This window comes from Thermobia domestica, chromosome 14 (genome assembly GCF_964235325.1).
Source record: "Thermobia domestica chromosome 14, izTheDome1.hap1.1, whole genome shotgun sequence".
Taxonomy (NCBI): domain Eukaryota; kingdom Metazoa; phylum Arthropoda; class Insecta; order Zygentoma; family Lepismatidae; genus Thermobia; species Thermobia domestica.
In genome coordinates this window covers 53228624-53372802 of record NC_137467.1, presented here as the reverse complement: position 1 = coordinate 53372802, position 144179 = coordinate 53228624, and the positions used below count along the sequence as shown (strand labels likewise).

The following is a 144179-nucleotide window of genomic DNA, read 5'->3' as shown; positions in this document are numbered from 1 at the left end:
TCTTCATTCCGCCATTTCATTCATTTTTCATCATCACCGTCTCCTTAGCCTAGCCGGCATAATCGTGGGACGTAAAACTCAAAGATTTAATTTCGGTTCATTTTTTCCAAAGATAATACATATTAATAGCTAACGAATAGGATCTATTAGTCAACAAAATGAAATGTTTGGATGTGACTTCTCATGCGTGGTTTTCGATAAAAATCGAAGAGAACTATAGTCGAGTCAATCTATGAACCGTCTTCCCAGAGTTGCCAACCTCAGAGAACAAAATGATCGATTTTCATCTTTTAAAATTACCGTAAATTAAAAAAAATATATATATCATATATTCGTTATGCACGTGATAATTTTAAAAACAAGAATAATACTACTAATAGTAGCAAAAAAGCGTACCCCAGAGTCTGGATACGATCTATTTCGTTACGCCGAATTCAAAGTACACCGTACGAAAAGCATTGCATTTCCTCGTCTGTCTGATTTGGATGATTTTTGGATATGTTATAGCTGATGACCCCTTGGTCAATTGTTTATATAGGACTAACTCCCTGTGACCAACTTTGTGACCTCAAGAGGTCACCAAAGGCCACACCATACAAACAGCCTTGCATTTCCTCGACTGTCCGATTTGTGAGATTTTTGGATATGTTGTAGCTGAGGACCTTCTGGGGAATTGTTTATATCCTGTCAACTTTCTATGACCACCCTGTGTCCTCCAGAGGTCACCAAATGTCTCACAACGCGTGTTGGTAGAACTGGTTCAAATTTGGCATACAAAAAATAAAGATGTGTTATACGAGGGTACAGGGAATGAGGATAGTCCACGTAACGGGGTGACTTTTGGTGACTTCTGGAGGTAACAGGGTTGGTCGAAGGGAGTTGGCCTTATATGAACAATTGACTGGGGGTCCTCAGCTACAACATATACAAAAATCACCCAAATCGGACAGACGCAGAAATGCATTGCTTTTTGTAAGGTATCCTTTCGAAACCCTAGGACGATTGATCGTGTACTTTTTTTTTTTTTTTTTTTTTTTTGTAGGTGAAAACCTTGAGCGATTTTGGGTAGGGTGGGCATACGTTTTTTTTTTTTCATAATAATTGACACGGTCAATCGTCCTGGGGTTTCGAAATTTGGATTTTGTGTAATAAAATACATCGAATCCATATCTGGAGACCGTTGCATAGAACTTTTTTTGTATGCTTATGCTACTTGTGTCTTCCCTATCCAAAATTACTCGTTTTGCACCCACACAAAATACACGGTCATTTTTTTGGGGGTTTGGAAATTCGGATTATGTGTAACAAAATACATCGAATCCATACCTGGGGACCGTTGCATAGAACTTTTTTTGTATGCTTATGCTACTTGTGTCTTCCCTATCCAAAATTGCTCGTTTTGCACCCATAAAAAATACACGGTCAATTTCCTTGGGGTTTGGAAATTTGGATTATGTGTATCAAAATACATTGAATCCATACCTGGGGATCGTTGCATAGAACTTTTTTGTATGCTTATGCTACTTGTGCCTTCCCTATCCAAAACTGCTCGTTTTGCACCTATACAAAATACACGTTCAATTTTTTTGGGGTTTGGAAATTCGGATTATGTGTAACAAAATACATCTAATCCATACTTGGAGTACGTTGCACAGAACATTTTTTGTATACTTATGCTATTTGTGTCTTCCCTATTCAAAATTGCTCGTTTTGCACCCATAAAAAATACACGGTCAATTTCCTTGGGGTTTGGAAATTTGGATTATGTGTATCAAAATACATTGAATCCATACCTGGGGATCGTTGCATAGAACTTTTTTGTATGCTTATGCTACTTGTGCCTTCCCTATCCAAAACTGCTCGTTTTGCACCTATACAAAATACACGTTCAATTTTTTTGGGGTTTGGAAATTCGGATTATGTGTAACAAAATACATCTAATCCATACTTGGGGTACGTTGCACAGAACATTTTTTGTATACTTATGCTATTTGTGTCTTCCCTATTCAAAATTGCTCGTTTTGCACCCATAAAAAATACACGGTCAATTTCCTTGGGGTTTGGAAATTAGGATTATGTGTATCAAAATACATTGAATCCATACCTGGGGACCGCTGCACGTAACTTTTATTGCGTGTGTGTGTGTGTGTGTGTGTGTGGGTGTGTGTGTGAGAGAGAGAGAGAGAAAGAGAGAGAGAGAGAAAGAGAGAGAGAGAGAGAGATAGACAGAGGGAGAGAGAGCTGCTTTGTAATCAGGCATCATTGATCAGGAAGAAATTTGAACAATTATTTCTACTTTGCGAATTGTAATACCAGAAATTTGAAACAATTTAGAAACTTCCGAGAAGACATTTCCGCAAGCTATCCTTCACTGATCTTTATAAAACAGTAGCTATTTTCCTAAATATATTTATTTTTTAAAACAATGGTACGATTATATTTTACGACATTAAAAAGTTTAAAAAATGGATTAAAAAGTACAACACCACATGAAATAGATAATTATTTAATTTTAATTAATATACCTGGGTTACGAATTAAAAGAGATCAAAATGTGCTTAATACATTTCACGGGAAATTCTCGTGTTGCAACTTACAGTATCTAACCAAGTAAATATTGCCAAGATACAGAAAGATATATCAAGGGAGAAATAAAAACAGAGAAATTGGAAGAACAATCTTGCAAGCTTCTTTGGAAGCCGAAAGAGGATTTCGGAAGAATTACGTAGAAATATACCCCAACACAAGAACAAGCATAAGAACATAGTGAAATCGGCTCTTAAAGACTGTTACCTAAGGTTCTTAACGTCTGCCTTCCACATTCAGTTAATAAGATTATGTTTGCTAAGAGAGCTAAAACCAAGAGAAATAGCTTCGATAGGCTATAACAAAGCGCATTTCAAATGTTTCCTTTTTGGTATTTTAAGATACTTCTATTTATTGTTTTGGTTTCTAGGATCATATCTGATCTTAGTTGGTGCGATTAGACTGAACACAAGCCCCGTAGACAGAATAGTAAAACACAAAGAAGGGATGAGATAATTTCGTGAATTACTAATTTGTCATCATATTACTTCATAGTATCTTAGTAACGTAATTGTTATTTATTAGGAAACACAATCGTCTGTAATGAGATGCGTAGAAACAAAAACAATACTGAAATGGATTAAGCAATTAGCACAAGAAATAAAATACTTCCTTGTGAAAAAAAAAAATTGAAATTCTGAAAATGAAAACATTAAATGGATATGTACTTCAGGGGGAGAATCGTCCTAAAATGAAATCTGCACATTTAGGGAGAGACGAAAGAGGTCACAGGAGATTGATCCTCTCTGGCCTTGTCTTGTTAGGGACCTGTCTGAATATTACAGAGGGGGAGGGGTTTAGAGGTTTAGATTTGTGGGCTTGCGGCATCTATGGCCATTTATCCCGTCACGTTTGAGAAATGACGCCCCTGGGCAAGCACACAATCTGGGGAAAGGGAAGGAAGGAAGCGGCCTGGGACCTGCACCTGCATTTGCCTGGTGTGAATGAGGAAAACCCAGGAAAACCTCATTCAGGGTGGCTGGCCTGAAAAAGCGTTTTTATACACTTTTTCGACCGAAAAATTGCACTATGTGGCAACGTCGCAAATAAAGAACCATAGGTTCTAGTAACCTTGCCATAGGTTAGATCTACCAATCTATCAAATAGTTATATCGATTGTTTCCTTATGGCAGCTAAAGTTGATATTGATTACACTAGCATCACTTATTAATGCAGCAATCGATTCAACTGCTTGTTGTATTCGTAGAGTAATGCTAATGGCTTCCAAGTTAATCTGCGACGTTGCCACATTATGAAATTTTGATTCCCTATAGCGGAATCACCTTCGGGTAAGAGACACGGGTTCGGCTCCGGCAGATCATTATGATTCGGATCCCACATTAAGCTATAAATCTACGTCTCATATAACCTCGCTGCTGAAATGTACGTCAAAGTTACACCAAATCAAATCAACCCGAAGCTTTTAAATGGAAACTTTCATATTAGTGTTCTGCACAGATTGAGATTCTTTTGTTTTATAAATACGTAGGATTGCCACCGTTGGAAAATTCTGTACTGAGATAGCTATTCTAAGGATAAATGATGGAGAATTCCGATCTATTGATACTTTCGATTTTGGTCTAGCATCTAGAGTGGAAATGGAATATATTCTTAGGACTCATAAATGATTGAAGAAAACAGCTTCTCCCTGTCTGTTACTCCTTTTATTCTATAGCGATCAACGTTAAAACTGGAAGTAGTTGACTTCTGTCATTTTCAGTTTGGATAGTAAGTTGAAATACAAGATGGTATCCATTCTTAGAACGCTAAATCTAGTCTATGTAGATAAATACAGAAAGCGGAAGTTGCAGTAGATTTATATCCCTTCCAGTTTAAGAAGTGTTAGGTATGGGACGCTTAATCGTTTGCAGGAACCAACTTCTCGCTGTCTGCTAACATTCCTGCTCTACAGTGATTAGCGAAAGAACCTAGCTCTGAAACATACACTTTTCATTACAGGCCCATATAAACTTTTATATTGACGTGAGAAATTACCTTTTATAGTTTGTCCGGTATAATTCATTAACACGCTGTGTATTTCCCAAACTGTTATCAAGTCCAAATCCCAGTTTTGATGGCTTATATATCGGGAACGATAGGATTGGTTAGAAGAGTATTTAATACATATACTAAGTAATTAAAGTTCTACCACTACGCTACGATTGATCATTATTGGATAAGTTCATCACAATATATATTCCATATCTCGGAACCAAAAGCCTTCACACCGTAATACACACACTTGGGTAGTAAGTCAAAGTTTACCTTAATGTCAAGTTTAATCCAAATCAGAGGAGTTCGTTTAATAGATTTCCTCCGAGGGGAGCCTTCATTATACGGGAAAGAGATGAAAATAGCACTGGAAAAAAACTAGTAACTCATGATGAAGACAAGATGAAATTTCCCCTGGGGGTCGCCCCTGAAATCATAACTGATTCGGCTGAACTAGTTTGTTTTCAGAAAAGGTGACGTTCCAAGTTTAAATTTCAAATTTCGTGTGTAACTCGGAACCAAGACCGTATCCAAGGGGAGTCTAGCGGGCGCACTCCTCCTAAAATTTTACGATAGGCTTGCAAATGAACAATAATATGGTTGGATCGGGCCCCCTCTAATTTCTACATTCTTGTTCTGGCTACCTGTCTGTCGGATACCACATTGTTTTACACGCTTATATTGCAGGTCAAAGTTTTTCCATCTTACCAATTGTAATCCAGAAATGATAATTTCGATTGAACTCATTTGTTTTAAGAAAATATGACACTAATTTTTAAACCCGAAACTGGATGACCCATAATTCGGAAACCAGGTGAATGTACACCAACAATACTTCCCAAGTTTGCATACTAGTTCAAGATCTAAAACCATGCCAAAATTTTACACTGATCGAAGTAGTTCGGTTTACCTCGTACCATATACAGGGTGTGTTCAAAAAGTATCGAATTTTTGGTTGACAAAAATACATTTATTCATTTGAAAATCCGAAACACTAATCTTCTTCAAAGTAATCTCCTTGGTAATGCTCGCACTTCCCCCAGCGCTCCCAGCATTGTTGGAAACATTTCTGGAACACAGTTTTTGGAATGATGAGCAACCGTTCCATCGCATTCTGCGTGATGTCTTCTCTTGAATCAAATTGGGTCTCTTTTAGTAGCATTTTCAGCTTGGAAAATAACCAAAAGTCACACGGAGCCATGTCCGGTGAGTAAGGAGCCTGATGCTGGAACAGCAATGTTGTGTTTGGCGATGAAGACCTGAATCAAATTTCGCGGATACTCTCCTTATGCCCGAATTCTCGTTCAAAATCGAATGTATCGATCCGATTGAGTGGTTTCCGCTTGGGTATCGAAAAGCTTTTGCCAAAATTTTATGTAATATCGCTGCTTAAGTTTTTTTTCGTTATTTTACAAAAAAAAAAAAGAAAAAAAACAACTGAAATCCGACGAGTGCTCACTACACGTCTTCACTCGTTGATCGACTGCCAGCGACTGATGCTTTTCTGCGGGCGGCAAAAAAAATCACGATTACGCATGAGTGTCCCCCTCTACATCTACAATGAAGAAAGTCACCCACGCTTCATTGGTTTACGCGAAAAAAAAAATAAATAAGGTTCGATACTTTTTGAACACACCTCGTATAATGTAATTGACTTTTCAGACACAAAATCAACGAGGAACGAAAAGAAACAGATGATTAATGAAAGTTAATTATTATTTATTACTTAATGGCATTAGAATGGAAGGGGAAAAGAGGAAAATCCGGAAAAGCCCTCGGACGCAATGGTAAGCACATGACTTGTGGTCGATCTAGTCACATCATAAATATACAGAACTTTACACTTTCTCAGTAAAATCTGTTTGCTTTCCAATTATTTCTGGTAGATAATTGGTAGAAGATAGAAAGTTTACTGTAGTTTCTATAATTAGATTTTGTGGTATTATGTCGTTACTTTCCCCCCTCATCTATGACAAACTTTCTTATGTTGTTAAGAGAAGGAAAATGTGTTATTCATGACAGAGGCTAATAACACTTCATCTTGAAGTGATTCCACTAATATTATTAGTATTAACGAGGAGAGAAGTTTGTAGTTTCTCACTAAATATTCAAATAACAACTTGAAAATAATTTTCTAACTAGAGTTGTCTTTCAAACATCACTAATTGAATTGTACTTTTTTTTAAAAAAATATATATATATATATTGAGACATTTATGTTTCTCTTATTTAATGTTGTTCTGGAACTTCTATAAATAAGTTTTATTAAATAAAACTTGAGAAACTTAGAAGTTTCTCTTCAGTTAACTAGAATAGTTACTTTCCATTTTCATGCTTCTAGAAGATCACTTTGCAGTAAATTAAAGGTTTCGGCAATTGTGTTAAACTCTTTTTAAAAAAATCTTTCATCAATGCAATGTCAGTGCAGTGTACAATCTGTTGAACTAGATAGGCCCTAGTATTATACAAAGAAAATTACTTTGAAGCTACCAAACAAGCTTTACGTTTCACGATTATGTCGTGTAGGTTAATGAAAACGATGTCGATGAGAAATGAATGAAATGGTAGAATGAAGAAAGTAAGAGGAAACGGGAGAACACCGAGAAAAAACCTACAAATACAGTGTTTGTCCATCACAAAGTTCACTTTGCGTCAGCGGGGATCGAACCACGGACCCCACTGACCAGAGGTAAACGCTCTACCACTGAGTCACCGCGGCTCCAGTGGAAGTTTTGTAGAAGGATTATATTTGTCCCTCAACAGGTATTAGAGCAAGAACGTAAAAAATAGGTTCTTTGGTATGAATTCAGAGTACCGAGAGTTTTATCTCCACTTTTAACCCTATAATGAAACCGGAAGTTACAGAGAGCAACAATTTCCGGTTTAAAATTGATTACCATAAAGCTAAAAGAGTAATTAATAAATTTCAAGAAACGGTGCATAGACTCTCTGTCGGAAGTATAAGTTCTATTTTCACGCATGTCTCCTAAAACCTCAAATGATAAAAAAAATTACTATCACTTCCAGTTTTAATATTTATTTGTATAGAGACAAAACGGTAAAAGAAGGGCACAAAACGTTGGTCTGGTCGGCATAATCATGGGACATAAAACTGAAAGATTTCACTTCATTTTAAAAAGTGCGTTGTATTTAACTAATTGTTTATTAATATACTAATAAAGAAAGTGAAACTCTTTATCGCGGTGAAGAATTTCTCTCTTTACTATAAGCAAAATGTGAAATATCCTGTTTTTTATAGTTTAACGTTCCACGTTATGCTCCGAGGTTAAAAAAAATGGAAAAGATGAATAATAATAGTACAACGAGAAAAGTGAGTGGAAATAGGACATCACAAAGCCCACTTGGTAGTTCAGGAATTGAACCTGGGACCCCCACATGCTAGACGTGATCGCTCTTCCATTCAGCAAATGACGCTGCTGTTCAAAAAGTGTGTAGTAATAATCCAATTTGATAGGATTGATAGAAGCTAAATCCAGACTCTTCTGTGATGATAAACCTCTGAGTTTCGAAGCCAGAATGAGACGCACACAGACACAAACACACACACACACATAGGGAAGAGAGAGAGAGAGAGAGAAAGGAAAAGGAAAAGACGAAGAAAGAAAGGAAGGAAATGTATGAATGAAATTTTTTATGCAGTAATTTTGCATAATAATTTCCCCTGATGACATGCATACAAGCAGTAACTTATTTTAATCATGAAACTCCGAAGCCTCTGTGACAAACACAACTCCATTTCAATTACTGACCTAGTTTATAATGCAATTAAAATAAGTTACCCCCAGTTGGGCAGTTTTAGTAGTGACCTTTTAATATATGCCTCTAGTTGTGTGGGTGTTATGTCACGGTGTTGATGTGACAACAAGGTGATGTTTAAATGAAAACTAACATATGCGCCTGTATGGAATTGAAATTGTATTGCAGTTCGAATTATATGGAATTTAAATTTCGGAGATAAATATACTCTGGGCATATAGATTTAAATTTACAATAACTACATTACTCAAGTTTGTCTCTCAAGCGCAAGAGACTGGTTAGGGTTTTCCCTTTGTAATAAATATCAGTTCCAACAGATGACGCTCCCGACATCCTCGAGTTTCAAAAGACGGATGTTTTACAAGGATTTTTTTTTTTACTTCAGACATTACTGTTTGTTATGCAACCCAAATTACTGTATTGTTGTGATGGGAAGTATAACATTAAAGGCTAATAAAGGTTTATATAAATCTGATTCCTTTTAAACCAAGATTCTTCCAATTTGTGCTAAGGTAGAGAGAGAGAGAATGTGTTGTATGTGTGAGTAGTGATTGGTAGACGAACGTAGTTTTGTATCATATAAATCCTTGTCATCATCATAATTACTCTACAAATCATTTAACACTAAATTGAGGTACTTCTGCTGACTGTGATTCCTGTCTTCCATTTCGTCTTGGTATAAGAAGTGTTATTTCTAAAGACTGGATGTTTAGGATTTAAAAACCTGGAAAATAGGCAGGCAAATTGACATTTAAAATTTAAAAAAAAAATAGGCACTAAAATGTAACTGGAAATAATGAAAATAAATATTCAATACAATTAAAAAATAAATTAGTCATATATAATGTTCAAATACTATAGAAATATGCCTGTTTGTTAAAATTTTCTTTTACAGTATATTTAAAGACGAAGTTTAACATGTATTCCATATATATATATATATATATATATATGGTAAATACATTCTCTACAGCACTTACTCACTACACATAATAGTCCAAATTTTATACAGTTTCTCAGTACACACAACAAACCAGCACTTTATCAGTACACATAGCAGTCTAAAGTTTTACGGCATCTTATGACTATAAACAGCACTTACATTTCTCGGAAGAGGCCTCTCTTGAAATACTAAATTATATATCCTCAATAAAGTCTTATTTTGAGGAAAATGCATTAAATCGACAATGATAGGCACTAAAGCGATGATTTAGGCAGGGAGGAGTGACATAGGCAAAATAAAATAACCTTAAATTTAAACTATGACCCCCCATATAAACCTTAAAACGTTATCTTTTGATCGTATATTTAATATTAAAGAATAGGCATATTGCCTAACATCCGGTCTCTAGTCATTTCTTTGTTATCATTTATAAATTACAATACTTGTCCTCGTTTCTCATGGTGTTTCTTTCATCAAACAGTCTTAAAACAAATTATTCTCAAAGAATGTTTTAATCACCTTCTTTTCCTCTTTCTAATTATTTCCAAGATTACTTCTTCCTCCCTCCCACGTTGGAGTAACGGTTACAACGATAACATTGTTATGTTGTATATATTATTGGCAATCTCTGCCAGCTTATAAAAAGGCGATCAGAGGCGAATTAGTGGAACAGTATTATGTGAAAAGAAAAGAAAGATACATAGAGATATCAAGAGATTATTCTTTTGTAATCAAAAATTAGAAAAAAGAGTTGTTGCTATGGTTACATAATAAATAGGTGTGGGTAGAGATAGACATCTTGTTATGTACGCTTCTCATGAGTGGATATTAAACTCAGTTAAGAAAGTGACAAAACGTGTATAAGTTATATTACTTATGAAGTATTTAAGTTTTATTCTTCTACGGTGGCTCAGTGGTAGAGCATTTACCTCTGGTGCGTAGGGTTCCTGGTTCGATTCCTGACCAAGAAAGTTTCTGGCGGACAACATCGTCTCCGTGGGTTTTCTCGGGGTACTAACGTTTTCTCCCACCTTCTCATTCCTCAAAATTCTTCCATCATAATTCACTTGCTTTAATCATAGCCTCCCTTAGCCTAAAGGATATAATCATAGGACGTTAAACTCAGATTTCATGTCACTTTCTTCCCTCCCATGCTTTCCGTCTTCTATATATATTCTGTCATGTCAACTTCTCAAACAATGTCTTAACTAGATCATTTTCCTCATTTTAATTATCAACAATATTGTTCTTTGCCTTCTTTCTCGATTTCCTTCTTTCACACGTTCTGCCATGTTCCTCAGAATACAATTTATTTTTAAACAATGCCAATAATTTCTGAGAATATATTGCACTCAACACTTTACTTTCAGAATTTTTATTGCAGGCATTAGGTGGTATAGTGCAACGATAATGTTTATGTACGAGGGCAACAAAGACACTATTCCGCTAACGCTCTCGACTTCCGTGCGGAGCACTCGGTCGAAAAAGTGTAAAACGCTTTTTCAGGCTAGCTACCCTGAATGATGTTTTTCTAGGTCTTTCTCATTCACACCAGGCAAATGCCGGAGTGGTACCCAAGTTATAGGTCCCAGGCCGCTTCCTTACCCAATCCTTTCTTCTTTATCCCTTTCCCCGGATAGTGTGCTCGCCGAGGGACAGCATCCCTCAAAACGTCACAGGCTAAATGACCTTAGACGCCAAAAGCCCAAAAATCTAAATCCTAAATCCCTAAGAACAATAGTCGGGTACCATATGATAACAAAGCTTCTGGCTAGACTTGTTTAAACTTGTTTTATTTATGCTGTTGAAGATTTAAAAAGTGAGGAAGCCATAGTTGATTGAAGTCAATGTTCGTAGTTCGAGGGACATTTCCGAAATTTAGAGAAGTTTCATAGATAAATTTACCAAAAAGGGAATTTTTCGATAAAACTTGAAAGCCCAAGGAAATTATCGCGCTGACTGATTGATCAATATAAAATCCCTTAATTTTTTCTTTGTTCTTCAAAAATGAAGCAACACAATAGTAATAGTTTATGTGTGTGTGTGTGTGTGTATGTGTTTGTTCAAAGTAGCATAATTGGCACCCATTGTTCCCTGGGTGCATTTCTGTGCATTTTTTGTTTTAAGAAAGTGAGGAAAAAAGAAAATAGAAGCAAAAAACAAATGAATAAAACAAATATGGTTGACACTTCATTTAATATAGCTAAATTAATCTTATCACATAATTTCTGTCATAGGAATTGAACACAAAACGAACTAGGGAAAATTTGATAAGAAAAGGGGCAATTGAGCGTGTCGGGGGAAATTTTCTTAAGGAAACCTACAAACTCTGATTGAAGTGTATTTTTAATTTCTGCGAAATGAATGATAAGAGTTAGAGAAATACAAAGTCTAAAAGGGATTAAAAAATAGTTTAATTTATTGAAATAGTTATCGCGGTAAATTCTGGTGGACGTTAAAGTAATTTTAAACAAACTGAGGTTGCAATATTTAATTATATATGTCTGTGTTACAATAGCTAAATCATCATAATTTGAGAATCTGAATGAAAGAAAATCCCGCAGTTCAGTTCTGTCATATTTTCAGTGTTTTTATTCATTTGTATTTATGTTCCAGGGGTCATTCACTTACATAATATTAATATTGTAGTTTACTTTCGAATTTAAATTCTCTTTTTTTATTATATATATATATATATATATATATATATATATATATATATATATATATATATATATATATATATATATAATTTCAGCTGTCAAAGGGATTTCGCTATGCAATTCATTTGGGGAATTTAGGACGGTTTAGCATTCAGGGGAATTGCATCGGTGCAATAGGAAACTTCAGTGCCTGAGGAAGAAGTAAAAATGTGATCAATTAATGTTACGGTACTTGAAAACAATATTAAAATATGTGTAAAATAGAGGATTTGAATTGAAAAGCATTCCAGATTCACAGACATGTGTTTTTCACGTTGATACATATTTTCCACTCAGTTTGAACTTTTAAAAACGGACAACGAGGAACATACTTATTAAGGTCACCTTCACACTAGGATCCTGTAACCCGTTCCCGTGAGCTGCTCATGTGGGCCTGTAGTGAGAAGGCATTGATTACTTCTGAGCCGCTCAAAAGATGGTGATACCGAAATGGCAGCCATACTAGAGCCGAAGAAGCTGCAGGTTTAATCTTGGCGATAAATTGCAAGAAAAGAAGAAGATATAGAACAATTTGTATTCATCCTATAAATCGATCAAGACGCGAAGAATGTTCATTTTACAGTTTCCTAAGTTGAGAGAAAATATATTTTCTCCAGTTACTTCATGATGTCTATATTTTTGTTTGAACGAACTGTATAATAGTATAAAGTGTGCATTTCTTAATCATCTTCATAACAGCATAGAGCCAAGACACTTGCACGGAAGCGCGTGTGTGAAGGCGCACATTTAATATAATGTAAAGCTAGCAGTTGCAGCTCACACGAGCGGCTCACAGGATCCTAGTGTGAAAGCTACCTAAGACAAACCACAAAAAAGGACTTCTAAACAAAAATATTCATTATTATAAATTTTTGTTCCTCCTAAAAAAATATATACGCAGGTGAACTTGGAACGTTTTTCAATTGAGGTCTTCAATGAGTTTGCCGAAGAGCGCTACAGTGAACTCTTCCCGCTCCTAATAAACAATCGAACGTTTGACAACAAAGATTAAGAACATTCGAACTGGAATTATATCTTGAAGCATTGTTCCTGGAATGTACTAACCCAATCCTTCTTCAGCTCTTTGCCTTGGACGTCGGAGCACAAAATATACTTTATTCATGGTTTCACAATCTACCCGAATAGATCTACACATACAGAACTAAGAGTAGGGGGCGCGCCCGCTGCCGAGACCCGTTTACAGATCCTCCAAAACTTCCTCAATCTACATACACTTGTACACTTAGTCAATCTATTTATTAAAATGCTACAATACCAATTAGAAACGTCTGAGCTCCAACCTATAACTTTAGCTTTCAAATCTTTCATTTACAGTTGTGTGTGATTTCACGTTTAACAGAGACAAACAGTTTAAGTGTGTGTACTTAAAGTTTAATATAATATTTAAATAGATCTTTTTCATAAACTTTATGTTTTAAAATTATTGTTCAAAGCCTTTGTATTTTAATAAGCCTTCTCCAAAATCAATGCAAATGAACTTTGCTGCCATCTTTGGAGTTCTTTTAGACTATATGTTTATGGACGTTTATATGTTTGTGACCAATCCTTTCGACAACGTTTGCCCAATGAACACCATATATAACTGACATTATAAATAATTTTGTATCTAATGTATTCGCTTATTACATACTGCATGCAAGAAGAAAGAATACACTTATCATACATGAATTAGAAACTTCATCCGGAAGTAGGCTCAAATATTGCAAACGGTCCGAGATATTGAAAAAAAATCGAAAAAATCTCTCTTTTATAGTATCCTTTGCCGATGTTTATCACGATGTCTAACTTTTGTCTATAAAGGGACATGTACAGATGTTGTGAAGAATTGCAAGGAGATTCATGCTCATATGCGAATGATGCGCTGTGTGGAGAGCGCAGTTTCAGCTAGTAAAACTATCTTTTTTTTTCAGGGAAATGATTAGCGTACACGAAAATTTGATCTTTCACTTCATCTCTATTCATTCTCTTTTAAAAACAATCTAGTTTATCATTTTTTTGAAAATGTAGGCGGAAATACTTCACAATTACATATCGTCCTTTACGAGATACAGAATAATACCCGTTCAATACTACATAGACGCAGTGGCTTGTAGTATTGGACTCTCCCCCCCCCCCAAAGCTTGGACCGCTTCTAATAAAAGATTCTGGGTGCGTTCCTGACTGAGAGACTTAATGTCCGTCGGATCATTGTGTTACCAACCACTCAGACTAGAGCCAATAAAATCCAGTTTCAGAATCCGCGATGGCGTAGTGCGTATATTCTACCTACTTACAAGAAACGGACATGAACTTGTCATCCGGACATCCGAATCAAACCTAGTCCATTCGATAAACAGAACAAACATATGTTCATGCGCAAAAAAAAAAAAAAAAAAAAAAAATAGGTGCGGTGGACTACGGAGTAAGTCCATGGGACCCACATCGTAGAATAGCTATTGCAGCAACACTGTTCATTGGAAAGTCATGGTTTATAGTTAATTCTCTTCAGCTTGAAATAAGCTTTCCAGAGGCGCTATGTATTGAGGCTCATAACGTACTTGAATAAGGATAATTAGGAGAATGTCGGGAAAATTCCCTTCAGAAATCCCTACCATCAATTTCGGACCAATCCGGAGTGGTTCCGGGTAAAATCACACACTCCAAATGAATCTCGAAAAACACTATAGGGGATAAGAAATGTGTGTACCAGGTTTTGTATTGATAAACAGAATAGATATGAGGGGAAAGCAGAAAGGGGTATCTACGATTTTCTTTATACTAACAAGGTTAATGGGCCCCAGAGACTTACTCCGTTGTCCATGGCACTTACTTTTTTGTGCATGAACATATCTTTGTTATGTTTATCGAATAGACTAGCTTTGATTCGGATGTCCGGATGACACGTTCATGTCTGTTCCTTGTTAGCATGGAGGAAAGATACTAGAAGATTCAAGGTAGCATATTGAAATTCTTCAGCTTAACGGAGGAGGAGCATAAACTCGCTCGTGCTGCCTGCCTCTTAATATGAATTGGTTCAAAAGATAAACTGTGCATTCCTTTATGTTGCAAAAAAAAAAAAAAAAAAAAAAAAAAGTAAAAGAAGTGAAAGGAGTGCGTATGTTGACGATAATGTTTTATATATATATAGTGATACGAGACTATACCAAAGACACGTTTATTTTTCTATACTACTAAAAATCGAATTATGCTGTACGGACGGTGGCTTTATCCAATCGAACTAACATTAGTGCTAATGTTAATTAAATGGTTGAATATTTCACGGTAGATAACTACATTTGGTTAATCACAGGAACTGTTAAAAGATAATTATAGGCGTTTCGTGCTAAAATGTATAGTAACTCCAACCGTCAATTACTACCATGTGTAATTTCATTCTCTAGACGACTGTTTTTGATCTTAAAAAAGAACCTCCCTCTGTGTAAACTAAAAGTGCTATACTTCAATACTATGCATGGCAAGGGCCAGCGAATCTTTCCCTTATAAATTACAATTTTCCCCTTTGAAATAAGTTGTAATTCTGCGAAGAGAATTAGATGTTTGCTGTGCTACTATCTACTGATGGAAGGAAAAAGTAACAATTTTTAGCGTGGTTTTTAGGAACAACTTAAAATGTCAGTAGCATACCACATTGACTTGCCAAGCTAGTCTTCCGTTCCAGGCGCTGCTATCGGCTGAAGGAATTCCACTCCCTTTCGCTAAGGCGCTCTCGCTTAGCGACAGCTGAAACCTTATTGGCTCAAAGCGTGAGTGTATCGAGTGTGTGATATTTAGTTCGTATTTTTGCCACGGCTCAAGACATTTTGGCAGCACTATAACATAGTGTGGGACCGCGATGACTTAGTTGATAGAGAGTTCACATCTGGTGTATGGTGGCTCTGGTTCCAAACCAACTCGTGCCAAGTGAATTTTGTGGCGGACAAACAACGTGTACTTGAGTTTTCTCGGAATATTTCCTATTACTTTCCCTTTTCTTCATTCCACCATTTCATTTATTCTTATCATCGTGTCTTTTACTCTACGCAAGATAGTCGTGGGACGTAAAACTGAAAGATTTCAATTTCATTAAAGACGTGGTGCGTAATGCTCTTATGTAGCTTAATGCCCCTTACCTCTTTCTTCCATGTTGGAGGAACGGTCACTCAGTGGTAGAGAACTTACATCTGGTGCATGAGGTTCCTGGTTCGATGTCGGCCAAGTCAGTTTTTGGTAGATAACATCAGGTCCGTGGGTTTTCTGGGGGCACTCCTGTTTCCATTCCACCAATCCTTCCGTCATCATTCACTTGTCTTAATTATCCGTTTCCTTTATGCTAATGGACGTAATAGTGAGACGTGAAACTCAAAAGAAAAATCAGTATGGGATAATTGGATAAAAAGTTTCCCTCAATTTTGAAGCTTTCTTATTTCAATGATATAATAAGAAAGTCATTTACCTCTATAACCTTTACCAAAATTATTCGATTTTAATGTGATACAACGTAAGGTTTTCCCCTCAGTCTTCCTAATCCATCTCATTGCTTTGGGGTTAAATTCTGTCAAGAATGGAAGAATGAAGACTCTTCTCATCCGCAAACAATCTTCCGCAAACAATGTACATCTTCTTTAAAAGTATATACACAGACAATTATTATTTATTTATTTATTTATTTATTTGTCACCTATAACAGGACGGCTGTCCCAATTACAATAGGCTTACAGGAATTAAGTTATATTCAAATACTTATATACATGTACAATAATAAGAGTAAACATAAAAATAAAATAAAACTAAAAGAGAGAGAAAGACGAGCAAATAAAAATAAAATAAAATAAAATAAAATAAAGAAGGATATACATTGATTGGCATTGGTGTAAAGAAAAATAAAAACAATGTTACATCTATAACGTAACAGAAAACAAGAACTATGTATACAATGTTCGAATAATCATCTGACTCATTACTTGTTTGATATCTGTTTCAACAATTGCAAATATAAAGGATATAATAGAGAAAAATTATACAATATATACAATATTTTAATAATCATCTGACACACCTCTTATCTAATGTTTGTTTTAATAATTTCAAATATAAAGTATATGGCAAAGAAAGATCAATCTCTGGACTTTCCTTAGATACATTATTATAATTTCGACAAATTCGAATTTGGGGGGAATTCATATGCATAGTAGTTCTAGATTTTAGAGTATAAAATAGCGTTCTAGTCCGTAAGTTCATTTTGGCAGTATTAAAACTTAACATACTTATGCATTCATGATTATCTATAATGCCATTCACCAATTTAAATAAAAAAAATCAATTGAGATATTTCTCTTCGTGTAGTTAATGGCGAATATTTAAAAATGTCTAATAATTTGCTGTAAGAAACTCTCATGTCATAGGAATTCACCCTGTATATTTTAAAATACAAATATCGTAAAAACTTCTTTTGTATTTTTTCAATATTTCTTTCCTGTTGTTTATAGTAAGGAGTCCATACTATTGATGCATACTCTAACTTGCTACGTACTAAGCTATTAAACAAAACCGTACAAGCTCTTATGTTAGTAAATTCATTTGTATTTCTAATTAAAAATCCTAAAGATTTGTATGCCTCATTAATCATTTTATGTATATGCTGATTAAAGCATAGTTTAGAATCTATAAGGACGCCTAAATCATTTACATGTCTAACTCTTTCTATTATAATATTTTAATGAAAAAACCAAAGAAGGAGCTATTAGATTAATATGGCATTGGACAACCTTTGGCCCTCAGAACAGCACCGATGAGACGTGGAATAGTGTCATAGAAGTCGTAAATGTTACCAAATGGAATATTACAAGATTCTGCGTGCAATGCATCTCTCAGTTCTGTGTGAGACAATAGAGGCAGAAACCAAGGCCAGATTTGTGTCTCTGGAATGGATCAAAAGAAGTATTCAATTTCATCGCAATGTTAATTTCAGAATGCTGTAACATTTCAGCTATGTGAATGACCGATTTATTATCCTGGAATATGGCATGATTGTTCGGAAACATCTAGATTATAGGAGGCACATGGTCTTTAGAAATGGTGGTATCAACACGGGTAGTGATGCGATCGGTAAGCATCAGCACAGGACCAACTGAAAACAAGTATATTTCGGGCCATAGTATTACAAAGCCACCGCTATGTTTCATGGTTGGGCAGAGACATTGTGGATCATATGACACGACTCTGTAAGTAGCAAGTCGATGTCATGGAACTCGCAGCGGACTGTGACTGAAGATGATGTGTAGGAGGTGCTGTTCTAGTTCCTCCGTCACTGACACCGCAGTCTCACGACAATTTGCAGTGACAATCCGCTTTAATTCTCGGCAAAACCTGTCACTAAGCGTTTTCTTGCAACCACCGTTTGTTTTGTAGGTCATTATCATCTGAAAACTTGTCACTAAGGGTTTTCTTAAGACTACTGTTAACTTTGTAGACCATTATCGCCTTGGAACATGTCACTGATGGTTTTCTTCCTTCTACAGTTAGCTGTGTAGGCCATTTTCACCTTGGAACTTGTCACTGAGGGTTTTCTTCCGATTGCTGATAGTTTTATCGGTCATTATAATCTTGAAACTTATTACTGAGGGTTTTCTTCCTTCCAGAGTTAGCTGTATAGGTCATTTTCACCATGGAACTTGTCACTGAGGGTTTTCTTAAGACTACTGTTAATTTTGTAGATCATTATCAACTTGGAACATGTCACTGAGGGTTTTCGTAAGACTACTGTTAACTTTGTACACCATTATCACCTTAGAACATGTCACTGAGGGTTTTCTTCCTTCTACAGTTAACTGTGTAGGCCATTTTCACCTTGGAACTAGTCACTGAGGGTTTTCTTCCGATTGCTGATAGCTTTATCGGTCATTATAACCTTGAAACTTATTACTGAGGGTTTTCTTCCTTCTAGAGTTAGCTGTATAGGTCATTTTCACCATGGAACTTGTCACTGAGGGTTTTCTTAAGACTACTGTTAATTTTGTAGATCATTATCAACTTGGAACATGTCACTGAGGGTTTTCGTAAGACTACTGTTAACTTTGTAGACCATTATCACCTTAGAACATGTCACTGAGGGTTTTCTTCCTTCTACAGTTAACTGTGTAGGCCATTTTCACCTTGGAACTAGTCACTGAGGGTTTTCTTCCGATTGCTGATAGCTTTATCGGTCATTATAACCTTGAAACTTATTACTGAGGGTTTTCTTCCTTCTAGAGTTAGCTGTATAGGTCATTTTCACCATGGAACTTGTCACTGAGGGTTTTCTTAAGACTACTGTTAATTTTGTAGATCATTATCAACTTGGAACATGTCACTGAGGGTTTTCGTAAGACTACTGTTAACTTTGTAGACCATTATCACCTTAGAACATGTCACTGAGGGTTTTCTTCCTTCTACAGTTAACTGTGTAGGCCATTTTCACCTTGGAACTAGTCACTGAGGGTTTTCTTCCGATTGCTGATAGCTTTATCGGTCATTATAACCTTGAAACTTATCACTGAGGGGTTTCTTCCTTCTAGAGTTAGCTGTGTAGGTCATTTTCACCATGGAACTTGTTACTGAGGGTTTTTTCGACTACTGTTAGTATTGTAAGTCCTTATCATCTTGGATAGTGTCCCTCGCGACACACCTAAAATATTTTCCACTATCGTGACGCTCGCATCACACAACCGAGCACCAAAACTTTGTCTTCCTTCAAGTCAGAGAAATCGTCCATATTACATTATCATAGTTTTCTTAATTCATTATACAGTCTCTAATGGTTTTCACGCAGTACAAAGTTTGCTCTAATACACCACACCAACGATCTGGCGTTACGGTCACCGCCTGGACAGTTGCCAACCGAGACATATGATGTGTTTCCATTAAGTTGATATGTGTTTGTATATCTTACAATTTTACAGTATTAGAGTTGAACACAAATTCAAGTTTGAGTGAATTATAGTTTTAACCTTTATTCTATTAACCATACGTTATACTATCATTCGAGTAATTAGATCCACAACTAGGGAGGGTCAAGCGGAACACGTCATCCGGGCGCCTGGCTGGAAGGAGTCTTAAAAAGAACAATATGTATACTGCCGGTGTTTAATATTTTTCATCTAAAATTCCTCTATTTCAAGCTGATAAGATTCAACATTCAATTAATTCACATGATTTCTCCCTTTCCCTTCTTCAATCTTGTTCCACACCCCACCGGATAGACTTCATCACTCTGCGAAACGTTCTTAAACAGTTGTGAAATAGATTTGAGCTAAGGAGACGTTTGTTTATTTGTGTGTGCAGGTGTATTATCCTGTATCATTCCATTGGAAATATGGCTGAAATTTACGACAAGGAGGGATGGGATGATAAGGTTGGTTGTTTATTGTTGGTGATATAGAAGTTCTGTCAGACCCGTAGCCAGGATACTACGACAAGGAAGAGGAATGAAATCATTTTGGGGGGACGTACTGAAGTTCACCTTACATTAATTTATACAAATATACCAACTGGTAACTGAAAGTTCCAATGAGGCTAAGTCCCCCTTGGGCACCTTAGTTATGGGCTTGTCTTGTTCAACAGCTCCCCCTCTCATATTGCGCAGTTAGTGTATTTTCCTTGGTGTGTTCTTAATTTAGAGGATACTCTTGTGGCGGTAACGTTGAGTTGCATGCGTTGGGGTGTTGTTGAAAGCAGGGGTAAAAATGACTCTCAAAAGTTAGGGGGACGCATGACGTCACACCGTCCCCCTAGCCTATCTTTGTCCATTGCAATTTTTTAGGAAGTGGGAGGACGCCGTGGGTATTTTTTTGAAGTGGAGTAACTGCATCCACCCGCATTCCCCCTCACTTTAAACCCTAGTTGAAAGGATATATGCCTATTTCGCATTGTCTTTTCAATCTACGAACGTAGCTTCTTGAAAGTTGTTTTTGCCTGAGGGCCTCCAGTCAACTTTCACATATCAGTCAGTCATATCTAAGAAACCATCTGTAGTGACATACAGGAAAAGAGCAAAGGAAAGAAATCAAGATACGTTATCGATCATCCTTTTTTCTGACATCTTGGTTAAGCGACAATACTAAAGGTAAGTTGAAAACTTTTCTTTCACACTTGCTAGTAAAACAAATCAAAACTGACTAATGAGCTTCGAACACGACATAACCATAATAAGTTCTTGCCGTTCATGATCGTTTGAAACAGTCATACATGGAGCACATGGTACTTAGCGGATTGTCACTTTGATCATACCCTCTATATGTGTCAGTTTCTTCTTCAAATTCTTTTGTTGTGTGATGGTGATAATGATTATGATGTATAAAGATTTAGGGATTTAGGACTTAGATTTCTGGGTTTTCGGCATTTATGGCCATTTAGCCGTCCCTCGGCGAGCACACTATTCGGGGAAAGGGAAGGAAGAAAGGATTGGGGGAGGAAGGAAGCGACCTGGGACCTATAAGTTAGGTACCACCCCGACATTTGCGTAGTGTGAATGAGGAATACCCAGGAAAACCTCATTCAGGGTAGCTGGTCTGAAAAAGATTTTTACGCTTTTTTCGACCGAGTGCCCCCCACCGGGAATCGAACCCGAGTGTCACACGCACCGAAGACGAGAGCGCTAGCGACTACGCTACGCGGGGCCACATGATGTAAAAAGATTCCGTGGAGAAAATCACTTGACATTTTGATTACTAGCATCGGAGAAAAGACACCGAATTTAGTTTTTGGATTGGGTTACTCAAGTCATCGTTGCTTAAATCTAGTATCATCAGAAAAAGAAAACGATACCTTGATGAGAGAATATTTCAGTATCAGTTTTTCATTTTCTCGGAAACTACGCATGACGATTTTGTCATTCATATTTAGCTCAATGAGACTTACCGAACGGTGTGTCCGATTTGAGTTGTTTAATGTTAATAATATTGCTTAATAGTAACCGTACTAAGAGAGAAAGATGTAACTATTTTCTAAGAATTGCAAACTAATTCAACAAATTTAAAATGTAAAAAAAGATGATCTAATGATGGTAATGGTTTAATAAAAATTATATTTTGTACTTATACCTTTAATGTATAAAACTATCCTCGAGTTTTAATATTAATGCGTACTTTAATCGTGTTAAACCATTTTTAACTTTCAAGAAAGCATACTTGTACAATAACATGGTATCCGAGTAGCATTTCAGCTTACCTTAATGTTTATTTGTAAAACCATTTATGAGAAAATGTCCAATGCATGTGAAAAGATAACTTACCGCCAACTGTTATCGTTTTTTCATGCAAGGAAGTAACAGTTTACTTGCATTCGTATACTCAAGAATTCCATCATCTACGGAAATTTGTAAATAAAATTTAACAAATAGGGTACAACCAGGTGTGTATCTAGGTATTTATTTTAGTGGATGGGATCCAAATATTTTCGAGGGGAGTCCAAATTCAATATGAGATTATATTAAAACTTGTAAAATTATCCCTAAAATTACGGAAACTTACAGGATTTCGGGGGTCAGGACTCCCCAGGATCCTTCTTGGGTATTACCTGGGTACAACGGAATTTTAGAGGAGTATTTATGTTTCTAAGGTGCAAATTTTTCGCCAACTAAAGTTAGTACCTTATTAGCGAGCGAAGCCTGTGCTCGTATCAGAACGCAAAGTTCCAGATTACGATATCATTTTCGAATAGCAAGGAGCAGTTGCCCCCTTGAATTTCACAAATACATATTTTTAATTACCGGTAACTGTATAATAATAATATACTAATAGAAACCTAAAACTCATGTTGGTGGAAAGTCTTGCTTCTTCTCCCCCCCCTCCCCCCCAACAAACTTTGAGATGACACAACTGCATCAACGTTGACGTAAATGAGTGCTTTTGTGTATGTGTGTGTGTGTGTGTGTGTGTGTGTTTGAGAGAGAGAGAGACAAGGAGAGAGTGAATTGTAGTGATTGAAACAAGGAGAAAAATGTATAAGAAAACGTCCTAGAAAAATTGAGGATGCCCTGGTGGCTCAGTGGTAGAGGGCTCACCATTGGTGCGCTGGATCCCTGGTTTGATCCCAGCTCGCACCGAGTGAGCTTTGTTGTGAACAAACACCGTGTGCATGGGATTTTGTCGGGAACCTCCCGTTTCCTCCCACTTTCTTCGTTTCACCATTTCATTCATTACTCATCATCACCGTCTCCTTTAGCCTAAGCGGCATAACTGTGGGACGTAAAACTCAAAGATTTCATTTCATTTTCACCGTCTTCTTTAACCCACGCGGAATAATCATGGGACGTAAAACTCAAAGATTTTTTTTTCTAATAGAAAAATTAAGATTATCGTACTTTCCTCTTTGCAGCCTGTTTTAAACAAAATTTTCTATATTCTCATCAATGTTCAAAGTTTCACATTTTGCGGGAGATTCCCCCCCCCCCCAACTGAGAACACTATTTTTGTGGCCAAAAGCTGAATTTTGTTTGAGTTGAGTTACAGACTGAATTTTATAACTGCTTTCTTTTGCCTTTTACTAAGAAGATTTAATCTCAGTTTTCTTACTTCCCTTCCAAGCCTTCCTATTCTGAGGTGACTTTTTCATTCGTAAACGACCTTCCTGCGTGTCACCGTTGTAGCGTCACAGGCCCATATCCAGGGGGTCTAGGGGTGCCGGGACCCCTATATTTTTCCTGGCTGTCCTTAAAATTTTCACCGTAGGCTTGCAAATGAACTATACCTAGGTAATACAGTTGGATCGGGCTCTGTTAACATCACCCCCCCCCCATTTTTGAGCTGGCTACCGGCCGGAGTGTTACCATGAGGAAGGATGGTAGAATTGAAGAAAAGGACAGATAGAGTACTTAAAGTGAAAAGTCAATGGTGCAAGAATGGAACTTCGTGGTTCTATGTGCATTGTGCTATCTGGCATTAAAACAGTATTAACCTAGATATGGCGAAGAATATCAGAAGCTAAACGGAATTCTAGTTTTCTTCATATGGATTTCCTTTCGCAGATCTTCCTGTAAGCTTCGTTTTAATTTTTACTGGGGGGGAGATTGAGGCAAAGTTCATCGCTGTCATAAAGAGTTACATGTTATTACTAGTATATGGGTACACGATTTAAAAAATGAAATGATATGAATTCTTTATTTTTCCATGGTTATGTCAGGTATACATAATTAAAATGCACTGCTGAAACTTAGGGAAAAAAATGCCCCGTGTTCTCCTCAAATGACGATCGTAGATTTCCCTGGAGAGTATTCTATTCTCCCAACCATGACAACTGAAATATAGAAACATATGCGTCATACTTGCTTTGTTTCCTAATTCGCTTCTCTCACCAGAGAGTGGGAAGTGAACCGACTTCATTAAGAATCGTTAGATTTGAGCAAAATGTTTCCTTATTGACGCCCTTAAGTGCCTTTTCTAGGAACCCGAGAGTTAGATAAGTGCTTTCTCACACGGGAAAAATGCTGATTCAGTTAAATTATTATGGTCGTTTTCAAGGTAAATCTGTTATTAATTTGTTAATTTAACCATTTGAACCGCCAATTAGCAAGAACTGCTTGCTTCATTACACTTCCTAACAACGCTCTCCAGAAATATGAATGGGAAGTCATATAGGGTAGCGCATAAACAGGTGACACGTTTGAAATTTATATTTAAATATTGTCTACATCTGCATATTATTAACAACAGAATATTTGTGACCATGGAAAACTTCTCACTGTGTCACATGTTCAATATGCGGATGTGCATGTTTCGTACCTCTCAGCGACAGGTGTCTTCGAGAATGTCACCCACACAATTGAACTATCAGACCTCACATTTCCGTAATTTTTGCTGGTTTGTACGGCAAGTTTTTACTTCAAATAATCGCATAAGAAAGAAAGAAAGAAGGAGAAACTCTCATGGGTTTTAATCTGGATTTAACAGTGCCCAAAAGAGAACTCCATTTTATCGTGCCGGTTATCAATTGAAATCTTGAGATTACTATGTAGCATTCTTTGAATTAAAAGGGACTTCGGTGGCTGTTTGGTAGAGCCTTCACCTCTGGTGCGTGGGGTCCAAAAGAGAATTCCATTTTATCGTGCCGGATAGTGTTCTTTGCTGGGACCCATCGAGTTTTGAAATGTGCTCGAAATTTCTGCTGTGTGTTGTGGTGCTTCTCATTCCTACGTAACACGACAGCTTTAGTGCGTTACACAACATCCGAATGACTGTTCTCAGTCATTGCTAATCACCAGGGCCCGGATGTTGTTGACCTAAAAATTTTTAAAAAGTGACCTATAAAATGACACTAAAATTCTTGTAAAATTACCCTAAAAATCAAAAATTGACCTTAAAACTTACGTTTTCTTAAACGTTTATTTCGTTAAACATTGACATTTTTTTAATATCCATTGGATTTAGAAAAATAAACACACTGCTGAACAAGACTGCACTTATTTAATATAAAAACACATTTACACGTGACGTTTCGATCTTCTAGCCAAGATCCTCATCAGACGTACACTGAGTGATACAAAAAATTACTCAAGTATATATACACAATTCATCTCTCTATCTGCTCTCTCATTGGCCCGTTCAAACAGCCAATAAGAAGCGTGGAAATCTATCTGAACTGACCAATGGGACAACATAACATTTTACCAGAAAGAAACAACAAGGAGCAAACAACCATTGAATACATTAATTCATATACATATTTCTGTATTTATCAATAATATTTCTCCATTCTTTATTAATGGTGATACCTTTGGTCCAATTCATTAAGTTTACATCCCTTTAACATCTAAACATGGCTTTAACATCTAAACTAAACAAAATACAATCATTATTAATTTCCCATGTTCCCTAGTCTAAAGAGAAGTGCTATACTTGATACGATTAAGAGAGTTATGGGGGGAGAATGTGTTAAAGGCTGGAAATGGGAGAAAGTTAGAAAAGCCCTCAACTTAATATGGGAGTTTGGTTTCTGTAAAGTTAAGAATGACATATATAAGATTAAGGATGGTTTAAGTATAGGATCTAAGATAAGTCCGGTATTGTCTGATATCATTATGAATGTGTGGGAGAAGGATGTGAAAGAAAAGGGGAAAGAAAAGATTCGATTTTTATGTAGATACGTTGATGATTGTTTTGGGATATGGGAAGGATCAAAAGAAGAGTTGATAGAGTTCGTTGGCAGTATTGAAGATAAGGAGAAGGGAATAGAATTAGAACTAGAGACAGAGCAGGGAGGTGTATTATGTTATCTTGACATTTTAATGAGTAAGGAAGGGAAGAGCATTAAGACTCAATGGTATCAAAAAGAATGTAGTGCTGGTATTTATTGTAATAAGAGAAGTAATGTAGATAGAAGTACAAAAGTTAATTTCATAAGAAATATGTTAGAAAGAATTTCCAAAATTTGTAACAAAAATGTAGAAGAGAATGTGGAAATCTTTAAAAGACAGCTCTATGAGAATGGTTATAGTAAACGGGATATCGTTAAAGCATCTGTGGTCTCGGGGAAAGGTAAAAGTGGGGAGGACAATGAGGGGGTATGGAAAGGCATTATAGGGTTAGGAGAAGATACCGAGATTTTAAAGAAGATGTTAAGAAAGCAAGGGGTCAAAGTGTATAGAAAAGGTAGCAGAACGTTGTTGGACATGGTCAAAAGCAAAGGGAAGAAAAAAGAAAAGAGAGATCAGAAAGGTGTCATTTATTGTATAAATTGTAAGGATTGCGATATGAAATATATTGGTGAGACTGGGAAATTATTGAAAGAAAGAATTAAACAACATAAAAGTGATGTGAAATATGGCAGAGAAACTAACGCAATCTTTAAACATGTAAAAAAAAAAAGGGACATGATGTTAACTGGGAAGAAGTTATTGTACTGGAACGGGAAAAAAAGATTGTGGCCGAGAAAGTGGAAAGAGGCCTGGTGGATAGAAAAGGAAGGGGATGTAAACTTAATGAATTGGACCAAAGGTATCACCATTAATAAAGAATGGAGAAATATTATTGATAAATACAGAAATATGTATATGAATTAATGTATTCAATGGTTGTTTGCTCCTTGTTGTTTCTTTCTGGTAAAATGTTATGTTGTCCCATTGGTCAGTTCAGATAGATTTCCACGCTTCTTATTGGCTGTTTGAACGGGCCAATGAGAGAGCAGATAGAGAGATGAATTGTGTATATATACTTGAGTAATTTTTTGTATCACTCAGTGTACGTCTGATGAGCATCTTGGCTAGAAGATCGAAACGTCACGTGTAAATGTGTTTTTATATTAAATAAGTGCAGTCTTGTTCAGCAGTGTGTTTATTATTCTGATTTCATTCGCAAGACGTTGACTATGTTTGTGTGCCATTGGATTTTTTATTAACATTTCTCATTCATATTCAAGTAATCTGGTTTCAGTTAGTTGCACCCCATTGATCATTTATTTCTATTGATCAGTCCATTGTACGGCATTGTAGGTACTGAAAATGTCAATTCACTCCCGAGTTGAAACTAGGAAGCACTCTTAAACAATAAAAAGTTCGCAAGTGTAGATGAAAATAATATATACTCACATGAAAATAATATATAGAAACCTGTTTAAAATCCTTGTACGCCTTCTAATCCATTTTTAGTTATTCACGTGATCACATTCTTTGTGGTCAACAACTCAAAACTGTCTGTTTGGCCACCTACTAACCCCCACCTTTCGTTAACTAGCTACAGCTTAGTTTTCATTAGCTTGTTTAGAATGCAGTTTTTCCACCCCAACAGTCAGGAAGAAGAAAGAGATTATTCAACTTCGTCTTTTCCACATTCGTAAACCGTGTTCATTTAAAGATTTCCTTATGTAGAAGAAAAAGAATAAAAAGACCATAAGTGACCTAAAAGTTACCTTAAAATATTAAAAAATGACCTGAAATTTCAAAACGGCAAAAAGTGACCAAAAGTTGACCCTAAAAAACTATATTTTTAGAACCTAGAGTTGATGGATAACGTTTTTAGTTGAACTTGCCTTGTCCTATGCGTAACAGAAAAAAGTTGACTTGTCAACAATATCCGGGCCCTGCTAATCACTGACTGACGGGTAAATGGCAGGAAATGGTTACGGATGAACAAACCTAGACATAGGTCGTCAACCGATTTTCCCCAAGAACTTATAACATGTTTATGATTATTAAGCACCGACTACACCTAACTGTTCGGGCGCCAACCTGAAGAACCGTTATGTTCGTCCGTCCGTCCGTCTGTAGACAGGTATCAGAGGGGACACACTAAGATATAATGACAAACTACTTTTCGATTAATAGATTTAATCTTGGTCCTTATTCCTCTATTCTCACTGAAATTGATACGAATAAATAAATATATATAATCTCCGGTTTCACTGTTAATTGCAGTATAGCATATATGGTAAAAAAAAATTAGCAAGAACGTAATCCTATGGATATCAACTAGACATCTCAACAGTACACCTTTTGCTTGCCCTTATTCCTTTACTAAAACCGAAAGTGGATATCCAATCCACTGTAACATCTGGTTTAAGTATTGATCCTCATAAAGCATTAGTAAATAGCATGAAAGGATTTTCGACATGAATTTCATATCACAAGAGTTATCAGTCTCTGCGTTTAGCCCTTCTATTAAAACCGGAAGTTATAGAGATCTCACACTTCCGGTTTAATATTATATTTTCATAAAACAGAAACTGTAAAAGATTGCAAGAAATTACTTGTTGATGTGGGTTCAACATACCGTCAGTAATATTTGTCTTTCCTGTTATCTAGGGGTGTCCACAGACTGGTTTTAGGGCAAAGGTTGCACGCCCATGAGATTATTTGAAGTTAAATATTTCTTTTTGGTGTTCGAACGAGGACATAAATGTGGAGGTTGTACTGGGATAAGCACCCATTCTCTTATCAGACTCGTGAAAGACAACTGATAAATACATGGTGTTCGAATTCAAACTAATCTTTTTTTAACTGATTGTGAAGCTGTATTTAACACAGAACAAAGAATACAGATAGGTATAAAGTTTTGTCTGTGCAATATGCAAATTTCTGTGCGCCCCATAAATGACAAAGAGGAAGTGTAGGTAATACTCAATTTAACACCACATAGTTTAAACATTTTTCAACGTTGGTTATCATTTTCCCATTTCATCACCTGGAACCATTAAAAAATAAACGAATCCTTACTATTTATTACCTATTTAAAACTTCCGCAGCCAAGCTACTATCTATCACCTACCAAACTGTTATTGCCTCTTTATTACGAGTACTTGAAATTAAGAGTGTTTCACCTCGGACACCCTGTATGTTACTTCTCATCCTATAGTTTGGAAGTCTACACCATGTAAAATGAAATTCATTTGTTTAAAATTTCACGTGTATGATATTCGTTTGTATTAATATTCTCTTTCGATTCATAATACGTTCTATTTACTTTTTCTTTTCAGGGTTGCCTAATGACCTCAATGTATTCTGGCAACAGTATCCGTGGGTTCTTGGGGAGGCACTGTGCAAATTTAGGGCCCTTATTTCTGAAATGTAAGTATAACATGTTTTCTTTCTTTTTCTTTTGAAAGCAATGTTTCAAATAGTATTTTAAATATAGTTTTTAGGATACAAGTTAACCAATGACCCACGTACAATATTTCCATATTTTGTGCACGTAAGAAGGGTGCACGTTATTGCGACGAGCTATCTTTAGGGTAACGGTGAAACTTGGATCGTTTTGGAGATGGTAAGAAGGAAAACCATGTACCTTAATTTAGCATTTCTGAGCCAGTTTTTTTTTTTTTTTCTTTCGGGCACACTAAAGCACGTTTCAAAGTTTCACGACACCCGTACATGTGATTCTTTTTCTTAGATGCAGAAAAGCAAACACATAAAAATACATATAATACATTTCTTTTAATTATGGAATGACTATAAGATACAAATCTCACAAGCAAATTACGTAAGATTCTTGAATAGAAACATATTAACGTAAATGGAACTCATGACTCTTAAGTAGTAATATAAGAAAAGAAACATTACCATCATAAATATAAGAAAACATCAAACTTAAAACTAGTGAGATATTTGTCACTGGCAACTTTTGCAAAGCATATCTATACGTGGACAAACTCTTCACAGACACACTCATTTCCAGTGTTTCTTTCCAAAGAAAAATGAACAGCATTAAAAGCAAACTTTCCAAAAAATGAACAGCATTAAAAGTAAACTTTCCAAAAAAATGAACAGCATTAAAAGCAAACTTTCCAAAAAATGAACAGCATTAAAAAGCAAACTTTCCAAAAATGAACAGCATTAAAGCAAACTTTCCAAAAAATGAATAGCATTAAAAAGCAAACTTTCCAAAAAATGAACAGCATTAAAAGCAAACTTTCCAGCATTAAACTTGGAAGACAAGTGCGAAATCAAATCGATTGGCGATATTATCTTTTATTTTCTTCTAAAGATAATTTCTTTGCGGAAGATCTTAGAAGATATAAAAAAAAAATCTCGTGACACACCTGACATGTATTCGCGACACAACGGTTGAAAAACGCTCGCCTAATTTACAGATGGATTTTGCTTCAGTCAGCACATTATAGACGAATCAAAAAACAAACACTGGCTAAATCAAAGGTGCGAGATAACAATTTCATGTAAAAGTATGTCCAACTATATCGTTATTAGTTTCAAGTTTTGGTTTCGAAGTACACAATTGGTTAAAATTGTACAAAATTAAAAGCTCTGTTTACATTTAACATTGAATTGGAAGATCAATCGGAATACGACTCTGAGGAACACCCAGGCGCAGATGAGAGGATAATATGAAGGTTCATCTCACGGAAATAGGAATACAAACTGGAAACTAGATCCTGTAGGCTGAGGACAGAAATCAATGGAGAGTTTTCTGAACGCGGAATTGAACCTCCGGGTTCCATGGGCCATAGAGTTAATTCGTTTACATTTAACTTCCTCTTCTCCTTTCTTTTAAATTTTGAATTTGCCTATGAACCGACATGCTGCTATACAATTATTAATGTTGAAGTGTAAATGGTTACGACTCTCATCCTAGTAATAAGTAGTACTGCACGTTACGGTTTAGCATCGTCATTATCCATTTTCGTGAATCAATACAGTTTAAGTTGCAATTTTAAAAAATCAAAATGTATTACTGTATCAATATGTACGTATATTAAAGTTCAAATCTAAGCCAAAGTCACCAAATGATTGTTTGCCAAAGGTTGACTATTGGTTGTAATTACTATTTTTGAACAACTATTTTTATACGTTGAAGATGTCTACTTTGCCGTAGTAGTTTCCAACTAACCATTTTTCATCGAAAGGAGAAAACAACAGAATTGATAATAGTTTTCAACTTAATCACAATAAAATTAACGTTGGTCATACAGTGAGTGTTAGTTGGCCAAATTTAACTAAATTATTAATCATAACTTCTAAATTAGTCGAATTAAAAGTGAAAACTTGGTAGTTAATTTTGATTTTGAGTTTAGCGTCCTTTTCACCAGCGAGGCTATATGAGACGTGGACCTGCAGCTTAACGTGGGATTTTCGAACCATATGATATGATTTTCAAACCACGGTAATCCGTGTTGGCAAAAGAAAGACCGTGAAGATGAGAATGTTATGAAATGGTGGAACGAAGAAAGTGGAAGGAAAAGGGAAAACCCCTAGAAAACGTACGCACACGGTACTCGTCCATTACAAACACATCTTTCATAATAAAGATCTAAGACAATGGTACTATGTCCTGCCCTAATACTAATGTATAAATACAATTAAATTTTTAAATGCTGTTACAGTCTAACAGAAAATTAGGGTAGATTAAATGAGAGATAGTAATATCTGTTAATTATATCAAGTTATCAGCTCCTCCTTTATCATTTGACTACAAAAACGGGTAATGTATTTCAGAATTTACTTCTGAATAAATTACGAAAACAAGTTTGTATTCATATGTTTCCATCTGGTGGATAAATTCTCGTATACCAACATAATTTACGAAAATGTTCATTATGTGTAATCACCAATAATAGTAGTGTTAGGTTAGGTATTTGAATATACGGGATTTTACAACATGATTTATTTAGTGCATGCAAATTATATTGTGCATTCAATGAATGAAGGATTATGATTCTTAAAAAAAACTATTTTGTTAATGTAATTGCTGTTGCTTCCATACCTTACCGCTCTTAGAAATTAATATTAATTATTATGATAATATTTTTAATTTATTTATATTACCATTCAGCCATTATGATCTTGTTTTCATTTTTTGAAAACAGATACTTCAGCTCCTCATTAATAGGAGGAAATAAATTTTTAATTTGTCAAATCCTTGTTTAAATTTATAATTTAAAAGCATGAAATGTGCACCATTTGCTTTTATGTGCTGTAATACTAATAGCAGAAATAACAATTTTGTTCTTGTTTGAAATACCGTGGTAGAAAATATATGACTCACGTTAACAGATGTCACTTAGATTCCTTTCGGTCTTTCGAATTATTTTCATACATGCATGTGCATGATTGCTACAGGTCTCAGGATTACATACGAGGGTATTTCGAAAAGTTACCTTCTGACACTCAAATATCACTTCACTGATGGTAAACCGATCATGAAATATAGTGCCCTCTATGGAGGAAATAGTCTAGCCGCTTCAGTCCGTTCAAGGCAGTTACTGTTCATTGAGCTCGCAATACTGCATAACGATGCTCCTGTTCACATGACTGTCGTTGCCAAGGATGCAGTGTTAAATCTGAGCTGTGTTGCAGATGCTTAAGCCACAGTCTTTCACTGCAGCCTTGGTAACAACGGGTGTTGAATCTTCCGAAGCCACAGTCTTTCACTGTAGCCTTGGTAACAACGGGTGTTGAATCTTTCGAAGCCACAGTCTTTCACTGCAGCCTTGGTAACAACGGGTGTTGAATCTTCCGAAGCCACAGTCTTTCACTGCAGCCTTGGTAACAACGGGTGTTGAATCTTCCGAAGCCACAGTCTTTCACTGCAGCCTTGGTAACAACGGGTGTTGAATCTTCCGAAGCCACAGTCTTTCACTGCAGCCTTGGTAACAACGGGTGTTGAATCTTCCGAAGCCACAGTCTTTCACTGCAGCCTTGGTAACAACGGGTGTTGAATCTTCCGAAGCCACAGTCTTTCACTGCAGCCTTGGTAACAACGGGTGTTGAATCTTCCGAAGCCACAGTCTTTCACTGCAGCCTTGGTAACAACGGGTGTTGAATCTTCCGAAGCTACAGTCTTTCACTGCAGCCTTGGTAACAACGGGTGTTGAATCTTCCGAAGCCACAGTCTTTCACTGCAGCCTTGGTAACAACGGGTGTTGAATCTTCCGAAGCCACAGTCTTTCACTGCAGCCTTGGTAACAACGGGTGTTGAATCTTCCGAAGCCACAGTCTTTCACTGCAGCCTTGGTAACAACGGGTGTTGAATCTTCCGAAGCCACAGTCTTTCACTGCAGCCTTGGTAACAACGGGTGTTGAATCTTCCGAAGCCACAGTCTTTCACTGCAGCCTTGGTAACAACGGGTGTTGAATCTTCCGAAGCCACAGTCTTTCACTGCAGCCTTGGTAACAACGGGTGTTGAATCTTCCGAAGCCACAGTCTTTCACTGCAGCCTTGGTAACAACGGGTGTTGAATCTTCCGAAGCCACAGTCTTTCACTGCCCTATCTCTATGGTGTTTCTGGTGTATTTATTAGAAATATTGTATAAATTCTAGCATACTGACACGGACATCTTCTGTAACATCATCTATCCCAGTTCGGTAATTGTTTTTGACGATGGATGACCAGGATTGCGTAAATCTTTCAAAGGAAACGAAACGAAACGAAACAATTTCTATGGAGATAGTTGGAGAGTACGGTATATCATAGGCCCGTAGTCAAACTCCTCCTATAAAAATTGTTGTGGAAGCACTTCAGGATTCTGAAACACGCATTTTTGGATAGGGCCCATACTAGTTCCTAAGTAAAGGCTTGACCCAACTACAGTAGGTCCCATAGTTTTGGAGCTATGAACCTTTAAAATTAATTCTTTCATGTTTTTGGCAGCATATAACACGTAAACGATGGGGTTTTCGCCGTATGTTTATTCGAACGTTTTTGTTTGTTTTACTCTCAGGAATCACTCCTCTACTTTTGTACAACGAATTTAGCACCATCCTGTATATACACGAAGAAATATTGTAAAGTTTAATTACCATAGTAAAGAATCAGGTTACAGGGATTGTTGTAATTTGTAGTTGTTAATTCTTGTCTGTGTAGTCACCACTCAGATTTACACATTTTCCCCAGCGTTCCTTCACTTTACGAATACCGTCATTATAGAAGTTTGCACATTATGCTTTAATCCACTCTTCCACCTCATAAATGACGTCATCTGAGCTGTCAAAATTTTGACAACGGATTCTTCATTTGGGAAACAAGAAAAAGCCACTGGGTGCGAGGTCGAGAGAATAAGGCTGATGCTGTAATACCTGAAGGCCACACGCAGTTGCTTTGTCGACAGCACGAGATGAATGAGCTAATGCATTGTCAGTTAGAAGAAGAACACGTTTCGAGAGCATATCGTGGAATTTCGTTTTCAGAGCAATGTACAATTTGTTCAGGAGATTGCTGTAGTACTTCCCAGTGACGGTTTGTCCTTTTGCAAATAATCTGTAAGGACTACCCCACGAGAATCCCAAAAAACTGACATCAAGACCTTCCCCCCTGATTTTTGCACCTTTGCCTTTTTGAAAGAGGGGAATCGGCATGTTTCCACTACATGCTCATGGTTTTGGTGTCTGGATCATACTGGTATATCCACGTTTCATCCATAGTTACAAAACGCCCGAAAAAATGCTCTTTGTCTGACATTATTACCCTTCAAATGCCGGGAATTTATCATATTGCGAGCCTCAATCTTATCCGTCTTGCACTTTGGACACTTTTGGCACACCCTGTAAAAATAACAATCATTAGAATTTAATTTCCTTAATATCATGCACATAAGAACTAAACATATTACTGACAAAATTTCATCATCATATTTTAATAACTTCCTGGTGATAATTAAAACTTTACGATACTCCATGATAAACTCTGAAACATAAGAAACACAAGAAACTCTGAAACGTTTGATGTCTCAAACCTTCAGACACGCCGAGATATTGACATTTTAGTTTAAGTACTGCCACCAATATTTCCCGTCCTTTCTCGTTGAGTTTCCAAAAGTCCTTCCTTCATGGTACCTTAAGTCACAAATCTTATTCGTCGAATTTGAGATTTTTAGCTGTCTGGGCGCCGATCAAGCAGTCAATCACAATATGTTAGTACAAGTCTCTCATACGAGTATGTTGAATTCCTTTAGAGTGCCACACGGCGCTGTCTCGCCACGAATCAAGGAGGTTTCCGTCCGCTTCTAGGGTATTGTCTCACTAAAAAGAAATCGAAAAGAATTGCTACAATCTGAACATTTTGGTAAGATTTAGATGTTCTTCTTAGCGGATACTAGATTGCTCAGGGAAACGGAACGAGGCAAACAAAGACAGGAAAAGAAGGCCATTTTGAAAGACAGAGTAAATGATCACTGTAAGGAACAGTAAGAGGAAACCCAGGAATACGGAGCAGACCATAAAAAGAAATATCATGACCATTCAACCAGTCTTAACGATCGGAACTGTTGGATTGCACACAGCTGTTCACTCAGGCTGTTATATATTTGTATTCTCCCAGAAAGAAAAAAAAAGACAAAGAAGGGTAAAGAAAAAAGCTTCACTTTATAGTTATTTATTTCTTCTCTACTATGAAACCTTGTAGTTTATTGTGGTGTTCAAATCTCATCAATAACATTCTTCCTTTTTTACTTGAACTGTGTTTGTTTTGAGCCGCGGTGGTTCAGTGATAAAGCATTCACTTGTGGTGTATGGAGTCCTTGGTTCTATCCCAGCTCGCGCCAAGTGAATTTTGTGGTGGACAAACACTGTGTGCATGGGTTTTCTCGGAGTTCTCTCGTTTCTTCCACTTTCTTCATTCCATTTCATTCATTTCTCATCATCGTCGTCTCCTTTAGCGTAGCCAGCATAACCGTGGGACGTAAAACTTAAAGATTTCATTTCATTTTTTGAATTGTGTTTTTTGGGCGAACATATTACCATCTATACATCAATACATTAACATAGAATTTTATTAATTTTATTTTAATTTAGATAATATTGTAAAGTTTACGGTAGGGTCCAATAAAACAGTTATCTATTTATTATAAAATAGATCTCTATAATAATTTACAAACTTTCCTTGTAATAGACAAAATGTCTTTCAAAGTCCAGTGAATCCTCGGCACACAGTAGTGGTTTAGAATACACAGGGTGGAAAGAAACTATTTAAAAAACTTCTGGAGCTGATTCCTGACAACGAAACAAGCAAAAAAAAGTCCTCTGAACTTTGGTCAGTGAGGGATAGTTTCGGCGATATAAGGTGACGAAAGCGTGGGAAAAATGAACTTCAGAGGGCTGTAATTCAAAAATAACGCAACGTAGAGTGTGCGGTTTAGAACATGACACTCGAAGTTATACCTGCTCGATTGAAAAATGTATGCTTCAACCTTCCGTAACAGGGCCCACAGACGATCCACGGTTTGTGCAAACATCATGTTTGTGCGAACACTCGGCCATACACGATTCAAGTGTTTGCACAAACTTCAGTTCAATTTTGAGTTTAATCGCGTAAGCATGTCCACTGAAGCAGCTTGTTTAACGTTAATGTATAGTAGGCTATATAAATAACACCTACCCTCAGTGGCGGAACTTCAAAATCAGCCTTCCCCCCCACACACACACAGATACAGAAAAATCTTGCCAGGACTTATTGGGACCTATAAAACAATTTAAGCATTTCATATTTCTTTCCAACACAGACATTCAAAGTCAGGCAATGAATGACACCATGTAAACACGAGTAACTACATGTAATAATCAGAATATTACCGCTACTTTGAATTAGGACTATTTACTAAGTGTTTAAAACTGAATATAATATATGTGAATGGAGTTTTCATGATTGTTACACTGTTATAATTCAACGAGGATATGTATGTATACACGGCTGATTGACAGTGACAGTTCTGGAAAAATATTATGTTTACTTATTTTCCTAATGATCTTTTGATTACGAGTTACATAGGCATATACTGTGTGTATTCAAATAAATTTTGTAATATATTAAATTTACCTCAGACTCATAGCCAAACGGACTGTAACTGTCCCGAAAGTAGTTCTAAACTTACTCAGAAAAATAAAGATATATCTTTTTCCCCAACTTTGATCACATCAGGAATGGCAAAATCAGGTGTTATACTCGCTCAAAATCAATATTCTTAGGATAAAATAGTGCGTATAGTTTTCAACGGGAGTAAAAAAAAATATTTTTCTTGGTTGCGATTTCATGTCTCACTAAAATAAAACACATATAATCAGGCCTCCTTACGTCTTGGGCCTCTCTGCCGTTGCAGAGGCAGTAGTTCCGCCACTGCCTACCCTACAAAGTTTTTTTTTCTGTTCGTAAGATTGCTCTAATTTAGACTTTAGTCTGGCAAATGTCAACTTATGACCTTTGTCTGATCAAGTTTTTCACCCTGGCAGATGTTATTGGGTACTAGAGTAGACGAAATTTGTCGCTTGGTGTTGATGAGCTCATTGCTTGATGAAATGACAAAGCGAGTGTTTGTAACAAGCTGCTTGCAAAATGGATCCGCAGTCATTGTCAAGGATTTATTTTTATCTTATCAACTAGAACAAAACCTTTTGTACGAATGCAACAAATACTCCGCGTGCTGCTATACTCAGTGGAGGGATGGCGTTGGGCGCTCGAAAATGCGTTGTTACGTGAAATATGTCATGCACATGACGTCACTAGCAGAAAACCCTGTATGTGGAATTATCAATCATGTCATTGCTCGAAATCCCGCGCTTCGGTGTTGATCCCACCCCCTTCGGCCGCACCGACGGCCGCGAAGGCGCGAACTCCAGAAACTATTGAAGTTAGCAGCACAACGACTGTTGTTACCAATAGATACGTTTGAAATGGTGCGGTGTGAAGAATGAAGCCTATGTCCATTTTTTTTTTTTTTTGGTTGAAAACAAGGTCACAAATGAAAATATCTATCATAACATATAGCACAAATTTACCACTACTTATATAAAATGAAAACATGTGTGGTCAAAAATATAAAACTATACTTATTAGTGTTTCTTCCACATCAATTATTTCATCCAAGGTCGAAATACCGGGTAATTACATTTCCTGGTCCCTCAGAAAGTCCATATGGGAAAAATACCACTTCCAGATTTTATACTTGCATTTATCTTCTTTAGTTCTCTTCGGTATGCAGAACGAAGTGAATTGATTTTACTCCTCACTGACTCTCTATCCGTCGTTTGATCTATTTCCTTTATTTTATTCACTAACTTCTCATATGCCGCATTTTTCATATTCCTGTTTTTATAATCTTCACTCTTTACCTTCCACAGTTCAGGTAAATTTCGATAAAGGTCAATAAATTCTCGCCAGAATTCTTGATTCCTATTCATTGACGCCATAGCGTAAGAAATAAGCGTCTGTTCACTAGGCTTCCTACTCGGAAATAAACCTCGTGTTTGCACAAACATGCCCATACACGGTCGACGTGCTTGCGCAAACATCATGTTCGTGTAAACAATTTTCGAACGAGTTCGATGTGGAAAATGTTTGCACAAACAGTTCATACAGCGCCACACAGTCAAACTGTTTGCACAAACAGCCTTGTTTGCACAAACCGTGGACTGTGTGTGGGCCCTATAAGATATGTGTGAGGGATTCTCCAAAGGAACGTAGGGATCTCCTATAACGTGGCAAGTAATCGCTACGTTCGTTTGGAGAATCCTTCACAAACACATCTTGCGGAGGTTTGAAGCATACATTTTTTTTATGACTTCGAGTGTCATGTTCTAAACCGCACACTCTATGTTGCGTTGTTTTTGAATTACAGTCCTCTGAAGTTCATTTTTCCCACGCTCTCGGTACCTTATATCCCTGAAACTATCCCTCATTGACCAAACTCCAGAGGACGTTTTTGCTTGTTTCGGTGCCAGGAATCAGCTCCCGAAGTTTGTTCTAATAGTTTTTTTTACCACCCTGTATATAAGTTCAGTTTGTCTTAGGCGAAATAGGAACACTTTCGCTCATTGCAGCCTCCTGGGTAGGTGATAAAAGGAGTCTCCGTTATTCATTGCGACCTCGAGAGACAGTTATAGGAAGGCTTATTGCAGTTTCGGCAGAAACGTTGTTATTAGAATATGTCTTTCATTCATTGCAGCCACCAGAGATAAGGTTTAGAGAGAATTTCCATTGCCCATTGCAGCCCCAGGAGAAAGATGTTGGTTAGTGATCAGCTGTAGACTGATACTTCTGTCCACTTGTGGTCCTCTTTTTGGGTGTTCTCTGAAGGGGCGGCTTATGAGGAGAGGGTCGTCCATCTTCGGTTTCCTTCCGAACAAACTTCGTGATTTCTCAGTGTATTCCTTGCATCCTATGTTAGTGATGTTTATACATAACAATGCATAGTTGTGAATGAAGTATGAATTTATGGAGATTGCCTAGCTGTGGGGGTATGAAATCTTACAGTATTTTAATACTTTTAGGAACTTGGATATATATATATATATATATATATATATATATATATATATATATATATATATATATATATATATATATATTAAATAATCGTATCTTAATTTTATTGAACAAACATTCATACGCAGACTAGTAAAATTAGATATTCGAAATGGAATAAGTTCAAGGAAATGTGAAAATTTGTTGACGTACCCTAACAAGTTGTTACAAACAAATCACAAGTCCTAATTACTCCAGACAATTCTTCAGTCACCCTGTTGAAAAAATTATTCAGTTTATTTTCAAAGTCATTTTTCTAGTAGTCTTTCAGACTCGTTATTTGCAATCTAAAGAGAACGATGAATGAGATAAAGTTCAAACTTTACATCATAAGTATCATAAGTGCATACTTCTTTACTTTATCGTCATTTGAAGTATTCGGATCTCGGTATAAAAGTGTCCGAATTCAATCTTTATCTTGCTTGCCTCTAACATTCATTCCTGGAAGCATGGTTGGCGTTTCAGACATTCATAAAATGACTAGCTGGAGTTTAACTTCTCTTTTCAGCACCGAGTTTATGTGAGAGATGGATGATTTGTCAGTAACACACACACGTGAGTGAGTGTAGTCAAGAGTGTCTTCACAATTAGCCAACGTAGAACTATTAGTATTTTAGAGATAGTGCTGTGACATGAGGCGCACAATATCAAGATTAGTCGTCAGTTCTTCTTAGACAAACCAGCCTGACTTCGAAGTAGTCTTCTCAGATAATTTCGGTTTTATTGTTCTACGCAAACAATTGCAATATTGTTTATCTTCGTCGAGTTATGCCACATACACTTCTCTTACAAAAGAAAAAAATACTCCTTTCGCTAGTGTGTCCCTTGAGGAATCCCTTTTTACCCTTTTTGGTGGACAGACTTTGCCTAAAAACTGGCACTTCGAAGTCATTTCCCCTCGCTACAGACTATCTCTTTACATCATAACAACGGCCCTTTAGGTTACCAAATTACAGTTTCGAAAACACAGTATAATTCTTATTCCCTTACACACATCACCATAGAGAGAAAGATGAGCAAGAAGGTCATTACCGACGTCACCCGGAGCACCAGAGCTTCAGTCCCCATAGAAAAAAGGAACAAAGGCTGCGGTCCTCTCGAAGATCATCACTCATCAAGTAACATCAAAACACAGTGACAGATATTAGTTTCTTCTATTAAACCACATATTATGCTCAAATACACAAACGTAAATCTTATACACACAAAGGAGTTATGAAATTTGTTAAAGCTTCATATGACCGACACCCCAAAATGAAAGGTCATGTTAAGCCGTCTCACCAAAGGCAATAATGTTGTTCATCTCTTCTCCCTCCCTATGGATACGTGCAATAAATTCCACTAAACCCTCAAGCCAGAACGTTTCGGACTCAATACATCTTTGTGACCGTTAGGCTTTTCTCCATTGATAGAGAGGCCTTCACATCTTCTGACATCCAGCTAGCAGAAAGAAACCACAGGGCCTATCTCCCTCAAGGCAGAAAGTTCTACATCATGAGCAGATTGCTAGGGTACAGTTCCTCCAGCTTCAAATGCCTAACAGCAGAATCCACTACAAATGTGAGAAATTTCACATAAATCAGTGCTAAACATCCCACAGACTAGCAGTTCTGTTCAACACGCAAACGTATCGCCCACAGAACTGGGAGCAGCCAATGGCCTTTCCGTTCCAGCTGAAACTGTACCCTAATCTCAGAAAATCCAGAATACTTCCAATGGAATAGCAATCGGAACCTTACCAGGTTCAGAAGCCACTCCAACGAGAAGATACCCACAGTAGTCTTTCTCACGAAAGAACAATCAAGCAGAAGCCATGGGAGAACGAATCGAGACTACACTTTGAAGATGCTACCCAATACATGACGAAATGGATGGTCTTGATACTCTCGTGGTTACTAACTCAGCAGTAAACACGTGCTTACATAGATCATTGATAAACGTCATACAGGGCAGACTTAACATTCCCTCAAGTACACAAGGTGGCATGTTCATTACCACACTCAGACACAAAATAAAAGAGCCAAAATAAACCAAAAAGTCTAATCCCTCTGGCAGGAGAAAAACAGAATAACACACTCAAGATACAAACAGTAGTGCACACGTAATATATATTAACTACATCCCTATAGAACTTTCTATATAAGAAGAATATATTGCGCACCCAAACGAATGACGACATCCATAGAAACATACGAACAACACACAAGACAGCAATTGTATGCATTTTCACACCATGGCGTCCATCCACACCCAGAGAAGAACAAACAAGAATAGTTGTTTGTTGCGAGATCAAAAGAACGGGAAGGACTATCCTAAGACTACGAGTCATCGCGGCGAGATAAGGCTTCTAGCAAAGAGTCAGTCCTCTTTAAATTGATTGCAAACTGAAGTAGTTGGTGAGTACTTCAAATTATATGCCTTTAGCCAAACTCCCTCCATAAAAATTGTTGCGTGAGTACCGCAGGATTCTGAAACATGTATTTTTGGATAGCACACCTAGTAGTTCCTAAGTGAAGCCTTAACTCTACTACGGTAAGTCATTTAGTCCTTTAGTATTTAGTCCTTCAAAGTTCATTTTTTCATGTTTTCGGCAGCTTATGATTCCGAAGTGACGGATTTCTGCATCCAGGTTGGTCTTGTTGTTTTGAAACACGCTGTATAGGTTCAGTGCTAGAATGAGATGTTAAACTCATCACTGAAAACGAGTTAGCACCGTGCATTTCCTGCTACTAATCTATGTCTAAGTAATTTGATTTACCAAAAAGCCCTTTTATATATTTACTGTCCTTGTCTCTGATCGTCCCGAAGATAAAACGAGACCTACTCGATACACCGCCATCAATTTAGACCAGGATATAGAAGGTCAGAAGTTAGAAATCCAGTTCCTTGATAAAGGCAGTATTCGAACTGGAAATAGTGAATATTAACCATTTCAGATTTTAACGTTAATCGCTGTAGAGCAAAGACGGTAATATATAAGTAGAAGCAATCTATTAAACGTCCCAAGAATATATTCCTTCTCCAACCATAACTTCCTACTAAGACTGAAAATGGTAGAAATCCACTGTACCTTCCGGTTTTAATATTGACCTACAAAACGGAGCCCGCGCTGTATCAGTGGTAGAGCGTTCACCTCTGCTGCTTGGGGTCCCGGGTTCAAACCCTGCTCTCGCCAAGTGAACTTTATGGTGGACAAACACCGTATGCGTGGGTTTCCTCGGGGTTCTCCAGTTTCCTCCCACTTTCTTCATTCCACCATTTCATTCATTTCTCGTCATCACCATCTCCTTTAGCCTAACCGGCATAACTATGGAACGTAAAACTCAAAAATTTCATTATTTTGACCTACAAAACAAAAACGATAAGAAGATACCCAGAAGGAACTTTTTAAAATCGATTTAACGTTCTAATAGATATCAACTTTTTTCTTAACCCTCTAATCGGGCCAAAGGTGGAAGAAATAAACCACTTTCGATTTTAACGTTAACCCCTTCCGCACCAGTGACATCCAGTGGATGTGATGAAAATATACGACCCGCTCGAAAGAGTAATGCTTCCGGAAGAACGTTTTTTCTCGCACTACCCTAGCCAGCTGGTATAAGTTAGTCACAAAATGTATATCATGGGTGACAAGGTGGAACAAAACGATCCCTGCGGGGCTTCTAACCCGTTCCTACTATTATTAGTATTTATGTGCACCTAAGTAAGTACATCACTTTTTAGTATTATTTTCATCTCATTTTAATGAAAAAAGTGCTATGAAAATTTAAAACAAATAAAAACTTTATCTTGAGCCGGGTTTGAACTCACCCCAAAATCGATTTCCGTTACTAGCCTGTAGCACTAGCACGCTCGGCTACGAGGGCCGACAGCAGCAAGCATTTGGTTTCTGCTATATGTATGCTACGTGGCAAGACGCGAATAACTCCGAACAATCAGAACTTTGTACTTAGTTCCTATTTCCGGAAGTATTACCCTTTCGAGCTAGTCATGAAACTATTAAGAGTCGTATAAATCCTGGAGATGCTGAAATTTGTTAGTGGCTGCAAGGCAAGACTTAGTTCTATTATTTCTCCTTAGATGACAGCACCTTACTCACAGAAAAGACAATAAAATATGTTTTCTCAGTAGATGGTAGGTATAAGGTGCATTCAATTGTAACACACAAGTTTTGACGATACACAATTAGCAACTTCAAGATTTACTTCGAAAGCGGAAAAGAAAAACCTTTGTGTTTTATTTTCGCTCAGTGTTACCAACCTGAAGCAGCATAAAATCGCTTCAGAACATCAGCATTTCCCTTTTTCAGTCCAAATGTTCTACAATGGAAATAATAGTTTTTATCACTAATATGAATACTCTCCTCACGCGCGCACGACAACTATACCCTATATAGCGGTCTAGACAGTTTTTTTTAACAGTAAATTGAACCTGCATTACAGCACGCACATAAGAAAATGACACCTTGAATTCAAGAGCTTAAGAGTCTTCATCCCGGCGAAATTAAAATACCGCTAATTTTACAGTAATTGTGTGATATCTTCAAATTGATAAAAGATAATTGAAATATGGAACAAAAGCGCCCTAGATAATATTATTTTGCCAGGTCACCTAGTGGCTTTCCGTTTTCAGCTGTTTAGAAACGCGAAAATAAATGCCGATTTTCAAAATGGCTCGAAATCGAAAGCAGATAAGTGAGTCGTGATAACGGTATCTCATGTAAAATGATATTGTCTAGTGCGCTCTCCTTCCATATTTCAGTTATCTTTTATCTATTTGAAAATATCACATAATTACTGTAAAATTAGCGGTATTTTAATTTCGCCGGGATGAAGACTCTTAATCGCTTTAGAGTTCCACAAGCACCTTTTACGATCAATTAAACATCCCAAGAATATATTCCATCTCCACTTTATTGTCCCTATTAAAACCGGAAATGATAGAAACCTACTAAGACTTCCGGTTTCAATATTGAGAAAATATCACACTATGCAAACCAAACTCCTTCACGTGGTACACATGTGACACTGCTGCTTACTTATTTTCTTTTGTTTTGTTATTACTTATTACAATTTTGTTATTAATGATAATGTCTCCGTAACTACGTTCTTGTCTTATCATGTGGAGGGTACGGTGGTTTAATGGTAGAATGCTTACCTCTGGTGTGTGGGGTTCCTGGTTTGATCCCTGTCTTAGTAAGTTTCTGGTGGACAACATCGTGTCCGTGAGTTTTCTCGGGGTACTCCCATTTCTTCCAATATTTTTATTCTGCCAATCTTCCATCGTCGTTCATTTGCCTTAATTATCTATCTTCTTTACCCGTGGAACGTTAAACTATTCCATTTCATTTCATTTTTTGTCTTAACTTCAAGAGAGCTTCGTAATGGCTAGAAAACTATTATTGCCTTTTTATACGCCTTTGCCGTGGAGTACCCGGATTGGATTTTCGATATAAGTTCATGTGGTTCCGATCCCACGTTAAGATATAGGTCTATATCTTATATAGCCTCACTGCTGAAAGCAACGCCTAAATTCTATTCCAAACAAGCAATTAAGTTTATCAATTGTGCCTCCATGGTAGTGCGTTCAGCTCTATTGCGTGGATTTCCTAGTTAAATTTCACCTCGTGACAAGTGGATAAATACCGTGTGCATGTGTTTCCTTTGGATTTTCCTATTTCCTCCCGCTTCCTTCATTGCTTTATTTCATTTATGATCATTGTCACTATCTCCTTTAGCTTCGGTGCCTAATTCTGAAACTAGAAATTTCATTTCAAGGCTAAGTTCCGCAATGCTGTTAGAAATGTGTTCTTGTTTCAATACTAAGTTCCGCAATGCTGTTAGAAATGTATTCTTTTTTCAAGACTAAGTTCCACAATGCTGTTGGAAATATGTTCTTCTTTCTTTCAAGAATAAGTTCCGCAATGCTGTTAGAAATGAGCTCTTGTTTCAATACTAAGTTCCGCAATGCTGTTAGAAATATATTCTTGCTTTCTTATACTCACAGACACACAGTCTTATCATGTAGGTTTCCATTGAAAGACAAAAATATTATAACAAAGAAAGAAAAAAATAAGCTCTTACTTGAAGCGTTTAGGTTCGTTTTGTGGCATTTTCATATATAATACTTCCCCTTTTACATGAAAAATGCTTCAGCAATAGGTTATTCATGACCTGTAACTACTTTTTTTTTCAAAACTTCCTTTGTACTTGACGAAAAATGCCTTCTTTGCTTGCAGGCGACCTTTTGCTCTCTTTACAGATAGTCTGAAAGAGGAAGTAACAAATAAGATTACGGGGAAAGAATGCAGTTCTTTTTACGAAACTATTATCATTAGAGAGGGATTCACTTTGCGACAGAGATGGAAATTTTAAGAATAAAATGTATAAAGAAAGAAACTTTATCCAAATCCATTTCATTTCTTTTTTGTGTACTTATATTTTTACGAGCCGATTCACTTTCTGAAACGAGGATTGGCTGCATTCTTGAAAATGTTATTTTGGATGAAAAATTCCTTGTGCTGGTAGGGCTTTAGCTTTCTTTTCTTCAAGTTATTCACTTTGTTCTTCTGTGCTCTCTTTATTTGACTGTAGTGGCGTACTCAAGGGAAGGATTTCCGTGTTTTATTCCCCGTCCCCTTCAACAAGGTATTATGAATATATATAAATATTTACTGTCTTGAGATATGTATATGTAAACTCGAGCATACCGTGACAACACGAGTTGCTACTGAGTGTAAGAAGCTTGCCACTTTTTAAAAACATTTTGTGTACAATTGTTGTCTAGTACAGTGGTTCTCAACCTTTTCTGACTAACGACACACTTTATGAACATCTAAGACATCGCGATACACTTGTTTGCTTGGGCGGATCCAGGGGGGCGATCGAGGCGATTGCCCCCCCCCCAGAAGAGAGAACTTCCTCATTTTGTATATAAATAACCCCATCCATAAAAAGTTTGGAGCTCCATCCATAAAAGTAGCTCTAAGTAGCAGTATTACTACCGACTGCCCCCCCAGAAGTCAGTCCTGGATCCGCCCCTGCTTGTTTGATATTTTTATTGTAAATAATAATAATAATAATAATAATAATATCTACTACGCTAGTGAAACAAATTAGTTTCTATAATGACTTTATACAATACTAAACATTATTGCTGCCGCTGGAGATGTTGACTGGTACAGTCTGTCTCGATTTTAACTAAATATTATGAAATTCTTCGTGGTTTTTAAATTCTAAAATTTCGCGACACACCTTAAGTGACTGCGTGACACATCAATGTGTCGCGACACATCGATTGAGAATCACTGGTATAGTACTGCATCTTGCTCAGCTAACAAGTTATTATTAAGTTCAAATTGAGATCTAAATTTAAACTAACTGTTTATGTACGATAGGAAAAAAATATTTTAAACACTGTTTGACGATTCCATGCAAAGAAAATTAATTTTATCATTGTGTTGGGATATTTAATGTAATATTTATTTAGGAAATATGAACGACTACTGTGAAAACTTTTTTTTTGAACACTCTACGAACTCTTTCCCTTAGTTAATTATTTTTCTGGATTTTTTTGGATAGAGAATTCACTATTGTCATAGAACATATGCAAAGAAAATTAATGGATTGCATCAAAAAAATTAAAAGATACGAAGTCCTTTGCATAGGAGTTCAAACTCGCGAGCTCGGCACTCGCGCTCAACCGGGCTTACTCTCAATAATTCCCTCTTCAATAAGATATTATTGAAATACCTTTCAGTTTAATGTCCCTCGATTATGCCCTTAGGCTGATCGCGACAATGATTAAAGCAAGTAAACGATAATGGGATAATTGGTGGAATGAGAATGTCGTAAGAATGGACATACTCTGATAAAATCCACGGACACGATGTTGTCCATTACGTACTTACTTGGCCGGGTATCGAACCACGGGTCCCAAGCAACAAAGGTAAACTCTCTACTACTGAGCCACCGTGGCCCCCAAAATATTATTGAAAAACAAATGTTTATTATATTCAGATATAATTAAGTGCGTACAACAATTCTGAAAAGACATTAACTAGAAAACTTGGACTTCCTCTTAAAGAAAGTTTGTGCACGCCACTGAAAATTACTTAAATATTTTCAGATCTTCTCTCATATGTCGAAACATATGAATGTGTATAACAAGGTAACTTTAGAAACTTGATCAATGAAATTGAAAGTTAGCTCTTGGCCCTCCAAATCTACGAAATCCCGAGTCACCTCGAGTTACACAGTTAAGTTCCTTCGCAGCCGATTGCGATAAAAGACCCCTCCCTATATTCATTGGTGTGGAAGCATATTGGCTTTCTTCATAGCGCACTCGATGTACTTTTCCTTATAAAGGGTGTCTCGTGGAGAAGATGACTTTTAAAATGCCTGCCATTTCTGTTCTAGTAAGTTGGCAGCACTGAACGTTACACAATTTTCATCTGTTACCTTTGTGGTTAGTTGTCACACAGCGCCGAATAGCGTAATGATTGTCACCTTGTTTTCTGTACAGGACTAGTGGAGAGAGTAATACTCCCGGAAGTAGGAACTAAATATACAGGTTCTGATTGGTTGGCGTTATCTGTTTCTTGCCACGTAGAATACATATAGCAGAAATCAAACGCTTGCTGTTGTCAATGCTCGTCGCCGTGCATGCTAGCGCTATAAGCTAGTAACGGAAATCGCTTTAGCGTAGGTTCAAACCCGGCCCAAGGAAAGTTTTTTTTTTTAATTTTCATAACACTTTTTTCATTAAAATAAGATTAAAATAATACTCAAAAAAGTGATTTATTTACTTTTGTGCAGATTAGTACTAGTAGTAGTAGCAGTAGGAGGAGGAGGAGGAGAGTAGTGGTAGGAAGAGAAGGAGTAGAGGAGTAGGAACGGATTAGAAGCCCCGCAGGGCTCGTTTTGTTTCACCTTTACCGTCATGATACACATTTTGTGACCAACTTAAAACAATTGGCTAGGGTAGTGCGTAAAACAACTGGCTAGGGTAGCGCGCAAAAATACATTTCCTGGAGTACACTTAACTACATGGTAACATTAACATTGCTTTCTACATACAATATAAGAGTTATTTATAATAGGCGGCCATGAATCTTTTAAGCTTCGAAATACACTTTAAATAGAGATCTTAGAGATATTCAAAATGATCAAAATTAAGCTTGGTTCCATTGTGCATTGAATACACCCGTTGTCGAGCACACTCAAATTCTTCCATTGAACAAAACTAGACAAAGTGACTATTATTTAATTTAACACCACAGTCTACTTACAGAAAAAGGTCTTTCATAGCCACAGGTGCCAATTTTGGACTAACCCCAACCAGCTCTCCCTCACAACATCAATTTAACCTTATGCTCACTCGTCCTCACGCTCACATCATCCTTTCGACATCACATTCACTCGACCTCACGCTCATATCCTTTCGACATCATGCTTACTCAAACTGGCGCACATAACATTATCTCGACATCATGATCTAGAACTCGCGCTTACTTCGTGAGGGTGAGGTCGAGTGAGCGTGAGTTCCGAACTCATGAGCGCCGATCTCGTACGCTCATTTATTAAAGAACATAAAACGTAAAAAATATATATTCAAATTTTTCTTTTCTTTTCCCTTAATACTAGTTTTCCATAACTTTGATCACTAGAAAGTGACTAATAGCTTTTGTACTTCTACATAGAAATTATTTATTTTAGCTCTGTAACGTACAATATTTATGGTCAATTTTAATTCTCTATATCTTTTTTTTCTCTTTTTCAGGACGTCGTATACATCAGTTTTAACCATTGTTGCCTTTTCAATGGAACGTTATCTGGCCATTTGCCATCCTCTCCATTCCTACACAATGTCAGGACTGCGACGAGCTCTCAGGATAATTGGAGTCCTTTGGGTGATCTCCTTTGTTAGCGCTATTCCCTTTGCCGTGTTCACGACAATCAATTACGTGGACTATCCTCCTGGATCAGGGAACACTGTGCTCGAGTCAGCGTTCTGTGCGATGCTCATGGAGAACCTGCCTCCGAATTCTCCGATCTATGAAGTTAGTAGCTTCGTGTTTTTCATTCTGCCAATGGGTGTGATTGTTATCCTATACGTGAGGATGGGTTTGAGGATACGAAAAACTAATTACCTGGGAAAGAGGATGGAGGGCGCTGTGCATGGAGAGACAAAACAAAGCCACTCGAGAAAAGCTATCATCAGGATGCTTAGTAAGTATATATACTTTTTTCTTGTATTTAGTGTTTGCCTTTTGATGGTATTTATGCTAATAAACAGAAGGAGAGTATCAACATCAATCATTAAGAGCCTGACATACTAAAAATAATACAAAATTTACCATTTTTCATTTGCTTGTTTTTCATAAGTGAAAGGAGATAATGAAATGCAACGTACCGCAATCATAGATAATGTTATCCTACAACACAAAATATGAACCTGAAAAATTTCAGTGTTGCCATCCATATAAATTACATTGTTGCCAGAATAACATTTCCCTCAAAATCTACGTTAAGGTAGACACTAGAGGAACGAACTCAGCTGCTCTTGATTACGTATTATGTTGTCTTGGAATCCTGTAAACTGATTTTTAAAATAATAGTTGTATTTAGTTTGTAATAAACAAAATAGTTTTAACATACAGTTGTTAAAATTAAATAGTAATGTTATTTAAAAAGTAGTTCACAGGGTACTAAAACAATATGTTACGTAATTAAATGCAATTGAGTTCTTTCCTCTAGTCGCTGCCTTAACTTAGAATTTGGGGCAATTATTACTCTGACAACATTATAACTTCTATGGATGGCAACACTAAAATTTTTTTCAGGTTCATAATATTTTCTGTTGTACAACATAGTTCTGTTTATCTATAATTGTGGTGAATTGCATTTCATTATCTCCTTTCACTTATGAAAAACAAGCAAATGAAAAATCGTAAATTTTGTATTAATTTTAGTATATCAAGCTCTTAACAAAAGACATGTCTATCAGCGAATATTTCTCCCACTAAAGGACTTTAAAAATATTGTTTAATTCTTTTTAGTGAAGCCATATTCATTAAATGAAATTAATTGTATCACCATAAGACAAGGAAAGCTTCGTGCAGCTACAAAAAGTTATATACTAGAATAAGTACACCTTGTCTCAAAAAGGTTGAGCGCATTCTTTACTGGTGTTTTGAGGCAATAATTTTCTAAGTCCAGCTTCGGGTATCTTCGGGAAAAAGTAAGCCAGGTTCGAACCTCCAAGCCAGCCTTTGCAATCGGGAAAAAGTTTGCAGATGTGTTTTTCTTCTTTTAAATATAATAAGACTTGTTACCAAGTGTTTAAAAAAGCAACATTGATTGAAATACTTAATGATACAATATTTCGAAACCTTTTTTTTTTTTTAACATCAGCACATGCTTGTTTGCCATTTAGCTCTCCATACGTAATGGAACATTTAAATACGTTAAAGAATCTTTCCATATGTAAAAGAATGCTCAAAGTTAAGAAATAGAACATAATTATCGCCTGAGTACTAAAATAAAAGTCAAAGTAGAACAGAAACAGCGTTTGTAATGGATATGAATGTCATAATTATCTTGAGATCCGTTATACATCGCTAGAAGCATAATTCTAGAAGTCCTTGTGCTAGCTCATTGGTAAGCTGTCGGATTTCAAATCTTAAGGTTTTGAGTTCGAATCCCGTTTAGGTTAATCCTTTTTTTTAAATTATATTTTCCGCAATGCATGAAAAATTATATAAAATAATTACATTAGAATACATAAGTTGTGTATATATAACATAATCATTGCAGAACATAGTAATTATTATGTTTAAAATATAACATCTGAGATAATTTTCACAGTAGGTCGGTATTATATATGAGGATGTAAATACAACTTAAGAAACTCGTTCAATAGCAATAAATAAATCATGTAGTGTATTTATTTGCAGCTATTTGTCATATAGAGGGTAATTCTCAACATTCATAATACAGAATGTCATTTATGTTCTTGAAAAGTTATTCGATGCATAAACAGAAGGTATAAACAGAGAGTCCAAAGTCGGAACGCTCACAAAAAAATTCATGAACCCCAAAGGTCACGTGAACAGACTGGAATTGTCCTTATGAAGCATGCCACAGCAGAAAGTCTTTACATAGATTTTCAATTCAATTCCTGATATATGCTTTTGCAATGTGGAAGTGGTGATGCCTTCAGTCGCCCTCTCTCGCTCGCTCACTCTCTATTTATACAGAATATAAAAGTGGATTTATGTGTGTATTTCAACATAATTCTGATATATCTAGAGCAATTTTAACTATATTTCTTACAGTCTGGAAAAAGAGTACTGTCGGGATACATATCAAAAATGCTAGAAACGGGTCGATATTAGTATCGAATCCATAGTTTCGTGGTCGCTTAGGCGAATGTTTCTACTTTCAATTCAAGTCCAACTAAGCTCCCATTAGCACCCAGGGTGGTTACGTAGCGACATAAAGATATCGAAATCATTCGATATTAGAATCGAATCGTAAGTTTTCAGCGCCGCTAACAGTGCAGCATTTCCCATTAGTCCACAATAGTCCACATTTCACATTAGTCCCATTGCCTAGAGGGCAACATATTTGCAGAGTGCAAAGTTTAAAACTTGAATAATATTTTATTTTTTTCCGTATGAAAAAGTTATAAATCAAGAGCAAATATACTATTTCACGAACAATCCTCGTTTACTATTCTAATATGTTTAATAATAGCGTAAGAAATCTAATAGTAATTCAGAACATGTTTCACAGTTGTTATTTTTTGTTACATAGTTGTAGCTGTAGCATGTAGTGAGTGGAATTTAACTGTAATAAATTCACTAATTAACCATATTCGAATTAAGTTTTATTTTTAAGTTCGGGATGAAGGGGCGGAGAAATATGTAGTTATTGGGGGCACCGAGCTTTTCTACATTTTACTTTCAAGATCTCCATTTTTCTTTTGTCATTTGTTCCTAATAAAAACAGTTCAGTCACTTTTGGATTGTCATAGGATAGTAGGAGTTGGATTTTGGGATGCAGCCTGTGAGATTCTAGAGGAGCTAACTGCTTGAAAAAGTATTTTTGAATCATTTGTAACATATGAAATAAGGATATGTATCATAAAAAATTGAAAGTAACTATGTCTGCGTAATCATCACGGTCAAATTGCAAAGTCAAATAAATTGACGTTTGGTATATAATCAGGCTCCAATCCCAACTGGGAAGTTATCATACGCGTGTCACTTTCATTATAATACATATCCTTAGGGGGAGTAGAAGTCCGAATTTTTGCGAAAAATTGAGTTGAGTTGAGTTTAGTTTAGCGTCCCTTTCAGCAGCGAGGCTATATGAGACGTGGACCTACTGATTAACGTGGAATCCGAACCACATGAGCGAAAAATTGAGTATCTCACAAGCCGTTCAACTGAGAGCTGAAATTCAGCATATAACTCTTTATTAAAAATAAAGAGAATATGTCCTGGCATTTTTTAAAATTATCTTTTATGAGCGGGGGGACGGGGGTGCATTTTCTATATATTGGAAATTGGTAGTGGGTTGATTTGTAAAAATAATCGAAAACGATTGATATTAGTTGAGAAACAAATTGAGTAATGCAAATTAAAGTTCTTTTTGAATTTTATACCCACTGCTTTCTATTTATAATTGCTGAAGCTGGTGTTTAATATATGGAGCGTTCCGAGCATAAGGCAATCAAGCCATAAAGTTAGAGAAAAATGGCCATAAAATTTGTATTCTAAACTTAATTACATGGGCATTTTCAATTAGTACGGCATGCTTAATTATATAGAAAATTAGTTTCTCTCTCTCTCTCTCTCTCTGATTTTTTCACGTTGGTCTACTTTTCCTTGATTTGAAACTTTCAAATTTCACCCTATTTTCTACTGAAATGTGTCTGTAAGGCAACAAAGAAATAATTATATATGATAAATTTAAATTCATTTTAATTTGGAAGATGAGAAACACTTTGCCATTATATATCGTAAAGGTCAGACCCACCAGTATTGTAACAGAGAGGTGCTTGAGCCATTAACGGTAGAAATTCAAACTCCGATAAGTGATAATTTCACAGTCTTGTTTTATTACAAGTGTAACCTCTTTAGCCAATGGAGAGGAGGACGTGGGCCATCGGTCAGAGTTGATGTCGATGGGTTTTGGTGGGCGGAGTTGGTCACAATGGTTCAGAGTGGTTCATAGTTGGTGGTGGGTCAGAGTGGATCACGATGGTTGATGGATCAGAGTGGGCCAATGGGGCATTTGGGTGGTGGGTGATAGTGGGTCATGGTGGGTCGTGGATCAAATTTTCATTGACCCACACCATCTCTGGTTAAAATTGTACTAAAGATAAGAGGCACCGAAGATGCATGTCGGCTATTATGCTGAAATTTTGCCCATGGATAGTACTCCACCAGGAAGCAATAAATCTGAAACGGTTCACGGTATCACCTTCTAGAACTCGAGATGTAGGGGTTTGTCTGATTGGCTAAATTAAGACGTCAATGATTTATCCTTCAACAACCAAGCTTTTTATGATCGTTTCCGTGGGGAAGTCAGAAGAACACGTGCCTAGTAATCGTAATATTGATAGTTTGCGTCCACCCCGGGTATTTGTTTTGTGTTTTTTGATTCACCTAAATATAAACAAATCACGCATATAGGCATTTTGACATATTTTGGGAGAGTAATTTTGTGGTTCGTTGGCGTTTCATCGCGTCTCTGCTGCTGGTAGTAAAGTTTTCAAAATGGAACTTGGGCCACCACGGATCGTCGCTGCGGGGCCACCAATTTCTGGCGAGAGGTCAATAGTTGACCATCTGTAGTCCACCGACGCTTACAGCTTAGAGTAATGAACGATGTCTTTGCCTTGTAGAGTTCATAACTACCGACGTCGGCAGTCAACTAGCTTTTAGTATTCCTTTACTAACCATCTATTGTTCATGTTTGTACACGGTGTTGTAATAATAATAATAATAATAATAATAATAATAATAATAATAATAATAATAATAATACGGTTATTATTATTATTATTGTTATTATTATTATTATTATTATTATTATTATTATTATTATTATTATTATTATTATTATTATTATTATTTGTAGTAATAGTAGTATAATTGATGATAGAATAATTATTGTCTATGTATTGTCCAGGTAGGACTACACACAGGATTTTGCTCGTTTTGGTTCGACTTGACTCTAATCCGAGTCGAGTTGGAAGATATTTTTCGCGCCGAGTCCAAGAGTAGACCTCAAAGATGTCTGTTTCGAGTCGAGTCGAGTTTCAAAGAAAAGTCGTTCGTGCCCATCCCCACTAATGAGAGCTTAATCGGAGTTAAGCGAAATTGAAAGTCTCACTATTTATCTAAGCGACCCCGAAAACTATGAATCTAATATCGATCATTTTCTACCAATCTTTTATATGTATCCCCCTCCATTTCACCATAGGTAACCCGACAGCACTCTTTTCGAAACTATAAGAAATGTGGTTAAAATTACTCTAGGCCAGTGGTTCTCAATCTGATTCCTATCACGATCCCCTTTTATCACACGCTCTTGCCAGCGACCCTTTTATAATTTGTTTTATAATAAGCTTGTGTGGGATTTTTAACATACCTATTTCTATAATAGTAGAATCCATTTTTTTGTTTATAGTGAACAGTGCCATGGAAAATCAGCGCCCGGGGCGAGAGTATAGTACGATGTCACCGTATATATGAGTGACGTCGACAGACTAGCTACGAAGCGCCACCATGGTTGGCACGAAGCTCAATAACATTTTCAAAATAAACCCTACCTTTCCTTAATTTTGAGCACATTTTTCCTTCTATTTTACCCATGTGCACATGCACTTTCCTAACATGAGTAACACACTTCCTCCGAAATGTGTGGCCCCTTTTTTCGGCGCCCGGCACTGACAGTGGATACAGTAACTGTAATATCTATATTCCCAACGACGAAGGTGCTGGTTCAAGATGGATGTTGAACTCCTTCATTGAAGAGGCCATTAACGTATCCGATCTAAGCCCACAACTTCTTGACCAAATAATAGAATGATCATGCGACAAGTCTTTGCAACTGGTTTTTTGTAACGAAGACTTGGACAAGTTCTGCCTGATGAGGAGAGAAGAATGTCCTGGTCTGGGGATTGCTGCTTTAAAAGTAATAATTCCATTTGCTATATCGTACTTGTGCGAAAGTGTGTTTTTTATGGTAAACATTAAAACAAAGATGAGAAATTGCTTATCAGTTGAAAATGGCTTGATAATGTTCGTCATGAAGATTGAACCGGACATTGCTGAACTAGTGAAATTACACCATGCTTAGGTGTCTCATTAGATTTTAATTTTAATTGTATTTCAATGTGCAGGTTTTGTTGCATGTGTATTTTTCTAGTATTTCTATATACAGTTCTCATTAGTTTTATATCATACCTCTTTGATTTAAATTCATTTTTAAACAACTCTACTAACTAACTAACTCTATGGCCTATGGAACCCGGAGGTTCAATGCCGCGTTCACAAAAGCTCTACACTGACTTCTATCTTTAGCCAATTGGATCCAGTTTCTACTTTGTATTCGTATCTCAGCGAAGTCCATCTTAATATTGTCCTCCCATCTGCGCCTAGGTCTTCCTAATGGTCGTTTTCCGATTGGTCTTCCAGTCAAGATTTTGAAAGCGTTTCTACTTTCTTCCATTCTAGCTACATGACCTGCCCACCTAAGCCTTCTAGACTTGACGACCCTAACAATGTTGGGTAAACCGTATAAATTATGTAGTTCCTCGTTATGAAGTTTCCGCCATTCCCCATTCCCGTTCCTCTTGGGTCCGAATATTCGTCTCAGGATCTTGTTCTCAAATACTTTCAGTCTATGTTCTTCCCTCAAAGTAAGCGACCATGTTTCGCAACCATACAGAACAACAGGCATGATTTTCGTTTTGTATATTTTAAGCTTAAAATTTCTCGACAGAATTCGCGACGACAAGACTTTGAACCGAATAGTAACACGAATTCTACACCCTTTGAAAATGTTCAGTAGACTTATTTTTTATTGTTCTTTACAGTGTGTATAAAAAACAAAAGTATGCCTATCAGAACAAAATTAAAAATAATATTTAAAAATAATTTCTGGTATTAGATTCTAACTATATTTATCTCTTCCGCCTATCTTCGCGATCCCCTAGGGGCCGCGGCTCCCAGGTTGAGAAACCCTGCCCTAGGCATACATGAGTTATGTTGGAACATACATACATATACTTTTATGTGTATAAATGCAGATAAGAGAGAGTTGAGAGAGAGCGATTAAGGAATTACCGCTCTCAATCTCTTCATTTTACTTTTGCGATTCGCGAATTTCTTACGTGACAGTTTGGGGCTAGCTAGTTTTTTGTCTTGGACCACGATCCGATTTTCGATATGCTCTACCTAAATGCTGTAATGCGAATATTGAGAAGTTATCTGCGATGAAAGTAGCTGCAAATAAATACATTACATAACTTATTTATTGCTATTACACGATTTTTTAAATTTGTATTCAATATTCACACATAACACACCGACGTTCTGTCAATACCTCAGATGTTATATTTTAAAGATAAGAATTACTTATGTCGTGAAATGATATGAATATATATATTCAACTGATATATACAACTGATGAATTGTAATGTAACTATTTTACATAATTTTCATGCATTGAGGAAAGTAGAATATCATAAAAGAATTTCACCTGAACGGGTATCGAACTCACGATTTAAACGCTCGGTGGTGTACCACTGAGCTAACATGACCGCTTTTCGGAAGCTGCTTCTGAAATATAACTGAGCTCATACGTAAATGCTTTTTTCCGTATGGAAATCACAATGACGAAACGAGAGTGTGAATACATAGTCTCGAAATATTGTATCATTAAGTATTTCAATGTTACTTTTTTCTACACTTAATACCATTTCAACATGTCTTATTATATTTAACAGAAGGAAAAACATATCTGTACATTGTTTCCCGATTACTAAGGTTGGCTTTGGAGGTTCGAACCAGCAGCTTTAGTTTACTGTTTTCCGAAGATACCCAAAGTTGGACTTCGAAAGAGTTTGTCTCAAAACAGCTTACATCATATCGCTCAATCTGTTTGGTATATGGTATATGTTTTTATACGTGTAAAGTCAGTATAACAATTCATTCTTTAAACAGCTTTTCGTATGTATTAATATTCCTTTATAAAAACTGTTTTTGATATTATTATTACGGCACACCATTTTCAGATTTCTTTCGCGAGTCGTTGACCAAGTCGTTCCCCACCAGCGTTGCCAGACTCACAGCTCGGAATTATTCCAAAACCTGATCGAACTTATGCTAGATTCGGTCAAATTATGCTAGATCCTCATAATTACTAATTCTGGAGTTTTAAAAAACGAAGTTGAGATACGATAACGTAACTTAAAATACACAGAGAGCAAGAATGCAATACTTCACGCACCAAAATTTTAACTCAGCTAAATTAATGCAGTCGTTGCCAGACTCAATGGCGTATATATCGTATAAATGAATGCAAAGTTTTTGTTTACATATTTTGAAAGAAAATTACTTCGCAGCATAAGGGGAGTTGGGAATCGTCTGCTAGGGGAGGGGGGGGGCAGATTTTTGGTCGGTCTCGGAGCTGTCATTTCAGGAATAAATATGATCATGAAGTCAGAAATAAAGATGGCGAAGTTGTCAAAAAGTTGGGGGGAGAATGGCCCCCATAGCTCCGCCCATGCCTCGGAGTTAAAGGATTAGAAAACCCTGGGTGGAGCCACAAAAAATCCCAAAGACGTTTCGAACTTACTTCGGAAAATAAGACTGCCTGTATGGTTTACCGACTGTATGAATCAATGGAAGAGGATACATTTCTGCCGTTCTTTTTCTTCCCACGACCAACTTCTTTCTCATCTCCAGGTTTTACGGCTTTCTGATAAATTTGCTGAAATTGTGCTAGATTTGGGCAGGATGCTAAAAGCAAGATGCTAGATGCTAGAGACATGCAAATTATGCTAGATCTAGCATCATTATGCTAGATCTGGCAACGCTGTTCCCCACAATAGGCGTGTCGTGCAAGTAACCAATCACACGTCAGGTACTAGCTTTTACCTATTGCTTCCTTCTCACAGCTCAGAACATTGGTAACTATGGATAGACGTACAGCAGTAATTACTTTATGGGAGTTGGAAGGTTATTCTGCAACTGCAGCTAGCAGGCGAGTAGGTGACCCGGCCTCTACAGGAAGGCGATGGATTCGGAAATATGGTGCTACAGGTCAGACTGATAATTTACGATCTCCTGGTCGTCCGCATGTGTCAACCGAAGCCTAAGATGCGAGATTAGTAAACGAAGCCCGGTTAGACCCACTAAGGACGTCTAGACAGCTAAGGGAAGTTTCTCTCTTTCCTGGTAGAAAGCATACAGCTCTGCGAAGGCTTGGTCATGCTAGGTTACGTGGCCGTGTTGCTGCCGTGAAGGAAAAACTCTCAGACGACCACAAAATTTACCGTCTCGCGTTTGCACAGGCGAATGTGGGTCTCAATTGGGAAAACGTAGTTTTCTCAGATGAATCCATATTCACAACATCAAAGGAGGGACGCCGTTTTGTGTATCGTCCGAGAGTCACCCGATATGACCATGGATATGTGGCTGCTTGCAATCGCAGTGGCCATGTATCTATTTTATGTTGGGGTTGGATTTCCAGTCGCGGAGCAGGACCGCTTCATAGAATTGAAGGACATCTGGACAATGCTCAGTACTTAGACATTATCAGTAATATCATGGTGCTATCTGTACGAGTATTTCAGCCTGATGGTGTAATTCAGTTCCAGCAATACCAGTCGCCAATACATACTTCCCGTGTGATTCAGGAATGGTTCGCAGGGCATCCTGAGATTGATTTAATCGACTGGCCGCTCGTGGAGCAGACCTCAATCTCATGGAAAATATGTGGGCAGAAGTGAAGCGTACTCTAAGGGAAAGTTGGCCTGAGGCAGATCCACCAAGAACTCAGGATGACCTGTGGCATCTTGTTTCCGAAGCATGGCTGGAGGTAGGGGAAGGAGATAGATTTGTCACCCATGTAATAGATTCCATGCCCAGAAGAATGGAGCGTGTAATAAATTCAGAAGGGTCTTGGACACAATATTAATGTCCCCGCCTTAACTCCCGAAAACAGCCCTTTTCAGGGCTACCTAAACGCTTCTGAAAATATTTCTAGAAATAAACCACTCCTTGTATCCGATTTCTGTGCAATCCTACTAACAAAAGAATAATTATTAGCTGTAGGCTTTGAACTCAAGACCTCTTTATTGGCAAGTCCGTACTCTACCAGTGAGCTAACATGAACACGCAAACCCAACCTGAAGAAACACGACTTTCAATTTCTGGTATTCGATGACAATGATGCTCATATACTTCGCAAATGTTGTATTCAACTTGGGATATTCCGCAACACACACACACACACACACATAAACAAAGCGAAAGAGAGAGAGAGAGAGAGAGAGATGAATATACAAAAGCATATTCAACGTATTCGAATGAGACTCTAAGTAACGACATTCCGTTCTAAAGAGAGTTTGTGTTTCTTCCCGTGACGTTAAGGGGATCGGGAAAAGTTATGTGTCTTGAAGCAGGATACGACTTTGGATACTCTGTTTATACACTTTCTATATCCGTAGGAATATATTGTATTTCACGAATGTAAATGACATGCTGTAATGAGAATATTGAGAAGTTACATCTGTATGACAAATAGATGCAAATAAATACACTACATAACTTATTTATTGCTATTGAACGAGTTTCTTAAGTTGTATTTACATCCTCATATATAATACCGACCTACTGTGAAAATTATCTCAGATGTTATATTTTAAACATAATAATTACTATGTTCTGCAATGATTATGTTATATATACACAACTTATGTATTCTAATGTAATTATTTTATATAATTTTTCATGCATTGCGGAAAATATAATTTAATAAAAAAGGACTAACCTAGACGGGATTCGAACTCTCAACCTTAAGATTTGAAATCCGACAGCTTACCAATGAGCTAACGCAAGGACTTCTAGAACTGCTTCTAGCGATGTATAACGGATCTCAAGATAATTATGACATTCATATCCATTACAAACGCTGTTTCTGTTTTACTTTGACTTTTATTTTAGTACTCAGGCGATAATTATGTTCTATTTCTTAACTTTGAGCATTCTTTTACATATGGAAAGATTCTTTAACGTATTTAAATGTTCCATTACGTATGGAGAGCTAAATGACAAACAAGCATGTGCTGATGTTAAAAAAAAAAAGGTTTCGAAATATTGTATCATTAAGTATTTCAATCAATGTTGCTTTTTTAAACACTTGGTAACAAGTCTTATTATATTTAAAAGAAGAAAAACACATCTGCAAACTTTTTCCCGATTGCAAAGGCTGGCTTGGAGGTTCGAACCTGGCTTACTTTTTCCCGAAGATACCCGAAGCTGGACTTAGAAAATTTTTGCCTCAAAACACCAATAAAGAATGCGCTCAACCTTTTTGAGACAAGGTGTACATAGATGATCTTTCATTCCTTAGCTAGAGTAGCGGATCTAGAAGCTAAAAACTGGGGTTAAATAGCCAGAAACCAGACTATGATAGGTATACAATGAGTTTACGAAAATCATTTTAATTTGGAATCCGTTTCGTTAACACTTCGTTAACAGGAACTAGGAACATCTAATGTTTCAAAAAATTTTGCAATGAAGAATGAACGGCAGCGCTTCCTACATAAACTTTCAATAATATGTAAATTGTACTTCAATAAATTTTTGTCAATCCAAAAAACTGGGTGGCCTAGATTCCCTGGCTCCGGATTAGGTCCGCCACTACTTAGCTAGTAGCAATACTTTTTTTTTGTTATTGTTGTGATTTCCCTCTAGAGCCTCCATCAGGTAAACATACTACCACTATATCCATTAGCATAAGGAATACGAATCGTTAATAAAAGTCAATTATTGCAAAATAATTGGGAAAATGAAAATGTGAGAGAAAAGAAAGATCCCTCGTACATTCATGAAAACTGAACTATTTACCGCAAACTAACATTACTTGTGATCGAATCAGGTATCCCTCGAATTTAAGGTAAGCGCTTTGCCATTGAGTCACCATGTTCTCCACGAAAGATCTCCCTTACCCCCACTATATTTTTGATTTTTAGAGAAATATTTGATACTAAAAAATATAGTATCTTGGGTAAAGATGCCCCACTGAGTGAAGATGCCCCTGCTCAAATTGCTCAAGGCCTGTTGCTTGTGGTCACAGGACTTGCCGTGCACGTGAAACGGTACTACACGGTCTTGAGTAAATATATGTGAAAGTTGCATCGGTGAAAGAAGCTGCTTTTGTTCAGGCCTGTTCACAAAGCTAAGTTACTCTTATTTCAGTGTCCATAATCTTAGTGTGTGAAACGTAGTAATGCTCTTCACGATAGTTAAATAGAAACATATGAATAAAACATAATTGCTTAAGAACTTCAGTCTTTTACAAACGCTAATGGGCTTTGTTGTGTTTCTGCGTCTATGAGTATGTCACGTGATCGACTGGGGCGTCTTTGCTTCAAAATTGGGAAAGTTGCCTCAGTAAAATCGATGCAAATATGCCCCACTTTATAACATTAAAGGTTTAAGATTTCTGTTCGCGACAACCACTTTATGATGTGTTGCAAGGATTGATACGTTCGTTATGTTTTAAACAATGTTTGGTTTGAGTATGAAACACTAATTGTTCTGTAATAACCTGTAATTAATTGTTCACTCAAAAGCAAACGGGAAATTCCCATTTGGAGTAATGGATTCGTTTCCTGGTTGGGTTGCTGCTTTCAATGATGTAATTTATAAACTTTTTTTTTCTTTTCGCTTCTTACGTGACCAACATTTGACTGAATGGACTTCAAATATGTGTATATGTACTGTAATGACACTAGTCGGCTAACAAACTGAATCAAGAGAACGTGCATGGATTGAATTTTAAGCCATTTCTGCGAGCTGCATATGTATGAGGGTTGTTCAAAATACTAAAAGAAATATCCTTGGGAGAGAGATCGTGCGACACACTTGATTTGTCACAACTTCCTCTATGTGGTTGAATTATTTTGAAAAGCTAAATTTCTGGGTGAACCAAATATCCCTTCATTGCAAAATGAAGAGCATTTCCAATAATGAATCAGATATCATAGGTATACCAGTGTTGTAGCTAGCAAGTTGTTATAAGGGGAGACATTACTTTTTCAGGCAGTGGGTTTTTACATATTAAAAGAAAGCCATCCTCCCCTCTGGTCTAGTTGCTAGTACGTGTCCCTTTGGTGCATGGGTTCGAATATCGGTATGAACGCCGTAGAAAATTTGAGCGGTTATAGTCGTTGGAATTTAAACTGTAGGTTCACTGCATTAATTGTGATCGCAAGAATCCAAGTTTGAAGAAATGAAAAAATGATAATAATAAGGTCCACAATTCTTTTTCCTCTTTTATTTTTATCCATTGTTTACAAACAAATTTTGAAAATATACATGGAGAATACTTGTCATTTTGTTGAAAATTTTCTTTATTATTAGATAGATAATTAGTAGAAATTAAAATTACTAATATTAGTGGTACAAAAGCATAGTTGCCTGTTTTTATGTTGTTCATAAGCACATTATTAAAAATTGTAAAACTGGGGCATCTTTCCTCCACATGCAAGCCGAAGATGCCCCACTTAAAGGTTTTTGTAAATGGTTTATTTTAAGTTCTTAAATTTACTGAAATAAAATTGTCTTTCGAGATATTACAAACAAGACATCAGTCTTCAAATTGATCATAAATTCAGCCACCTCACCTCAATTGCAGGAGTGGAAAATGAGCAATTATGAAAAAGTGGGGCATCTTTATCCAAGTTACTCTATTGAAAAATTAGATGAAGAAATCAGTATCTAGAAAATGGCACTAAACGAACTATGATTTCCTTCTAGGATTTTCTTATAGACTAAACATCAATGTGCGCAATTTAGATAAGATAGATCAATATCTAGAAAATGTCACTAAATTAACTACGATTTCTTTCTAGGTTTTTCTTATAGGCTTAAAATTAAGGTGCGCAATTTAGGTGAGATAAATCCGTATGTAGGAAATGTAACTAAATGAACTATGATTTCCTTCTAAGATTTTTCTTATAGGTTAAAAATCAAGGTGTGTAATCTATGGTGAAATTAACTATTGGCTACTGAAATGCTGCATTATAGAAACATTAGTTTATTTAACATTGTTTTATAATAGTTCAATCATGGAATTAATATCAGTCAATCCATGATTTAAAGAACCCGATGGTTCATCGCTGTTTGAACAAAATAATGCTTCTGTATTCTATCTTGTGTCAGACTACTCTATTTAGGATTGGTTCGCCCTACTTCTCGAGGATCTTGTTTTATATTATGCTCTAATCTCTTTTTAACTCTATCTGTAAGTCTGTTACTCTGAAGTCAGGGATTTTTAACTAGAGATCTATACACCAAGAGGAGTTTCTCATCTGAGTGATGATTATTGGTTATCGTAGGCTTCTTGAATTATTTATTTGGACAATATCCTGTTGCATGTATTGTGATATTCGGCATCTGACTTTGTCCATCTGCCGTCCTTCACCCCATTAGTTTTGTTTGTGTACACAATTCATTTTGTATGTATGTTCTGTAACTAAGAAATCTCTGTCCATAAAAGCGGTATTTTTTCTGACTAACCACTTGGTCTGTTTAAGCTCTACTATACACCACAGTGAACATCTCGGCATTAAAGGTAATGACGAATTCACATGTAACTACACTCGTGTTGCTCGGGAACCTTTAAGGTACTGGTTATATATCTATTACAACATGTCGTCTACATCCCTACATTCTCTGAGGTTCTGTTCGAATTGAAATATCTCTCTCATTTCCAGCAATATATAATTTATCCATCATATACAGATGTTATCAAAGACATGGAAACACATGGAGTTCATTAAATTCATCTTGTGAATATGACATGGGACTGCCGTTAGCCTGAAGAATAGCTTGAATCGTTATTGAATGAAGGCACACATGTTACTAGTTCTCTTTGTCAGTAAGATGTGGTATGTTACTAGTTTTTACGGATTGCAGCACTTCATGCGGTTCATGAGGATGGAGAAGGATATGTCCTCTATATTCTGGGGGTTTATACTCGGCCATGGATGTTCATGGCGATTGACTGCGTTGGTCGCAGTAGGCTTTTCCAGATCCAGAGCCAACATGTTCCAGTCATTTTCCCGACATTTGTTCTACAGAACTTGGTGACAGTTCTCTTGCTAGAGGTTCTGAGTTCAAATCTCAGTCCAGTCGGTCACTTTTCCACTTTTTGTTTTTAAATGTAAATAATTATTAAATATTTCATGATTTTCAACTTCTAAAACTTCGCGACACTTTTTCATTTTTAACTCATGTTAGTGTATTTACTTTTAAACATGACAGTTCACATTATATACAAAGAAATAGGAGTATGCCCTCTTTAAAAAATATTGAAAAAAAAATTGAAAGTGACTTATAACGGAGTAAACTCTAGACCAGTGGTTCTCAACCTAATTCTTATCACGACCCTCATTTTACCACATCCTCCTGTCAGTGTCCCCCTTATAATTTCTGGTTTGTAATAAGCCTGTGTTTGATTTTTAATATACCAATTGCGGAGATCTCAGAATATCCATCTATTTCTATAATAGTAGAATCCATTTCTTCTATATAGTGGACACAGTAACTTCCCTAAAAGCGAATGGATTAAACCCAAATTTGCTGACTACATTCATTTTACAAATATCAAATCCAATGTACCATACTGTTTCAAATGGGGGTCATTTGAAAATTTTAAAACTTCATGACTCCCTTAATTTTGGGTCATATTATATATATATTAGGGTGGTCCTTATTTATATGGGGAAAAATAAATTTAGGAATTTCCTTGGACTCACCCCTAAAATAGTTCCATATGGCACAAAATTAAGCTAGGAGAAAAATTAGATCCATTGAATAATTTTAAATGGTGCCCCAAACGACCTAAAATTTTGAATGCGTTTACAATACATAGTATATGGGGAAAAGCTGGAATAAACTCTTGTAATTTACAAACGGCTTAAGGGAATGGAAAGATATCTTGGATAATGGAACTAGAGAAAATGAGCAACCTAATTTTGTATAGCATTATTATGGCGGCCATCTTGAAGTCCGCCATCTTGAATTAAGGTCAAAATTTTCAAATAGGAAGAGGGTCATGTTACATATCATTTTGAGGTGGCGTTTTCCCAGAATCACAAATCTCGTATTATTTTCAAACTACCAATAATCTTGTAAGAGTTATTACGTGTGAAAAACGAAATGCTTTGATGTAATGTTATTTTATTGTAGTTATGGAACAGATTTGTAAGAATTTTGGAAGTATTTTACATAAACTGGAAACAAACTGCTAGAGAAAGTTAAATCTTTGTTTCCCCGTGAACTACCAATAAGTTTTTCCATCAAGATGATTCATAGACCATTATGAGGAAAAAGAAAAAAATATAACATGGAAGAAATTGAAATATCCCTTATTTATGTAGTACTGTAGCTTTGGGGTAAGTTTTCAATAGGTTTTCAATCTTCTCTGCGGTGTCCTGCTTCCACAAGTTTGATAGCAAAATTCAATACTTCATTTCTTACATCTGAAATGTTCCTTACGTCATTATCATAATCAATTCTGGAATAAAGTTAGTACAATCTATTTTAGACCAATCGTTCTGAAAATGCTTAAATAGGAGAACGTCTGGTCCAGATGCAAACGAAACACAACACTTGTCAAATACACATTTTAAAACCAATTCATAAATGTATTGTCTACAAGAAAGGTATAGAAGATCATTTTGGAGCATCTGCTCTAGCAGAATGAAAGCACCGTTCACATGACACATATTGCAGGGAATAGTGTGACAACAAACTGCCTGCACGAACTTTACCAAGTTCCATTCTTCAAGCTAATGAACTGTAGTAGAAATAACATGTTCGTTCTCCTCTTCATGATGACAAACTGAGAACATCAATTAGCCTCTCATGAGCATCTCCTGTAATAAATATTGATAACCCGTCGATAGTCTCTCTACCAGTCACATTCGGCAGTAGTTTTCAGTCTCATTGCACAACTAACGCACTTGATGCACTCCGAAATTGTTTTTGTGGTCTTATGCAACTTCGCTAGGGATTTTCTCTCAGCATCGATGCATATTTATTACTAGTTCCTTTACATTATGGCCTAATGTTTCTGCCGTCGCTGTCAGAATATGTATTCTCGTTCTATCAGTGGACTTGTATCGATCAAGAGCAGCAACCTGTCTTGGAGTTTTAAAATTAGTTTTTCCCCTTTTACATCTCTTGCAGTGTCCGGACCCGCACAGGCACATATTTACATTTTATCTTACATACTCAACTGGGTTTTCCTCTTCATGTCTTGAAATACTTACCTCCGTATATTTTGGTGTAAAATTCATACAAATCATTTTCAGAAGTGCATTTTTCTTTTGCGTTTCTCTTTCAAATGAAGCCGCGCATATCCCTCTTGTTCTTTTCGAGCCAAACTCATGTCTTTACATTTAGTTGTGTAAGAGTTATTACTTGTGAAAAAGATAAATATTTTCACAGTTAATAATTCTTAGACGACTAAGGCTATCTTTAAAATAGTGCCAGATTTGTGTTTCTGATGAAACGCCACCTCAACAAATTATGTCACATGACCCTCTTCTTATTTGAAAATTTTCATCTGAATCCAAGATGGCGGACTTCAAGATGGTCGCTGTGACAATACTATACATCATTAGATGTGTTTCTTCCTCTAGTTCCATTATCCTCTAGTTCCATTTGCGTTCCCTTAAGTCGTTTCTAAATTACAAAGTTTTATTCCAGATTTTTCCCATATATTATGTACTGTAATCGGATTCAAAATTTTAGGTCGCTTGGGGCACCATTTAATATTATTCAATGAAGTTAATTTTTCTCCTTCCTTAATTTAGTCCCATATGGAACCATTTTAGGGGGTGAGTCCAAAGAAATTAGGAAATCTAAAATTAAGGACCACCCTAATATATATATTAGGGCTTTCAGTTTTAATTGTATTTTAATATGCAGATTTTGCTGCATTTGTATTTTTCTGCTATTTCAATATACAGTTCTTATTAGTTTCATGTCGTACCTCTTTCATTTAAATTGTTTTTTTAAAGAACTCTGCACCTGTTGAAAATATTTAGTAGACATAATTTTTGTTGTTCTTAACAGTGTTTAAAAATAAAAATATGTCTACCAGAACAAAATTCAAAACAATGTTTAAAAATATTTTCCTGTATTAGATTCTAATTATATTTCTCTCTTCCGTTTATGTTCATGACCCGCATGAACCCCTCTCGCGTACCCGCTAGGGGTCGCTCCTTAGGTTGAGAAACCCTGCTCTAGACTTCAGGATTATGAAGCTTCTAACTCTGTCACTGATCTTACACACACACACACACACACACACACACACATATATATATATATATATATATATATATATATATATATATATATATATATATATATATATATATATATATAATATTATATTATATATTGAAATATACAAAGAAACGGTCCTCAAACTTTTGTCTCCTTCCCTCCTTTGCTTCACCAAAAATTCCTCTAGACATTCGTTTTCCCCCAATGTTCCTTTGCAAGAGCTACTGTGACCTTTCATTCCCTTTCTTCGACTTCCTCTTTTTACTGCAGGAATAGTGAACTGAAAAAACGAAGAAGCTAGATACAATTTCTTTTTGGTATATTGAAATTCCAACCCAAAACAGTCAGTGAGGAAGTAGACGCAATAAAGCATAGGCTGGAAGCAAGCTGCGTGCTCAGCTGTAACCAAACATTTATCAGTACATTCGTTGCGTGACAGTACATATATGTTAACATTTATTAGCGTTAATCGTTCTCAAACGTTACATTCTGTATAAATATTTGATAAACATTTTCTTGATGTATAGTGCGATATATAATTAATTCTTATTGTGAAATACTATATCAAATCCAACTTACCTTCGTTAATTTGTGGATCGACCGTAGACAACCTTATGGACATGGTCTAGTAAACCAGGTTTCCCGAATAAACAGATCAATTCACAACTCATCAATCACTCAGCAATATATTCAACAGTCTATTTCTAATGAAATTTGGGAACTTCGAATCTGTTACAGATCCTAATATGATATTCATGCCAGTTGACATTCGTTGCTGGATATAATAGTATTATTACACAGTAACACACTGAGCAAGGCTATGTGATAATATGTATTTAAAAAAAACAGTATCACGTAACAGTTTCAACACAATAACTGTGCCTTCATCAGACTTCCACTCCTTCTGACTCCTTGGGAGTTGGTCATCACTTATATACTCTCCGGAGATCAACTTTTAATTAGACTCCGCCCCTTCATTAAAGAGAAACACTTGTGTGGCTTTCACTTTCACTTATTACCTGTACACTTGTAAAATTAAAACTTTATTCTTTTCGCTGAATACATTCTGTCCTCTAATTATTCTTATTTTCCTTATTATTTTTTCTCTTTCTTTCTTCTTCCTTTTCATTTTCTTCTTTAACCAGAATATTCTCCCACTCCTTATTTATCGAGAGTCCTGCATTCCAATTCATCGCCTTGTCTCCTGCCTTCATAATCTCCCTGGCTTCTTTCCATTTTCTCACCAAAGTTCTCTTCTCTACTTCTGTTTTTTTTACATATTATAACATTGCCTTGCTCAGTGAGTTATTGTGTATTAGTACAAAATGGAAACAAGGTCTGATAGAATAGTTATTTAATAGTATATATGAGACAATATCTTACAAAGAGTTGAGTGAAAGTGTTTTCAGCTATTTAGGATTGACCATACCTATCTTGAAATATCCTAGATAAACTTTTTAAACTGATAGATAAAAAGAACGTTTAAATTTTGAATGATCCAAATATTGACAGGGTAACATTGATTGGCATATTAATACTTTACAATACTACCAGATTTAAAATGTTGCAACTCATCATACAGCTGTACGTTTTTAAATGACACTAAGTCAGTCAAATTATGACATATTTAAACCTATATATTAAATGGAACCTTATAATACCAAACATAATATTCAGTGTGACTAGACCAGGGGCTTCTAACCGTTCGAAGTCTCTGTTCGGGCGGACATTTATTTATAACCAACCGGGTGTCGGGTCGCTGTTTGGGCTGCCATTTATTTGTAACCAACTTGAGTTCGGTGTTCGTGGTTCTGTCCTCCGTGGTCCTGCCAATAAGTATTCTCCTAAGACCAGAACTTACCTAGATAGGGCGATTAAGGACCTCTCCAAGAAGGGGTTAAAATTGTTTCCAAATCGCTCGTCGGTCTCAATGATGAGATGAGCATTAGGCGCCGAGAGGTTTGGATGTCTCGTCCCGAAAACCCCATGGACGATCAGACGGTCATCCAGACCATAACGCACACAAATATCACAGAAACAACTAAAATACACTGGATTAAATAACACTATACTTATTTATTAGAATACTATTGTATAAAAAAATTAGCGAGGAGGAATGAATACAACACTTAACACAGAATATGTATAATAAAATTCATCACTAAAATAACACTTTGCCTTTTTAATGCACTGTAGCCCTTTATATGTATGAGATTCACTATAAATACTTTTCTCACACCATTGACGCAATTGAGGAATTAGCACTGGGGAAAGGATCGCCGGGGTAATCCCACGTAGTATCCTGGTTGCTACTCCAAAAGAGTAGCCTAAAGAGTCGACGTGAGTCTTCAGCGAAATAATTTCCGAAGTGAAGTGCTGATGTTGGAGGGCGCGTTTATTACTTTTTGGTGCACAAGGTTTATGAACCTGGGACTTCACTAGTTGGGGCTAGCCGTAAGAAAACGGCCTTCACCGGGTAATAGCTTATGCCCCTTAACACAAAATCATACTTGATTCCCGACGCAACGTGCGTGGTTACGGCTTCTAAACCTGGAATCAAACTCCCTGAGCACCAAAGGTGGTACGAGCTGCAGTGGTCGACTGAAGAGTGTTGGCAGTTCATTCTAAAAACCACTCAGTTAAAGCACCTGTATGCACATGCAAACAGAATACAGAAAATAATTTATGTTAATTTTAGTCCACTGGGCACGATGCACGAGACATTGTGATAACTCGGGAGTGAGAAAGTACAGATAAGAAACTGCAAAAGCAATGTAGTTGGTGCCACTCTAGTGCTCGAAAATCTGGTCAGTAGTATTTCCATAAATGATTAAAGAAAGCACTTAATTCAGTTCCAAATAACTGCAGAATATATACTGTGCATAATAATAAGTCAGGGAGAGACACTGTAAAGGTTCGTAGTTCACTGAAATGTTCTCACCAAAAAGCAATGTTTTAAATATATATATGAAAAAGCAATGAAAGACTTCTTTGTCCAGTTGTGTGGGAAAGAAGCAATTTCCACCGAAGAAAAAACTTATATGCGTCGCTAAATAAAGTATAAATCGAGAAAATGATCACTGTCTACGAAATATACAGAGCATCCATAAAAATACTTCTATAACCTGGTGGCGGTTATAGGCTTAGTGGTAGAGTGTTCACCTCTGGTGCGTGGTGTCTCTGGTTCGATCCCAGCTCGCGCCAAGTGGGCTTTGTGATAAACAAACACCGTGTGCGTGCACTGGTGGTTTCTCGATGTTCTTCCGTTTCTTCCCACTTTATTCGTTCCTCCATTACATACTTTTATCATCATCGCCGTCTCCTTTAGCCTAGCCGACGTAAAACAAAGCTTTCATTTCATTTTCAGTGTTAGTAGAAACTGGCGACACTACAGTATCACAAACATTCAAATTTTATAGGTTTCAACCTTCCTAACCATTCTACAGCCTATGAAACCCGGAGGTTCAATGCTGCGTTCAGAAAAGTTCTCCATTGACTTCTGTCCTTAGCCAACTGGATCAAATTTCTACTTTGTATTCCTATTTTTGACAGCTCCATCTTAATATTGTCCTCCCATCTGCGCCTAGGCCTTCCTAATGGTCTTTTTCCGATTGGTCTTCCAGTTAAGACTTTGAAAGCGTTCCTACTTTATTCCATTTTGGCTAGATGACTTGCCCATCTGAGCCTCCTTGACTTGATGACCCTAACAATGTTCGGTAAACGGTATAAATTATTTAAGTCCTCGTTATTCCCCATTCTCGTTCCTCTTGGGCCCGAATATTCGTCTCGGGATCTTGTTCTCAAATACTTTCACTCTGTTTTTCTTTCCGAGTAAGCGACCATGTTTCGGAACTATACAGAGCAAGAGGCATGATTATCGTTTTATATATTTTAAGCTTCAAATTCCTCGACAGAATTTGCGATGACAGATTTTGAACAGAATAATTACAGGAACTCTCTGCATTTAGTCGATTTTAGTTGTTGGTTTCTACTGCAAGTGAGACGGACGGGACAGTTCACACATAAGTACCTTAGTGTCAAATACCATGATCATGACGTATTTCGAATAAATAGGGAAAAAAAGTTACTAGTAACCGCGATGATCACATATGTTTACTCCTTCAAGTAGAAGGAGGATACAGTAGAGACTAGCTTTCGCTATTTTGCCCTTGAAATAGCTGAAAAACGCCTGTAAAGTACGCGTTAAAACGTGGGATTCTCTCTGCAGTGTGCGATTTATAAACCATAAGAACAAAGAAGAAGCAGAAACTGGCATAAATATTAGCTACCCAAAGTTGGCGTTCAGTAGATATAACTTGGTATAAGTACACCTGAATTTGGTCGCTAAAATGGTTTCAGCCAGCAGAAGCGATAAAGTAGCCCTAGACGCGGATAACAGCCTGGTTTCCTCTTTAAGTAGAACAGTAATTGTTAGGATAAAGATGATCTGGATATTGTTAGGATAATCTTCGGCAGAAATTAAGCTAAGTGCAAGATAGTAGTAGTTGTGAGGAAGTAGATATCTTCCTCAGCATTTTCTGAGCGGTCTCGTTGTGCAAGAACTTGAGTTCTGAAAAGTAGTCATATATATAAGAACAAATTATCACTGATGAAAACCATTCTAGAATACATTTTCCACAAGTGTCGACAGGAGAATTGATGAGCTGGTTAATAGTGCACTGTTAAAAATACTTTCTTAAATCTGAGAAACCGTTTCTTACATGTGTACCTAAAATATCGTTTCTTAGAAACAAGTTTGAAACTCTCATTAATGAGAAATAAAGCAAAATAAATGAGGTTGTATAAAGCGAAACGAGAAAATATACTTTTACTTTCCTTGTGAGTGAGAATTGCCAAATCTTATTTTCAAGAAAATATTATCTCGGTGCACAGATAAGAAACGATTTATCAAATTTAAGAAATTATTTTTAACAGTGTGTATGAGGAATATTGTGTTGATTTACGAGTCAGAGTTTGAATAGGTGTGATCTTGATTGGTCGGGAGATCAGATGCATCTGAGCGGTGTTCTAATTGACAATTTGCTTGTTAGGATCAATGGGCGGTAAATAAACAAAAGAGCGTTTGTAGCAGTTAAGGCTGTGTCCAACACTCGAAATGCGATGGGATTTCCCTATATAATAACATGGAATATTTCTTTCCAAAATATTAAGAAAACTATTTACTTTATACATTTCAAAATTCGTCCAAATGTTTGTTAGTATTAATATTGCATGTTCACTTTTACTTTTTCTTGCTAGGGTAATATTAAAGCGCGCTAATTAAAAATTAATTTTCTTCCATTTAAAAGCTGTTTAATTTATGGTCTATATGTTGCAACAACGCAGAACAGCAGATAGGAGGCTAAGCAGGTAGTTTCTTTCATTCTCTGCCCTTCTCTAGGTCACGTGCGTGAACTTTGGGTTGTCCCCGCAGACGAAGATACCAATGGAATGCAGATTGACAGCAGATAAGAGTAAAGTCGGTTTTCTCTCTCTTCATAGTTTTCGTAATACTTTGGAAAGAAGTTCACCATGTTATTATATAGGGATTGATGATCTCAGCTGAAAATGTTATACACGGCCTTAAACACTAATTATATGATAATTCAGAACTTTGCAAGTAGCACAGAACTTTTTAAAGATGTTTAGTGCAGGTTTTTTGGTGGCTTTCTGCATAACGAAAGTTTTGTACATTTCTGGAAACAATGGTCGTATTGGTAGCAGTTGATAAATGAAGTGCGGCGAGCTGCATTCCGTGACTTTTCAACTTTATGGCGTTTACCCTGGAGAGTAACCTCATTAGAGATGAGAGTATAAATTTGAGTAGCAGTGAGAAAAAATCTAATGAGCTGCAGAGGCCGTTTTTCTGTGATTGAAATCTCCTTGTACTCTGATGCTCGGTTGCACCAACCGAGGATTAAGATAGGATAAGATAATCCGTTGATTAGTTTTAGCTTTGGTTAAGAATCTTTTATCGTTGCACCAACAGTATGTGAGAAAGGATTAACTTATCCACGAATCACTATCTTCTGTTTGGTTAACTCTGCGTGGGTCGCAGGTAGAATAATGGAATAGAATCTTCTACTATCACACAGGCGAATGTGGGAAGTTTAGATGTATGATTTGAACACGACAGTAGAGAGTTGCTGTAGAAGAATGATGTGTACAATTAGTCTTGTTGAGAGGTAGTTGTTTCTGAGATCACTCCATAATCATCTTGGAGGACGGCCGTTTCGTCTTCTTATTGATCTATTGTTTGGTGTCCAACTTAGGATGAGAATTTGGTTTTGGCTCTTTTTTAAAAAAGAAAATCTAAGCTTGACAAGGAGGTTGGATGATTTCATCGGAATTCTTTGCTATAACGTGAACGTGGTTCTTGTTACTTATACAGTTTTTATTCTTTCTCGTTGTGAAAGCGAGAGTACAAAAGCACGAGCTTTAAGTTGTACGTATCAGTCATGTTAAAATGCTGGTTTAATTTTTTGCCCATTAGTGAGAACTTACTTATTTACATACAAGCGTGAAGGTTATAAGGTACAGTCATTAGTGTACAAACTGCAAACTCTGTGTTCTCTAACGAAAATACAATTCCTTGTTAGTAATCTTTACCTCACCTGATGCAGAGAGTTAATTCACTCACCAGTCAGTTTCATCTGTCTAACCATCCAGATTTTGAAGTGGAAAAGACAGCCGTGTTTTTGCTTCTTTACACATGACCTGAGTCTAGAGCTTAATAGCAGTTTAAATTAATATTCCCATCATCAGGTCGAACAGAAACGAGCAAATGGTTGGGTACAGAGTATAAAAACTCTGTCAGGATTGGGCGGGCCGGACTCGGGCTACAAAATATATATATATTACTTTGGGCTCGGGCCGTAAATTTTCAAATATACAGCCATATTTCTCGGGCCTCTTCGGGCCTGACTTCGTAAATGTACTTACTGTCCGATGATGTTTATTGGACCGTTCTTTCTGGAGAACTTTTAAAGTACAACTACAAAATTAAGCCTCTAATTGCTGTAAATAAAAATACAATTTTGCATTAGTTATTAAATTTCTGTAATTCATTCTTATTTCGGGCTGATTTGATTATGACACGAGCTCGGAGCTAAATGCTAAAACATATTTCGGAGTCGGGTTGGGCCTCACTTTATAAATTCACGGTCCGGGCCGGGCTCGGGCTAAACATTACGGCCCGTGCAGATCTCTAGTACAGAGTGGATAGCTTGCCATGTCTGCGAGATGAACACTTGTTTTCTACTACAATTATTTTAGATTTTCCAAGTTTATGTTTACTCTTGTCTTGCCGCGTGAACATGTTATTTTGTTAATTTATAGGTATAACAAAAATAATGCAAGAATGAGTTCAAATTTTTCGGCACATTTTTTTCTGTGTTGCGTTGTGCAGTGCATAGAGTATTTTTAAATTTGAAATGAAGGTATTTCCAGTGTTAACTTTTGGGGGCAGGAGGCAACTTCCCACCACTGAAGCTCTTCTTCATTTCAGGGATTTACTTCAAGATTGAAACTTCCGTAATTGATATGATGGGATACGGACAAAGAATATATAAGTGAAGCACAGAACTTTACCCCCCAAAAAATCTTAAACAAAAATGTGATAATGATATTCCAATCTATTTAGTGAAAAGCTTTTTTTTTCTACACTGATAAAAAATTGTACTTAACTCCTTCAGTGTGGGTGGCGAGTTAACTCGTGTCCTCAAAACGCACCTGCTGTGCGGATGGCGTATATATATATATGCTTTCATTTTTCTTTGGCTATTTTGTATTGCGTATGGCAAATATACTTGCCCATAGTATGAGTAATGTTATCCCGACAATATTTAGCGAGTTTCCGCTCAGCTGGTTTCAATTGTTCCTTAATAAAAAAAAAAAAGAAGTGGAAAAAGAAAGAAATTAAAATAGAGTTTGGGCTTCGTCAAATATAGTTTTCATTCTTTGTTTTGTTTGAGAGCAGACAGCACAGTAATGGTTTCAAAACGATATTTCAACGATGCTGACATCGAGGAAGAGTTATTAATTAGCGATTCTGATGTAAGTGATTTTGAAACAGATTTAGAATCAACATTCAAAGTTCTCAAAAAAAAACTACACTTTTTATAGCGGTTCGCATCTGAAAATTACGCACTGAAGGGGTTAAATTGCCATTTACCGTTCGTTTTGTAGGTTGATAATTATTTCCTTAAATTAAATTACAAAAATTTGTCGTTTTTTTTTTTTTTTTTTTTTTTTTTTTTACAAATTTACAGTAAACTTATAAGAAAATATGATACTTTTATTGATAAAAATGTAATTTTACACCATTTCATATTAGTAATTTTACTTTATAGGTGTTAATTTATTTTACATTGAAGACTGGCAAACAGATTGCCACCGTTTTTGTAAATTTACCTATGAATTTTTTTACAGTGTATATCTACAAATGCTATCACAATTGGTTCTATACTAGTTTGACTATTAATTATTTATTTCTGACCAAATGGAAAATCTAAATTGTACGCAAGAATGAGACTGTATAGCGTCCGTATACACCCAGATAATGTTTATCAAAGCACATAACCATAATTGTATCTTGCACGTCCCGATCTTGCACATACCGATAGATGATACACATGATTTCCGTCTATTTGCAGCTATACAGTTTGGTCCTGGCTAAGGAAACCTCTACGTAGCCTGGTACAGAAAATCTTGTGTCTGATACAGAATTCTACTAAACTTTTTTTTTTTTTAGACTTTCTAGACTAAAAATCAGCTCTTCCTCTCTTAGTACAGTTAAGAAATCATGATCTACGCCTTTCACGGAACACATGATTCACACGATCATCAATTGGTATGTCTTCATACATTTCTACTCTTGGGAACTCGCATCGCGTACGTCAATAAGTCCTTTTTTGAACACCTTGTAACACTTGTCTACACAGTAATTACTTACATAGTTCACACAGTAATCCTTGCTCATTTGACAATGGATTATGTCTGTATTACACTTATTAACCCGTTTGCGATTTTTAAAGTAAATTTTAAACTTTCAATCAAGCAGCTACTGTATCATCACTATTTATTCTAAGATTTTGGTTCATACTTCATTCTCTTCAGAATAAAGAAACCTTTCAACAGTATCATTTGCATGTCCCACATATACATGAAAAGGGATACTCGAGGAAAGTGGGATTTTTTTTTCTAAAAAGTCCTTTATTGACAAGTTTAGAACACCCTGGGCCGGTCCTGTGTTAATGTACAGGTAACAAAATCACTTTAAAATTAGTAATTAATGTACGCGACTTGTGTGGAAAATATCAATCTTATATCTTGAAAACCAACGATAGGAAACAGAATAGTAATGTTCGATGAATATCTCAAAAATAATCTAAGAAGTCTCAAAAAATAGGACGTAATGTAAAAATTTCCTATCACGTCGCTGTTTATCACAGGATTTTGGTTCGTGCCTCATTCTCTTTATAATAAAACAACCATACAAACGGTACCAGGCCCGTATTATATAAGATAACCAACAAAGTTCTGTCTCTTTTTGTTGAGGTATGTGTTCAATTGGCCCTCACACCGTGAATTGAATGCGAATGGAGATAAAGCGAAGATCAGTTGTTGGTGTGGGTATATCCAATATACTACCTGGTTGTGTCAGTTCAGTTACACTGTGAACTTGCATAAGGACAGAGTGAACATGAGATCTCCACAGAGCGTCACAAGGGCATGTATACTGTACAAGTTCAAACTGGGGTCAAACGTTGCTACATTTAGGCGGAAGATATGCCAGGCCCTTGCTGATAGTTTCGTGACTACGTGGACAGTGCAGCGGTAGTTTAACAAGTTTAAGGACGGTGAGCAAACACTCGAAGACACACCACATGCCGGAAGACCAACACACGTACAAAATGGATATCTTAAGCAGCTATTGAGGCGAACATTGGCCAGACATGTGAGGAACTGGGACTACAATCCAGTGTGTGTGTGTGTGTGGAAAAAAACATTCGGAAGCAACTCCATCAATTTGGGAAGCACGACAAGTTGGGTCGATGGGTCTCACATGATTTGACTCCGGGCCAGAAGGCAACGCGAAGAGACACCTGTGTTTCTTTGTTTCTCGTCTGAGGAAGGAGCCATTTCTAGACAGTGTGTTGACATGTAATAAGAAGTGGGTTTTGTATAAAGCTCCACGGTGTCGTCATCATTGGTTAGCATCCCATGAACCTGTTCCAAAACAGCCGAAACCAGCACTGCATCAAAAGAAGGTCCTCCTGAATGTTTGGTGAACTGCTTGTGACATCGTGCATTAAGAGGTACTATCAGCTAGCCAAAGCATCAATGCAACTGTGTACTGTCAGCAGTTGAGCCGTGTTCAAGAAAAACTCAAAACTTTGGAACTAGCACTTCTGTATCGTAAAGGGGTCCTCCTGTTACAGGACAACGCTGAGCCTCACGTGTCTAGGATAACCCGGGACTCCATTCTACGCCCTAAATGGAAAACACAATTGCATCCGCTATACTCCTGTTCCATTCCATGGACAATCACCTTAGATTACGTCAGTTCAAATCCCTAGTAGAGGTGAAAAATGCAATTGATATCTTCTTCGCTTCACGGCCCACTAAATTCTGCCACGATGGAATCCATGGCCTTCCAGAGCGTTGGTAGGTCTTTGATGCTGCTGGGGACTATTTTTGATCTTCCAAGTACGTCGTAGGTGACATATCGATATTCGGAGGTGGTGTGTGAAAAAGCGATAGAACATTCTTGGTTATCTTTATATATAAGTAAGTAAGGATATATAAGTATCCTTGGCAAATTTGAATTTTAACAATATTTTACACTCGTCATTGTTAATATGTTAATAAAATATGAGTTCTTGTAGATGAGCATTATTTTTATACTGGAATTTAGATTTTTGTATGTACGTAGGATTTATTTAGATTACTTCTTTTGACTGGTTTCTTTTTTTGTTTTATTGTGTTTTATTTTTTACTATGCATGTAATTAATAGTGTGTTATTTAATTGTATTATGTACATTTAATTATATTATTTAATTTTGTATGTATATTATTTTATTGTATTGCTTATTGATATATATCTAATTTGTGTAAGCAGTATTTGTAAGGCTTCTTTAATTGGAGTTATTTACTCTGTTGAAGGCATAAATAAATAAATAAATAAATATGTGAAAAGTGAAATAAGAGGAAAATGGGGAATTTTAATGAAAAAATCCCTTTTTCAGAAGGAAATTTTAGATGGCGAGGAGAGAGAAAAAGAAAAGAATTCATAACACATATGTACCATAAATTCCGTAAAGTTTAAGCCCATCGAATGACTTCGCGTTCTTCATACTTGGCGGGCGCGTTGATTACACTCACTACCTCGTAATGATTGAATAGTAGAGCCATGTATTGGGCGTGGAACACGAGCGACATCCGGTGAACGACTTTGTCCTATCCCCGTTTCGTCAACTTGGGAGGTTCTCCTGTGGTATGGCTTGACGGAGGTTAAAAAAGAAGTAGCCCTCGTAATTCTGTTCTATATTTACGTATGCGATCTTCAAAGGATATTTTTGGGTGTCACTTCTTTCCATGAATTTCTGCATTACAGAAACTCTAGTTTGGTCTGATTTATCTTGAAAGTTTAGCTCAAGTTCCGTGTGGTTACCTTTTGACCTTTTGTGAACAATATATTTGCCATTGTTCAGGGGTTGATTTATAGCTAAAGCTCGCTTGAGTTGTTATGTTGTAAAGAGACAACGCAGGACAAAGAATAAAGAACAAAAGGCTCAAGCAGGTTGCAGGGAATAAAGGCAGCTGATGATATACCTTAGAGCGTATTTGTTTTAAGCAGAAAGTTCCGGTGAGATTATAAGTGAAGAAGTGACAATATTTCTTTATTTTGTTTTCGGTTTTCTTGGAACTGAAATTACAAAGAAAAACGAACTTAGAAACTAAAACTATAATCAATACATATTGTTTTGTTTCTATGCTTTCTTCTTTAATACTTTTGTGCGAGTTTGCGAATATTTTTTGGCTTCTTCTTTTACAAAGTTTTCTAGCAGAACGTATGGGAAAAAGCATAAATCATTCACTTTGCACCGTGAATCTTTAAGAGGCTCCATCACGGCGAAATTAAAATACCGCTAATTTTACAGTAATTATGTGATATCTTCAAATAGATAAAAGATAATCGAAAAGTGGAACAAGAGCGCGTTAGACAATATTATTTTATATGTGATACCGTTATCACTACTCACTCATCTGCTTTCGATTTTCAGCCAATTAGAAAATCGGGATTTATTTTCGCGTTTCTAAGTGGCTGCAAACGGAAAGCTACTAGGTGACTCGTGATTGCGGTACCTGATGTAAAATAATGTTCTGTAGCGTGCTCTTGTTCCAGTTTACGATTATCTTCTATCTATTTGAAGATATCACATAATTCCTATAAAATTAGCAGTATTTTAATTTCGCAGTGATTAGGCCTTTTTGAATTTCTGTAAAGCTTTTCTTTTTACCATACGCCAGCAGTGCTGGGTGGAGACAGTAGGGGGTAGCAAGTGGACACTAGAAATGCTAAAAATCAGATTCTTCTTATAATGGATTCTTTGGAATTACGTAAATAAGTTTTCTGATTTTTCGTTCCACAGATATGCCATTCAGGCTAAAAGGAGGCGGATTGTTAATGCACGTAAATGATTATGGACTGATTAGTGGAATGAGAATGTGAGACAAAATGGGAGAACACACGATGTTGTTCGGCATGCATTCGCGTATCCGAGGATTGAACCAGGAACCTCTCACAAGAGAGGTGAATGTTCTACCACTGAGCCACTGGAAACAGATAAATTCGAAAGATGGGTATTGCTTATTTTACAAAATTAGATGATGTGAACGTGGAATAAAAGTAAGGATAGGAATGGCGAAAAAAAAACCTTTACGAGAAAAAAATACTATTTTGTGGGACCTTAAATGAAGAGCTAAGAAAAAGACTCATAAAATGTTTCTTGTAGAATATTGTACTATATGGATCAGAAACATGGGCATTACGCAAAAATGACGAAAACCGACTGGAAGCTGTCGAAATGTGGGTGTGGAGAAGAATTGAGAAAATTAGCTAGGTCGAGAGGAAAACAAATGAGAGGGTGTTACAAATGGCGCGGGGGAAGAACAATTTTAAATATTATTAGGAAGAGGAAGAGAAACTGGTTAGGACATTGGTTAAGAAGAAACTGTATCATAAGCGACGTTCTAAAGGGTATGGTGGGATGAAAGAGAGGAAAGGGGGCGAAGGAGACTACAATTAATGGAAGTTATCAAATGAGAAAAATCGTACGTGAAGACAAATATGTTAACGGAAGACCGTGGAAGTTTCTCAGTTGCAATAAGTGACCTGCTAATAATGGCAGAATACTTATGATGATTGGGACAGGAATCTCTCGATTAGTTTGACGTATCATTCCACTCAACCCTATCCGGAGCCAAATGTTTTTATTTTCATATAGTCCCCTAACCACACTACAACATTTATTATTTGATCCGTATATTCCAATCGTCGCTTTTACCCTGTTATTCTTCTGCAATTTTTATTTTCCACAGCTGGTAGCGTGAATTCCCTATGTTTTTAAAATGTGTCCAATAATCCTGTCTCTTCTTTCTGAAGTGCTTCCTTGTGACTAAGCGATTAGCGTACGCGCCCTTCGCGTGAGAGACCTAGGTTCAATTTCCGGCAGAAGTTCCTTCGGTTCGGATTCCACGTTAAGCTCTATAAGTCCACGTCCCATGTAGCCTCGCTACTGAAAATTGATGCTAAACTTAAAATCAAATATTTCAGAAATTGTCTTCAATTTACTCTTTTCTCCTCATAATATTTCCACCACTTTTTACATTTTATGCGTTATCCATTCATCTAATGTACTCCACATTATTCTATACCATTATATTTTGAAGAATTCCATTCTCTGTTCTCCGTCTTCTACAGAACATGCCCCACGTTCACACAACGCCACGCTTTATACTTATGGCATTATCATCATTCTCTTCATGTTAGGTCAATATTTCGGGTTAGAAGCTTTCATTTCCTTTCAAATATCTTATTCGCTCGCTCTGGCTTGCACAGCAGTTCTCCTAATGAGGAACTTAGTCTACAGGTAATTTATACACCTACACTTGCCCTTGATAGCATTGGGAAATGGCGAAAAACGAGAAAAACGCATTCCTAATCGTTGAAAGGCGAGGGGAACCCCATCACCTCATATTTCCCAAGAACGCCCAGCATGAAACTATCGATTTGTAAAACTTATACTATGTTGCTGTCCTAGTAGTGATCGGAGACTTGCGCCGTTGTCATTACAGAAAGTTTCAGGAGTACGTACGCATGTTGATTCCTTGATCGAAGCCACAATAATAAATCAATTTGTCTTTTATTCATATTAAAATGATTCTCAGTCATTTTAAAGATTTAACATTTTAAAAATGAACCATACAACACATGATCGAGATAAGATGTCCTTTGACTGGTACTTGCATACCCGTAATTACATTATAAGTGTAGAGGTGGCTCAGTGGTTGAGCACTTACTTCTGATTCGTCGGGTCCCTGCTTCGATCCCCGGCTAAGTAAGTTTGTGATGGACAACATCGCGTTCGTATGTTTTCTCGGGCCACTCCCGTTTTCTCTTCCATTCTCACTCCACCAATTCTTCCATCATCATTCACTTGCCTTAATCATCGTTTTCCTTAGCCTAAAAGGTATAATCATGGGACGTTAAACTGAAATATTTCATTTCATTTCATTGTAAGTGTGTGTGTGTTTTATACAAACTGTCTTACATATAAAGTGCGGACTAGTATTTAAGTATAAAGATATTATCTGTCTCTCTCTCTCAAAAGATATATTTGCTGTAAAATGTATGGTTTCTAGTAAGGAAACGCTCTATATCTTCATAACTAACCAGTATATTTCAATTAAACTTTGCAAATATAGTATGTATGCTAGGATATTTAGAATTGTTTAGATCGCCTTTTGTGTAGGTGACTGACAACAGGATTCCAGAAGGGAGCATCAAAATTTTTTCTTTAAAAAAAGAGAGATTTTCTGAGAAAAATTGCAGGAAATTTTCCCGAATTTCTCTCAAATTATAGATTGATAAAGTGTTACGTGAGTAACGAGTGGGAAACCCTATATTCCAATATCTTCCCACTTACAGGGTAGCTACGAAGTTCCGTTACCTCTTGATAAATGCACCTCTTGGAGGAGCACGGAATCAAAGATACAATAAATAGTTGTTTCAGCATGATGGGGCACCTGCCCATTATGCCCTCGCCGTACGCGAATATCTGACGGAAGTCTTTCCCGGGTGTTGAATTGTTCGTAGTAGTCTGGATCTGCTCCGAATCACTTGCTTGGCGACCACGAAGCCCAGGCCTCACCACCTGTGATAATGTGCTATGGGGGTTCATATAGGGTATCGTTGCACCAAACTGTTACGATACCCACTGTCGAACTAACAGAAGCAGTGAAACAAACTTTCACTCAAGTTACACCTGCAATGCTACGCAAAATGTCGCACAGAACCTGGCGGCGTATTATCCTTTGTCATGAGAATGACGTCGACAGACTGATCCTTTGGGCACTTAATGTCTCCTATCTCAATAAACCTTCACAAAAGCATTATTTTTCATGTCATTCAGTTCTTTCCATGTACTTATTTGTGTACGTTTAGTGGTTTATGTTACTCATTTTAAGGGTAACGGATTTTGTGGCTACCGTATACTATTTCGTGTATTAAATATTTCTTGTTTGTAGTGAAGGAAAGAAATATAAAATTAGTAATAGCAATGATAATAAATTTTGTACCATTTGTCAGTGACACTTGGCAGCAGCACTGTTGCCAGCGTGGTATTATTGTAAAAACCATAGGGTTTGTGAATAGCTCAATCATACAGGTGTGCAATGTTTGTAAGACTTCATCAACGTACTTTCTCTGTCAAATTCAATATATGGGCATCCAGATTGTTCGGTATTATTGAGAAATGTTAAAAAAAATTACGGGTATGGCTTCTGTGATTCAGTAAAATCGATTTGCAAAAAAAAATTTTCCGACTCTGGCAACATTTTTAATGTTTATTATTAAATCACGCATGGCAAGAAACATGTTTGTGTCTGAAAATTTTCTCAATATATAGAACTTTCTGTTGCAAAGAGCATTCCTTCTCATTCCATTTAGTTTCTTTTTAGCGTACGCGCCTTTGGCGTGGGAGACCCGGGTTCGATTTCCGGCGGGAGCTCATGTGGTTCGGATTCCACGTTAATCAGTAGGTCCACGTCTCATATAGCCTCGCTGCTGAAAGGGACGCTAAACTAAAATCAACTCAACTCATTTAGTTTCTTTAGTTATACGGTCTTAAACATCGGGTTCGGTGACTTTTTGGACACCCTATACAATAATAACAATAATGTGAAAAGAAATTGGGAAAACTTTTGGGCTGTTACCAGTTATATTTTCGGGGTTGGTCCGGGGAAGAATCCCCCTCCCTCTATCCCCTCTTAGGACTATACATCCTATCACTCAATGTGGATTCTCAGTGTCTTCGTAATGCTACTTTCACTCCCAGTAGACTATATTGAAATCCCCCCTGCCCGGGGACAAGGGGCGGATCCAGGATGGACTTCTAAGGGAGGCAGTGGGTTGTAATACTGTTACTTAGAGCTACTTTTAAGAGCTCCAAATTCTGGGATGGGTTTTATTTATATACAAAATAAGAAAGTTTCCTCTTCTGGGGGGTGGACGATTGTCCCTCTGGGTCCGCCCCTGCCTGGGGAGAATCTGGAATCATCACTGGCTGCCGCTTTAGTTGTAGCGGGGAAATTGTTATTAACCACACTAACATAAAAATATATCAATTTTATGTATTTATCAACAGTTGGCTGACAATATCCGACCAAAATTCCAAAGTACATCTTTGAAAACAGTGCAGTACCTCTCCTCCCAGTTCATAGCTTTTAAATATCAAAGTTATCAGTACGCGTCTATTTCGTGATACTTAATACTTAAAATTGAATATAAATGTAACCAAGAGTAATTTACCCTTAATTACACTACTAAGTAATTAAAATATTATTTCTCAAAATAAATTTAGAAAAAAGCAATATAAGCTCTCTCACAATTATATTTCATGCATTTCTGGCTTAAGATAGATTTTTGTAGAGACATCTGTAGTACATTGTCTACGTACTTTTAAGAGTATTAGTTGTTTTATACAGCGATGTCGCGTTCCTTTATCACAGTGGTTCTCAACCTAATTCCTATCACGACCCCCATTTTATCACATCTTCTTGCCAGCGACCCCCTTAGAATTTCTGGTTTCTAGTAAGTTTCTGTGGAATTTTTAATATACCTATTGCGGAGATTTCATGATATCCATCTATTTCTACAATAGTAAAATACATTTCTTGTATATATGTTTTAGATACAATATCTTTCCTAAAAGCCAAATTGGAACCAAATTTGGTCAGTTCATTCATATTACAAATAACAAATCCGATCCGTTATATTGTTTCAAAATTGAGGAAGTTTGAAATTTTTAAAACTTCATAACTCCCTTAATTTTGGGTCATATTTTAAAAAAATAAAGGGACGGGGCGGGGTGAAAAGTTCTCGGCGTGACCCAGAGATGGCACCCCAATCAGCAAAATTTTATTGTTCTTGGCTGAGGGCTCTTCTCAGCTGTTCGTATAAGTATCAACTTATTCTCTCAAGTAGTTTGTGTGCAGGCATTGTTGCAGTTAGACGTCTTGTGTGTTAGTTGTGAAAATGGATAAAGTTGAATATCCTGCGATAATCAAATTTTTCGTTTTGCATGGACTAACCCCTAGGGAAATTTATCCGAAGTTGACAAACGTTTACAAGGACTCTGCTCCTTCCATGTCAACCGTTAAAAAACTGGAAAGCTGAATTTAAACGTGGTTGCGCATCCCACGAAGATGACCCACGTGAAAAAAGGCCGGAAACCGCAACCACACCGGAAACAATCGAAAAAATTGCATGATATTGTGTTGGACGACAGGCGAGTGAAGATGAGTGAAATAACTGAGGGTGTGGGGATGTCATATGAACAGGTGCGAAACATCTTGCACAAACAGTCCAATGAAATTACCGTTTGAGGTAGACATTTAAAATGAAAAGATGAAACCTGTTCGAATTTGTTCTACGTACCAGTATTATTAATCTATAAAAAATTTTAAAAAATCCAGTTGTGGGTTTTCCGCCATTTTGCATAGATAGTCCGCCATCTTGAAGTTCTCACATTCACTTAGTTTATGACTCGTAACTTCTAAACTAATTAACGTAGAACGATTATTCTTTCTTTATTATACTTATAATACTATAGGCAATGTATTAAGTTAACACTTTTCTCCGAGTAACCATTTTTTATAACTTTAGGATAAAGTGAAAAATTGTAATCTGTGAGTCAATCCATTCTAAGTGATCAAGCATGTGCCGCTCGACCATCTCCAAAAAATCTATTTTTACATGAATGTTTATCCTAATGTAAGGTACTTCAATACCACAATTAATTAATTTTTACAACTTCCCATAGCGACACAGGGGCTGGCGCCATTTTGCGTTTTTTCGATTTTAGACGTTTACGTTGTTTTGAATATCTCAGCATGTATTTGTCCTACGAAATTGAAAATTGCTGCACGTCTCCAGCTCGTGCAGAGCTAAAACTTTGATTTATTAACATTTTTCCTAATTCATGTAGTCTGGGCACATAAGTTATTACACAAAAATTTACAGACCTGTACCTGCTCCCGAAGGCCTGAAAAAAATCGTAAATTTGGGTAATTATGCCAAATTTGCATATTTCACTGTCCATATCTCCAATGGGCCTGAATAAAAAAATCTGAAATTTTGGGAATAGTTACTCCTTTAGTATACCATAACACACAACAAAGAACGTTAATTAGTACCAAATACTTTAATCTTCTTCATACCTAGAGTTTCGTGGAAGAAAAAGTCATTGAACTTCTTCAGTAAAAACAATCTTGACACATTCAGAATTCACGATACTTATTACTCATTCATTACGTCTTCAAAACAAAATGAGTTTTTAGTTTCAAAGTGGACTTCCAAACTTACGCGAAGTGAAAACAGTGTTATCTTCACCTTCTGGTTGCAATAAATGGACAAAATCAAAGGTAAAACTTGAGCTCCCTCTTGGCTATGCGGTTAGCATACGTGCCTTTGGCGTGGGAGACCCGGGTTCAGTTCCCCGAGGGAGCTCATGTGGTTAGTATTCCACGTTAATCAGTAGGTCCACGTTTCATATAGCCTCGCTGCTGAAAGGGACGCTAAACTAAAATCAACTCAACTCAACTCAAAGGTAAAACCAGGTTCTCGGGTGATGCATCCATGTCAAAATACCATTACTCGCTACAGGCCCGCACCCAGAAATTTTTGTTGGAAAGGGTCCCAGGTTTGGAGGGGATCCAATAACGCAAGACATTATGCTCATACAGTACCGAATGAGTGTTATTCTACAGCTGAAAAAGATAAGTAATTTTTAAGTACTGACACCTGTATTCTCACGAAAAATGATAAAATTATTATTTTTTTTTATCAGAAAAGAAATAGTACGCATAATGAGTAAGGTCAAATTTTTTAACCTAAATCAAGTATTTCTATGCTAAAACAAGTATAATTTTATTAAGAAAGCATACAAATAGACCTATATGTCGACTTAGGAAGTTTGTGAGCATTCCATACACGGGCGTCGTTAGGGGGAGACGCGTTCCCGCAGATTTTAGTCAAATGTATTTAAAGAAACTAAGACTTGAAACTTTTGTCGGAAAGAGAATTTTGATTTTGATTCATGCAACTCCCCCTCCCCCCAGATTTTAAAAAGCTACGACGCCAGTTGTCCAGACCCCGTGGATGCACCCCGGACTCAGTATCTGTTACTGTTTTTGCTCTATCGACATCAATATTGAAACCGGAAATAGTAAATTTTTTCCGACTTCCGGTTTTAGTACAAAGATACGAGTGAAGATGATATGTTTCAATTAGATGCTGAATCGATTCCAGATAACTGCTTGTCAAAACATGTTCCAATTTTCGTTCTATGGCGATCGACATTTTAATCGGAATTTGTGAATTTCTACGATTTTTAAGTTTGAATAGTGAGTTAACGGATGAGACGGAATCTATTCTTATGACCTCACATCCATTACGAACGTTTCTTACCGATTTCGTTCTGATTGCTGTTGACAGACATATCCGTTCTATAAAATTTCCGATAGTTACATAAGCTTAAGCAGTCCAATGAGTGAAAGAATGAAACAAATTACATCGCAAAGTATCAAGCGTATCGTACTTGAAACTGTGATCCACTTCTCTATCTGTAATATTTTTATTGTTATTCACAATTCCTAATTTTGAAAGTTAAACTGGACAAAATTGCAGAAATATTTGTGCATAAACTAATATAAAATACAGTTACTTGTGTTAATTAGTTTATTATTTGTTAAATTTTTAAACTTTCGTTGCATTCTTGATTACTATCGTGAAATACCATCTCGACTAAACTTGTATAATTATTCTCAAATGCAATATACTTCTGATCCGAAAACTACCTGGGTTTTTAACATGTAACATATCTTCCTGGAAAAGACGGTTAGGCGGGGCAGGAACTCTTCCAAACATTCGATCACGAAATATCAAAAGTGCGAATAAGTCAAAAGTGCCCAAAGTACATGAAGAATTGCAGTGAAACTTTGTGTAGGAACAATACACAAAAAGTAAACGCACACGTGTTTTTTTTTTTTATAAATATTTCCTGCAGAAAAAGGCTTTTAGGGGGCAAAAACCCCATCCAAAATTTTGAAATTGGACGTCCGAAAAGCAAGAAGAAGTGGACCGAATTTGAATGGAATTGTGCACAGATATTGTAGACATAAAATGAAGAGTTATTTGCCTCTCCAAACAGCCGGGGACACAAACCCCAACCAGTATTTCTTACTTTCAACCATCCATGCATTTGGCAGATTATTTATTATTTTAACAGTAGCCGTTTCCTACCTATAGTGTATTTAAATATAATAATATTTCAGGGTAGTTAGTCCCTTACAATGTTCTTCTGCATAAGGTAAAACGTATCAATTTATTTTCAGTTTACTGTTGATGTTCCAAATATGAAGCAAATCGTATGGGGACACTTGTCAAAGACGAATTGCCTTATTTTACATATTTCATTTCCTTCGGTCCACTCCTCCCTCCGCTTCTATAATACCATTTACTATTTTCGGAGGACGCCTTGGCCCCAACAATCAGGGGCGTCATTTCAGACTTCACTTAAGGGGGCAAGAGTACCACAGACATAAGACTTTCACGTTTGGTACTAGTATATTAGTAGATAATCAATTAAAGTAGACCTATATGTAGTCCTCAAACTCTTGTGGGTCAATTGCCCTATCTTGTTCCCCCTAAATGACGCCCTTGCCAACATTGGTTTCCGCAGAAAATAAAAAGAAAAAACATGTACTCGTTCATGGTTTGCTTATTGTCCCTACACAAAGTTTTGCTGCAATTCTTCATGTCCTTAGGCACTTCTGACGTATACTTATTCGCCGTTTTGATATTTCGTGATCAAAGGTTTGGAGAGATCCGTGCCCCCACCAAAACATTTTATCTAGGAAAATACGAGACACGAATTCCCTCATTTTACGTCTGCAACATCTGTGCACAATTTCATTCACTTTGGTCCTCTTCTTCTTGCCTTTCGGGTGTCAACTTTCAAAGTTTTGGATGGGAGCTTTTGCCCCCTAAAACTGTTTCTCCGCAGAAAAAAAAAGACGTATTCGTTTCCTTCATGTGTAGTATCTACCTACCAAATTTTATCAAAATCGGATTGTTACACTGTAAGAACGAGTCTTCGCCTTTACTGTATATATTACTATTAAATTAATAGTGAATTATAATTGTGCAGTTTAGATGTTTAAAAAGGTAAGTCTGGCCAGACGTATATATTCTATAGTATAATCAATAATTACATTCATATATATATATGCAGATAGAATAAAATATTATTTTAGTTCTTATTCTTGTAATTGTATATATGCTTCGTTGTGTATTCTTGTTTTTTTCTTGTTGCTTAACGTTATACGTTCAAGTTTATATATATATATATATATATATATATATATATATATATATATAGCTTTTATTGTATGCGATGGAAAATTCCAGAGGGTAAGGACGGTTACAAAAGATTTTCAAACGAATTTTTTTTGCGGATTCTTTTTAGCGAAATTAAGAAACAGCATTGAAAAAGGATATGGTCATTCGAGGATATATAAGCGAAGGTGGCCATTACATTGTGCGGGAGTTGGGAATGAATCTCGGCTGTTAGAAGCCTCCCGTCGTTGGTCTAGGTCATTGCCTCGACTGATTTTTTTTTTTTTTTTTTTTTTTTTTTTTTTAACTTTCCTATCTGTTAGGGATCGGTTTGCGTGCTAACCGAATGACGGAGAATTAAGTTCTCTAGGGCCAGGGTGATGGCTGTAGATATTCTTATTTTTTTTTTTTTTTTTTAATAGACTTTCTTGAGGGACTAACCTAAATGGTGGTTAGAGCAAGGGAGAAATTCCTTGGGTCTGAGGAGGGAACCTGTCCAAGTGTAACTCGACTTCGAGTCGAGACTATGGCCGTTGGATACCTTGTTCTAAAAGAACATTAACACGAAAAGGGATACATCCTTGATCTCAACCGTTGCAAATATATAAGCGTGAAAAGTTAGAAATTGTGCTTCATAGTATACATTACAAAGTCAGATTCCGGGTCGGATTTTTCGGAAACGGTCGGGTAAGGAAACTCAGTGAATACATATGAAATTTGTATGGGGAGCCCAGCACCTTTTGAATGAAAAATTTGTGTCTCCAGGGCCCTCGCAGCGTCCCAGGCGGGGTCGAACTCAAAATTTGCTTGGATAGGTTCCCTCGTGAGTGATGACCGTAGTTAGTATGGAAATTTAGTTTCAGATAGAAATAAGCCTGAGTGATAGCTTATCGGGATGAATGATTCCCGTAATCTTCTAGCTAGGAGAAAGTAGGATATTGGGAATAATAATATTTTTTAAAAAAAAAAAAAACCTCTGAGGCAAACTTCATTAAGGTACATTTTAGATTTTTTTTTGGGTCGCGGTGGCTCAGTGGTAGAGCACTCACCTCTGGTGCTTGGGGTCCCGGGTTCAATCCCAGCCCCCGCCAAGTGAACTTTGTGGTGGACAAACACCGTGTGCGTTGGTTTCCTCGGGGTTCTCCCGTTTCCTCCCACTTTCTTCATTCCACCATTTCATTCATTACTCATCATCACCGTCTCCTTTAGCCTAACCGGCATATGCGTGGGACGTAAAACTAAAAGATTTCATTTTTTTTTTGTTAGGCCAGAGAAACCTAAATGATGGTTTTCTCTTTGAGATAAATAACCGTCTTTGGACTGAGTGATGTCCTTTGACATTTCTGGTTATTCTTATTTTTTTTAGGGGGGGAAGGTTGGAGTCGGGTCTTCCTGATAGATTTAGGGTAGGACTAAGCTGTGAAGAGATGACTGATCAGTGAAGTCTAATTAGAGATTGATAGGATGTTATTGTGCTTGAGATTCAAACTTAAGAGACAGGGCTCCGAATCTAAAGAGCCCTGAATAGATTTATTTCGCTATTTGGAGAATTCATTTTTTAAAATGTATTCTGATTTATTTACTGAATAAAGATTGTTCTTTACCCTGAATCTGGTTACAATTTTTATTGAGAGGTATTCACCTGAGTGGGTTGGATTTTTTAAAATTATTATTTATGTTAGTGTTCCTAATTGTTAATATCTCCTAGAGGATCCTGAAAAAACGTTAGAAGAGACCAGCGTTAGAAGTTAAAAATTAAAACGTTGAAGGAAACACTACATAAATTGGGGGCTCGTGGCGTGATTTTTAAATATAGACGAAATATAACGACCCACCTCATAATAGCAAATAGTAAGAAGTATTTTGTTCAATAGCAGAATGTCATGTTATTAAGATCAGGCAGAGTAAAGAAAATAACCATGACAAGTACAATAAGCTTAGAAGAGCTTAAGAGCGCTCTGGGGTTAGAAGAAAGTGAGGAAGCTAATGTGGCCAATATACTAGAAGAAATTAGGAAATTAAGAAGTTCTAGAAATAGCGACGGAACAAATGAAACAATTTACAATTGTAGAAAGCCAGAGGAACTGATAGATATTAAACTATTAGCTCCAACCTTTTCCGGTGAGAAGAATCATTGCTCCTTTGAATTTCTCGATTTTCTCGAAGAGTGGGCGGAACAGAAGAACGTGCCGGAAAAAGATATTTTAGACCTAGTATTTCCTAAAGTGTTACTGCAAGAACCAGGGCGCTGGTTTTAGTTCAGAAGGCCATTAGAAAACTATGCCGAATTCAAACATAGTTTTCTACAGGAACATTTCAGTTTTGATTATAATTCGGAGATTGAAAGTATGATATCAAATAAGCTTCAAAACCCGGATGAATCGTTAGCAAGGTTCATTAGAAGTATGGCAACTCTGTTTTTGAGACTCAAAGACCCACCGACGGAAAAAGAACAGATCTCAAAAATAATAGCAAAGTGTCACCCAAAGTTTAGGCAATTTCTACATGGGAAGAATTTTGAATCGTTGAAGCAACTTGATCAGGAATCATTAAGGATCCAGTCCGATCTTCTAGGAGAATATAACTACATGCAGCAGGCGAGTTTCAAAAACTCAGATTATGCTTATGCTAGTGCAGCCATCAATACTAGAGAAAGAATAGAAAAATCAGACGCGGCCCAGATAGCAATTTCTGCCTTAGATCCGGCTAAAGTAAATAAGTCGGGTAATGAGAGAAATACACGTCAAATTAGTCAAAAAGAGGAAAAAAAAGAGAGTGCAATGCTTCGCTTGCAAGAAATATGATCACAAAAGCTATGAGTGTCCAGATAGGAAAAGAAAGACAGTAAAAACCGAAAACGTATCAGCCTCAGTTTTAGATAGAAATAGAATAAATAGGGAAAAAGTTGAGCCCTATTTATTTGGATTTTTTTTTTACAGGAGGAAACATTATATGTATTTAGACAGTGGTTCTTGCATTAGTTTATGCGGGAGTCAGGAATGAATCTCGGCTGTTAGAAGCCTTCCGTCATTGGTCTAGGTCATTACCTCGCCTGGAAATCTTTTTTTTTGTTAAAAAAAACTTTCTTATCTGTTAGGGATCGATTTGAGTGCTAACCGAATGACGGAGAATTAAGTTCTCTGGGGCCAGACTGATGGCTGTAGATTTTTCTTATTTCTTAAATAGGCTTTCTTGAGGGACTAAACTAAATGGTGGTTTGAGCAAGGGAAAAATTCCTTGGGTCTGAGTGATGACCGTAGTTAGTATGGAAATTTAGTTTCAGATAGAAATAAGCTTGAGTGATAGCTTATCGGGATGAATGAATCCCGTAATCTTCTAGCTAGGAGAAAGTAGGATATTGGGAATAATAATAATAAAAAAAAAACCTCTGAGGCAAACTTCATTAAGGTACTTTTTAGATGTTTTTTTGTTATGCCAGAGAAACCTAAATGATGGTTTTCTCTTTGAGATGTATAACCGTCTTTGGACTATGTGATGTCCTTTGACATTTCTGGTTATTCTTACTTTTGGGGGGGCGCGGGGTTGGAGTCAGGCCTTCCTGACAGATTTAGGGTAGGACTGAGGTGTGATGAGATGACTGATCAGTAAAGTCTAATTAGAGACTGATAAAATGTTGTTGTGCTTGAGATTCAAACTTAAGAGACTGGGCTCCGAATCTAAAGGGCCCTGAATAGATTTCTTTCGCTAATTGGAGAATTCATTTTTTAAAATTCATTCTGATTTATTTACTGAATAAAGATTGTTCTTTACCCTGAATCTGGTTATAACTTTTATTGAGAGCTATTCACCTGAGTGGATTGGATTTTTTTAAACTATTATTTTAGTTAGTGTTCCTAATTGTTAATATCTCCTAGAGGAGCCTGAAAAAGTTTAGAAGAGACCAGTGTTAGAAGTTAAAAATTAAAAGGTTGAAGGAAACACTACAACACTTGTGAAGTGTTACATGTAAGAACCTATGGCTAATTTTCTAAAATCGGGATAACATACTGTACATTTAAAATCAAATGTTAAATGTACCTAATTGTAAGAGTTCGATACTAAACAAATAATTCTTGAAGAATTTTATGCATGTTATTGAATTTGAATTTCAGTTTCTTAAATGGAATGAAAGAAACTATAGTTAGACTAGGGTTGGGCAAAACTGGTTTTTATAAAACCTGAAAGCAGTTTCTACAAAAACCGACATCCAAAAAACCGATATTTAAGTTTTCTCCAAAACCGCTTCGATTTTCATCGAAACCGGTTTCGGTTTTCTCCAAAAACTGATTCGGTTTTTCACAGAAACCGGTTCGGGTTTCTTCAAAACCGGTTCGGTTTTCACTGAAGACGGTTTCTGTGAAAACGTTTGGTAAACAAAACTATTTCTGTGGAAAAGGAATCGGTTTCCTGAGAACAACAAAACATTATTCTAGTCAGAAATAGAACGAATTTTGAAAAGAAACCGGAACCGATTTTGAAGAAAACCGATACCAGATCCGGTAAAAAACCGAACCGGTTTCGGTTAAAACCAGTTTTTTAAATTTTCCCAAATCGGTATCGGTTTTCCTGAAAACCTAAAAAACAGTGTTTGTGCCTACCACTAAATTAGACATGTAAAAGTTGATTTGAAAAGGTAGGGGTGCCTTTTTTTGCTTATTGTAATGTTTTTAGGAAGTGGAGGGACGCCATAGATATTTTGGAAGTGGGAGTACGGCGTCCTTTCGAGTTCCCCTCACATTTACTCCTGATGAGACATCGAAACAAACTATTCCCTGTTCAAAAATAATTTCAACTGCATATTGTTCAGTACGTACTTCAGCTTGTAGTAGAACCTACACTGTGAAAAATAATCATATGTTGCGTACGTAAAGACATAGGTTACATGTGTAAATCCTGTAGTTTTTGGACTTAACGTGCATCAAACGTATAACTGAAAAAGTATATTTTATACGTGTTATCCGTATAAGTGTTGTGAATAACCGTACTTTCCGTACGATCGAGAGAACTGTATATAGGGGTTCAGGATCTCACATACAAATGGACTTATGTAACATATATCTGATAAATGTACGATACTATTCGTATGTAATATACGGAAGACTGAAAGATATCAGACATCCTACAACGGCATGATGTGACATCTAAGGGCAGTGTGTATGTACCATAAGAATAACAAATGCTCCGTACTGATTTCTGTAGTAAACATGAGTTTTCCGTATATTTGTATAATATACCGCTGTCCAGATAACGGATTTTTTGCAGTGTATCAATAGGCCCATTCTCGAACATTTTGTAAACTATACAATATGCAGTTAATATTAAGATAAATATTAAATTATAAATAACTACCAACTCGTAAAACAAGTAATACAACCCAAAACACGACTGTTAATTACATTTAGTGTATATCATAACAAGGACAAATTGTAATGTACCTTCAAAATTTAAAAAAAAAAAGTTTTTCCTTAAATATAGGGGCCTACTTCCTGGAAAATCTTTTAATTAATTACTAGCGTACATTTTTAAACAACATTAAGTTAATTAATCTAACATGTAAATCAGAGACGTAATGAAAAATCTATCGATTGGAATAAAATATGTAATGGTAATTAAATTGCTGAACTAACTGCTCAAAAGACCATGAAGCGTTCTATGTGAAGCGATGCATTCCCTCATATCTAGAATGTGGGGTGTATGTTCATCTAACATTGTAATCAGTGACGACTTTAGAGAGGACAGGTAAGGCTAGCGTCTCCTCAATGTTACCGTCCGCCCTTCTACTGTCCCCCAGACCAAATCTACACCCAGGATTATTTCAATGGAGGACCTACTGGAATTATTTCATGATATTTTTTTCATGCTATAGTTATTTTAATATATAATACACTACTGTCAATTACCCGATTCGCTGTGTTAAAATAAGAAGAACTTAGTGTTATGTTCCGTTAATCAGTCACTTTCTACTACTACTGAAGCGGTCTCACGTGGATAGAAACAAAGAAAATATATTGAAAAATCAGAAAATAATAACTAATCTATATAAATAAAAGTTAAATATTACTATTGTGGGCTGAATTTAGATTTAAACAGCATCGGAAGTGTCACTGTTCATCTCAGCAACCTCCAAAACTATGGATTCGACACAAATATTGATCATTTTCCATCATGTTTATATATACCTATATATATATATATATATATATATATATATATATATATATATAGGCGCTGATCCAAGGGGAGGGCTATAAGGGTTATAGCCCCCCTTGACGTTCAGGTATACACTGGGTAAATGGGCTTCAATCTTTCTTTACACTCGATTAAGCGGCAAACTATGGTTTAGCCCTTCCCTTGATCATATATTGGATCCGCGACTGTATATATTTATATATAATTTTATTTCTAAAATGAAAGGTGCCGGTACGCTGGACCTCAGGTTCGTAATGGTTAAAAGGTTGCACACTTTTCAGGTTATTATTATTATTATTTTATTACTATTATTACTTTTAACAATAATAATAATAATAATGTCAGTGAAGTCTTGTAACTAAAAATTCTTACGTACATGTACGATATAAAGATGTTTTAAAAATGTCTTATTCTTAAATCTTAATTTTATAATACAATAAACGTAATAATAATTACGGTAATATTTCTTAGTGATTTGTTTCTGGATTTTTTCTCTTTGTGTAAACGGGAGAAAGTAAGCTGCTATTGTTTGCTTTTAAAAGGCATCAAGAGTTCCACAAATACTGAATTTCAATAACAACACATAAACAGTACATTATTCACACAATGTTTTTTCAGAATACTAATTATGCTACGAACATATTCTACAAACCTCTATTAAGTTAATGGATAAACTTCGCGAAACAAATCTGAGGGATGTTTTCGCTTAATTCTCTTTCTAATAATGAATAAAAACAATTAATTGGATACAGTAAAATAGGAACTGAGTAAAAGCTACTCTGCGGAGAAAGTACAGACTTGGAGTCCCAAGAGAATTTTTGTACTGGCTTTCAGTTTAGTCGAACTTCAGCGACAAACAAATTTGTTGAAATTATTTCACTGTGCGAAGTTAGATTTTTCAGAAAAAAAAATCTGGTTGGTTCAGAGCCTTTACGGTTTATATTACCGTGCGAAAAAGGAATATAAAAAAGAGAGAGAGGCGCAACTACGTGCTAGCGAGTGGGAGACAGAAGGGCCGAAATATTTCTAGTCTCTTAGTACACTTAACTGACTTCAAGAAGGATCAAAGGTTCGCAACTCTTTCACTAGAAAGAAATAAATTAAAGGAAAACAATAAAAACTGTGATTTTTAATAAAGCTGTATATTTACTATCAGTTATTTTCGAAGTTTCTTGTCAAACTCTTTTTAGACGAAAAAGAGAGATTTCGTTCTCATTAAATAGGTACCGGTACGACCTACCGTTGCGTACCGCCAGAAATAAAACTTATATGAATGTATGTATATATCCCCTACCCCTTCCCCAAGTTGCTGAGCTGAACTTGGATTTAAACAACAACGAACGGAAGTGTCACTGTTCATCTCAGCGACCCCAAAACTATGGATTTGGCACTAATATCCACCATTTTCGATTATATATATATATATATATATATATATATATATATATATATATATATATATATATATATATATATATATATATATATATATATATATCCCTCCCTCCTCCTCCCCTAAGTTCTACCGTCAAAGTGAAATGATAAAAATGATCCAGGACCGAGCCCCATCTAAGCTGAAAATTTGTTCAAGATCGGTCGGATAGTTCGGGAAATAAAAAGTCAGAAACAAGGCCACTTTCATTTATATATACAATATGTGATTAAAAGTATCCGGACACCTGGCTGTAAATGACTTACAAGTTCGTTGAGTCCTCCATCGGTACTGCTGAAATTCAATATGCTGCTGGCTCACCCTTAGCCTTGATGACAGCTTCTACTCTCGCAGGCAAACTTTCAATCAGCTACTGGAAGGTTTCTTGGAGAATGGCAGCCATTTCTTTACGGAGTGCTGAACTGAGGAGAGGTTTCGATGTAGGTCGGTGAGGCCTGGCACGAAGTCGGCGTTCCAAAACATCCCAAAGGACTCTGTGCAGATCAGTCTATTACAGGGATGTTATGGTCGTGTAACCACTCCGCTACAGACGTACAGTATCAACAGGTGCTCGATTGTGTTGAAGGATGCACACGCTGACAGATGACGTTCATCGGGCATTCGCCATACCCACACCCTGCCATCGGATCGCCACATTGTGTACCGTGATTCGTCACTCCATACAACATTTTTCCACTGTTCAATCGTCCAATGTTTACACTCCTTACACCAAGCGATGCGCCGTTTGTCATTTACCTGCGTGATGTGTGGCTTATGAGCAGCCGCTCGACCATGAAATCAAAGTTTTCTCACCTCACGCCTGGCATAGTACTTGGAGTGGATCCTGCTTTAGTTTGGAATACCTGCGTCATGGTCTGGATAGAAGACTGCCTATTACACTTTATGACCTCTTCAACTGTCGGCGGTCTTTGTCAGTCAACAGACGAGGTCACCCTGTACGCTTTTGTACTGTACGTGTCCCTTCACGTTTCCACTTCACTGTCACATCAGACACAGTGGACCTAGGGATGTTTAGGAGTGTGGAAATCTTGCGTACAGACTTCAGACACAAGTCCCACCCAATCATCTGACTAAGTCCGTGAGTTCCGCGGAGCGCTCCATTCTGCTTTCTGACGATATCTAATGACTAGTGAGGTCGCTGATAATGAGTACCTGGCGGTAGGTTGCAGCACAATGCTCCTAATATGAAAAACGTATGTTTTGGCGGTGTCTGGATACTTTTGATCACATAGTATATATATAATATAGTAAAGTTTATATGGACCCGTGGTCAAAAGTGGATAGTTTCAGAGCTAGGGTTCTCCAAATCAGTGGGTAAATGAACTTCGGGGACGAATATGTCCAAAACCAATAGCCTTTGAGCTGAAGTGGCATGTTATTGTCTTAGAGTTGTAATTTACTCAATCGAAAAATGCATGATTGTGAATCTTTCAGTGGCAGCGCCAGGGAGTACCACACAGGAAGTGGGGTTCCCAGATATTCCGTTAGGACAGATAAGTCCTACTCATGACAGATGGAACAACTTCCCACCAAGTAACAAAACGTCCTTGACAGACTTATCTATAAAGCCCGGAATTAATGGCAAAATAAAAGCCAGAAAATGGCTGCCAAATTTGCAAAAAAAAAAAAAAAAAAAAAAAAAAAAACACCCAAAAATGTCAAGTAAAATGACAAAATAAACAAACAATCACGAAGTTTTGGGAGAAAAATAGATATAAAAATATGTAAAAGCTATAATAGCCTATAATTAGTTTACTAATCCAATAAAATGTTTCATTTTGAACATTGTACTTACCACTTAAAATTTTGGAAACTTGTGCAACCCGTGAAGGGACGACATCTAACAAATTCATTCGCCATTCTTTGGTAGTAACAATGAAACAATAACTTAAAAACAGTATCACATTTTATTCACACGGGGTTACATTAGCACAAACATTCAAAGCAAAAGAAATACTAAAGTGAAGTCATTTTATACTACACTAGCAGTTTATTTTTACTTACGAAAGGTTTTCATATTTTTGTTAACATCTTTATTAACATCTTTTATTAACATCTGAAATTATTAACATCTTTTTATGATTTTCAAAGGAATGACTTTGTCTCCTGTCAGAAAGAATTCGCTTTAGATGTGAAAATGATCTTTCCACATATACAGATGTCATTGGAACATAGTTGAAACATGTAATTTGGGAAGGATCCATGCCACTGTCAATAGTTATATCAGCATCACCTTCCATAACACTAGCGATGTTCATTAATTTTCCCAAATCTGGATTAGCACTTACAACACAATCACACTTACGCCGAATGTACTCGCCCTTGTCACAAGGTACAACACTCAGATCGTTGAGAGTATCATTGAAGATTTTCAGAGAACTAGCAATAGTCTGTCTTTTTTTTTTTTTCAAGCTTGGCAATAGATCTGGTAACTCTGCAATGAAGATTAAGCCCTTTTTCAAGGAATTCTTCTTAAGCAAACTTTGAGCAACCTTAATTAAGGACGCATCATCCTCATCAAAAGTATCAATTATTCTTTTGATGGGTTCAAAGTTGTTAGCATAATAGAGATCAGCTGTAATCCATGTACCCCATCTCGTTAAGACGAACTGTGATGAAAGCGGAAGTTCAGGGGCTAATTCGCAACACACACTTGTTCGCCCCCCCCCCCCGAAATCTTACTTACTATAGTAAAGTATATGAAATATATTGCAGAATATTCACATTTTCAGGCAAAGCCCTCCCGAAAGTTAGCAAAGCCCCTCCCGAAACAAAATCGTAAATACGCCACTGATATATATATATATATATATATATATATATAGATAGATAGATAGATAGATAGATAGATAGATAAGAGTTTCTTTTAAATTTTGCTTCGTGCATTGCAATTTGCGTTGCAATTAATTGTTGTATTGCATTTTCGGAAGCGACGCAAATTGTTATCTGTGTATTTTATTGTTTCACCTGGATATGAAACAACAAATAACTATAAACAATTTTTACATGTGGTAAAAAAAATATGTTATCATTAGGGCGCGGATTTCCATGCACAAACAAACTACGAGGTATGCATGCAAATATGCACGAAAAATATATAAAATATGCATTAAAATTTTTAACATATTAAAAATATAAAACATATTAAGAATTAACATATATGCACTGAAATACATTTACTAAGAAAATAAAATTTCAGTTTCTTTTAATACCCTAATGACCTCTGATGCAATGAACTATGAATGTCTTCCTTAGGTTTCCCTATGTAAACCCTCTACGTTTATCAGTGAGAAACGTTTTGTAAATCGAATCAGCAGAAGTTACTGGTGCATGTGAAAAACAGCAAATGTCTTCCTGTGTAAGATCCTCTTCTAATTCCATGTTTTCACCATTAAGTACAACGCTACAGATTGTTTTGCACCGGGATTTTTGTCTATTACTTGACAAAGTTTATCTGACTCTATTTTCGCAACACTATTTCGCTGAAATATGCATGAACAACAAACTCAACACTTTAAAAAAAAAATATTCTATATTTGCGTTTACAAGGTGACTCAGTTCACTTTAAATATAACCTACTTCCTTGTGATATACTCTGAAATATGCTATATAACATAACACGTTATTTACAGGTCCTCAGTCATATTTTTTTAAATCTATATTGTATCACTTAAAACTGTATATATGACATTCATCTTTCCGTGCTTTATGGTGGCACACAATTATTGAAATAAAATACACCTTTATGATTACACATACGTACTTTATATGATGGTTCTTAAACTATTATATCGTTTATTTATAAAACGTTGTTATGACAACTTACAGACAAAAGCTCATCAAGTTAACATATTAGAATCAATTTTGATTCTATTTCTTTTTTCGTTATTTTCTTCTTCTTCTTCTAACTAGTTAGTGCATATTTTAAAATCACATATTGCCCGGAAAGAAAAGATATTTAAAATTACATTAAAAATACAAGATATCGTTACAGCTAGTATGCAGCAATAACATTTGGAAATATGTAGTAGTAGTATTGGCCCCACTCTGTCTCACTTTGGACTTTGACCCCGACCTTTGTGACGTCATAGGTCAAAGGTCAATGACCTTGGCCCGGGGTCATTGACCTAGGGGTACATAGGACCACCCCCTCTAAATTTTGGCAGGGGTACCATGGCCCACCCCCTAGATTTTGGCAGGTGTACCTAGGACCACCCCCTTAAATTTTGGAAATTGCCAAATCTAAAAATTGGGTATGGTAGCCTAGGACCATAGTATGTACCCCTATCAGTATGGGGGTCTATGTCGTTCCCTTTCATGGGTAAAAAAATTGCCAAATATTCAAATTTCGGGGGGTTTTGACTTAATTTATCCCCTTTGATGAGGTGTTATTATCCTATATAGTTATATGGTCATGTATAGGGGTCCATACCCTTTCATAAGATGTGGGTATATTTGTGCACCCCGGGAGGGGTACCTTGGCCCACCCCCTTAAATTTTGGAAATTGCCCAATTTAAACATTGGGTATTATAGTACTGGACTCTAACATGTATTATGATAAATTTGGGTGGTCCACCTCGTTCCCTTTTAGGGGTACAAAATTGCCAAACTTTTAGTACAACCACGTGTTTGGTATTTGGTACATTTTATCCCCCTTTGATGAGGTCCTATTACCTTATATGGTTATATGGTCATGTATAGGGGTCCATTATCTATCATAAGACATGGGTACATTGGTGCACTCCGGGAGGGGTACCTTGGCCCACCCCTTAAATTTTGGAAAATGCTCAATTTAAACATTTGGTATTATAGTACAGGACCTCAATATGTATCATGATAAATTTGGATGGTCCACATCGTTCCCTTTTAGGGGTACAAAATTGCCAAAATATAAACGTTGTACCACGTGTTTGGTTTTTGGTCCATTTTATCCCCTTTGATGAGATTCTATGATTACAGGGGTCCATTTCCTACCATAAGACATGGGTATATTGTTGCATCCTTCTTAAATTTTGGCAATGGGGGGTCCACTGAAATTGTCCAATTTAAGCATAGTACAGGACCTCAATATGTTTCGGTGTTCCTATTGCCAAATTTTTAAGTACAACCACATGTTCGGTTACTGACTCAATTAAGGTTATAAGGTATGGACTGGTATCCCCTTTCAATTTGGTAGGACCCTTCGGGTGTAGTACACTCACGTGATCAATTATTTTGGTTTTGATGCGCGACGAGGTCCCTGGTCAATGTTCTCTAGGAATTAGGTGGAAACTTTGCCCAGGGTTCTCGTCTTATATCGCACAGTTCTTTAGGAGAATCTGATAACGTTGTATGTGGAATGGACAATAAAAACACATAAATAAGCATAAATTGTATTTTATTCATTTTTCTGGTTTCTTCTTTTTCTTTCTTATTGACAATGTTTGTATATTGAGCTGGGTTTCTTCATCAGACCGCCTCCTCTTCTTGATTGTGATGATTTGTTTCCATGTTTTGCAGCATAGCACCCGTTTGCAAAGCTTCGTATTGTGAATTCTGTAAAAAGAACAAGGAAAAAGAGGATTAGTATAGCAATAGATGATGATTAAACAAATACACTTGCAATGATAAATATGATAAAATTACCTGGAAGGTATATTGCAGCAGTCTACGATCATTAACCGTGGGTACTGTTGTGAACAAATATTGAATTTCACGCAGAGATTTTCCTTGAGCTTTACAGCACAAATAAAAATAAGCATAATAGCCACATACAGATGAACCAAGACTTTGCATTTGGCTATTATTATATTTATAGTACATACAATGGAGTTTTAAGAATGCAACATGTTGTGGTACATAAGGAGGAAGGCCATAGCTGTCAAAATATTCTCCAACACCGCGATTATCAATATAAATTGCAATCCAATGACTTCCTAATTTTGTGGATGGATCTGTATTTACAATGATTGCCAGAGGAAGAGAAATCCGTGAGGGCAACTCATCGCTTGCAAATACCCCGGTAAAATGATTTCTGAATAATGGACTACCGTTTAAAGCACTAGCTAATTGTAATGTATTCAACATCGTGAATGGAAATGATACATAACGTATACGTACCTTGTAATTTAAAAGTCCAGGATAATGTTGCGCTGGTGGTCGATCTCTAGGAGTGAGGAAAACTCTCCATACACAATACAGTTTGCAGATGCTGCTAATTTCTCTTGGAAATGAACTTCCAATCGGATGGCTCCATGTCGTTGTAAATTCCAATAGTGACAATCTCAAGCAGAAGAATCAGGAGTTAAGTCAAATACAAACAGTGTATATCCATTCTTGTAGTCGGCTCTTGAAATTGTATTTCCAGTATTGGTAAAATGTATGCCAGAGCCTGAGAACAATGTGTGGTACGATGAAATGTAGAGATTTTCTTCAAAGTTGGGTTGCAATGGTTTTGAAGGTACAGCTTTTCCATCCACGTACAATGTAAAGAAATTAATGTTTAGATGTTGAAATTAAAATGGATTGGTGGTAATAGTTCCACTGGATGCTTCATTCGATGTAAATCCTACAATAATACGATTTGTCAATGTTCCCATAAACAGGTTATCAATAGTTTTGGATTGTATATCCTTCGGGATGGTAAATGATTTCATTTGAACCCTTGTCAGAGGATACTTTGCCGGTGTAGATTGTAAAATTTTATTGTGTGCAATTTGACACAGGGGCTGATGCTGACTTTTTTCACCTGCAACGATGCATCTAGAATATTGATTTTTGCATTGACACCACTTTCACCGGCCATGAGACAAAAGTTTGGCTTTGCAGGAATAAGTTTCACACGTAATTCCACTCCATGAATTAAAAATTTATCTTGATTAAAAATGTCACAATGAAGATGTCCAATCATATCGAATTTCATACTTTGTTTTGTCAGTTCATAGCGTTGTTGAAATCCTTTGTTCTCACTTGTGGTTGCGTTCATATGACCAGCCGTATCTTGAAACCACATTGCTGTTTGTAAATGTGTATTTTTAGCTCCATCACTATAATTGAGCAGTTTTTCCAGGTACGAACGATATGGATGATTATGTGACGGAAATGAAATCAGTTTATTGTTCAAGTAGATTTGTACTTCACTAAACATAGCATTTAGAAAATCATTGACAGGTGCAATTGCTTTATCCGTATTGATGAAGGGGGAACCATCTGGTTTCACAATTTGTGCTTGGATGTATAATAAGGTTTGTGGCAAATCAATGTATTTATCACTGCTACCACTCACTACAAATTCTATTGGTGAATTTTCAGCTATTGAACTAATTGGTTTGTAGCCAATAATACGATTGTCCAGAACACTGGTTTGCGTGGGTAATGTTGAAAAAATGTCCAATTCACTTTTTACACATTCACAGGATTGATGATGTAAGAAAGCCATCGTTGAATTAATCAAAAATATCTGGTGACGATGCCAATGATCTCTTCTTCTTCTTATGTGATAATTTACGTCTCTTTGTAGGATTGATGGTGGTGTTGATCGTTGGAAGGTCAACCTCAAACTGAGAGCAGTCATCCCATTTTCGTTTATGATATCCACTTCCCAGCATAGTTTTCAACTTATTTTTAGCTTTTTCGTAGCAATTCGTAGCAAGGGTACCATTGTATCTCCAACAATGACAGATTCAATAATGTCACAATAGACGTACATTTGTGATGGTAAGCCTAATCGTACATCCGGTGTATATTGTCCCTTTTCCATATCTTTTAAATCACTTTTCGGTTCAAATCCAAGCATTAAACTAACACTTGGTGAGAAGTATGGATTTGTACAGAAGTATGGATTTCCTTTTTGGGATGTCTTATGAGGCATATATTATTAGTTGCGTCATGAGATATAAATAAATTGGTTTCTTTATGATGTATATTAATTGCATGAATAAGATCCCGTATATTGTTATAATAGCGTACAGGGATCGTTACAACCTTCCACGGTTCTTGATCATTACTACTTGATGATTTGTAATATATTTTATTGTTTTTACTGTTAATGTTCAGCAAAGAATGTGGATAATGAATCTCTACAATTGCCACATCCCATTTCTGGCGAAACTCTACACGTCGTTGTAATTTCGTAATATATGAAGTCAATGTATTTTCTGGAAAATAATCCATGGAACTATTACTGGGAAGTGTAACGTAAAAATCTTGATCAGGTTCCATTCTTCTTCTTCAATGAAGTTGCAGGGATCCACGAATTGAATGAGGAAGGATATCCTTTCCACTGGACGAGATACTCCTTTCTGCGACCTTTTGTTCTTGTACGTAATATTTTATCGATGAGGAACGTCGAAGGGAGCGGTACTGGTTGTAATTCTTCTCTGTAGAAAACACCATCGATGAGTTGATGATTTAAATCCTCTAGTCGATACACTGGTGGGTTTCTTGGTACAATGGCTTTTACTCTGAATATTTCCCAAGTCCAGTTCTCGAGGTAACCCTTGTCAAAGATACGTTTTGTTTTACTTATACGAACAGTATCACCAACAGATAAATCCGTATCTTGTTTTGAACGTTGTAGCTTTTTGTCGTACAAGTTATGCCACACCTCCAGTAAATTGTCCTGAGAAACGTTTGCAGGTGCCATTTTAATACTGGAATGCCGACTTTCATTGTATGCTTTTACAAGTAAAGGCAATACTTTGATGTAATTGTATGTTTGATATTTGGTAAAGTATTTCCACATACGATGTTTCAATGTCTGATTAAATCTTTCTGCGATGCTGGCTTTAATATCTGGATCCTTTGTTGTAACATGTTGCACGTTGTGTTTCCTGAGAAACTTTTGTACTGTCTTGTTGGTAAATTCAGTTCCTTGATCACTACGTAGCACAATTGGTTTCCTCTCCTGGAAAATCATTTCAAATGCATTCACTATATCCTTGGCACTTTTTGATTTTAGTGGTACAGCCCACCCGTACCGACTAAACACATCAATCACTGTAAGAATATAGCGGTAATTGTCATTATAGTTTTGAAGGGATTGTAAATCATTTAAATCACATTCCCATTGATCATCAATATTGTTGACAAGATAAAAATCTCTACGGAAACGACGACGTACAGGACGATGTAACGTGTAGGTAGGTTGTTTGTTTAACCGAAGTTTTATTTTGGCTAGAGGTATAGATTTTCCTGTGGCTTGCCATAATTTCTTTGCAGTAGAAAATGATGCAGGGTGTGCTGGATTGTAATAAATGGATTTCAACTTTTTGTTCATGGTTTGTACGTTGACCATTGTGGAATGATACGTTTTCTTCTTGGTCGGACTTCTAAAACATCATCATCATCTTCTTCTTCTTCTTCGGAAGAAAATAATTCAGGTGCCGGTTTTGGTGGTGCAGATCCTTCAGATGCTGTTGTACTATTATGCTTGACAATATAGTTTAATCTTCGTGGATTACCAATCAATTCTTGAGGTGTGTTTGACGATGCAAGGTAGTTGCAAAACAATTCCCAGCCTTGAGGATTAGAATGTTTCCTCGGTCGAGTCACATCACACATTAAATCTACGATATTGGATACATGTAGTTTATTGTCGTTGATGTACACTGTTCCTTTATGATCCCACGTAATTGCGTCATCTTGTTTTAAACGACGGAATAGTAGTTCGGCTTTCTTACGATACATTTGTGGTATTGCGGCTAAAATTTCTTGTTTCGTGCTATCGTCAACATTCGGGACGCCACTATCAGGTTTCATTGATGTAATTGTAAGTGGTATTGGTTCTTCTTGTTTACGTATCACATAAAGATATTTCTGTAATATTCTATTGTACTGATTCCATTTTTCTTCATCACTTGGATACGATGTATTCAATATAGATTGCATTTCACGATCGAGATTAGATTCTCGATTTTCACTCACACGGGATGATGATGCATGCATTCGTTGAAGCATTTCTGGTGGCACTAAACCATCTTCTTGCTATGTTCCATGATGTTTATTGTTTAAACAAAATACTGGATAACACACTTCCTACAATAGGTGCAAGTAGTGCAGGTAAGAATCCTCCTTGTTGTACGGCTAAATGTTTCTTCTTTTTATCCAATGATTTTGTATTGTCTACGAGATAGCGGAGCGTGTTCTTGTAACGCTTTAATCTTGACTTCTGCGCACTTGTCAGTGGAACATTGCCTTTTAAGACATTGTAACAACATTCACAAATACTATGAATTAATGAAGCGTCTGCATTGGCAATAATAGCTTTACGCAATCTTGGTTTAGCTTTGTGCAGAGCACGTAGCAGATCAGCGTGTTTCACTGTAGGAGACATCGTGACAGACTAAGTCATTCTTTTCACATGCACAATAATTTAAACATATTTTGTTGCTACGTAAACATAATGATGCAAATCGTCGGGAAAAATATTTGTACGAAATCGCATTTCATCGGATGTATCTTGTTTAAGATCCATCAGTAAATAACCATGTGGATTTCTTGTTGTGTCTGCATAACTTTCTTGTAGAAACAGTGGATGCTCAGGCATGATTTGATAACTCATATGCTTGATTTGTGACTTGTCTCGTGGATTTTTAAACAACACCAAATACGAACAATTTAAACTCATATTTCTATTTCCTTTACTTTGATGAAATACATTTTGTGTTATAAAAATCACACTAATATTTCGATGATGTGATCCTTTTGTGAACATATCAACAATATCACTATTCACTTCTCGCATATGGTCATCAATAATAATAAAATGTGGTCCATCTTGAGGCTGAAAATCTTTCATTCGTGGAAGTCCTTCGTGAAATTCTACTGGAACCGGCATTGTTGCATACACGTCTTGCCATTCTGCATAATACCAGTATATCTTACGAAATTTTGCATTGATCATGGTTGAGAGATGTGACAGTAATCGCTTCACAAAATACGTTTTTCCACACCCACTAGGCCCTGCGAGAATACAGGTAAATGGATGTTTCCACTGTGTATCCATGATGAACACTAACACCTTGTTTCAAAAATGATGCGTATTTAAAGCGAGTACAATTTTTTTTTTTGTTTTAGTTTGCAAATTCTTGCGCTCACTGGTGTGAAAAGGAAAAAGCAGTTCATCTGTTTATCGAGTAGTTGAAAACCGTTTATTTGTTAATCGAATAGTTGAAAACCGTTTATTTGTTAATCGAATGGTTAAAAACCGGATAAAGTTTAACGGTTAACCGTGAAAGCTGATCACTGTTTGATTTAAATTCTATTTAAAAAATTTTTCGTTTCAAATTTGTTTTGAAATTTTTGTTTCAAAAATTTTGTTTGAAAATTTTTTGTTTCAAATTTTTTTTCAAAATTTTTGTTTGCAATTTTTGTTTTAAATTTATTGTATCAAAATTTTTTGTTTGAAAATTTTTCGTTTCAAATTTTTTTTGTTGAAAATTTTTCGTTTCAAAATTTTTGTTTCAAATTTTTTCGTTTCAAATTTTTGTTTTGAAAAATTTTTTGTTTCCAGATTTTTGTTTAAAAGTTTCCGTTTCAATTTTTGTTTTGATTTTTTTTAGTTTGAAAAGTTGAAAAAAAGTTCAAATGCCAAGAATCTTGTTCAAAGTTTCCACCTAATTCCTAGAGAACATTGACCAGGGACCTCGTCGCGCATCAAAACCAAAATCATTGATCACGTGACTGTACTACACCCGAAGGGTCCTACCAAATTGAAAGGGGATACCCGTCCATACCTTATAACCTTAATTGAGTCAGTAACCGAACACGTGGTTGTACTTAAAAATTTGGCAATAGGAACACCGAAACATATTGAGGTCCTGTACTATGCTTAAATTGGACAATTTCAGTGGACCCCCCATTGCCAAAATTTAAGAAGGATGCAACAATATACCCATGTCTTATGGTAGGAAATGGACCCCTGTAATCATAGAATCTCATCAAAGGGGATAAAATGGACCAAAAACCAAACACGTGGTACGACGTTTATATTTTGGCAATTTTGTACCCCTAAAAGGGAACGATGTGGACCATCCAAATTTATCATGATACATATTGAGGTCCTGTACTATAATACCAAATGTTTAAATTGAGCATTTTCCAAAATTTAAGGGGTGGGCCAAGGTACCCCTCCCGGAGTGCACCAATGTACCCATGTCTTATGATAGATAATGGACCCCTATACATGACCATATAACCATATAAGGTAATAGGACCTCATCAAAGGGGGATAAAATGTACCAAATACCAAACACGTGGTTGTACTAAAATTTTGGCAATTTTGTACCCCTAAAAGGGAACGAGGTGGACCACCCAAATTTATCATAATACATGTTAGAGTCCAGTACTATAATACCCAATGTTTAAATTGGGCAATTTCCAAAATTTAAGGGGGTGGGCCAAGGTACCCCTTCCGGGGTGCACAAATATACCCATATCTTATGAAAGGGAATGGACCCCTATACATGACCATATAACTATATAGGATAATAACACCTCATCAAAGGGGATAAAATCGACCAAAAACCAAACACGTGGTATAACGTATTGCTTACGTTTATATTTTTTGGCAATTTTGTACCCCTAGAAGGGAACGAGGTGGACCACCCAAATTTGTCATAATACATATTAGGGTTCTTTACTATAATACCCAATGTTTAAATTGGTCAATTTCCAAAATTTAAGTGGTGGGCCAAGGTACCCCTCCCAAATTTTTCAAGGGGTGCATTAATATACCCATGTCTTATGAAAGGTAATGGACCCCTGTATACGCCCATATAACTATATAGGTTAATAACACCTCATCAAAGGGGATAAATTAGGTCAAAAACCCTCGAAATTTGAATTTTTGGCATTTTTTTTACCCATGAAAGGGAACGACATAGACCCCCATACTGATAGGGGTACATACTATGGTCCTAGGCTACCATTCCCAATTTTTAGATTTGGCAATTTCCAAAATTTAAGGGGGTGGTCCTAGGTACCCCTGCCAAAATTTAGGGGGTGGGCCATGGTACCCCTGCCAAAATTTAGAGGGGTGGTCCTATGTACCCCTAGGTCAATGACCCTGGGCCAAGGTCATTGACCTTTGACCTATGACGTCACAAATGTCGGGGTCAAAGTCCAAAGTGAGAGAGAGTGGGGCCAATACTACTGTAGTATCCCGCAAAATTCGTGAAATATGCATGCACATCGAAATTCACTCAAAATACGAACTTATATGCGACCATACGCGTGTGAAACGAATCCTTACAAATTCGTCGGAAAGAAAAAAAAATACTTGCCATACGTTTGTGTATAATAATATATAATTCTGGACTATATTAATCATTCTAATATGGTCAAGAAACTGAGAGTTGGCATGACGTAGCCCATGATGACGTAAACCTTTATTTTTATGGTACAAACACAATAACTTAATTCGCACAAGTGTTAATTTCCTAACTAATATTGTAATCCAATGCTACCTGGATTAAGTCCATTTTTCTATTTTTTTTTTTTTTTTTAAGTTGTGAACCAAATACTACTTTCTTTTGAAACTTTTAATGATAAACAAGTCAAAGTACAAGAAGCCTAATTAAAAGCTCTTTCTTGCTATCTTTCATGATATTGTAGTCCCAATGATTTGGGTGCATAGTGAAAATCATTTGGATGAGTTCCAAACTTATAAGAATAGAAAACACAGCAGGTATTAATACATATGTGCAGTCGTCCCTTGTCAGTCTGAAAGCGCAGATAACGCGCTAATAGACAGTGTAATTGGGGATGTTAGAAGTGACAAGTTGCGCCCAGGATTTTGTAAATATTGAATTTGGTAGAGCGTAAAGTACAGCATCTGACCTCGGTCGCATATAAATAAGATCAAACATATACAAAAGAAACAGATCGTGACGCCAAAGGGGTTGAAAGGGGTGAGAAGGGAGTAACGTTTAGGACTGGTTAATCTACTTGCACTTACTTGTAAATCTCGGTGTTTCCTTCTCGATGATTCTCCCAGTGGATTGATGTCCGTCCATCCTTCTCTCTGGTCAGCTGGTCGTTCAAGTAGTTGAGAATTAAGGTTTTGCGAAACCCGGACAGGAAAACCAACGTTGCGAATACAGTAAATTTAATCAAAGTCAAAATTACTCTTTAACGGATTATCCATCACAACTGATAACTGCAACGTTTGCTAAGGCAAAGTGCTCTCAAAGTTAGAGCAAGATAAACTCCTCGTAAATTCGGAATCGTGGCTCGTGCTCCTACATATTGACTCGTCTCTCATACGATCCGGACTACTACCTCCCAAAAGTCTCTCAAAGGTTTTTGTTCGATGTCCCTCCGGGTTAATATCCTGGGTCGTTGACTATTTCTTCAATCTTGATGAAAGATGCGTGCTCATACATTAACCAAAGGTGGGGTGATGATGGGGATGCTGACAGGGAAAAAATCTGTCGTTTTTATTGATTAAGAAATTACATATATAAGAAAGAAATGACAGACAGCAAGAAAACTTCCTAGTAGGAAAAGCAAATGAACTTAGAAAAAAAAATCGAGAAGTGATTCAACATTAAATGAACGATTATGCTTTTCACTGTGTTGAATTTTAAAATAAAATGTCCCAAAGTAAGAAATAAAATGTTTCATTATCTGTTCAAATACACTTATCTTCACACATATATAAATAAAAGTTACTATGTTTGTAAGTTAATTACCCTTGAACCACCTGACCGATCTCAATCAAATTTTCAACAAGAACGTTCGGATCTAGGGTGGCTTTAATTATTTCACTTTGACGATGCAATTCAGGGGAGAGGTGGAGCAGGGAGGACATATATATAAGAATGACAAATAATAGTGTCCAATCCATAGTTTTCAGCGTCTCTGACATGAACAGTGACACTTCCGATGCCGTTGAAATCAAAATTCAGTCTCCATTTGTATTCCTAAGTGGAGATGGTGACATGTAAAAATAATTGAAAATGGCCGGTATTTAGTGTCAAATTCATAGTTCTTGAGGTTCATAAGTAGATTGGTGACGGTTTTTGTGTCCTTTATGTCGAAACTGAAACGTATTCTTTCCGTGCAAAGAACGAGCATTCTGCTAGGAAAGTATAGTCACAAATTGTTCCATACGCTGACTATTAACCTTAAAACGCAAACTCAGCGACACAAACTTTTAAGAGCTTCCATTCATGAAGAGAAACTTAGAAAATTACTGTTTACCCTTCTACATCTCCAATTGAACTTGTAAATTTGTTTGTTTGACACTTTCTGTTCTGAGTGAATTGTTGTGTAAATTAAACAGATGTTGGGTTTCAACCCAACACTCTAAAAACAATGAAAATGTTTATCTAAGATTTCTATGCGTCTACCATAGCAATAGAGCAAACATTTTGAGTGCTTTTATACAATGTAGCAATTAAGAAAAGATGAAGATTGTTTTACTAAGATCTTCGTTTCTTGTACAAACAAATGTAGGGGGTTTGGTGAATTATTACATGACGAAATGTTCGTGAATCAACAGATAATGAAGTAACTTGATATCAAAAAAAGATTTTTCTTATCACTTATATTTGTATTATTCAATTGTAAACAATAAGATATATCAACTTGTAATTGATTCGTGAATAATAATAATAATAATAATAATAATGCCAAGTATTCTGCGAAATTGGAAGGTCAATTGCTTGAACTGAGAAGCTTCCATGCTCTACGGTCTTCCAGGGTCTTATTAGCCCAGGCAAATTGTTGTTGAACCAGAAACAAATTGCACTACAATATCTGTTAACGGGTAATTATGGAAAAATACCTGAGGAAAACGATGGCGTAAAGCCTACCACTCTCCGAAGATGGGGTAAGGCCGCTATGGAGAATTTTCCAACATGGCTGCCATGCGTTATTGCTATTCGCAAAGTCTCACTTACGCACCTCCTGTGCCCTTTCTAATTAACCTGGAGTAATGAGTAATACATCTTTGTAAGCTTATGGAACGCAAATTCCAACGTTGTTCAATTTTGCCTACTGACTAGAAGAAAAAGAAGAAATTTAAAAATCACAAAAATCTCATTTTTTTTTCAAAAATATTTCATCTCTGGCAACTCTGTGTGCACAGCAGCGTAACAAAAAACTGGTTATTAGATACCTTACACATTACCTTGCTGTGTTAGAGTGTAATAAAGCCTAAGTTGTATTGTATTGAAAATACAATACAACTTAGGCTTTATTACACTCTAACACAGCAAGGTATTTTCACTCTAACACAGCAAGGTATTTTCAATACAATACAACTTAACGTATATGTATTGTATTGAAAATAAAAGTTACATGTACGAGTATAAAGGTTATACAACTATGTAAAGTCATCTACATGCAACCGTAAATGAACTAAGCAATGTTCAATAACTTTAAATTTACAAAGTTAATTAACGTACCTGGGAATGTGTCATGAGCAGATATAACAGATATATCTATATTTGCTTATAATATTACTTTTATCTCAATCATTATCCATGTCAATTTCCACAGAATTAAAACTTGTACCTCTACAATGAGTACAAACATTTACCTTCTGCATATGCACTGTAGGGTAGCGCATTGTGTTAGATCCGAATTTTAGAACTTTTTAATATTATAAGGTAACCAAGAACGTTCTGTCGATTTTTCTGGAGGTCTGTGTTCAGTGCGAATGGAGTTATGGCGTAGGTTATATTGTGGCGTGGGTATATCCAACATACTACCTGGTTGTGGCAGTTCAGTTACACCGTGAACTTGTGTAAGGACAGAATGCACACGAAACGTCCACAGAGCATCATAAGGGTGTGTATGTTGTACGAGTTTAAACTGGGGTCAAACGCCGCTGCAGTGGGACGGACGATATTCCAGGCCCTTGGTGATGGTGTCGTGACTACGCGGACAGTGCAGAGATGGTTTAACAAGTTTAAGGACGGTGACGAAACGCTCGAAGACGTACCACGTGCCGGAATACGAGATGTACAAAATGAAGATCTTCAACCAGCAATTGAGGGAAAACTGGCCAGGCATATGAGGAACTGGGACTACAATTCATTGTGAGTGGAGAAACCATTCGACAGCACCTCTGTCAACTTGGGAAGGAATACAAGTTTAATCGATGTGTTCCCATGATTTGACATCAGGCCAGAAGGCAATGCGAACAGACACTTGCTCTTTTTTTTTTTTTGTCTCGTCTGATGAGGGAGCCATATCTGGACAGGGTGTTGACATGTGATGGGAAATGGGTCCTGTACGAAGTTCCTCGGCGCCGTCGTCATTGATTAGCATCTCATGTACCGGTTCCGAAATAGCATAAACGAGCATTGTACAAGAAGAAGGTCCTCCTTTCTTTTCTTTTTTCTTTTTTTTTTTTTTTTTTTTTTTTTTTTGTGGACTGTGCGCGGCATCGTGCATCGGGAACTGCTACTAGCTGGTCAGAGCGTTAATGAAACTGTGTACTGTCAGTTGTTGAGCCGTGTTCAGGAAAATCTCAAAACTTTGGAGCCAGCACTTCTGAATCGCAAAAGGGTTCTCCTGTTACAGGACAACGGTATGAACCACGTGACTAGAATGACCCGGGACACCATTCTGCACCTTGGATGGGAAACACTATTGCATCCGCCGAACTCCCAGGACATTGCACTGTTTTATTACCACCGGTTCCATTTCTTGGAAAATCATCTTAGAGAACGACTGCTCAAATCCCTAGTAGAGGTGCTAAATCCATTTGATACCTTCTTCTCTTCACGGTAGGCTATAGTTTCGTGACCAGCAACGTGAACTACTTCTTTCGATTTTCCAGCTGTCTTGAAAACACCAGTATCTTTCTTAAACATCTCATTCCTCTTTAATATTTTGATAAAATCACATTTCCCTAGGCATTACAGTTTTGATGTTTTATTACACTCTAACACAGCACAAGCGAAAAGAACGTGAGAGGAAACTTCTCCACCAAGTTCTTGTTTAATTTTCTTAATGTAATATACAATCTCTATTTTTGCAGTTCGCTTTGCCTCCGAGCAGAGAAAAATATAATGAAACTCATTACTGAATTGATCTATTAAGAGGACCAGAAGATTAGTGTCATCACCTATAATCGCTGTAGGATACTTGCACGCTAATGCAACACTTTCCATTACGAACATGACGTCAGCATTACCAGAAACTTGTTTAGTGGTGCAGTCAACTGATTGTAACTTTTGCGAAAGACAAGTCATAAACGCTTGTTTATAGGTTTGTTGAAAAAAAAACTATCTTTCTTGACAGCAACGCTCATTTAAGGGCTAAAATGTACTTTTGGTCCTTCAAATCCCTTTTGTTCGCTTTCGGTGAATTTCCGACTTTATTGATAACGTATTTTCATAGCTATCGAATACAACTGTTTGCGTCCCGTACTTTGGAATAATATAGTTTTGATGAATATAGTCATGAATTACTCCTTCAAATGATTGTTGTTGATTCCAAGGTAAGCAATGAAGCAAGAACCCACCATCAGTGACATACTGCACGTCTTCAGGCAGACTTACTTCGGTTTTTATTCCTCACGCATGAGTTTAGCAAGTTGAAACTTTCCAGAATCTCTCATATGCCCACTTCTGTCATATAATGAAGGAGGGTACGTGCAGAGCTCGTAAGAAAACCTTTTTCTCAAATCAAAGCTATCATAGTTGTTTGAGCACAAGTACCAGGTGTTGGAATGGTAGTTCAGGCTTATTGACGAAAACGTGTCATCTTTACATTTAACTTCTTGAATGGACTTCATCGGCTTCATAAGTTTACTTTTCTTGAAAGTATATTCAGTAACTGTTCTATAAGTCATCTCACCGAACTGTAGTGTACCATGAAAAAAAATATTGTAATAAAAATATTCGGAAAAACTTGTTTAAGAGTTTGCTTTCAATTGATATAAAGACTAAGGTTCCAAATATTGCACAATCCTCAACATATAACGATATAAAGTAGTAGGAAACGTGCGCCAATATTGGAAAATTCACCACAGTATACCTATGCACTCTCGGAGAGTGGTAGACATTCGAATACCGTTTCCCTAAGGTATTTTTCATAAAAGAAAACATGCCAACACTAAATTTAACATTACAATAAGATCACGGTTTAGTATTTTTTCTACCTAAATTTGATACGCTGTTAAGGCCCATATTCTACATCTATTAGTCAATTTTCCAGTTGGAACAAATAAGGACAATTATTATATTGCATGCTGTTCTTATACAATGGTATACTTACTCCAGTAAAATCCATGATACAGGATGCTTATACAGCAATTATAATTTTTCAATACAAAATAAATAACTACTTTGAAAATTTTCAACCTTCTTCTTCTTCTTCTTCTATCCGTTGGGTCAAATATTGATTAATGCTAAATAGTTGAAATCAATGTTTCATAAGTTTTACAACGATGTATACATCACGAGATTGGTGATTAGGATGGTCGCAGAGTGTTCTCACATAATGGTATACCGGTATTCCCTTCATTGAATTCGGTGATACAACACATAAAGGTTATTCCATATTAGGACACCTTCCCCGGGCTAGATCTCAGTGACTGTTGTCTATGTTACACTTAAATGTGTAATGTATCTAATAACGAGTTTTTTTGTTATGCTGCTGTGCACACAGTGTTGCAAGAAATGAAATATTTTCAAAAAAAAAAAAAAAAAGAGAGAGAGATTTTTGTGACTTTTAAATTTCTTCTTCTTCTCCTTTTAGTCAGTGGGCACAATTTGAAACCCAACGTTACATAGTTGGAATCTGCGTTTGATAAGCTTTACAAAGATGTATTACACATTGCTCTATGTTAATTAGGAGGGTCACAGTAAGTGAGACTACTAATAGTAGTAACGCATGGCAGCCATGTTGGAAAATTCTCCATAGCGGCCTTACCCCATCTTGGAGAGTGGTAGGCTTTTTGCCATCGTTTTCCTCATGTATTTTTCCATAAGATTCCGTTAGCAGAAATTGTATTGCAATCTGTTCCCGGTTCAGCCATTTTTTCACCTAAGTTTCCTAGACATTTAGACATCTTCACGTACGATTTTTCTATTTTGATATTGTCCATTAATTGTAGTCTCCTTCGCCCTCTCCCTTTCTTTCTTGCCAAAATACTCTCTAGCACATCCCTCAAGATACAATTCCTTCTTATCCAATATTCTAAATAGTTTCTCTTTCTCTTCTTAATAACATCTAAAATTATTCTTTACTCCTTCACTATTTCTGAGACCTTCACATTCGTTTTCCGCTCCACCCAATTAATTCTCTCCATTCTCCTCCACACTCATTTTTCGAAAGCTTCCAGTCGTTTTTCATCATTTTTGCGTCATGTCCATGTGTCTGACTCATATAGTACAGTACTCCACACGAGGCATTTTATGAGAGGTTTTCTCAACTCTTTATTCAATGTTCCACAAAATAGTATTTTCTTCCTCCTAATGGCTTATTTCCACATTCCTATTCCTGCTTTTATTTTACATTCACAATTCATACCATTACTAATAATACTACCCAGGTATCGAAAACTAGTCACTTGTTTTATTTTCTCCTCTGCTAGTTCTATATTTGGCACCGATCCCTTCGTTCCAATCACCATGGCTGAATCGTAGCACAACGAAAATTTGTTTCCAAAGAAAAATTTATTAAAATGAGGTTTCGATAAGTGCATATAGAAACGAAATAACCCAAGACTTGGGGGAAATGGCCATTAAGTGCCATTTGGCAAGAAATGTGTTCTAAGACAATAAAAATCCAGGAACACCTTGCAATGGAATTTATCGATTACAAGAAATGTTAGCGCTATATTAAATCACGTTGTTTAATAATTATATAATTTTATATTTTCCACCCATCTAATCTTAATTGCACGTGTCGTTTGTCACACACATGTCAGGCCATAATTAAATTAGGAGGGTGATTCGGAAAGTAATGCTTCCAAGCCCACTACTTGGCGAATAGCACTGCAAACATTCTGAACTGTTTATTATCAATGCACTGATGTTTAAGCTATAGAATGCCACTGTTTCCCCTTCCTATCTCTTCTCGTTCCAGAGTAATGGAGCAATTCATGACATCCAGTGGTGGCATCCGGTTGAAAGAGCGAGTTGTCATTGAATTTTCTGACTGCGGAAGGATGTGCGCCCAGGAACATTCATCACCGGCGACAAGACGTGGATGCACCATTACGACACGAAAACGAAGCCGATGGAGTACCGCCACACGTTCTCTCTTCCGCCAAAAAGATCTAAGTTGTCCCATCTGCTGGCAAAGTGTTAGTTGACTTTCTGCCTCATCCTGCCTATAGTCCGGATCTTGTGCCCTGCAACCTTTGGCTCTTTTCCAAACTTAAGGATTATCTTAAAAGCTAACGTTACAGTTGTGACACGGATGTGGAAACAGCAGTTTGGCAATGGCCAGCAGCCATCATAATTTTTCGCCGACGGCATGAAAAACCTTGTTTCGCGTTGGTGCAAGTGTGTTGCCCAAAATGAGGACTACGTTGAAAACTGATGCTACCATTTGTAGCTAATATTGTAATCTTTCCATTGATACCTGTATTGGTGCTATCTGTAAAAGACACGTAAAGCTATCACCGTACAGGCATTACTTCTCGAGTCATCCTCGTATATTTCTGAGATGAGATACCTGGGATATCTAATCGTTCTTGATTGCTTACGGAGCATAGTATCTGTTTGACCTTTACTAACTGTTAACTGCCATTCCATACTTAACTATTGATTATTAACTGTGGCATGTTAAGTGTTGTTATTCCATATTTATTCAATAAACTACTTATTTTGTTGGATATATTATGGATAAAGGGTACGAATACTAACAATTGTTTTTCTTTCGAAATTCTGTCTGAACTCTGCTTCTCGTAACAATTTAGACATTTAAAAAAAATATGTAAATATATGGCGGTATTTTTCTATTAAAAATTCATTGCAATGCTAAGTTACAAACTAAAAATACGTGTTTCTTTAAGTCAAATTTAATACCGTAAATTTACTTCCAATTTACATGGAAATAACCTTATTAGCCATGCACTCTTCTATCACCATAATTCATTAATAAATTAAAGTTGAAATTTAATTGAAAATTAAGCTGGGAAACGGATCAAAAGAAACTACAATGATGCATTTTATTGCTTGTGTTTAAGTATATTTTCGAGACTTGTGTGAGAGAAATTAAAGAGTTTATTTCTACAAAAGTTTATTTCTGATCTTTCTACAATTATATGGATGTGAAAGGTGATCAACATGCATTGAGAATGTGTGCTAAGGATTTTTAGAGAGCAAAATTAAGAAACAAGTGTTTGGTGCCAATGCAAACAAACACGTTAATGAAAAGAAGTTGCTACTCGTATAATTTCATACCAACTGCAAGTTCACTGACTGAATAAGTTGTGCCATTAACAAGATAAGACATCTGTAGTGAATCGTGTGGATAGTGATTGCTTATTTATATGACGTTTTAGTCGAAATCTTTAAGGAAATAGTCATTTGGGTGGCATAATCTCCGCTCTAGTGACGGAAAGGGTCATGAAATTTGTGACCCGTGTCCAAGTGGCAATCAGATCTACGTTTCAGAGTGACCCGAACAGACCCAGAGGTTTCAAAAGATCGTCATGGACATGAGAAATATGTATTGTGTATGTCAAAGTATTGCACCGAAAGATAACTACAAGGCATTTTAGGGTATAAGCGCTCGATAATCCCAGAAAAGAAAAACTATGTTTTTTCTCACATGAGGGATCGTTTAAGTTAAATCGAGCAGCTTATAAAACTTACTGTGTACAATATAAGAAATGTCGCTGAGCTCAGTTTTGATAAATCATTTTGTGTGGTATATATTCAAACATACTATGCTAGTAATCAGTATGGAGAGACGAGTAAACAGAACATTATATTTGAAATATTAAAAACACAGTATTTTGATTAAAGAATGTCACACCGGAAATCAAACAAATAAATTTTCGAGCTCGAGTAAATGTCATCATTAAATCAAATATAAAATTTTCTTGTAATACTACAGAGCTGACATTTTGGTTGTTTCCGGTTGTCAGGACCTTCGGGTATGTCCGAACTACTGGGTCTATGATGCGAGATTTAGACGCGGGAACGTAGACCAGAATCATGAATCAGATAACCCTATAATCCGTCCAATACCGCTTCCCCAAATGATTTACAAGTAACAGTGAATACTGCGGGATAGTGTGTTAAGATACGTTAAATGATAAATTTAGGCTCGTAAATAGTAATGTTAACTACCATATAATTTTATGATCTGGAAAGAAAAAAGTGACGTGAGTAAAATTGTAAATATTTGTGTGGAGTGATTCCTTTTTTTAGAAATTTTACCCATAATTTGTCGCTCTTTTAATATGAGGTATCATAATAACAAGAAATGGTCATAAAAATGTGAACAAGGAATTAATATGTAACAGTTTAATATGTAAAGATCTAGCGGTTAACTATTACAACTATCGAGGTAGTGAATGTCCATTTTGTACGAAAAATCCGGAACATTCTATAAGTCTTTATAACATATCCTAGTTGGAAACCATTTGATTGAAAACAAAAGAGAAAAAAATAACAATTTATATGACATCAATCTTACCAGTTTATTATGTAATGTGTATTATTGAATACTCTCATAAGATTTATCTAATATAAAACTTTCATCTAATTTATCTAATATCTAATATATTTTACCATATATAAATTTGCAACAAATTTATCTTACATCTTTAATCTAATATAAACTTGCATGAAATGTATCTAATATCTATTAATCTAAAATACAGTTACATCAAATTTATCAAACATCTTTCATCTAATATAAACTTTCATAATCTATAATATTTTGCCGATGGCGGTGATATATGTTTATAAATTAATACAACTTTACTTCAACATGATACAAAACTATTTTAACTACTTACGAAGAATAAAGGCGCTTAAAATACTATGGATAATATAAAAAAACAAATATCTAATCCGCCGCAATTCATTGTATTGTTACTTTATTATCTAATATACAATAAAGTAACTGGGAATTGCTGATCCGCGCCTTTTCTGTAAACTAATACAAGGATATTAAAGAAACTTAGTAGCTTATGTACTTGCTTACTTATTCTTGGTTTTGGATTTCTGAAGATAGACGAATGAAAATATGATGAAGTTATGGCAAATGAATAACAAATGTGAATGAAAATAAATAGTAATATTTAAGTTAGAATGATGTCCAGAATTGTGAGATGATAACGAAACATTCGAAGATGGCAAGGAGATAATACGAGAGGTATTCAGTAGGGGTGCCATCACCTAATACATTTACCATGTTTTCATGAATCTCCTTGGGTGTTAATCCTCAATCTGGAGGTACTCAATGACGCCTCTTTGTTCAGATTTGTCGATTTACTCAATCGTTGCTCACCTTGAGTGGAAAAACAGAGCAGAACATTAAAATTATGCACCCGACATGCCTGAAACTTTGTCTCTAAACATTCAAAGAATGCATTATGCTGCATGTACAATTTCATCTATTTCGGATAATACCTTCTATATCAGGGATATTAATTGCTGAACACCCGTCGTAATTACAATAAATTACTCCTGACGGCTGATGGGCAATTAAAGTGGCTGATGGACAATCTAATGATGAAAGTCAATGAAAGACTTACTAATTGAGAAAAAATTAAATGAAATGAATTTTTTGAGTTTTACGTCCCAATTACTAATTGAGAATTAGACTGTATACATCGGTGATATTAGTGTTCAACGATATTGCTTATTTTTAAGAACGTTGCCCATAAGACATCCAGTGCCCGCAGGTATACAAAGTACTCAATGAACAGAAAGAGAAAACTAACAAGTGCAGCTCAATTTAATACAGAGTAGCCCAAAAGTAGGTATACAGTAACGCCTAAATTTTAAGTTGAATGACAATTTGCAGCCGCGCAAGTGTTGCAAATTTCCTCCTCCAACATTGCAACATTCTTCCAACCTATCCACAAGGCTGTAACACACATTACGACATAAACTTTTGTCCGAATCAACATCTTTCCGCTATTGCAGTCTTGTGCCGCCTGGAGTTTGGTGCAATGATCCTTCTTTTTATCAAATTTGTCACCTATGCGGTGGAGACAAATTGTTAATAGTATTGATTCAAGAAGTGTTATATTCGTTTCCCTGTAATATATGAACATGTTCAGCAAATCCACTTTTCCAATAGATTCAAAGAATCCACTTTCTTTGCTCTTCATTCAACTTTCCAGCATCATTAAAGGAATAAAGATATTATGGCAGTGCTACAACTGTATAACTACTTTCGTGCCATCCTGTATAATAGCTATTCGTATAATTGAACTTGTAACACAATATCAAAATTTGAGAATATAGTTTTATGAAAACTATAACAATATTTGTGAATACAATACAGCAAACCGTAAGTATCACAAGTACAAATTGTCAAGGATAAGAATTGTCAAGGAAAAAAACAACAGGAAAGTGCCTAATTACAGATTTCAATCATTGCATGGTAATACACTTTAAAATACATATATAATATCATAACGACATACAACTAATTTATTTAGAATGAAGATTTTGTTTATAACTAAAAGTGTCTATATCTGGGTGTCCTTGTGGCATCTTATTATACAATAAACATATGTTTTCTGACAGGCAATACATCCATTGCGTTAGTCATTTGCGCTGACAGACGGAATATGTTATTATGGGATCTCGTTGCTCTATGTGGGACGTGAATTTTAGTTTCTGATATAACATATTCTGAATCTATTGCGGTATGAATTATTTTATATAAGAAAAATAAAATGAAATGCGTTCTCCTGCTTTCAAGTGATTGTAATGAATATTTGTTTCGAAGACCTTCGTAGTTCTCAAATTTTGGATATATCACTGTTTCTGTGTGTGTCAAAAAGCGCACTAATTTATCTTCAATTTTTTTAATTTTGTTCATATATTTCTATTAGAATATATATTGCTATTACAGCCCCATATTATCGCTGGATATTCCACCTTAGACCTACATAGGCAGTGTATAATGTTTTGAGGACATTAGTCTTAGAAAAATCACTTCCTAATCTAATCACAAAGCCAAGATTCCTAAAGGCCTCACCAACTACTCTGTTGACATGAATATTGGATGATAGATTCGATTGCAGAGTGACCCCAAGATCAGTAACATAATCTACTCTCTCAATTGGCGTTTGATTAATAGTAATCACATTGCGTACATAGTTCATTTTCCTGGTGTCTGATACTAATTTGTATTTTTAATATTTAGCAGCTACTTGTTTCATTCACGCCCTTGGAAAATAGCATTAACGTCGCTTTGCAAAGAAATAGCGTCTAATTCCATGGAGATACTACGATAGATTTTTAGATCGTCAGCAAACAATAGTTTGTGGGAAGATGTTATCACAGGTGGTGAATCCTTAACAAATAGTATAAATAATAGAGTTCCTAAGTTTGATCCCTGAGGCATACTAGGGTGTACGACATATTCCTTAGTTAAAATATTCTTGTATCGAACGCGATGTTTGCGTTGGCAAAGATAGGACTTTAAAGTTGTTGATTTGGTGAAAAATTGAATGTCACAAGTTTACTGAGAAGTATATCATGATTAATTACACCAAGCGCCTTGGAGAGATCTGTGTAAATCACATCTACTTGATCCTTTTTATAAATTTGATTAGCTATAAAATGTATGAGTTTTAAGAAATTGGTTTCAGTTTTGATTTCTCTAGCAGGACGCCATGTTGAAAGGTAGATATCATTGAACGTACATGTCAGTAAATTTTCGTAAATATAAAGGTAACGAAGAAAGTTCTGTCGCTTTTCGTGGTCGTCCTTGTTCAATCGCCCCTCACACCTTAAGTTGAATGCGAATGGAGATGGACGAGGGTCAGCTGTCGGTGTGGATATATTCAACATATTACCTGGTTTTGGCAGTTCAGTTACACCGTGAACTTGCGTAAGGATAGAGTGAACATGGGAGCTCCAGAGATCATGCTGTACGAGTACAAACTGGGGTCAAACGCTGCTACAGCGGGGCGAAAGATATGCCAGGTCTTTGGTGAGAGTGTCGTGACTTCGCGAACAGTGCACTGATGTAGATTTAGCAAGTTTAAGGACAGTGACAAAACACTCGAAGACGCACCGCGTGCCTGAAGACCAACACATCTACAAAATGAATGTCTTCAGGCAGCAATTGAGGCGAACAGTGGCCAGACATGTGAGAAACTGGGACTACAATTCAGTGTGAGTAGAGAAACAATTCGGCAGCACCTCTATCAACTTGCGGAGCACTACAAGTTGTGTCAATAGGTCCCGCATGATTTGATTCCGGGCCAGAAGGCAACGTGAGAAGACACTTGCGTTTCTTTGCTGTCTCGTCTGAGGAAGGAGCCATTTCTTTACAGGGTGACGTGTGATGAGAAGTGTGTCCTCTACGAAGCTCTACGTGCCGTCATCATTGATAAGCATCCCAGGAACCAGTTCTAAAACAGTTGAAACCAGCACTGCATCAGCAGAAGATCTTCCTGTGTGTTTGGTGAACTGCTCGTGGCATCTTGCTTCGGGAACTGCTATCAGCTAGTCAGAGCAATAATGCAACCGTGTGCTGTCAGTAGTTGAACCGTGTTCAAGAAAAACTCAAAACTCTGGAACCAGCACTTCTGAATCACAAGAGGGTCCTCCTGTTACAAAACAACAGTAAGCCCCACGTGGCTAGGATGACCCGGGACACCATTCTACGCCTTGGATGGGAAACACTACTGCAAGACCAAATGGTAGAGCTCTCACCTCTGGTGTGTGTGGGTCCCTGGTTTGATCCCTCTCGCGATAAATGGTCTTTTAGGTGGACAAACATCGTTTGTGTGGGTTTTCTCGGGTTATCTCGTTTCCTCTTACTTTCTTCATTTCTCCATTTTTGATGTGGAATTTAGGTTATGAAAGTCAATGCCCTTGCATTCTACTATAGGAAGGTTGTAAGATTGGGCTTTGACAATGATTTATCATCTTGTAGAATTTCTTTTATTGCTAGCTGTATTTTCAAGTATTAAATTTTATTACAAAAACTTTTATGAATTGAAAATATATTATGTGTACCTTATTGAGATGTATAACAATGTTATAATAATAACACTGATAAATTATATGAGTCCCTATAACAGATGAATTGAGTTGAGTTGAATTTCAGTTTAGCGTCCCTTTCAGCAGCGGGGCTATGTGAGACGTGGACCTACTGATTAACGTGGAATCCGAACCACATGAGCTCCCGCCGGGAATCGAACCTGGGTCTCCCGCGCCAAGGGCGCGTACGCTAATCCCTTACCCACGGAGAAGCTTTTATAACAGATGAAAATGATGTAACTTTATCACTTGCAAGGATTTATCACCCAAACTTCTTACAAACATACAAGTTCTTTTATAAATATAGAAAGCTAATGAACTTCAATGGATGCACCATTAGTTGGGTGAAAAATACCGAAACAGTACCTCACCTCAATCAAAATGTTCTCAAGCATCTGCCGAGCGATACTGCTTATTCTAATCACAGTTCTTTCAAGCAAGTCTTTTAAAGTTTAGACCTGGTTCTTATCATATCGCAGCCATTACCAGGAGTTATTCTTCAACAAGATGAAAAGACTTCTTGGATGAACATTTGGAATGGAAGATTAATTGCAAGAGGTTCGAAGTTAATAAAATTGTCCCCATGATCACTATATCTTACTGTATATGAGTTTTCCTTGCGGGAATATGTTATGGACTAGGTTTATTTTACATATATTCAAATTTTGAAAAATTTCCGAGAAAGAATTGTTGCAGTAAGCAACTTTACTCCACAAAATTCTTAAGCACATCTGGAGCGGGGTTGGAGTGCTGTTTTGGCGTTTGCCGCGCAAATAATGCTGGGCACGTTGAAGTTTGTTAGTTTTCTTGATTGTGGAAGAACTTTCTGAGTTGTATGAGTGTAAGAAGTTTCGACGATAAATCTTTGTAAGGAAAAGTTATGCCATTTTCATTTGTTATAGTTTTAAGCGGGACACATCATACATACAAGCAAATATATATATATATATATATATATATATATATATATTATTGTGTACCAAACAAGTCATGTGTAATCCAACAAAATGTTTAATTGAATTTTAAAATGTGTATAAAATAGGCAATGTATGAAGTGAAGGCAGTTTGAATATTCTTTAAGATTCATAATCCAATGGAAAATTTAGTGCCTTGACTTCTACAATGCAAATGACTGGCTATGACTTCTAGAACTAGGAAGACAAACAAAGAATGTTGACATGACGGAAAAATCATATAAATACTACAGAATTCTCTTCCGGGTATTGGAAGTTCTATTCTGACGTCGAAACTCTGCGAGTCAGTGTATTCATCATTAGTTTTTTCTACTCCGTCATTCTGTCCATCAGAGGTTCTGCTCATCATAATTACCAAAAGTGAGTGATTATGTATTGTCTTCCCTAGTCTTTAAGTCATACCAGTCCATACCATGTTCTGTGATTATTCAATTATTCAACATCAGATCATTAAATTCTGATTCTAAATTATTTCTGTGTTATCGAATTTTATGTTTGAATTTCTATTCCCATGTTTCTAATCAATTCTGAGCTATATTTTCTATGCCCCCAAGACTTGCATTAATTTAAATTACTTCTAGGAGAAACTGGGTGGACATTCAATAATTCCATGTATAAGAATGGTTTGCGGTTCGCAACCCAGACGAAAGGTCTCCGTTTAACATGCCTCCGGAACTTTTTAACTGCCTCTTACGTCACAAAACCGGTCACGTTTAATGTGGATTGCGAACCTATTTTAGGTTTCAGCAATATATATATATATATATATATATATATATATATATATATATATATAATATCCACGTGTATAAGTTTGCAGTGTAGTGTATAAGTTGTAAATATGTATATTAAAATAATGCATTACTATTTATTTGACAGGCTGTGTAAATTAAACCAACAAAATTTAGTTGAATTCTGCATAATTTTGTTTAACATTCTTTACGACTGATTATTATTTTTTTGTAAGACTATTATTTTCAGTTTGTATTATTTTATAGTCCAAAAGGTATAACGTCGTTGGCTTCCGCGAAAAGTTGTACTGACGTTTGCCAGCTTGACGTTGATCTGGAGTTGTCAGCTTGGTTACTCTTTACTTGCTGAACGCAGTAGACGGTTGAGATTGAGTGACCTTGCGATGAGTAAGTTAGGCAAATCTGAAGGGTGCTGATTGGCTATCATCTTACCACACCCCCAGTGACGAGCAAGTCTAATCTTGGGAAGACATTTACGTTATACCTCCTGGATTATAGGAGGATTCTGTCCGATTTGGTTTGTTCCACGGAGATTTTGTCTTACTCGTCTATAGCCAAGATTCTGTCCACGAGGGCTTTTATCCCTCCCGTGTGAAGAAAGATTTTATCCAGAGGAAATTTTGTCTTACTTGTTTAAAGGGATGATTTTTTTCCACGGTGAAAATTGTCCTAGATTCCATATACCAATAATTAAAAATTGGCTTTCTTCATGCTAAAAATATGTTGCTCTGCAAACAAATTATGGTCTTTTATTTGCTTTGATGAAATATCCTTGAAAACTGGATCTGTGAAACATAAGAAAGAAATGTAACATAATTCCGAACCTCAGCTTTCATCTTTTCCCCAGGCCACATTCTATATTTATTACTGCTTGTAAAGCTAAGTATTTTTTACGGGCCTTACTATTCACAAAATGTATAGTATTCAGAAAAGTTTTATTAACGTTCTTATTCCTACGTTAGAATATCGAATTATTAATATATTACTGTAACTATCTGGTCAAATATGCCAATCTTAGTTGAGTTTAACAGGCTATTTCCTCAGGATATGAAAATGTTTCCCGTGTCTGGCTATATCAAGGATATTATAAAATAGAGGATCTGCCTATACAACAAAATCATGAAACCATACCTCACTGCTTCGTCACGCCTACTCTGCCCGCTCTGCCCATTAGGATCGCAGTCTTTTGAGCCACCATTCAAGGAGGAAACGAGAGTAGCCAATCAGACTTGCCGATGATCGATTGCTTTTTGGCTTCATTGAATTAAGATACATATGGACAGATCCTATATTTTCTAGCATCCTTGAGCTATATATTCGGCTATTTTGTCTTGTTATTTCGTGTGTTTTATTATATTCATGTATATACTTTTAGAAAATTACTAAACTTTCGTCTCGGTTTTTTTCTCTTTTCAGCGTCCGTTGTCATCGCCTTCTTCTTATGTTGGGCTCCTTTCCATGCACAGAGACTGCTGTATGTATACGCCAAAGATTCGCCGAATTATCTTGAGATCAACGAATGGATGTATTACATAACAGGGTGTTTTTACTACTTTTCCTCAACGGTAAATCCTATATTATACAACATAATGTCAGCGAAGTATAGAGTGGCTTTTAAAGAAACCTTATGTGGTGCAACTCCTGGATTTAGTTCTAGTAATATGTCACGGGAACCATCTAGTGTTAGGGATTCAAATCACTGGGTACGAACTCGTTCTTTGAACGAACGGTGCAACAGCTATATCTATAGAAACATGGATGTTAAAAATGGTACTACTAATGGTGATCATATAGATGGTGACTCTCCGAAAACGTTGAAGAATTCGTGGTCACTTACATACGGACAGAGTTGTTACCTTGGTGAAAAATACTGGCGTCAGAACAATACATGTAGTAATAATAGTAATAGCGTGACAAAAGCACAGAAGAGTAATGGTTCAAGTGGTTTTGAGAAGAGCTCAGAACCGAACGAATCTGTTCTTCTGGAGTTGTTTGATCATCGAGTGCATCGCGAGCCTCTTGTTCCACGTCACAAACTAGAATCAGATCTTCACTGTGATGTGAAATCTTACAGAAAGCCATCCGGACCATCACCGGCAATTGTTGTTATGAAAACAGCTAATGGTAAAGCAAAATCAATCAATGGTGTCAAAAATGGTTCCGCGAAAACTTCCAAAGAAGGTGAGCCATCAATAGTTCGCTCAGTTGTTTCTCCTGTAAACAAGTTTCCACGTCCTCCTGGCAACACTAGTGCACAGAACAACTCTGTTGTTTCTCCGCTTTCCCAATCATCTAGTAGTAAGTCATCATCTGTGACTACGGTGAGCAACTTTACGTCATCAAGGTTTACTACCAGCAATCAATCCTCTTCGTCACCAATCACAAGTGATTCAAATAATATATTTCCTAACCATAACCCTTATTATGAAGGGACTGGAAGTGCTATAGTTGACAGTGACGATGAAGACGATGGTGCATGTAGTAGCGAAACAGACGCTTTAACTGGTAAAATTGGTACAAATAATATCACTATTTGCAGAGATCACACTCGTTCCCCGCTCGGACATATTGAGACAAGAGTGTAAAGATCTACCAGTTCTTACAACTCAGATCTGTTGTTCATTTATCATAATGAGGCCCTTGTACTGTTACAGAATACAAAGTACAAGAATTATTTTTGTGTAAATAACACGCACATTAAGATTAAGTATTCAAGAAACTTTGATTGAAACAAAATACATCATAATGTAAAATACCTTGCATTGTTTACTTACCTAGTCAGTTAGCCTTTTTATACAATTATTTGATGTCCTCGTCGCTAGTCTAGATGCTACTACGTATCTCTTTGGTGATAGACTCCCAGTGGGATAGCATCGAACGCATTACAACGACTCAGAACCTACTTTAAGCTGTATTTCTCGTCTTTTGTAGCATCGCTGACAGCAGACGTAAACAGAGTATTTGTTTAAACCTCGATGTAAATGTTCAGTTACCTGACGAAAGAATTTCATCCCTTAATTACTCAGATATTTACAATTTAAGTTTATACTTCCTTATTTTCGGCAAACATTGATAGTTACTAATGAAAGTATAGGCTACACGTTGTATCATATTATATGCTACATTATTAATCAGTTCATATCATTACGTGTTGGCACTGAAGCACTTCTTTGTCATGCCTTATGAAAGGAGTCTATATCTCAACACATCATCTACGGTCACCGCTGGGGATATAGCACTTCATTTTGTTAATCCACAGTCACATTCCCATGTGGAATCTCGAAGGAATTAATAAATGTTCTTCACAGAAATATTGCTTCGAAACAACATTCCATTTGTCATTGTCCCCTGAGACTTATCTGTTTCTGCTAGTATAACAAAATAGGTTACCATCATTCTGTTAATATGTTTTCCATAAGGCCAGACTGTTTGCACAATTGTATCAAGAGAAGGTGGCATGTGAGACTCCACGTTGTGTCTCACTTCCTTTAAATCATATTCATACAAATTTCTGTTCTTTTCTCAATGTTAAGTATAAATGGTTTCTCATGATATTTTTATTCCGTATCTGTACAATGCTCAGCGTAATCATAAAAAAATAAAATGTACTAATTTCTTGTGTGAAATCTACTAATAACTTGGATATAGCGTAATTTACTACAAAATGCTAAGTGTTATCAAAGCTGATATCTATATATTTTTTTTCGGAAAAGGGGAACAAGTTCAAAACATGCAATTTTCAGATCAAGGCTTTTAGAAATATTTCCTTATTTTCTTAGTGGATTGCTCTGACAACTGATTGTACTTCTCAATACTTAAACTTCAAATATTAAGGAACAACAATCAATTGAAGCGTTTTTCGAAAAAAAGAGGGCCTAAAGACAAAATGATGGTTTTGAGAAAAACGCAAATGAAATTTTGTATTACTTCTACTGAATAGATTTTCTTTTAAGTAAAACATAAATAGCAAAAGGTGCTGATATAGTTAGCACTTGCAGAAACTACGTAGAAAATATATTTTCAGATACACATACTATTTCAACAGATTAAAAAATAATTTATACTCTATCAAATAGGCCCCTTTTTTAAAAAAAGAACACAATGTGTCGTGCACAAAAATCAAAATGAACTGACGAAATATACTACAATGCAAAATATGATGTGTTCCAGTGGCGTATTTAGGGGGTGGCTTCCGGGCTTAAGCCCCCCCCCCGAAATCTTACGTAGTATAGTAAAGTAAATGAAATATCTTGCAGAATTTTCACATTTCCAGGCAAAGCCCCCCCCCCCCCGAAAGTTAGCAAAGCCCTTCCCGAAACAAAATCGTAAATACGCCACTGATGTGTTCAAATATATTATGAATGGTAGCAGGGCTGGATTAACCTATTTGGAGGCCCGGGGCTAGAAAAAACATATGGCCCCTGCTGGCTTCACCTAATACGCTTCTGTGAAAGTACAGTAGGAACGTTAATTGAATATGTTTAATGTTTTGGGTCATATTTTATTTTAAGATGATGATTGTATCTTCATGATTCTTCTCAGATAGCCAGTTGAGATTTTGATCAGAGTGGAGGCCCCAGTCCACCTGGAGGATCGGAACTATAGCCTCCCTAAGGCCCTCCCTTAATCCGGCCCTAAATGGAAGGAAAGGATATCTGTGCGACTCAATAGACCCTTAAGGGCGTATAGTGAAAATGATGGTTTTGAGAAAAACGCAATGAAATGTACCAGTTGCATTTAATAAAACTTCGGAGTAAAACAAAACTTCAACACCTTTTTATATAGTAAACATTTTTACGCAATACAATGTCTTGTAATAGTGCGCAAAGTGCCCTGTTTCCATAGAACACAAAATAAATATGGAAAAATACTAATACTACGCAATATGCGATGTGGACAAAACTAAAAGAATATAACGAAAGAAAAGTGCTGGCTGCAAAACACATTTACGTAGAGTTTGCCTGAATTTGCTGCATAAAACATCCAAGTCAGTCCCTATCTGTTGGTGACAGCAGAACGAGAAGATCGTCAACATATTTTATTTTTGCCGGTATATGGAGCCTGCTCTAGGGCTACATTTAGATTTGGGTTCCTGGTCACCCGTACTTGGAATGATATGTAGAGTTCATTGTAGGTCTTGGAACACAGCAAGGTATCAACCTTTGTGTACTTCATTTGGATATACATATGGATCTGGAATGTGTTTGGTGTTAGCAAAAACAGAGGATGCACCACTTCTGTCCAATTCTTAATGATCTCGCAATCTATGAAAACATTGAAAGGTAGCGGGTTAGTACGACATCCCAGCATGGCCTCCAAGTAAGGCTTAGCAGTATCAACCATGGCCTTTTTCTTCTTCCCACAATACTTCCCCACTGCTTTGAAAATCTTTCCGTCTGTAGCTCTACCTCTTTGAGACGTATACGGATTTTCACTTTAACGTTTTCGTTTCTGTACCTCGCGTTTGATACTCACTTTCTTTTTGGAATTCAGTTCGCACCTAATCATTTCTTCTTCACTATCCATTACCATCACAGAAGTCGTATAGTAACACAGATACAGTTCCAGCAATGCTACCGACACGCTGAAGATCCAAGCGTTAGTGCTGTAATAGTGATATAAATACACGCATAATTTTGCACAGTGTTTCCAGATCAAAACGAACTTTTCAGAGCTTGTTGAGCAAATAATAATTGTTCATTTAAGCCGATCTCCGAAAAATGGGCCTATGAGCTCATAGACCCTTTTTCGGAGAATGCCTCAATTCTCAGCACTATCCACTAACAAAATAAGGAAACATTTCTAAGTCATATTCTGAAAATTGCGAGTTAGGATTTTTTTCCTCAGGCCAGAAACCCTGAATAAGGTTTTCCTAGATTTTCCTCATTCACACCAGGCAAATGCTGGGGTGGTACCTAACTTACAGGTCCCAGGCCGCTTCCTTCCTTCCCTTTCTCCGGATTGTATGGTCGCCGAGGGACGTCATCCCTCAAAACGTGAAGGGTTAAATGGCCTTAGATGCCAACAGCTCAGAAATCTAAATCCTAAACCCTCATCTTCGAAAAACCAAAGATATTTAGTCAACAGCTTTGAACTAATTGTTGACATATAGTACGTCGTGTAGCATATCAGTACAGAATGCTTTTAAACGATAATGGTTTACTAATGGTTAACATAGTTCCTCGATTACATTAACATATTGACGCAGACTTGCAAGAAAGAGTTTCTTATATTGTTAAAGACAAACAGGTAGGCGTACGGAAATCTTCCGTTTCACCTCTCTCTGTCCATTTCCCCCTTACTAACACTTTTGTAACACATATGTTAGTGCGTACGTTACATGTTTCACCACTACGTAGTCTGATTGTTCATTAATAGATGGCACGGTTGTGCAGGACTTCCTTGTTACTCCTAAATGACTACAAAATGTCATGAGAATTGGCAATTTTGTTCGTAAAATCATTTTAAAAAATCTACTGGAATCAGGCACGTAGCCAGGATTTCGTGAAGGGGGGGGTCCGTGACATGAAATACTGTGGTCATCACAAAAGGTGTTCGATCACTCTAAACTATTTTACTGGAACATATATTGGTTCGTTTAGCCAGGATTTCGTAACGGCGGGGGGGGGGGGGATGGACATGAAATTCTGAAGGCCCAGGCGCTCGATCAATCTAAACTACTTTACTATCAACATATATTGGTTTGTTAGGACAATAAAATGAGGATATGTTGGCAAGTATTTTAATAACAAACTATGAAGAAATTTCGAGCAAAATAATAAAAAAAAAGTATTGAAAAGATTTTGCAATATTTACGTTCTTCTTCTGTTTATTCAAATATAACAATTTTCCTTTCGTTATGACCTCAATTATTATAAAAAGTACATACTGAATACTGTCTTGTAAACTATCCTTTAATATAAATAAAATGAAGAGTTTGTTTGTGTGTTTGTCTGTCTGTCTGTCTGTGTGCTGCCTGGGGACCAGACGAGTGGACCGGGAGTTACCAAATTTTGGTCAGGGATTGGTCCAGTCCCCAGATCAAGACGAAGCGTTTTTTTTTTTTTTTTTTAATTTCGAAACAGTGGGGTCTCAGGGGGGCGTTTACCGGAACCGGCTTGGGAACCAGACAAATTGACCTAGAGTTACCAAATTTTAGTCACGAATACCTTGGTCCAGGCTCCAGACCAGAGTTAAACGTTTCTGTCGAAATTCGAACCAGGGGGGTCTCAGGAGGCGTTTACCGGGACATGTAAAAGTAGTAGAAAATGATCAATATTTATTTATTTATTTAACAATCACCAGATACAGCTCAGAGGCCATTTTACACTGGATATCCAACAACATTAACAATGGAAAGGATTTGGGAAGGTATCGGCCAGGGCCTGTTTAGGAGGTGCTATCCCGGCATTTGCCTGGTAGAACTGAGGGAAACCCAGGAAAACCTCAGTCAGAATGATAGGCAGCGGGATTCGAAACCACGACCTCCCAAATGCGAAGCCAACGCCCTACCACTTGAGCTATTAGTGCCAAATTCATATTTTCGCGGTCGCTGAAATCAATGGTGAAACTCAAGTCGCATTAACTTCCAAATTCACGCTATTCGCCTCCGGGCCGGGGGTCACCGGAAGGGGGTGAGAAACTAAGACATATAAAACTAATCCAAAATGACCAATATTAGTGTCAAATCCATAGTTTTCGCGGTCGCTGAAATCAATGGTGACACTTCAATTAGCGATGACTTGCAAGTATACGGGCCGGGAGCCAGCGGGATGTCGATACCGAGGCATATAAAAAATATCCCAAAATGACCGATATTAGAATCAAATCCATAGTTTTCGCGGTCGCTGAAATCAATGGTGATACTCCCACAGGCGTTGACTTCCAAATACAGCCCCTGTGCGAAGCATATGTATATTCAACTAGTTTTACAATACATGCGTTCCTTTCTCTGTTGAATCAAATGCTAACAGAACTTTCTTTCAACATAATTTTTTTTGTTTTTATTATTCCGTCAACTACTGTCGGTTCCAAATGACAGGTTAAAGGAGCAACAGAAAATTGTCCTTGAAATAACATGTTTGATACTGCAAGGATGCGATGACGAAAAGTTATGATTAAAAATGCCCACGCTGTTACACAACGGCACTTATGCTTTCGAAAGCTTAAAATCTCCCTGACTAATAGCAGGAATTCTGAGAATTCCATAACTTTTCTTGAAATTTGAAATTCCCTGACTCTTCCAAAATACCTCGCTTACCTCACCACCATATTGCAAGTAATACAAATCTCCTCATAAGAAAAAGTAAACAAAAGCTTCCTGTAGTTTTCTTTTTAATTTTTAACGCTGATCCTTCTTTTTGTCATTTCATTTTGTTTTATCCTTCCTTAATTTTTTCATTTCTGGTCTCGAAGGGGGGGTCCGGACCCCCCGGACCCCCCCTTGGCTACGTGCCTGCTGGAATGGATTTTAATTTCTAGAAAAAACTATAGGACTAAGTTAAAACCACGAATCAAAATTGAAGTTTCATATGCGTTAAAAGTGATCTACGTGTTTATATGATCTGTTAGCTAAATACCTAGCACTTGAGTGTGGAAATACTTTCTAAAACCATAGTTTCATTCCATTCATATGTTGTTCATGCATATATTCCTGTCAACGAAACGTCTCATATCATACTTTAGAGAGGTTCACACCTATCACCAAAATATACGTCACATCTGATATAGATATTCGTTGGAGGCCGCGGTGGCTCAGTGATAGAGCTTTCACCTCTGGTACATGGGGTCCTCAGTTCGACCCAGCTCGCGCCAAATTAGCTTTGTGGTGGACAAACACCGTGTGCGTGGATTATCTCGGGGTTCTTCCGTTTTCTCCAACTTTCTTCATTCCACCATTTCATTCATTTCTCATCATCACTGTCTCCTACAGCCTAGCTGGCATAACGTTGGGACATCTAATATTTCTTTTAGGCATTGCTTGTGTTAGTAAATCATATTGCATAGTCATGTTAAATCACCGCGTTCATCATCTACAGTAAGTGTGATATCAGATTTTATTTACAAACGTTCTTATGTCTGCAAACTGTATGTTATTTCACTCAGCATACATATGTAATGTTGAACTTGTCAGAAACATTTGCTATTTAAAATTACAGTATTTAGTTATACTGTAGCTATCATTTTTGTGGAATATTATTTGTTTATTAATAATCTGAGATACGTAAACATACGACGACATGGACTACAAACGTTTTCCATAATAAAACAATTAGCTTATTTGGTCCATGTTTAGCGTTGTTTGACATTTCGTTCCTACTGTCTGTGTAGTACGTAATTACTACATTTTTCCTCAAAACTAATTTTTAATCTGTCTTTCAAACCTGGATTCAGTTATCAGAAAAATTTGGAAAGTGAATTGTCTGTACATTCTGAAACTTGGTTGTATTCACTGAAACCAGGGGTAAAAGAGGATCTGGGAAAGTAAGGGGATGCATGGCTTCACGCCGTTCCTCGTACCTATCTTTGACCATTGTATTTCTTTTAGAAAGTGGGGGGGACAGTACAGATATTTTCTGGAAGTGGGAGGACGACGTCTCCCACCGTTCCCCCACACTTTTACTCCTGACTGAAACAACACAACTGATCACCACGGTTTCATTCGTGTCTTCTCTATATGGCTCTACATTACCAAGAGAAGACAGGTGGAACTTTGCTTCCTGACTCTCCTTTTCTCTTCCTTCTTACTCTCAACGTTTATCATACTCATGATCGTATCGTACTCATGATACTTTCACTCCAAATTACCCTTTTATTTCTACGAGGGTGATTCAGCAAGTAATGCCTCCAAGGTGATACCTTTGTTTTTGACAGGTAGCACCAATACAGGTATTAGTGGGAAACTTGCAATGTTAACTACAAATGGTAGTATCATTTTTCAACATAGTCCCCATTACGGGCAACACACTTCTGCCAATGCGAAACAAGATTTTTCATGCCGTCGGCGAAGGATTGTGGTAGCTGCTGGCGATACCATTACCAAACTGCGGCTTCCACCTTCGCTTCACAACTGTAGCGTTGGCCCTTAAAGTGATCCTTAAGTTTCGGGAAAAGCCACAAGTCGCAGGGCACAAAATACAGACTATAGGCAAGATAAGGCAGAATGTCAACAACACTTTGAACACTTTGCCAGCAGATGGGACAACTTTGATTTTTTTTTTCGGGGAGGTGGTGGTGAAAGAGAGAACGTGTAGATGTACTCCTTCGACTGCCACTTCGTTTCCGGATCGCAATGGATCGGTCGTAATGGACTGACGCTTTGGCCACGACTCGTCGCAGGCGATGAATGTTCCTGGGCGCACAACCTTTCGCAGTCAGAAATTCAATGACAGGCACCGTTTCAACCGGACATCACCACTGGATGTCATGGATTGCTCCATTACTCTGGAACGAGAAGAGATAGGAAAATGAAACAAGTGACATTCTATAGCTTAAACAACAGTGCATTAATGATAAACAGTTCAGAATGTTGGCCGTAATATTGGCTAAGTAGTGGGCTTGGAGGAATTACTTCCTGAATCACCCTCATAGCATAAGGCTCAGTATGATTATAGATAATATGCTGAAATTTGTACTATTTTTCAATTTATTACAAACTTATAAGCATATCTTGAATTAATTGCTTTGAACTATTAAATAGAACAGACGTAGACGTATACAGAATTAGAATATTCTTCTAACGGAAAATTATTTACTGATACATTTGTATATTTCGAAAAATTGATATGGATTTTAAGTGTATCTAAAAGAAACTAAGAATAGGTCTTCTCCATCCAGTTAATTGGATACTGGGAACACTTTTAAAATCAATTTCACTCATGTTTACAGTATTACTTAAAAAAACTATGGAGTTCTACAGACATAACAAATTGATTTGGCGATAAGTGTGCAACAGATCTGAGAGTAACCTTCTCAAGCACTATGATCACGTGCTTTACCAAGACTCGTCAAATACGTATATCTTAAATCATTTTGTCATTAACACGCTTACAAACAATCATTGGTAAAAAAATAAATAAATAAAAGAGGCATACATTGTAATCTGTTTCAGTGAGGTTAAGTACATTTAACAAAGTGTTAAGTTGGAAGATCGTTGATAAAAAGGACAGAGTTAAAATTATTTCGAATAATTGTTCTATGGTAAAAATATTTTAAAAAGACTTACACTGTAATTTCCATTGTAAGTAAGGTTAAATACATTTAAAAAATGTTAAGTTGGTAGATCGTTGAAAAAAAAAGGACAGAGTTAAAATTATTTCAAATAATTGTTCTATGGTAAAATATTTTAGAAAGGCTGACACTGTAATTTCAATTTAAGTAAGGTAAAATACATTTAGAAAACGTTGGACGATCGTTGAAAAAAGGACAGAGTTAAAAATATTCCAAATAATTGTTGTAACAATTATTGTTGTAATAATTATGAATTAATTATCTGATTTATTTTAGTATAAAGTTTCTTTCCAGCACGAAGTCTATATGAGACAGGGAATACTGTTTGAATTTTAATTCAAAACAATTACTTGCGTTTGTATCGGAATCAAGGACCACAAATAACTTAAAATCAAACTTGCAACTATGTGTACACGAGTATATGCATTAGTCAAGAAAGAGCACTAGTTATTTGTTCACATGCTTATTTGAATTGTTGTTTGAACAAGTTTTCGGATACTTTTCTTCCAACTTTCGAAGAATATGTATACTATTAAAATACGAGTCAGCCAGAAAAATGTATAAATTTTTGTCATCCTGTATTAGGGTACTGGCATTAACAATTGTTCTAAAATTTAAGTATATTGTAGTACAGTTTCTCACCCAACAGATGTCGGAATTGTCAATTGTTTTCAGTTAAAATTATGTTGTAGTATGTTTTTTTGCTCAACAGATGTCGGTACTGTCAGCGCGGTTAGTGAGATAATAAAATGGCAGGTGTGCACACTTGACGTTCGATCAGCGTAAGTACATTTTAAGGTGTTTTATCAGATTTGGGAATGTTACAGAAGTGCAGCGTCAGTGGAGATGGACGTTTAGTACTGAACCACCAATCCGCCTAACAATCAAACGCTCCAGAACCTTCGCCAGAAGATTACAGAGGCATGTGCTTCAGTCTCCATTGATACATTGAACGCTATAGCTGTAGTGACCGCTCGTCGTTCTGTTAGGTGTTTGGCCGCCAATGGACAACATTTTGATCATCTAATGTAAACATATGCTTATTTGAAGGTTTGAACAATAGTTAAATGCATGTAAGACATATGATATATAGTTTCTTTTCACTTAAACAGTGTATACATTTTTCTGGCGGACTCTGTACTTGAGTATTCCTGTTTTACTTAAACTCACTGAAAATTATCTATGCTATATTTGGTACTCTGGTGTCAAAAAATCTGGCAGGCCCGTATTTGGCACAGTGTGTAACCAAGTAAATTCCAGCTCTATATGAAGTCTGTATATAGTATTGTTTCCTGATTATACCTAGAAAGTATGGTGGGGATTGAATACATGAATAAGGTGCTAAGAGCCAGAGTGTGTAACTTCCTCTCAGTTAAAGCGAAGAAAGTAAAAGCCGAGTTTTTTTTTCTGGTTGAATACCAGCATTGTATTTTGTAATTCTCATATGTAAATATTTCTGCATGAAATATTGAACTTTTACTTATGATACCATAACTCGCCATAGAATAGAGGGACAGTATTGCGCAAGGAGGTTGAACGATAAAATGCATGCTCACTCAACTTTCTTCTGAGAAGTGGTCATCGATCTTAATCAGAACATTTGTTGACCAATTTTTACTAGAAATTATGCCCCCCTAAACAGTTTGGTCACGCTTTGTCACTGATTTACTCCTAGGCTAGTCGAGAAAGCGTTACTTCCTGCAGCGAACGTGGCCAGAGTGGCTATTCAGTAATTTTACTTTCACCAGATGTGTAAATCATACTGTGAGCCAGTTAGGGTTTCCAGGTCTTTTTACCAGATCCAGGTGTGTAATAGCAGAGTTCCAATACTCTGCACAAACAATCTTCGAAGCAGTTGTTTCTTGCTACAATCTCTTTGCCTGGTAACACGTCTTTCCTTTTTTCTTCTCTTTGAAATCTTTTAAACAGTAGGCGGTCTATTTTTCCGACCCGCACCAAATACACTGGAGCTGACGTTTTCTCAGCGATTTTATTGCTTTCGCGTTTATGATTAGTCATCTACATTTAAATACATGGTCAGCGTATTCCAAGAGTACGCATGAGCAATAAATACGCTTTGCGATCGCCGGGTACTTAGTATAAATTTTGGTCGCGAATGAAAATGGTAAACTCGTACTTGATTACTACTCGTAATCGAGGTAGCATTGAAACATGGATTTATTTGCTAATCAATTCTCAATTATTTCTTTGTTATTTGTTGAGTGAAATTGATCACGAGATGAGACAGAATTCTCACGACGTAAATATGAGACGTAATAAAGCTCACACGTAAAATCACTCTTGTGACATCATTTACGAGACGAAACAGCTTCAATTCTTGTTCTGAGAAGCAAGTTTCATCATACTGTTAAGTAGCAAATTATCAAGAAGTGTCAAACGAAATATTGTTTTGAAAACGTAATTGTTTGACCTGAAAGTATATGAGATATACTTTAAAATATCATTTCTATTTCCACGTTGATCTAGTTCAATGCTAGGATAAATTTAGAACGTGTGATTTTGAGATATCTTCTGTAATAATGATGTTTTGTACTAGATGACGTATAAACATCACGCAAGATAATTACAACTTAAATCTTCGAACAAATCGAAATAATATCTGCACGATATTACTATCATTGAAAGGAAACTAAAAACAATGTGTTCAGAGGCGGATCTAGGAGGTAAAAACTGGGGAGAGCCACAACCCAGACTATGATAGTTTATCATGAGTTTACTATATAAAGTTCCAAAAAAAAATATATAAATAATAGCTTAAATTATATTTGTCACAAAAAACTGAGGAGCCTAAGCTCCCCCGGTCCCAGCTACATTCGCCACTGAATGTGTCTCAAAATAAGCTTTCTAATTAATATGTGCTAGCATTGAACTTGTGCTGTACACATTTCCTTACTCGTAAATGTCATTCTCATTCCATTATTTGTGAGACAAATACTAAGATTTCTGGTTGTGTTTAAATGTGTTCACTATTTTTATATACTTACTTGAACAATGCAAATGCACATATTTTATTTGTTATTCTTACATAATAAATAGTTAAGTACCCAGAGTAAGAACTCTATATTATGTTTAGATCGTTATGTTGGTGTCTTAAATGTGTATAATTAATTCAAGATGGATTTTTGGTAAAAATTATCCAATAACATGTTTACACCTATGGCGTCTATTACGGTATTTACGGTACATGAGCTGCAAATAAAGTAGCAGCAACACTGTCAGAGGTCAAGAAGGTATTTTGTCTGTGATATTCTTTGTATGCCTGAAATATTTTTGATGTGAAAAATGTTTTGGATTATGTTGACAACATTGTTCAGTTAGCTTCATATATAAAGCTCGGAATTAATGGCGAAATAAAAGCCAGAAAATGGCTGGTAAAATTGCAGAATAAACACCCAAAAATGGCAGGTAAAATGGCAAAATAAAACAAACAAGCAATCACGAACTTTGGGGGAAAATAGATACTAAAATATGTAAAAGCTATAATATGCTATAATTCGTTTACTAATCGAATAAAATGTTTCATTTTGCACTTTGTACTTACCACTTAAAATTCTGGAAACTTGCGCAACCCGTGAAGGGACGACATCTAACAATTCATTCGTCATTCTTCAGTAGTAACAATGAAACAATAACTTAAAAGCACTATCAAAATTTATTCACATGCGGTTACATTAGCACAAATATTCAAAGCACAAGAAATACTAAAGTGAAGTCATTTTAAACAACACTAGCAGTTTATTTTCCCTACAAAAGGTTCTTCATATTTTTGTTCTCTGAAATTATAAACATCTTTTTAAAGAAAAGACTTTGTCTCCTGTCAGAAAGATTTCGCTTTAGATATGAAAATGATCTTTTTACATCTACAGATGTCACTGGAGCATACTTGAAACATGTAATTTGGGAAGGATCCATGTCACTGTCAACAGTTGTATCAGCGTCACCTTCCATAACACTAGCGATGTCTTTCAATTTTCCCAAATCTGGATTAGCACTTACAAGAATCACACTTACGCCGAATGTACTCTCCCTGGTCACCAGGTACAACACTCAGATCATTGAGAGTATCATTGAAGATTTTCAGAGAACTAGCGAGTAGTCTAGTAACGAGTAGTAGCAATGAAGACAAAGTCCTTTTTCAAGGAATTCTTCTTAAGCAAACCTTGAGCAACCTTAATTAAGGACGCATCCTCATCAAAAGTATCAATGATTCTTTTGATGGGTTCAAAGTTGTTAGCATAATAGAGAACAGTTGTAATCCATGTACCCCTTCTCCATAAGACAGGGTGTGGTGGAAGCGGAAGTTCAGGGGCTAATTCGCGAAACGCACTTGTTCGCCAGGGAGTTTTCAGATATACCTTTTCCACATTTGACACAAGAAGATCAACGTCAGGAAAATGAGGACGAACTTCCTCTGCAATTCTATGTAGCGCGTGTGCCACACAGGTGACGTGCAACATACGTGGGAATAGAACCTTAAGGACTTTTGCTGCACTTTTCATGTATGTAGCTCCATCTGTGACAAAAAGAAGGACCTCATCGTATTTTACACATTCTGGCCACAGCATACTCAGCGATTTTGTAAAAACCTGTGAAATTGCCGTGCCATTTACTTTTCCACATCTTCTGATGCAATCAAAAATGTTTGTGTGCCTTCTTCCCCTCCCAAAATTCCAATTACAACGTTGGCAATGGTACGTCCTAGAATTAATTGAAATCCATATATTTTTTATTAGCAACACTTTTACGGATATCGTCAATAGTTCTGCTATACGCGCTACAACGTAAGTCTTTCTCAAAAATGATTCACTTGGAACTTTTTGTTTTGTGTATTTCTTGAGAAAGTTTCTAAAGGAAACATTTTCTAACTTCCATAAAGGAATGTCCGCGTTAATTAGAGCTTCACACAGATCA

The 144179-nt window shown here is 36.5% G+C and overlaps 1 protein-coding gene across 1 annotated transcript; it reads left to right on the top strand.

The window, feature by feature from the left end:
* The first annotated feature begins 25888 nt into the window (after nt 1–25888).
* On the top strand, nt 25889–132260 carry LOC145669828 (uncharacterized). The gene is made up of 4 exons (XM_081738174.1): nt 25889–26261; nt 29440–29530; nt 49489–49937; nt 129435–132260. The coding sequence occupies exons 1-4, from the start codon at nt 25889–25891 to the stop codon at nt 130601–130603; spliced, it is 2082 nt and encodes a 693-aa protein (XP_081594300.1). The 3' UTR covers nt 130604–132260.
* Nucleotides 132261–144179: the final 11919 nt, after the last annotated feature.

Excerpts from the sequence above, each read along its gene's own strand:
- LOC145669828 (XM_081738174.1), top strand. The coding sequence starts at position 25,889 with ATGGGGGGAGAATGTGTTAAAGGCTGGAAATGGGAGAAAGTTAGAAAA. Across the intron at positions 29,531-49,488 it reads AGGGCCCTTATTTCTGAAAT|GACGTCGTATACATCAGTTT; the intron begins GTAAGTATAACA and ends TCTCTTTTTCAG. Across the intron at positions 49,938-129,434 it reads AGCTATCATCAGGATGCTTA|CGTCCGTTGTCATCGCCTTC; the intron begins GTAAGTATATAT and ends TTCTCTTTTCAG.